The following is a 144,179-nucleotide window of genomic DNA, read 5'->3' on the forward strand; positions in this document are numbered from 1 at the left end:
GTCAGTCTGTTCTTTAATTTCTACATGATCGTCCTCCTGATCAAAAACACACGTTTTCCTTCTATAATCAAAAACTGACATGTTTGCAGCCCCTAATTCCAATGTATCAGAATGGAACAATATAGAGTATAAATGGAATAGGATGGCGCAGAAGTATGGAGAAAACAAATTAAACAAATAAATGCAGCAACCTACAAGGGGATCTGATACAATTCACCAAGTAAGACATAAACCATAAAAAGTAGGTGCGCAAAATAAATTTATCACTTCAACAATAAAATGTGCAAAGCATGCAAACTTATCTTACAATAAGCTGTAGAAACGCAGGTATATCCATATATTCGGAGAACACCATATATCAGGTGACCAGCTATAGAATTGCAGGTCTATACATAAATTAGGAAAACACCATATATTGAGTGATTTGTGCAGAACAATTACACACTGATCAAAAAATAGTGAATAGTAATAAATAATACTTGCACAGGTCAGCTCAGATGGTCCAATCTGAAAATATAAACAGACACAGACCTAGTGCAACACTGTTAAAACGAATAGATATAGCTGGAGAGGAATATTTCAAACTCACAATTGTGGAGTGGTTGTAGTACCACTCCAGACTATCTGGCTCTGGGGGGGATCAGTCCCCTGTAATCGTGGGATCCGGTGGGTAGACAACTGGAAGCAATCACTCGGTAACCGGTCCGTTTACAATTAAAATTCCATTTTATTTCCACATAAAAATTATGTATAAAAATAACATAAAGGTTAAAAATAAATCTTCCTGTCGCTGGTATGGGGGTTCAACAAGTCCAGAGTTGCACTTTCTGCCCAAAACGAAAGTAATAGTTATCTTACTCTGTCTTCGAATTCTCCCAGCCAGTGAAGATACTTCCGGCTTCCGGTTTCCGGTATCACGCAACGCGTTTCGCACCGCCTCTTGGGGCTTTCTCAAGCGTAAATGTGGGTGGCTCCCAATGTCTTTTAAATAGTCTCTACCCAATTAGCCCAATTGGCAACTTTATAAGTGTCATTACTTAATCCTGTCATACCATACATATAAAGTGCAAATGTGCTTCAAAAAACCAGCATCTAATGTATCCATTAATCCAGTTATAATTAGTTGAAGATACATACATATGTTAGAACGATATCTAGAAAATGTGCAATAAAAATGTATTAATGCTTTGAGAATTTATATTGCAAATATATATATATACCAAATAAAAGCAACAATATTCTTGGAATAAGATCACTTAACATAGTGTCTGAATACATGTTAAATGAATACATTTTGTGGGGGGATTTAAATATATACATAGATATGGGTGAAATTAAATGCAGCCTAAAATATATTCACCAACTAATGTTGAGCTATCACCAATTTCCCAAAACCAAAAGAGAAGGGAATATCTACTAAACACATACCTATCTGAACACCTTATTATCTCCTTATTAAAAACTACATAAATGTTGAACATTAGCCATACTGATCATATGACCAGAATAACCGTCAGAGAGGGTTAAACTCTAGAAAAAAATGGAGGGTTAAGCACTAGAGAAAAAAATAATAAAGGAAATTATACTGATAATATGTCCCAAATATATTAATCCTCTGTCCAAAATAGCTATCAGAGAGGGTTCAACACTAAAGGAAGTTAGAAGGTCAAACGTTAGAGGAAGTTAGGGGGAAAATATATTGATCACATGTCCCAAATAACTGCCAAAGAGGGTTAAACATTAGGGGAAATTAGAGGTTTAAGCACTAGAGAAAGTTAAAAAGGTCAAAATCGATATTCAGTCCTGTGGGGAATAATGTATCCATATAGTAGGCCCATTTCATCTCTTCCTTTACAGGGATAAAAAGAGTGTATAAAGACTGGAGAGGAGGCGATTTCATCAAGAAAATTGGACAGGAAGAGATGAAATGGGCCTACTATATGGATACATTATTCCCCACAGGACTGAATATCGATTTTGACCTTTTTAACTTTCTCTAGTGCTTAAACCTCTAATTTCCCCTAATGTTTAACCCTCTTTGGCAGTTATTTGGGACATGTGATCAATATATTTTCCCCCTAACTTCCTCTAACGTTTGACCTTCTAACTTCCTTTAGTGTTGAACCCTCTCTGATAGCTATTTTGGACAGAGGATTAATATATTTGGGACATATTATCAGTATAATTTCCTTTATTATTTTTTTCTCTAGTGCTTAACCCTCCATTTTTTTCTAGAGTTTAACCCTCTCTGACGGTTATTCTGGTCATATGATCAGTATGGCTAATGTTCAACATTTATGTAGTTTTTAATAAGGAGATAATAAGGTGTTCAGATAGGTATGTGTTTAGTAGATATTCCCTTCTCTTTTGGTTTTGGGAAATTGGTGATAGCTCAACATTAGTTGGTGAATATATTTTAGGCTGCATTTAATTTCACCCATATCTATGTATATATTTAAATCCCCCCACAAAATGTATTCATTTAACATGTATTCAGACACTATGTTAAGTGATCTTATTCCAAGAATATTGTTGCTTTTATTTGGTATATATATATATTTGCAATATAAATTCTCAAAGCATTAATACATTTTTATTGCACATTTTCTAGATATCGTTCTAACATATGTATGTATCTTCAACTAATTATAACTGGATTAATGGATACATTAGATGCTGTTTTTTTGAAGCACATTTGCACTTTATATGTATGGTATGACAGGATTAAGTAATGACACTTATAAAGTTGCCAATTGGGCTAATTGGGTAGAGACTATTTAAAAGACATTGGGAGCCACCCACATTTACGCTTGAGAAAGCCCCAAGAGGCGGGGCGAAACGCGTTGCGTGATACCGGAAACCGGAAGCCGGAAGTATCTTCACTGGCTGGGAGAATTCGAAGACAGAGTAAGATAACTATTACTTTCGTTTTGGGCAGAAAGTGCAACTCTGGACTTGTTGAACCCCCATACCAGCGACAGGAAGATTTATTTTTAACCTTTATGTTATTTTTATACATAATTTTTATGTGGAAATAAAATGGAATTTTAATTGTAAACGGACCGGTTACCGAGTGATTGCTTCCAGTTGTCTACCCACCGGATCCCACGATTACAGGGGACTGATCCCCCCCAGAGCCAGATAGTCTGGAGTGGTACTACAACCACTCCACAATTGTGAGTTTGAAATATTCCTCTCCAGCTATATCTATTCGTTTTAACAGTGTTGCACTAGGTCTGTGTCTGTTTATATTTTCAGATTGGACCATCTGAGCTGACCTGTGCAAGTATTATTTATTACTATTCACTATTTTTTGATCAGTGTGTAATTGTTCTGCACAAATCACTCAATATATGGTGTTTTCCTAATTTATGTATAGACCTGCAATTCTATAGCTGGTCACCTGATATATGGTGTTCTCCGAATATATGGATATACCTGCGTTTCTACAGCTTATTGTAAGATAAGTTTGCATGCTTTGCACATTTTATTGTTGAAGTGATAAATTTATTTTGCGCACCTACTTTTTATGGTTTGTGTGTATATGTGTGACTGCCTCTGACTATCTGCCTGTGACTGGAACTGTGTGTGTGACTGTCTGCCTGTAATTGTGTGTGACACTTTGTGTGAGACCTAAAGACTGTAACTGTGTGTGACTGTGTGCAAGTGGCTTTGCGCCTGGGACTATGTGCACATGGCTATATTTGACCGTATATGTGTATAACTGTGTGCATCAAATACACTAGCATTCACGCATAGGCCTACATGCATTTTTTAAAATCTGAATTCAGGCCAGCCCTGATCCAGGACAAGAAAGTAGCTAGATAGGCAGACAGAGAGAGAGCGAGCGAGAGAGATAGATAGACAGACAAAAGATTTGGTTTAAGGCAAAAAAATATATAGTCAGTGATTGGATTGTCATTACTCAATAAACAAAAGGATTCTCTTCCTTTTTGTGTACACCCCTAAGCTTACAAAATTCTCTTACGTAAGTAATTTCTCCCCTGATGCTCAGTATACTTGGAATTTCCTACCACACACCATTAAATTCTCTCCCAGGGTTTTGCATTATATACAATTCCTGAAACCTCAGCTCTTAAGGAAGCCTCTCCTACAACTTCTCAAAATCCACATGCCAAATTCTAATGGGACCAGCTGTGCAACTATACGAAGCTTAATCCCAAATAAACTCATCTTTCTAGTCAATCCCTTAAAATAAATTCTCAAGAGCAGAATCCTACTCCCGATTGCCAAGAGCTTCGTATCCCTGTTTTTCAAGTACAGACATCGGACAGCGCTGCAGCATAAGATGAAGCCATATTAACAAAATATTGTAAGAATATCTAATTGTCTGCCTGCTAGAAAATACGTATAGTACATCAAAAAGGAGACAGTGAATATACAAATATCAAAAATAGTAAATACAAATCTGTTTTTCTGAAAAATAGAAAAAAATTGAGATTATAAAAGTTTTTCAATCATGCATATGTTATTTGAGTTATTGGAAACTCGAGTAATGTCAATATACTTTTTCAGTTTGCTACATTGATGCTCAAACATCTGTTGCAAAATTCCTTCTCATACAAGAAATATTGCACAATATATAATGTAAAGAAGGGACTGTTAGGTACTCTAGGAATATAAAATAATATTTACTTATATGTTTGATGAGTTGTCTCATTGCAGATGCAGATTTATAGGTCATGGATAATAAATTAAACATGTATTTTAATGCTCCCAAAAGTAATAATAGGTGTTATTACATGTGGGGTATAAGTTGGGGATGCATAGCACATACGCGTTGTAATACAAAACATTGGAATTCTTAGGATTCGAACTTGAGTATCGGGCGTTTATTCACAAAGATGGGAATTGTACTGAAATTCAACTGTAAATTCTAGGACAAAAAAGCCAGACTGGAACAATTCTTCAACTTGGCTAGTTTTCCAGATGAATTATTTCGGTCTACAATTTGAAATTATTTTCTTAAATCCCGGGGTGAATGTATTGATATTTTATTAATACTCACATAGGGTTATTACATTGGGAATAGTCAAGAAAAGACAAGGAGATGGCACATTTTTCGGCTAAAATAATCAAATTGAAAACATTGCAGTGTTGATTTTTTTTCCATCAAGGCTTTTTTAGCCTAGCATTTTTAAATGCTTTCCTTTCTTCATTTCTGTGATGCATGAACAAATGTAATGAAGAAATGTAATTCTTTCCATATATGTCCGATTTTTGTTTTGTGTTTTTTTTTGGTGTCCTGGAAAATCAATATATAGGAAAAGTTGTTGTTTTGTCCTTTTATGTGTTAGCTATGCATGCTGTTTTAAATGCTGACATCCCACGTCTCCCGGTAGTTCCAGGTACAATGTCCCAGAAATCACACAATCTAACATACAATCTGTGTGTGATTTCCAGGATATTATCTATGGTTTGCAGCTCCCCAATAATACTCACTTACAGGGGCCTTGCGGGTACCGTGGCCCTTTAAGAGCTGACCGAACTCCTGTAGGATCAGCATGGAGGAAGTGACAGCCTGATACTTCCTTCCTACTTCACAGAGTTTCACATGGAAGGAATGGAGGAAGGAGGAGGCTGGTGGCACTGAAGCACACCCAGCAGCAGGATGAGAGGCTAGAGTGAGTTGCTCTATGCTCACTCCCATCAGCCTTTGCCAGCACCAGAACCCCAAGCGAGCCAATCTCCTGGTCACAAAGGTAAGCTAATAGGAGGGTGGCTGCAAATATATAAAGTATGATATGTGTCAGATTGTGTGGTGTTTGTATCTGAGTGTGTGTGCCAGTGTGTATCTAATTCCTGGGGCTAGGGGCAAAGCTTCTGAATGCTGATGTGCTTATATAACACCTGGTTAGATAAGTGGTAACAAAACTAGGTGGGAATCCTAGTTTCAAATCTTAGTCCAACCACCTTGCCAGTAAGTGTCCTTGGGCACATAAAGATATACATACTACTACCTCAAACCCTCATAGATTGTAAGCTCATTTGAGCTGGTGCTAAAATATTTGTTTCTATAATTGTAAAAGCTGTAGAATATGATGACTGTATAATAATAAGTTATGAAATATTGAATTGTTATTGAAATATTGGAATGTCTTAAAATGTGAAATTAGTGGATCAATTTAAAACAGTTCCTGGCTTAATGAATAGCTCTTATTTCTTGATAAAATGGTAAATATGAATTTACATTAGAAATGATTTCATTTTAATAGACACCATAATGTTAATAACAGAATATATATGAGTCATGGAAACATAACAGATATTTAAAAGAACAAGGAATGATTTTTACAAATTCAATGTTAGTCATTTCTGAACGACGACTATCGTTTTAGGAGGTGTATACTGACATCTTGTGACTGCTCTGGGTAAATGCAGCAAGAGGATCCTCAGTAAGAAAAAATAAAAAAACTATTTTGTGAATAAATTAGTTTAGTTTTAGGTGTTTGTAGCAAGAATTATAAATATGATTAAAATTATTGAATCTATGTCCTTAACCCATGCATAATAATGAAGAAAAGGTTAATTCAGTAAAAAGTAAATATTTTAAGGGGACACTGTAAGGACCAAGCCAGTATTATTACTATTTTTGGCATTATATAGCGCTGATTTATTCTTTTTTCATTTTTATGTAGTGATTTTAGTGCATATACTGTCCCTTTTCACAAATGATGTAAAACAATACTGTTTCTGAGAAACAGCAATGTCTCCATTTGGAAGGACTCTCTTACTTGGTATTAGCAACCCACTGTTACATTCTACAACTGGATCTTCACAGTACAGTTGGTCCAATAGAATTTAACTGGATAGTGATTATACTAATTAGACTTGCTCATTTATTTCCGGCCAATTTGCAATTCATTCGAATATAGGCCAATCGGCGAGTCGTCACAACTCTCTTCTCTAACTCCAATGCGCCATATGGACATGTAACTGAACAAACGACTTGCGTGATTCATCTGTGTCACCAAAATAAGACATGACTGATTGGAAAAAAAGATGATTAATGGTTAGAGGGCTGCCACTTAATCATTTTATTAACATTTAAATCATTTTAAGAAGTGACTGTCACGATTCCGGGAACCAAACACGCTAACACACACACAGAAAAGGTGCAGTACCGGACCTTAGAGTGGCCGGGCTAAGCATACAGAGAATAGTCAGGAGACAAGCCGCGTAAGGGGAACCAGAAGACAGAATAACGAGAAACAAGCCCAGGTCAAAGGGTAGGAGAAAATCACAAAGTCAGATAAACAAGCCAGAGAGTACGTAACCAAAAATACAAGTTCAGTAGCAATACTAGCAAGCAAAGACCACAACAGGGCAGAGAGGAACAGGAAAGGTAAGTATTTAAATCCATAGGTTAATTCTGATTGGTTAGTTTCCAATCAGAATTAGCAATCACACGTGGGAGATATCTAGACTGTGATTGAGGCACTGTGCCTTTAACGCCGGGTCAGGTGGCTTACCCCGACGTTTATTAAAATGGGCGGTCTCCCAGCGTGCAGCGTCATGCATGCTGCCGCTGGGGGACGCAGAGGAAGACGCGGGCGGCATCCGTGGCTGGGAGGATGCTGCCCGCCGAGCGCACTCCAGGAAGGGGACCGTGGACGGCTGGAGGGTGAGTGCCGCGAGCGGACTGCAGCCTCCCCTCGCAGCCGCCCGCGGGATACTGACAGTGACCTATAATAGAGGCACAAAGGAGGAGCAGTAAAAAAATAAAAATCTATATTTATATTTTTAATAAATCTATAATATATATAGATTTTTTTTTCCCTTCTACTGGTTATTGTTTCATATGTAATTTGTAAACCAAATGGCACATTAATTAATCCATTTTGCTCCTGTTTAGTTCATCCGAATGGTTTTCGTGAATATTTTTGAATTGATGATATTTGGACAAGCTGAAATGCCACATGGACAACTATTGAATTACCCAAACAATTTTTTTTTTCTCCAGACAAACTGATTTGGGCGAACCAAATTTTTCCATTGTGCACAAGTCTAATACTAATTGTAGATCAAAGCCTGAAACGTAGGACCATATTTATATGTATGTACATAGTGAGATATGAAATGTTATTGGGCCAGACAAAACATAATGATGAATATTATGTTTCCACGTGTATAATGCAGATATGTGATTAGAATCAAATCAACTGACTTGAGCCAGTTCCTTAAAAATGCATTTATTGTTTTACTTTGAGCTTTCATTAGCCAAATGCAATCAAACCTTGTTGAATCTCTGAAACCAATTAACTTCACATTTCAGCTCAATGTGTACGGACATGCATTGAAAGCTACATATTACAGAACAGTTGGCTGGAACATTAGCCAAAGAAACACATACGAGGTGGACTAAAGGGATGAAAGAGAAAATGTTTCCATGTTGCACATCATGATCCTGAAAGGATAAAAGACCCTGACATTCTAACCCCAGAGCTTCCTTAATACTCTGAAGATAAGAAGGTCATACAGAGATTAAATTTACCTAGAGGGTCAATTAAGATCTCTATTTGAACATCTGGAAAAGGATATAGAATTTCGCACATCTAAAGATCAGGTCACTCCTTGAATTTTTACAAGGAGAGTTATTTATATTTACTGTACTTTTAAAGATGTGGTGCTCTATCAACTAAAACGTGGAACATTTAGATCATAACTCATTGAAGGTCATCGTTTTAGCTAAAATTGTGTATTTTGAGTATCTTCCTTGAAAGGTTAATAAAATAAAAACAGCTGCTATCGGCAATGACATCTAGAACCAGGATGTACATTGTATTTTCAATATTCATTCTTTATTAAATAATTGGAAAGTATTATAACCATTACACATTACTACATACAATAAAATAAATAGTCTATTAAAATGAATGTGAAACATTAATTTGCAATAATTCTGCACCTTTGCTTATTCTGTCAAGAGCAAACCTAATGTATCTGTTCTTAGATTAATGTGTTACTTCAACCCTTTTTAATTAACATTTTTTATCTTGAATATCGTATTAGTAGTTAGGTCCTCATCATTATATTAACAAAAACAAAAAAACAGTAAAATATGTTTTTATCTTACCTGAAATCATACACTGGGTGAAGTTCCTCTTGCTGGTTTCCTTGTTCCTTCAGAGGTCACTGCTTCCATTGCGAGGTCCAATCAGATGCTACTCATAATTACACTTACAATAATTTATATAGCATTTAATTGGACCTTTTCATCAACTCAGAGTGCATGTATGAGTTCTGAGCCAGGTGAGTGGGGAGAAGGGGAAGGTGGTGTTCCTAAAGATGGATTGATGACTCAATTACTCCACCTGAGAGTTGGCAATCAATTCAAATACCATGCCTAGCATTGCTCCAGTTAGTTGATGTGCCACAAGGTGAGACAGCTGCATTGTGTGGAAAGCCTAGCTTTTTATTTGTATTAATATCAAACTATATTGTGAATTTTTACATACCAAATCTTGTGGAATTAACTCATAAAATATTTAATACAATACACTGGCTTTTTTAAGGCTTAATTTATTACAAATAATGATGCTGATTATACGTTATTCCGTGTGATATTTTATGGTCTGTTAGTTAAGATTGCATAGTAATGGAAGTTATGTTTGTTTGAACATCATTGCAGAAAGGAATAAAGTTATTACAAAGTTATTGGTGGAATATCAGTGTGGACAGAAGTATCAGTAAAATTACCCTACTTCCACCCATGGATACAGTTATTGAGGGCTCCTTTTTTTTTTAGTCAATCAGTAATCTGCATCCAACCATTATTCCCCAAGCATGTCAGAGTTGATTCCCTATTGTTGTTAATGGGTACTCAGTTCACAAGAATAAACTGTGCCAATTCCCCAACAGTTTGTGATTTGCTTGCAATTACAAGTATGCCAGTGTTACTGCAGGGCTATGGGCATAAAGGCAGAACGTATGGCATATTATTCACTGATAATCTTGGCAAACTCACAACTGAATGGTGATACAGTGTCCCTGAAGAATTAAATATTTAAAACTTGCATCAATGGAATGGTCTTGACTTTTCATAAAACAGAGACGTTGAGTTGTTCAGATTAAACACATATATACAAATAATGCTATTATATGTTAAAATGGGAGCTAGATGGATAAAACAGTACTTAATTATTCTTAGATATTTTTGTTTTGGAGGTATATATAGCCTTATATGAATTGTGACCTAATACATGATAAAAAGGAATATAAACGTTCCTGCCAAAGGTTACGTATTACAAGGAAGTTAATCATCATGTGAATTTCAATAGTGAGAGCCTTTTCATTGGTTAGCTTGTTGGGTTATTAATGGTGGCAATTGTGAACTAGACCTCAGTTAGATTTTTTCAACCTTATTATTATTGCCATTTATATAGCGCCAACAGATTTCGTAGCGCTTTACAATTCAATGTTTTTGGAGAGGACCTAATATAATTATTTGTCACCCCAAATAAAAAAGATATCTATTGCTCCCAGCCATGATTGCCATCCAAAATTGGACAGGTTAATGCACAAATCCACTTAGATGCCAATTGGGCAACAGAAAAGCAACAGTAATGAAAACATGCGTAAGTACTGCAAGAAGTGCATTTTTTGTACACATGCGTAAGTACCGCAAGAAGTGCATTTTTTTGTACAAGTGCATTTGTACAAAAAAGGTTTAACACAATTCAGAGGGACAATGTCCACAGACTCAATAAGCTATAGTAGAAATGGTACATCAAGTTCCCCATTTAAGTATTGCTTTGCTTTTTAAATTACGCACACTATTCATTTTCTTTAGAGTTGTGACCATTGTGGTCATTTAAAAATAGTCGCACTATCTATCTGTTTTGGCCAAGCCTCATTCTCTTGACTTATGCTCTAGCTCATCCTTATTTATATATCACTGGAGTACTTTCGCATGACCCTTACATTTTTTTAATTCTAGGTCTAAATTTATGTATTCTATCCTGAATATTTTTCATTAGTAGTATTAAACTTATTTATTTATAGCTAAAGAAAAAGACTAACGGTTCCTACTTATGTAAAATGTACATATTTGGTCTAAATAGACAATAATGCATAAAAATAACATTCAGATAACATAGAATGCACATATACTTTTCAGTATGATTCTTTTTGTATTTGTGTAGCTCTAGGAAGTTTCATTTTCTAATACACAAGGGATGTCCATTGCTCTATAGCCAACATCTGTAATCTATAAAATGTAGAGGTAATAGGTTTTAGCACATACAATTGAGAGGGATAGGCAGCTCAAAAACCCAAACCAGAGTCTCTCCGTTCCGGTTCAATAAAAGATACTCAGATGCAGATATTTTCTCAGATGTAGTTGGATATGTAAAGAAAAAAATATACAACAAAATATAGTGCAGTATTTATAGTACAGGTGGGTAGCAGAAGAAGCAATGCACTTACAGAGCCTAGAGGGGTGAGGTACAATCCCTGCCTGAGAATATCTACTTTCTTCTTTTAATTGTATGTAAAGTGCTAAGGATCAGTCCTGTTAACCCCTTAACGACCGCATACGTACTTGGTACATCCGACAAATAACGGTTGTTAAGGACCCCAGGTGTACCTAGTATGCCCGCTGAAAAAATGACTCCTACACTTACCTGGACCAGCGATCCGCAGCGAACCTGGTTGGGGGGGACTGCACGAGACCCCAGCAGTCCCTATGCAGCAGCTCCGGCCACCCCTGTCCTGCAGGACCATGTCAACACCATGATCACATGGCCGCCATAGGAGTCTATGGAGCTGCCTGCTAGGGGACTGTCTGAGCTGTCAGGCAGTCCCTAGGACAGCTTAATTGTAAAACATTAAATAAAATAATTAAATCAATATACGGTATTATACATATGTCATATATATGTATAATATATGACAAATTAATTAAAGCATTTTATAATATATTATACATATACAGTTGCAAGAAAAAGTATGTGAACCCTTTGGAATGATATGGATTTCTGCACAAATTGGTCATAAAATGTGATCTGATCATCATCTAAGTCACAACAATAGACAATCACAGTCTGCTTAAACTAATAACACACAAATGAAATGTTGCCATGTTTTTATTTAACACACCATGTAAACATTCACAGTGCAGGTGGAAAAAGTATGTGAGCCCCTAGACTAATGACATCTCCAAGAGCTAATTGGAGTGAGATGTCAGCCAACTGGAGTCCAATCAATGAGATGAGATTGGAGGTGTTGGTTACAGCTGCCCTGCCCTATAAAAAAACACACACCAGTTCTGGGTTTGCTTTTCACAAGAAGCATTGCCTGATGTGAATGATGCCTCGCACAAAAGAGCTCTCAGAAGACCTACGATTAAGAATTGTTGAGTCCTGACCTCAACCCGATTGAGATGCTGTGGCATGACCTCAAGAAAGCGATTCACACCAGACATCCCAAGAATATTGATGAACTGAAACAGTTCTGTAAAGAGGAATGGTCAAGAATTACTCCTGACCGTTGTGCACGTCTGATCTGCAACTACAGGAAACGTTTGGTTGAAGTTATTGCTGCCAAAGCAGGTTCAACCAGTTATTAAATCCAAGGGTTCACACACTTTTTCCACCTGCACTGTGAATGTTTACATGGTGTGTTCAATAAAAACATGCCAACATTTCATTCTTTGTGTGTTATTAGTTTAAGCAGACTGTGATTGTCTATTGTTGTGACTTAGATGATGATCAGATCACATTTTATGACCAATTTGTGCCGAAATCCATATCATTCCAAAGGGTTCACATACTCTTTCTTGCAACTGTATAATGCATATATATGATTTCATTATAAGTGTACTTTGAGATATACACACATATATTTCAAAATACACTTATAATGTAATCGTATATATGCATTATATATGTATATTATTATTATTATTATGTTATTATTTATATAGCGCCAACAAATTCCACAGTGTTTTTTCAGTGGGTGGACGAACAAACATGTCGTTGTAACCAGACAAGTTGGACAGAGAGGGGTTGAGAGCCCTGCTCAATGAGCTTATATGCTAGAGGAAGTGGGGTAAAGTGAAACAAAAGGTAAATATAGTATTAGACTAATGACAGTTGCAAGAGAGGAATCAGTCGGGAGCTATTAGCAGTTTAATTGATACGCTTTTATGAAGAAGTGGGTTTTTAATGATTTTTTTGAAGGAGTGGAGACTGGGTGAGCATCTAACGGAGGAGGGAAGTGAGTTCCACAGGAACAGGGAAGCCCTTGAGAAGTCTTGAAGGCGAGCATCAGAGGTGGGAGTACGGACAGAAGATAGATGTAAGTCTTCAGCAAAGCGTAAGGGCCTAGATGAGATATTCTTGTCTACTTATGTAAAGATTTGAAGGCAAGAACCAGAATCTTACAGGAAGCCAATGTAGGGACTGGCAGAAGGGTGAGGCGTGGGCGGTGCGGGCAGACAGGAAGATGAGCCTCCCCACCGCATTCATTATGGACTGTAACGGCGCAAGTTGGGAGCACGTAAGTCAACTGAGAAGTGGATTACAGTAGTCAAGGCGAGAAAGGACAGTGGAATGGACCAGCACCTTAGTCGCATCTGGCGTTAAGTAGGGTTGTATGAGCGCAATGTTTTTGAGGTGGAAGCGGCAGGATTTGGCGATAGACTGAACTGAACAGGAGAGGTCGTAGTCAAAGAGAACACCTAGGCAGCGAGCCTGCATGGTGGAGCTGATGTTAGCACCGTTGACTTGGAGGGAGGGAGACACAGGAGTAGCAACACTATAGCAGAGAGGCAGTCAGAGACACTAGTCAAGAGGGACAGGAGAGATCATGAGAGGACTAGAGATGTCCCGAACAGTTCGCGGTCGCCGCGGCGGGCGAACATATGCAATGTTCGGTCTGCCCCCTATTCGTCATCATTGAGTAAACTTTGACCCTGTACCTCACAGTCAGCAGACACATTCCAGCCAATCAGCAGCAGACCCTCCCTCCCAGACCCTCCCACCTCCGTGATGAATAGGGGGTGGACCGAACATCGCATATGTTCGCCCGCCGCGGTGACCGCGAACAAGCTATGTTCGCCGGCGAACAATTCCCAGTGAACTGTTCGGGACATCTCTAGAGAGGACAGATAGATTAAAGTGTCATCCGTTCGTTCCCGCCTGCACTATGAGACCCCTTCCCGGCTTCCCAGGCCTTTTCCTGGACCAAACCTCCATGTCCGCCGAGTCTGGGTACTTTCCAGCCCCATAGCTGACCTTTCACCTCACCGCAGCTTCCGGGTCAATTAGTTTGCTTCCTGTATAAGTCAAATCCACAAACCGTGAGTCTGCCCGAACGGGCTAAATCCATGAACATACACTATTGTTCGCACGTTTACGTCCTTACATACCGTCCATTCGGGACTTTCTCCCCATTCAGGACTAAAGTCAGTTCGCCTACTCCTGCCTGCTTTTTGTTCCATTCGTTTCCTTTCGTCCAATTTCTACCGAACTAGTCTCCAATCTATCTCAGTTACGTGCTGCCATCTAGCTGCCACTACAATCATAGTACCCATTCGTTAGTTTTACACTGTTCCCTGATACATGTAATGTCCAGGTTCTTTTGAATGTATTTAGCCTGCTACTAATTGTCCTTACATGCCCCCTGTAGTTTGGTTATGTTTACTATGTTTCTTGTCATTATTTACGACTGTGCACGGATATTGTCAGTTTCCCATTACTAGTTCAGCCCTGGTACGCGTTTAATATTCACTACGTATATAGCATTTCCATCATATATTGCAATGTTTATTCTATCACTTATGGACTTGGTACTGTTCTGAGGCAATCATCACGTTCACATAAGTTACCCTGTGTTATGGTCAATCTGCTCCCATGATAGGTATTTTACTTTTTTTGAGCACGACCACCTATTCGCTGAACCTTTTTAGTAACACGCCACACTCCTATGTTCAGTATATGTATTGTCATGTTCCCTGGTACAAACCCTAGTGTACCAGGCTTTACCATACCATCATACGATCCCCTTGACGCTACATCAAATAATCACATATTATGCACTAAAAGGTTATTTTCTCATCGCTGTTATATTCTACTCAATCAAATTCATCATCCTAACCAACCCTTGCTATTTAGGCATGGCTTCACTAAACCTACATCAACTCCACTCTAACCGTTCTATGTTACATCAGCCAACGCTGGCACGCAATTCCTCCACCAGGTCATACACAGGCCCACGCTGGGGATCCTTAATTCCCCACACATACACCCCCTTCCCATGCTGTCACGACCATATAATTAAATATTCTAAGTCCTATCAGGATAGTTCAAACTACCCTCATAGCTTGGTATTTCATATCACCCTATACGTATTTTAGCTACTGAAGTCACAGGACCAATTAGTGGTCACTCATGACTCTGCCTATTCCCCATTATTGTCGCAGTATCGGTTAAACACTCCCCCACGGTCTCTGGTAGTGGCCTAGGATCCTGACCCTACTCACTTATAGGGATATTTTATTTATGTCCTATGAATCTTGTACCCACCATGGTAGGGTCAGGATTATAATGACTATGCACCAAAAAACAGAAAACACAGGGCGCCACAGTCACTATATCGGCAATATAAAATGGGGGTAAAAAAGGGATATGGAAACAAAGATAAAAAAAATAGCAAGAATTTATTGATAACAAAGTATCCACACTTGACAGCACAAAACATGTGCAATAAAAAGTATATATAAATGAAAAGGCCACAATAGGCCAAAGACCCTTAGGTACAGCAGCTTAACACAACATAATACTGGACTGAATGAACAAAGTGCAAGTGCCAAAGTGCAAGTAGAGATAGAAAATAAGGTGCACAAAGTTAACCACTTGGAAGTTCAAATGAACTAAAGGCAAAATATTGCACAAACAATAAAAAATTAGCATATATGCAAATAAAACCGCTGATGCCAAACTGCAGGGTCACAGAATATGCTCAACGCGTTTAGTCTTGCGACTTCCTCAGGAGCGTCTCTGACTTCCTGAGGAAGTCGCAAGACAAAACGCGTTGAGCATATTCTGTGACCCTGCAGTTTGGTATCAGCGGTTTTATTTGCTTATATGCTGGTTTTTAATTGTTTGTGCAATATTTTGCCTTTAGTTCATTTGAACTTCCAAGTGGTTAACTTTGTGCACCCTATTTTCTATCTCTACTTGCACTTTGTTCATTCAGTCCAGTATTATGTTGTGTTAAGCTGCTGTACCTAAGGGTCTTTGGCCTATTGTGGCCTTTTCATTTATATATAAAATATTTGTGGTTGGAGTGACCTCCTCACAGAGTATATATAGTGGCTGTGGCGCCCTGTGTTTTCTGTTTTTTGGTGTATATATTTGTGGTTGGAGTGACCTCCTCACAGAGGCTTGCCTGCACTCGGTTTTCTCACTGCACTCCACCCACCTTTCACTTTATTTATTCTAATGACTATGTCCTCAGGTTACCGTCACGGTTCTCACTGCAGCACCAGACGCCCAGACGAAGTCGCGCGATGAGGGACTTGAACCTGGGTACTCTGCATTCCTGGACCTGCTCTCTTGCCTCTGAGTCACTAATCTAGATAGACCTCCAAGTTATGAGCTATTTATCCCTTCCTGTTGGATGTTCTCGTTTGGCTAAGTACCAATTAGTAACGCGCTACACACTGGTGGAAGAAAATCCGCACCCCCCCTGAGCGGAAAATGAGTGGAAATACGCCCCACTACCTCTTCAATATTTAGCTCTGCTCAACACGCAGAGGCTTCATGTATATACTTAGTTTTTTCTGTAGTCCCCTGTTAACCCCCTCCTCCCTACCAACCCCCTGTCTGCATCCCTAATAGGTTCAAGATGCACGGAGCATAAATATATTGGAATGAGAGCAGCCAAAGCCCTCTTCCGAAAACTAATTCCCGACTCACAGTTCCCTTTGAGGCTGGTTTATTCCGAAATGAAGGGGAGACAAGTTCCCACATGGCCCAACCCACTCCTTATTGTATGTAATTGCATGACTACTGTGGCTAAAATGTACCCATGCGGAGTTGGGTTCCCTTGTATCCATGGCTACACCAAGATTTAAGATATATTCCTTAAATGTCAAGGGTTTAAACAGCCTGCACAAACCCAGATTAGCAGTTCACAACATGCACAAATACCAGGCTGCTGTAGTTTCCTTCCAGGAAACTCACCTATGCACGCGTAAGCCACCATTCACACAAAAAAATACCCCCAAGCCTTCCATGCTTACTCTGTGCCTATATCAAAAGGGGTTTCTATACTTTTCCATTCAGATTGGGTATTTCAAGAAAGTTCACAATACGCAGACATGGCAGGACGACTCCTAGTCCTGGTGGGGACCCTGAACGCCCATAATGAGGCTCAGCTGTCCTTCCTAGGTAAAGCACTTAAAATAATTGATTAAATGAAACAGGGCCAAACCATCATCTGTGGAGACTTCAACTGCACACTAGACCCTAAACTAGACATTAGATGGGAACACAACAAGTGCCCTATGGCCATAGCCTTCGCAAACAGTAAACTTCTATCCACATTACTATTTGAGCTCAACCTGTACGACGCATGGTGTAACAAGTGCCAACCTCTGCCAGTGTACTTTGCCACTCATATCTGGTGTCACAATAGCGTGCCTTTAAAAAGAAAAAAAGTTTTTCACTGTAAGCTAATAGCAGTCATTGTCCTTCAAGCGGGTGTCAGGCCTTCAGCATGTACTCTGCCAACCTCTGCCAGTGAACGTTGCCACTCATATCTGGTGTCACAATAGCGTGCCTTTAAAAAGAAAAAAAGTTTTTCACTGTAAGCTAATAGCAGTCAATGTCCTTCAAGCGGGTGTGTCAGGCCTTCAGCGTGTACTCTCCCAACCTCTGCCAGTGTACTTTGCCACTCATATCTGGTGTCACAATAGCGTGCCTTTAAAAAGAAAAAATGTTTTTCACTGTAATGCTAATAGCAGTCAGTGTCCTTCAAGCGGGTGTGTCAGGCTTTCAGCGTGTACTCTGCCAACCTCTGCAAGTGCACATTGCCACTCATATCTGGTGTCACAATAGCGTGCATTTAAAACCAAAAAACCTTTTTCACTGTTATAGATTGAATAGCAGTTAGTTGTCTTCAAGCGGGTGTGTCAGGCCTTCAGCATGTACTTTGCCAACCTCTGCCAGTGTAATATCTGGTGTCACAATAGCGTGCCTTTAAAAAGAAAAAAAGTTTTTCACTGTAAGCTAATAGCAGTCAGTGTCCTTTAAGCGGGTGTGTCAGGCCTTCAGCGTGTACTCTGCCAACCTCTGCAAGTGCACATTGCCATTCATATCTGGTGTCACAATAGCGTGCCTTTAAAAAGAAAAAAAGTTTTTCACTGTAAGCTAATAGCAGTCAGTGTCCTTCAAGTGGGTGTCAGGCCTTCAGCGTGTACTCTGCCAACCTCTGCCAGTGTACTTTGCCACTCATATCTGGTGTCACAATAGCGTGCCTTTAAAAAGAAAAAAAGGTTTTCACTGTAAGCTAATAGCAGACAGTGTCCTTCAAGCGGGTGTGTCAGGCCTTCAGCGTGTACTCTGCCAACCTCTGCCAGTGTGCTTTGCCACTCATATCTGGTGTCACAATAGCGTGCCTTTAAAAAGAAAAAAAGTTTTTCACTGTACGCTAATAGCAGTCAGTGTCCTTCAAGCGGGTGTGTCAGGCCTTCAGCGTGTACTCTGCCAACCTCTGCAAGTGCACATTGCCACTCATATCTGGTGTCACAATAGCGTGCATTTAAAACCCAAAAACTTTTTTCACTGTTATAGATTGAATAGCAGTTAGTTGTCTTAAAGCGGGTGTGTCAGGCCTTCAGCGTGTACTCTGCCAACCTCTGCCAGTGTACTTTGGCACTTGTATCTGGTGTCACAATAGCGTGCCTTTAAAAAGAAAAAAAGTTTTTCACTGTACGCTAATAGCAGTCAGTGTCCTTCAAGCGGGTGTGTCAGGCCTTCAGCGTGTACTCTGCCAACCTCTGCAAGTGCACATTGCCACTCATATCTGGTGTCACAATAGCGTGCATTTAAAACCAAAAAACTTTTTTCACTGTTATAGATTGAATAGCAGTTAGTTGTCTTAAAGCGGGTGTGTCAGGCCTTCAGCGTGTACTCTGCCAACCTCTGCCAGTGTACTTTGCCACTCGTATCTGGTGTCACAATAGCGTGCCTTTAAAAAGAAAAAAAGTTTTTCACTGTACGCTAATAGCAGTCAGTGTCCTTCAAGCGGGTGTGTCAGGCCTTCAGCGTGTACTCTGACAACCTCTGCAAGTGCACATTGCCACTCATATCTGGTGTCACAATAGCGTGCATTTAAAACCAAAAAAATGTTTCACTGTTATAGATTGAATAGCAGTTAGTTGTCTTAAAGCGGGTGTGTCAGGCCTTCAGCGTGTACTCTGCCAACCTCTGCCAGTGTACTTTGCCACTCATATCTGGTGTCACAATAGCGTGCCTTTAAAAATAAAAAAAAGTTTTTCACTGTACGCTAATAGCAGTCAGTGTCCTTCAAGCGGGTGTCGGGCCTTCAGCGTGTACTCTGCCAACCTCTGCAAGTGCACATTGCCACTCATATCTGGTGTCACAATAGTTTTCATTTAAAACCAAAACACTTTTCTTCACTGTTATAGATTGAATAGCAGTTAGTTGTCTTCAAGCGGGTGTGTCAGGCCTTCAGCATGTACTTTGCCAACCTCTGCCAGTGTAATATCTGGTGTCACAATAGCGTGCCTTTAAAAAGAAAAAAAGTTTTTCACTGTAAGCTAATAGCAGTCAGTGTCCTTTAAGCGGGTGTGTCAGGCCTTCAGCGTGTACTCTGCCAACCTCTGCAAGTGCACATTGCCACTCATATCTGGTGTCACAATAGCGTGCCTTTAAAAAGAAAAAAAGTTTTTCACTGTAAGCTAATAGCAGTCAGTGTCCTTCAAGTGGGTGTCAGGCCTTCAGCGTGTACTCTGCCAACCTCTGCCAGTGTACTTTGCCACTCATATCTGGTGTCACAATAGCGTGCCTTTAAAAAGAAAAAACGGTTTTCACTGTAAGCTAATAGCAGACAGTGTCCTTCAAGCGGGTGTGTCAGGCCTTCAGCGTGTACTCTGCCAACCTCTGCCAGTGTGCTTTGCCACTCATATCTGGTGTCACAATAGCGTGCCTTTAAAAAGAAAAAAAGTTTTTCACTGTACGCTAATAGCAGTCAGTGTCCTTCAAGCGGGTGTGTCAGGCCTTCAGCGTGTACTCTGACAACCTCTGCAAGTGCACATTGCCACTCATATCTGGTGTCACAATAGCGTGCATTTAAAACCAAAAAACTTTTTTCACTGTTATAGATTGAATAGCAGTTAGTTGTCTTAAAGCGGGTGTGTCAGGCCTTCAGCGTGTACTCTGCCAACCTCTGCCAGTGTACTTTGCCACTCGTATCTGGTGTCACAATAGCGTGCCTTTAAAAAGAAAAACGTTTTTCACTGTACGCTAATAGCAGTCAGTGTCCTTCAAGCGGGTGTGTCAGGCCTTCAGCGTGTAATCTGACAACCTCTGCAAGTGCACATTGCCACTCATATCTGGTGTCACAATAGCGTGCATTTAAAACCAAAATTTTTTTTCACTGTTATAGATTGAATAGCAGTTAGTTGTCTTAAAGCGGGTGTGTCAGGCCTTCAGCGTGTACTCTGCCAACCTCTGCCAGTGTACTTTGCCACTCATATCTGGTGTCACAATAGCGTGCGTTTAAAAATAAAAAAAAATTTCACTGTAAGCTAATAGCAGTCAGTGTCCTTCAAGCGGGTGTCGGGCCTTCAGCGTGTACTCTGCCAACCTCTGCAAGTGCACATTGCCACTCATATCTGGTGTCACAATAGCTTGCATTTAAAACCAAAACACTTTTTTTCACTGTTATAGATTGAATAGCAGTTAGTTGTCTTCAAGCAGGTGTGTCAGGCCTTCAGCATGTACTTTGCCAACCTCTGCCAGTGTACTTTGCCACTCATATCTGGTGTCACAATAGCGTGCCTTTTAAAAGAAAAACAGTTTTTCACTGTAAGCTAATAGCAGTCAGTGTCCTTCAAGCGGGTGTGTCAGGCCTTCAGCGTGTACTCTGCCAACCTCTGCAAGTGCACATTGCCACTCATATCTGGTGTCACAATAGCGTGCCTTTAAAAAGAAAAAAAGTGTTTCACTGTAAGCTAATAGCAGTCAGTGTCCTTCAAGCGGGTATGTCAGGCCTTCAGCGTGTACTCTGACAACCTCTGCAAGTGCACATTGCCACTCATATCTGGTGTCACAATAGCGTGCATTTAAAACCAAAAAACTTTTTTCACTGTTATAGATTGAATAGCAGTTAGTTGTCTTAAAGCGGGTGTGTCAGGCCTTCAGCGTGTACTCTGCCAACCTCTGCCAGTGTACTTTGCCACTCATATCTGGTGTCACAATAGCGTGCCTTTAAAAATAAAAAAGTTTTTCACTTTACGCTAATAGCAGTCAGTGTCCTTCAAGCGGGTGTGTCAGGCCTTCAGCGTGTACTCTGCCAACCTCTGCAAGTGCACATTGCCACTCATATCTGGTGTCACAATAGCGTGCATTTAAAACCAAAAAACATTTTTTTCACTTTTATAGATTGAATAGCAGTTAGTTGTCTTCAAGCGGGTGTGTCAGGCCTTCAGCATGTACTTTGCCAACCTCTGCCAGTGTACTTTGCCACTCATATCTGGTGTCACAATAGCGTGCCTTTTAAAAGAAAAACAGTTTTTCACTGTAAGCTAATAGCAGTCAGTGTCCTTCAAGCGGGTGTGTCAGGCCTTCAGCGTGTACTCTGCCAACCTCTGCAAGTGCACATTGCCACTCATATCTGGTGTCACAATAGCGTGCCTTTAAAAAGAAAAAAAGTTTTTCACTGTTAGCTAATAGCAGTCAGTGTCCTTCAAGCGGGTGTGTCAGGCCTTCAGCGTGTACTCTGCCAACCTCTGCAAGTGCACATTGCCACTCATATCTGGTGTCACAATAGCGTGCATTTAAAACCAAAAAACATTTTTTTCACTTTTATAGATTGAATAGCAGTTAGTTGTCTTCAAGCGGGTGTGTCAGGCCTTCAGCATGTACTTTGCCAACCTCTGCCAGTGTACTTTGCCACTCATATCTGGTGTCACAATAGCGTGCCTTTTAAAAGAAAAACAGTTTTTCACTGTAAGCTAATAGCAGTCAGTGTCCTTCAAGCGGGTGTGTCAGGCCTTCAGCGTGTACTCTGCCAACCTCTGCAAGTGCACATTGCCACTCATATCTGGTGTCACAATAGCGTGCCTTTAAAAAGAAAAAAAGTTTTTCACTGTTAGCTAATAGCAGTCAGTGTCCTTCAAGCGGGTGTGTCAGGCCTTCAGCGTGTACTCTGACAACCTCTGCAAGTGCACATTGCCACTTATATCTGGTGTCACAATAGCGTGCATTTAAAACCAAAAACTTTTTTCACTGTTATAGATTTAATAGCAGTTAGTTGTCTTAAAGCGGGTGTGTCAGGCCTTCAGCGTGTACTCTGCCAACCTCTGCCAGAGTACTTTGACACTCATATCTGGTGTCACAATAGCGTGCCTTTAAAAATAAAAAAAAGTTTTTCACTGTAAGCTAGTAGCAGTCAGTGTCCTTCAAGCGGGTGTCGGGCCTTCAGCGTGTACTCTGCCAACCTCTGCAAGTGCACATTGCCACTCATATCTGGTGTCACTATAGCATGCATTTAAAACCAGTGTTATAGATTGAATAGCAGTTACTTTTCTTCAAGCGGGTGTCAGGCCTACAGCGTGTACTCTGCCAACCTCTGCCAGTGCACATTGCCACTCATATCTCACATGGTCTCACAGTAGCTTGCACGCATAGTACCACTAATCCAAAAAAAAATGACAGGCAGAGGCAAGCCACCCCACAGGGGCCGTCGTGGTCGTGGTGCTGTGATTCCCTTTTGCCCTAGAATAATGCCCAATTTTCAGAGGCTACGTACCCTGAACTTGAAAAGTTCTGAGGACATAGTTGACTGGCTAACACATGACACCCAATCTTCTACAGCTTCCGCTCGGAACCTTGAAGCACCATCCTCCTCCAGTTTAGCTTCTGGCACCTCTCAAGATACCACTCACCCGCCTGCCGCCACCACCAACACTAGAACCACAGTCGCTTCACTTTATCTGTCAGAGGAGTTATTTACACATCCGTTTGAAGAAATGAGTGATGCGCAACCATTATTGCCAGAGGATGTAGATAACAGGGATATGTCTCAGTTAGGCAGCATTACACACATGGACGTACGGTGTGATGATGATGATGTTGTACCCACTGCTGCTTCCTTTGCTGAGTTGTCAGATACAAGTGAAGCGGTTGATCATGACGATGCGTCCATGGATGTCACGTGGGTGCCCGCTCGGCAAGAAGAAGAACAGGGCAAAAGTTCAGATGGGGATACAGAGAGGAGGAGGAGGAGGAGACGAGTTGGAAGCAGGGGGAGGTCGTCGCAAGGAGCTAGTGGCACAGTCAGACAGCATGCATCGGCACCCGGGGTCAGCCCGACAGCATGCCAATCAACGCATGCTGTGTCCACCACCAGAATGCCGTCATTGCAGAGCTCAGCAGTGTGGCATTTTTTTTGTGTGTCTACCTCTGACAACAGCGATGCCATTTGCAACCTGTGCCAAAAGAAACTGAGTCGTGGGAAGTCCAACACCCACCTAGATACAACTGCTTTGCGTAGGCACATGATCGCACATCACAAACGCCTATGGGATCAACACGTGAGTACAAGCAGCACACAAACTCAAAGCCGCCATCCTCCTCCTGGTCCAGCATCTTCAGCCACGTCAACCACTGCTGTCCTCCTTGCCCCCTCTCAATCATCCACCACTCCGTCTCTCGCCTTGAGCAGTCCCCGCTCATCTGCCCACAGTCAGGTGTCTGTCAAGGACATGTTTGAGCGTAAGAAGCCAATGTCAGAAAGTCACCCCCTTGCCCAGCGTCTGACAGCTGGCTTGTCTGAACTATTAGCCCGCCAGCTTTTACCATACAAGCTGGGGGAGTCTGAGGCGTTCAAAAAAATTTTGGATATTGGGATACCGCAGTGGAAGGTACCCGGATGAAATTTCTTTGCACAAAAGGCAATCCCCAACCTGTACTCGATTGTGCAAAAGGAAGTAATGGCATGTCTGGAACACAGTGTTGGGGCAAGGGTCCATCTGACCACTGATACCTGGTCTGCAAAGCATGGTCAGGGCAGCTATATCACCTACACTGCGCATTGGGTAAACCTGCTGACGGCTGCCAAGCATGGAATGCGTGGCTCTGCAGAGGAGTTGGTGACACCGCCACGACTTGCAGGCAGGCCTGCTGCCACCTCCTCTACTCCTCCTACTCCATAACCTCCTCGGCTGAGTCCTCTTCTGCTGCTGTGTCTTGCTCCACATCAACGGCACCCCCCCAGCTCCCCAGGTACTATTCCACATCCCAGATACAGCAGTGTCACGCCGTCTTGGGTTTGACTTGCTTGAAAGCAGAGAGTCACACCGGACAAGCACTCCTGTCCACCCTAAACGCACGGGTGGAAAAGTGGCTGACTCCGCAGCAACTGGATATCGGCAAAGTGGTTTGTGACAACGGAACATATTTGTTGGCGGCATTGAAGTTGGGCAAGTTGACACATGTGCCGTGCATGGCACATGTGTGTAATCTGATCGTACAACGCTTTGTGCATAAGTACACAGGCTTACAGGACGTCCTGAAGCAGGCCAGGAAGGTGTGTGGCCATTTCAGGCATTTCTACACGGCCATGGCCCACTTTGCAGATATCCAGCGGCGAAACAACATGCCAGTGAGGCGCTTGATTTGCGACAGCCCGACACGTTGGAATTCAACACTCCTAATGTTCGACCGCCTGCTCCAACAAGAAAAAGCCGTTAATTAATATTTGTATGACCGGGGTGCTAGGACAGCCTCTGGGGAGCTGGGAATTTTTTTGCCACGTTACTGGACGCTCATGCGCAATGCCTGTAGGCTCATGCATCCTTTTGAGGAGGTGACAAACCTAGTCAGTCGCACCAAAGGCACCATCAGCGACATCATACCATTTGTTTTCTTCCTGGAGCATGCCCTGCGAAGAGTGCTGTAGATGAGCGTGAAGAGGAAGAGTTGTGGTCACCATCACCATAAACAGCCTTATCAGCATCGCTTGCTGGACCTGCAGCAACGCTGGAAGAGGATTGTGAGGAAAAGGAGTCAGAGGAGGAATGTGGCTTTGAGAAGGAGGAGGAAGACCAACCACAACAGGCATCCCAGGGTGCTCGTTGTCACCTATCTGGTACCCGTGGTGTTGTACGTGGCTGGGGGGAAGAAAATACCTTCATTGAGATCACTGAGGTGGAGGAACGGGAAATGAGTAGCTCGGCATTCAACTTTGTGCAAATGGGGTCTTTCATGCTGTCGTGCCTGTTGAGGGACTGTGAGGGACTGTGAGGAACTGACTCTGCTGGGTTTCGAACCCTGGTTTTCATGCTGCTAAACCTCTTCCTTACCAGTACACCAGCCTGCCTTTTGCAAATGTACCTGAGATCTGGTAACCTTGACTCTACAGCATTGGTATCAGTGACAAGTCTCTTCAGCTGTGTCTGGTCATGTGTCTGGTTCTTGGCCTATAAAAGCCACTTCCTGTCTCTGTACCTTTGCCAGATTATTGTGGTTCCTGTACTCTCTAATCAAGCTTGTTCCTGTTTCACCTACCTGTTGCTGATTTTGGACCGTTTTGACTTTGCTGCTTCTCCTTCCCACTGACCTCGACTTGCCTCACTACGATTATCATCTCTCTGTTCCAGTCTCCCATCTCTGCTTAAGACCAGAAGGCCACTCAAGGCTCAGGGGCTCAACCACCTGGGTAACGAGTGGCTACCTCTGGCAGAAAACATTGCTGATCTGGCTACTGGACTCCAAAACTTTGTAACATCAATATCATTACAGGGACCCTCATATAAAAAGGCTGAAGGAGAAAGACCTTTACTGGGTGTCCACGCTACTAGACCCCCGGTATAAGCAGAAAGTGGCTGAAATGTTACCAAATTACAACAAGTCGGAAAGGATGCAGCATTTGCAAAATAAATTCAAAAGTATGCTTTACACAGTGTATAAGGGTGATGTCACAGAACAACGGGAATTTAACAGGGGAAGAGGTGAAAGTCATCCTCTTCCTCCCACGACCACGCCGGCAAGGACAGGACGCTTTAAAGACGTGTTGTTGATGGTGGACATGTGGAGCTTTTTAAGTCCTACACATCGCCACAGCCCTTCGGGATCCACCCTCAGAGAACGACTCGACCGACAGGTAGCAGACTACCTCGCCTTAACTGCAGATATCGACACTCTGAGGAGCGATGAACCCCTTGACTACTGGGTGTGCAGGCTTGACCTGTGGCCTGAGCTATCCCAATTTGCGATAGAACTTCTGGCCTGCCCCGCTTCAAGTGTCCTGTCAGAAAGGACCTTCAGTGCAGCAGGAGGTATTGTCACTGAGAAGAGAAGTCGCCTAGGTCAAAAAAGTCTAGATTACCTCACCTTTATTAAGATGAATGAGGGATGGATCCCGAAGGGACTGACACTGGGCGATACATTCGACTAAAAAAGGCCTGATGAGATGAGCTGCCTTGGGCTAAAAATGGTCCACACACTGCTGTATTTTAGCTCTGAATGCCGGTTGACTTGCGTGACTTATCCGCCACCAACTAGGGTTCAAGCCGCAATGTTTTAGGGCACTTTCTGCCTGGGAAACAAACATCAATTTTTATGGCCGCTGCTACAGCAGCAGCTGCAACAATACCTAGTTTTTCAGGCATGTGTACATGCCTAATTTTTCGGGCCTCTGGTGCTGCACTATGGCTTCAAACACCAAACCCAAAAAAAGGCACATAACAGGAATTAAACTGATAGGAATACTACTACTTAACACACCACTCCTATCTGGTGGCACATTAGATTGCACGCGCAGTGCCCCAAATTTGAAGTAGGAGGACCGACCAAGCATCTTTTTCTCCCGGTTCCTAAAATCGATGCCATATACACGTCCCCTGATAGGGCGTCAGCTCGTTATTCTCTTTTTCACTTCACTAGGGACACTTTACTGCACTATGGGCACTTATACCCACTCTTTGTCTTGCACAGTGTTATTCCTAGCCAGCATCTGTGATGGGAAATCAGGCAGTCATCTAAACGTTTAGATTGAGCTTTAGCTTAGAACACCCTTGAAGGTGTTTAAGGAGATTAGGGCTAGTTTAGAGGATTCTTCTTAGACCTCTCTGAGTCTTTATAGCCCTTCTACCTATCCAGCATTTCTGGAAACTAGCTAAGAGAAAGGGTGGCTGTGTGTCTGTGATACATTTAACTTTATATCACCTTATTGACACTTTATCACTCCGGTCTCCATACTCTCTGCCTATACCCATCTATTTAGAGGGAATTTCCTTGCCCCTGGCAATATTATATAATAGGTAATAGTATTACCATTATTACACAATTAGTCACAATAGGGTAATGAGTATAGTATCCCTTTGTTATTTATAAATTATACAGACTTTTGTCCATTACTCAATTTACTTTAACAAAGGGTACTAACCACGGTATTCAGAAGCATTACTCTGCTTTCCCTTTCTCCCTCTATTATACACCTATGCTCACTAGGATTTGTAGGTATCACTTTATTATAGTTGTCTAACCTTTTCCTATGCCAGTTTTAGATCTCCTTCTTGGGAGATTTTTTTTCTTTTTTCAGTTTATTAGCATACTTTTAGGGACCCTTGGTGTTGTACGTGGCTGGGTGGAGGAAGAGATCTTCAATGACATCAGTGAGGACAAGGAACGGACATGGCTAGCTTGGTATCCAACCTTGTGCAAATGGGGAGTTTGCGGTTGTGCAAATGGACTGTTTGCGGTTGTTTGCGGTGCGTTAAACGGGGAGTTTGGTCTGTCACTGTGAAGCGGGCGTAACCCTTACACTACCTGATCGATACAACATCATACAGTAGGTCCCCCCCTCATTATTTTTATGGCACCCACCCACCACTCGTGGGTGGGGGCGGGTGGGAGGACAGTAGGTCCTCCCCATTGTGATTTATGGCCCCCACCCACCGCGCAGGGGTGGGGGCCGGAGGGGAGGACAGTAGGTCCCCCCCTTATCCTTATTTACTGAATATTCCCCTGTATAACAATGTTTGGCATTTAGTGAATATTCCCTATTCTGCTCTGTCAGTGTGTATCAGGGTCTCTGAGGACAGGTGTCAATCCATATCTGCCAAGTGACCCTATGTAGGGGCAACAGTCCCTATTCTGCTCTGTGTCAGTGTGTATCAGGGATCCTTAGGATAGGTGTCAATCCATATCTGCCAAGTGACCGTATGTAGGGGGAACAGTCCCTATTCTGCTCTATGTCAGTGTGTATCAGGGTCTCTGAGGACAGGTGTCAATCCATATCTGCCAAGTGACCCTATGTAGGGGGAACAGTCCCTAGTCTGCTCTGTGTCAGTGTGTATCAGGGTCTCTGAGAACAGGTGTCAATTCATATGTCAAGGTGTCAATATGTCACATGTCAGGTGTCAATCCATATCCATTGTGATTTAGGAATGTTAGGTGATTTCTGCCCTTTATGGATTAAAACCAGACTCTGCATCAACTGTGTAATTTTCCATGGGAGTTTTGCCATGGATCCCCTCCGGCATGCCACAGTCCAGGTGTTAGTCCACTTGAAACAACTTTTCCATCACTATTGTGGCCAGAAAGAGACCCTGTGGGTTTTAAAATTTGCCTGCCTATTGAAGTCTATGGCGGGTCGCCTGGTTTGCGAACGTTTGCGGAAGTTCGCGAACCGAAAATGTTGTGTTCGCGACATCTCTAATCCCTAGCATTAAAGCTTATTGTAAGGCCTCAGTACTGGCACATGGATTGGTCATACTATCACAAATCAAACTCCCGGTGTGGAGCCCCCTAGAAAACATCTGCATATAGCCAGACACGATCACTCAGAAGCTATGGTCCTTCTCGTAGGCGGGCCATACCATAACACTCTGACTCCCTAGTAACACTTTCTTACTCTTGAGTTGGAAGAGATGGGCATGGAAGCTGTTGAGTTCGGCACACCCTCTTTATTTTGCCCCCCTGTTAAGGCTGCATGATCTAGCCAGGGACATTTCATAATGGCCCTGGACCCATGGTGGGATCACGACCATTGGTTCCTTATTCACAATAAAAGGCCTTAAACAATTCCCTGAATTACAGACATAATTCTCACTCCCCTCTAGGGAACTCTTTACGTACATTCACATCATATCTTTTGTCAATCTTTGTTTTTATTGAGGCATAAGATGGGTCAGTACATCAAACATATCTTAAGTTTAGCAAATATACAACATTGTGAGGACGCGCAGTTGACAACCTTCAGACGAAACTGCATAAGCAAACGGCCGACCCTTAAACCCCTCTCCTTATGCTACAAAGAACTCAACAATGCTGACAGTAATGACAAACACCCCTATACTTTGCTGTGGGAAAAAAATATCTCAACACAACTTTCCCCTTTCTCTTATGGCTTCAAACACTCCAAACTACACGCACCTCTTCACACTTCAATACGTCATATGCCACCTCCTGTTAGCTGCTAAAATTAGCATAGAGAGGCTTTCGAAGTGCGGAACAGAGTTCACTCTATGCACGACTATGAACGCATGGCTTACAGGCTGAAAGGGCAGGAACACAAACACAGCAAAATGTGGGAATGCTGGGCAAACACATCTTTCCCTTGAGGCACAGAAACAAGAACAGGTACCACGCACTATAGTACACACCGACACACACCCTGACTGGCGGAATGCTGCATAACTCTACATGAAGGAGCCGCGAGTACGTGCAGGACCACGGTACTCAATGAGGGCTTATAAACTTACGCTCTCACAAAGGCTTTCTAGCCTTGCAGGCGCAATTTTCTTTGCCCCTCGTTTGCTCAGTGGCCTTTCCCATGCCCCGATTTCATGGTCATGATATGACATAATTCAAATGCAAAACTGTCCTTGCTTAAAGTAACAAGTTTTCATAAGTGCACACAAGTGCCACACCGATACTTGAGGTGGACAACCCACCACGGAAGCGGATCTCATCCCAGCTCAGCAACATGACATTTGGTATGAAACACTGGTAAAAGCCCAATCCTGTGCACAAACATTGGGGGTAGGGAGCATGTATATATATAATAACAGGGTCGGGTGACCGCTACGGTGAAGTGGGCATCTCGGCTATGGAACATGGGTATAGTGCCGCATACATACCAAACACCACCAGGAGGCAGAGTTCCATCCAACTCAATTCACCTATAACCACACTTCTAGACCCGCTCGCACTTACATAATGTTGTGTTGATACCATGCTGTACAATGTATAATTTCACTACTAGTTACATGCTTTCTGTGATTTACATGTTAAAAGGGTGTTATAATAATATTATGAACATTCATCAGTGTATTGAACTACATATTTAAAAAAATTAAACCGCAATTTGTGATTGTAAATGTTTCGCAAAAGTTATTGTCACTTGTTTTTATTATTAGTCTCATAATATATTTTTGCAGCCTCAATTCCATTTAATAAATAGTAAATAGTGTTCCATTTTATGTGTCTTGCTATTAAGCACTTGGGCTCCAGTTATAACCTTTTACTAATTGGCTTTGCAGCAAATGTATGCATGTTAGGAAACTGTATTTTTGCATTTTTGTGATAGTGTCACAAAACAGAAACAGCCACCCAGCACCCCATGTAAATTCGTTAAGAGTTTCAATCAGCTTGCTTGTCTCTCTTAATACAGTCTAATCTTTAACTTATTATCTCATAAAGGTGGAGAAGCCACATTACATAATTATGGAACATAAATCTATTAGAAACATAATAAAAGACTTACATATAGAGTAAAATTCACAGATGCAGGTCCATACAAAAATTCTCATAATACGAAGTACAGCCAGTTCCTTTCTTACGAAGGAAGAACCTTCTGGAGGGTAGGGATTTGATGATCATATGTGACATTGTGCATTTTGTTGATCTTAAAACAAAAAATCACCTGCACACACTACCAAATCCCTATATGCATTTAGCCCCTTAAGGACACACGACATGTATGACATGTCATGATTACCTTTTATTCCAGAAGGGGTTAAATAACTGGAGTTTTTTTTAGTACCACCCCAATGGCCAATAAAGTGTAAGTTCAACTGCCACGTCTAGAAAAACACCTTACGTAAGTTATACTCTAACCATTCACCTTGCATCTTTGAGCTAAAATGCAAAATCTTTAATGAGACAGAGAAAAGTATTTTTTCTAAACCCGTACACACTTATTAACCCTTAATAGGGTACACATGGGGTTGGTGGTAACCAGGGCCGGATTTTCCTATAGGCTAACTAGGCTTCAGCCTAGGGCCTCAAGATCAAGAGGGGCCTACATTCAAATTGTTAGCAAAATTAAAATTACACTATTCTAAAAACAGTGAACACTAAAACACTGAACCGAAAATAAGGAGAAATTCTACACATATGATATGACTAGTGTTGTCGCGAACCCGAAATTTTCGGTTCGCGAACGGCGAACGCGAACTTCCTCAAATGTTCGCGAACCGGCGAACCGCGCGAACCGCCATTGACTTCAATGGGCAGGCGAATTTTAAAACCAACAGGGACTCTTTCTGGCCACAAAAGTGATGGAAAAGTTGTTTCAATGGGACTAACACCTGGACTGTGGCATGCCGGAGGGGGATCCATGGCAAAACTCCCATGGAAAATTACACAGTTGATGCAGAGTCTGCTTTTAATCCATAAAGGGCAGAGATCACCTAACATTGACACCTGTCCTCAAAGCCCCTGATACACACTGACACAGAGCAGAATAGAGACTGTTCCCCGTCCTCAGAGACCATGATACACACTGACACAGAGCAGAATAGAGACTGTTACCCCTACATAGGGTCACTTGGCAGATATGGCGGGGTCGTGGGAGGGGGAGGATGACTTTCACCTCTTCCCCTGTTAGATTCCTGTTGGGCTGTGACATCACCCTTATACGCTGTGTAAAGCATATTATTTAATTTGATCAGCATGGCCACTTGAGTTTTTATAGTTTTCACGCTGCTTGTAGTTTATATATGGTTCACAAAAATCAAACAAACGATAAAGTAAACATGTAAGGATTCAGAATATTCTTTCAAACCCTTACACATTGTGTGTACGTACTTTTTGTCTTAAGTTTGTGGCTTTAAAGAGGTTCACATTGTTTCTATGATGTGCATAACATGTTCTTGTAAATGTTTGTTAAATTTTTCCTGGAATTGTAATTTTTGAATCTGAATAAAGATAGTCAAATCCCTGATACACACTGACACAGAGCGGAATAGAGACTGTTCCCCCTACATAGGGTCACTTGGCAGATATGGATTGACACCTGTCCTCAGAGACCATGATACACACTGACACAGAGCAGAATAGAGACTGTTCCCCGTCCACAGAGACCATGATACACACTGACACAGAGCAGAATAGAGACTGTCCCCCCTACATAGGGTCACTTGGCAGGTATGGATTGACACCTGTCCTCAAAGCCCCTGATACACACTGACACAGCAGAATAGAGACTGTTCCCTGTCCACAGAGACCATGATACACACTGACACAGAGCAGAATAGAGACTGTTCACCGTCCACAGAGACCATGATACACACTGACACAGAGCAGAATAGAGACTGTCCCCCCTACATAGGGTCACTTGGCAGGTATGGATTGACACCTGTCCTCAAAGTCCCTGATACACACTGACACAGAGCAGAATAGAGACTGTTCACCGTCCACAGAGACCATGATACACACTGACACAGAGCAGAATAGAGACTGTTCCCCGTCCACAGAGACCATGATACACACTGACACAGAGCAGAATAGGGACTGTTCCCCCTACATAGGGTCACTTGGCAGGTATGGATTGACACGTGTCCTCAAAGCCCATGATACACACTGTCCTCCCCAACCACTGCGGGGTGGGTGGGGGCCATAAATCACAATGGGGGGGACCTACTGCCCTCCCCCCCTCGGCCCCCACCCCTGCGCGGTGGGTGGGGGCCATAAATCACAATGGGGGGGCCTACTTTCCTCCCCCCCGGCCCCCATCCCTGCGCGGTGGGTGGGGGGCATAAATCACAATGGGACGGACCTACTGATAGGAGTGGAGTATTGTTCATATCAGTTTAATACCTTCCGCGTCTCCTATCAGTGGACGTGTATATGGCAGCCATTTTAGGAACCGCACACCTGGGACCCGAGCAAGTTCACCTCGTTCAAGCTGCTCTGGTTCCTTGATGAGCCAGCTGCCCGTGAGTTAACATGTCCCGTGGAGAAGCACTCTGTCCTGTAAATCCTCACCACAAAAAAAATTTAATAAATAACAGCACTCGGAGTGGTGAGTTTAGTAAATGTTCATATCAGTTTAATACCTTCCGCGTCTCCTATCAGTGGACGTGTATATGGCAGCCATTTTAGGAACCGCACACCTGGGACCCGAGCAAGGTCACCTCTTTCAACAGGCGACATGATTTGGCCCTGTAAAACTATCCTGGATATTCTCTACAAGTTCTATGGATATGGCATTGATTTATGTAACAGGGAGATAAACTCTTTAGTGAAAAGAACACTGAGGATAAATGGATCATCTTCCAACATATATTAGAAAGGTACATTTCTCAGTATGTACCATTGGGAAATAAGTATAAAAGAAACAAATTAAAACCAATGTGGCTTAGTAGAGAAGTAAAACAAGAGATTAAAAATAAGAAAAGGGCATTTAAAGCATTTAAATCAGACAAATCAGATGCATCTTATAAAAGATATAAGAAAGCAAATAATGCGTGCAAAAAGGCAATTAAACTTGCTAAACTTCAAAATGAAAAAATGATAGCTAAAGAGAGCAAAACCAACCCCAAAGCATTTTTTAAGTACATAAATTCCAAAAAACCCAAAAATGAAAGTATAGGTACACTTAAAACTGAAACGGGGGTGTTAGTTAATGAAGACCAAGAAAAGGCAGGAATTCTAAATAACTATTTCTCCTCCGTATATATTAAAGAAGAACCCATGGCAATAGATGTGCAAATGATTGCTACTAAAAACTTGCAGAATAATTGTAATTGGTTAACTCAAGACAATGTGCTGCAGCAACTAAAGAAAGTTAATATAAACAAAGCTCCAGGGCCTGACGGTATCCATCCACGTGTACTTAAGGAACTAAGTGTAGAAATAAGTGAACCTCTGTTTTTAATCTTTCAAGATTCTTTTCTTTCAGGAAGTGTTCCGGAGGATTGGAGGAAGGCAGATGTGGTTCCTATATTCAAAAAGGGTTCAAAATCCTTGCCTGGAAATTATAGACCTGTGAGCTTAACTTCTGTGGCTGGTAAAATATTTGAAAGGTTATTAAGGGATAATATTCAAGAATTCCTTGAGAAGAATATGGTTATCAGCAAAAATCAGCACGGTTTTATGAAGCACAGGTCATGTCAAACTAACTTGATTGCGTTCTACGAAGAAGTAAGTAGAAGTATAGATCAGGGTGTTGCAGTGGATGTGATCTATTTGGATTTTGCCAAGGCATTTGATACAGTTCCACACAAAAGATTAGTGTTCAAACTCAAGGAAATCGGTCTCGATGAAAATGCTTGTTCTTGGGTAGAACATTGGCTTAAAAACAGAATACAAAGAGTTGTCGTTAATGGTAAATTTTCAAGCTGGACAGAGGTGGCAAGTGGTGTCCCTCAGGGGTCTGTTCTGGGACCCCTTTTATTTAACATTTTTATAAATGATCTTGAAGACAGCATTGAAAGTCATGTTTCAGTGTTTGCAGATGACACAAAACTTTGTAAAATAATACAATGTGAGCAAGATATTACTTTGCTGCAGAAGGATTTAGATAGACTGGAGGACTGGGCACTCAAATGGCAGATGAAATTTAATGTTGAAAAATGCAAAGTTATGCACTTCGGCGTAAAGAATACACAAGCAACGTATACCCTTAATGGAAGCGAATTAGGGATAACAACACACGAAAAGGACTTGGGAATTGTTATAGACAACAAACTATGCAACAATGTGCAATGTCAATCAGCAGTGGCCAAGGCCAGTAAGGTATTGTCATGCATGAAAAAGGGCATTCATTCTCGGGACGAGAATATCATTTTGCCTCTCTATAAATCACTGGTAAGACCACATATTGAATATGCTGTGCAATTTTGGGCACCTGTTCTAAAGAAGGATATCATGGCACTAGAAAAAGTGCAGAGGCGGGCTACAAAATTAATAAAAGGAATGGAACATATCAGCTATGAAGAAAGGTTAACAAATTTAAACCTATTTAGTTTAGAAAAACGTCGCCTGAGAGGGGATATGATAACATTATACAAATATATTCGGGGCCAATACAAACCATTGTGTGGAAATCTATTCACAAACCGGACTTTACATAGGACACGAGGCCATGCGTTTAGACTGGAAGAAAGAAGATTTCGTCTAAGGCAAAGGAAAGGTTTTTTTACTGTAAGAACAATCAGGATGTGGAATTCTCTGCCTGAAGAAGTGGTTTTATCAGAGTCCATACAGATGTTCAAACAGCTACTAGATGCATACTTGCAAAGACAGAATATTCAAGGATATAATCTTTCAATGTAGGGTAATAACTGCTTGATTCAAGGATAAATCTGACTGCCATTCTGGGGTCAATAAGGAATTTTTTGTCCTAGCTTGTTGCAAAATTGTGCTTCAAACTGGGGTTTTTTTTTTTTTTTTTTTTTTTTTTCTCTTTTGGATCAACAGCAAAAAACAGGTGTGAGGAAGGCTGAACTTGATGGACGCAAGTCTCTTTTCAGCTATCTAACTATGTAACTATGTAACTATGTAACTATGAGATGGAAGAAGATGCTTGGTCGGTCCTCTTACTTGAAATTTGTGGCACTGCGCGGGCAAGCTAATGTGCCACCAGATAGGAGTGGTGAGTTTAGTATTGTTCATATCAGTTTAATACCTTCCGCGTCTCCTTTCAGTGGACGTGTAAATGGCAGAGATTTTTAATTGTTGAATCACCTCCCCTTTTTAGGCCAAGGTGGGAAGATGCTTAGACCACTGGTATATTGGTGCCATCTTGGAGGATTTTGTTTTGGTTTGGTTTTTGAAGCCACAGTGCTGCACCAGTGGGCCTAAAAATTAGGCATGTACACATGCCTGAAAAATTTGGTATTGTTGCAGCCGCTGCTGTAGCAGTGGCCAGAAAAATTGATGTTTGTTTCACAGGCAGAAAGTGCCCTAAAACATGGCGGCTTGAACCCTAGTTGGTGGCGGATAAGTCACGCAAGTCAAACGTCATTCAGAGCTAAAATACAGCAGCGTGTGGACCATTTTTAGCCCAAGGCAGCTCAGCCTGATGCCTTTTTTAATCGAATGTATCGCCCAGTGTCAGTCCCTTCGGGATCCATCCCTCATTCATCTTAATAAAGGTGAGGTAATCTAGACTTTTTTGACCTAGGCGACTTCTCTTCTCAGTGACAATACCTCCTGCTGCACTGAAGGTCCTTTCTGACAGGACACTTGAAGCGGGGCAGGCCAGAAGTTCTATCGCAAATTGGGATAGCTCAGGCCACAGGTCAAGCCTGCACACCCAGTAGTCAAGGGGTTCATCGCTCCTCAGAGTGTCGATATCTGCAGTTAAGGCGAGGTAGTCTGCTACCTGTCGGTCGAGTCGCTCTCTGAGGGTGGATCCCGAAGGGCTGTGGCGATGCATAGGACTTAAAAAGGTCCGCATGTCCTCCATCAACAACACGTCTTTAAAGCGTCCTGTCCTTGCCGGCGTGGTCGTGGGAGGAGGAGGAGGATGACTTCCACCTCTCCCCCTGTTAGATTCCCGTTGTGCTGTGACATCACCCTTATACGCTGTGTAAAGCATACTTTTTAATTTATTTTGCAAATGCTGCATCCTTTCCGACTTGTTGTAATTCGGTAACATTTCCGCCACTTTCTGCTTATACCGGGGGTCTAGTAGCGTGGACACCCAGTACAGGTCGTTCTCCTTTAGCCTTTTTATACGAGGGTCCCTCAACAGGCAGGACAGCATGAAAGACCCCATTTGCACAAGGTTGGATGCCGAGCTACTCATTTCCCGTTCCTCCTCCTCACTGATGTCATTGAAGGTATGTTCTTCCCCCCAGCCACGTACAACACCACGGGTACCAGATAGGTGACAATGAGCACCCTGGGATGCCTGTTGTGTTTGGTCTTGCTCCTCCTCCTCCTCAAAGCTACATTCCTCCTCTGACTCCTCTTCCTCACAATCCTCTTCCAGCGTTGCCGCAGGTCCAGCAAGCGATGCTGATAAGGCTGTTTCTGGTGGTGATGGTGACCACAACTCTTCCTCTTCCTCTTCACGCTCATCTACAGCCTGATCCAGCACTCTTCGCAGGGCACGCTCCAGGAAGAAAACAAATGGTATGATGTCGCTGATGGTGCCTTCGTTGCGATTGACTAGGTTTGTCACCTCCTCAAAAGGACGCATGAGCCTACAGGCATTGCGCATGAGCGTCCAGTAACGTGGCAAAAAAATTCCCAGCTCCCCAGAGGCTGTCCTAGCACCCCGGTCATACAAATATTCATTAACAGCTTTTTCTTGTTGGAGCAGGCGGTCGAACATTAGGAGTGTGGAATTCCAACGTGTAGGGCTGTCGCAAATCAAGCGCCTCACTGGCATATTGTTTCGCCACTGGATATTGGCAAAGTGAGCCATGGCCGTGTAGGAACGCCTGAAATGGCCACACACCTTCCTGGCCTGCTTCAGGACGTCCTGTAAGCCTGTGTACTTATGCACAAAGCGTTGTACGATCAGATTACACACATGTGCCATGCACGGCACATGTGTCAACTTGCCCAACTTCAATGCCGCTATCAAATTCTTTCCGTTGTCACACACCACTTTGCCGATATCCAGTTGCTGCGGAGTCAGCCACTTTTCCACCTGTGCGTTCAGGGCGGACAGGAGTGCTTGTCCGGTGTGACTCTCTGCTTTCAAGCAAGTCAAACCCAAGACGCCGTGACACTGCCGTATCCGGGATGTGGAATAGTACCTGGGGAGCTGGGAGGGTGCCGTTGATGTGGAGCAAGACGCAGCAGCACAAGAGGACTCAGCCGAGGAGGTTATGGAAGAGGATGGAGTAGGAGGAATAGAGGAGGTGGCAGCAGGACTGCCTGCAATTCGTGGCGGTGTCACCAACTCCTCTGCAATGCCACGCATTCCTTGCTTGTCAGCCGTCAGCAGGTTTACCCAATGCGCAGTGTAGGTGATATACCTGCCCTGACCATGCTTTGCAGACCAGGTATCAGTGGTCAGATGGACCCTTGCCCCAACACTGTGTGCCAGACATGCTATGACTTCCTTTTGCACAATCGAGTACAAGTTGGGGATTGCCTTTTGTGAAAAGAAATTCCGGCCGGGTACCTTCTACTGCGGTGTCCGAATAGCTACAAATTTTTTGAACGCCTCAGACTCAACCAGATTGTATGGTAAAAGCTGGCGGGCTAATAGTTCGGACAAGCCAGCTGTCAGACGCTGGGCAAGGGGGTGACTTGGTGACATTGGCTTCTTACGCTCAAACATGTCCTTGACAGACACATGACTGTGGGCAGATGAGCGGGAACTGCTCAAGGCGGGAGACGGAATGGCGGATGGTTGACAGGGGGCAAGAAGGACAGCAGTGGTTGACGTGGCTTAAGATGCTAGACCAGGAGGAGGATGGCGGCTTAGAGTAGGCGTGCTGCTTGTACTCATGTGTTGATCCCATAGGCGTTTGTGATGTGAGATCATGTGCCTACGCAAAGCAGTTGTACCTAGGTGGGTGTTGAACCTCCCACGACTCAGTTTCCTTTGGCACAGGTTGCAAATGGCATCGTTGTTGTCCGAGGCAGACACACAAAAAAAATGCCACACTGCTGAGCTCTGCAATGACGGCATTCTGGTGGTGGACACAGCATGCGTTGATTGGCGTGCTGTCGGGCTGACCCCGGGTGCCAATGCATGCTGTCTGACTGTGCCACTAGCTCCTTGCGACGACCCCCCCCTGCTTCCAACTCGTCTCCTCCTCCTCTCTGTCTCCCCATCTGAACTTTCGCCCTGTTCTTCTTCTTGCCGAGCGGGCACCCACGTGACATCCATGGACGCATCGTCATCATCAACCGCTTCGCTTGTATCTGACAACTGAGAAAAGGAAGCAGCAGCGGGTACAACATCATCATCATCACACCGTACCTCCATGTGTTTAATGCTGCCTGCCTGATACATATCCCTGTTATCTACATCCTCTAGCAATAATGGTTGCGCATCACTCATTTCTTCCAACGAGTGTGTGAATAAGTCCTCTGACATACCAAGTAAAGCGGCTGTGGTGCTAGTTTTGGTGGTGGCGGCAGGCGGGTGAGTGGTATCTTGAGAGGTTTAAATGCAGACTTTGATTTATTTAACTTTTTATAATTTTAAAATGTTTTAAAAATCTTTTAATAAATATGTGGTTTAATTCTTCTAATGTGGTCATTTGGGGGCTATCCTAGTCATAGTTGTCACCTACGGCATTATGGTCTGGGATACCCCCAATATGACCACCAAGCAGAATAGATATTCTTATCGATATTTTTATTTTCATTTTATTATTCAATTTCTACTTGTCTGTATATATATATGCTTCTACATATGGTTTTAAGCAAGTGTTGCCCTCTAAGACATTTTATATTTATCTTATTTCCTATAATGGAACATTATGCTGCTAGTTCACCTTGCACTAATGTGATGAATACCACCCATGCTGCTATAGTACACATATCTAATACTAATAAGATTATCACCATATATACTGTTTATGCCTGTTAATACCAAGTTAATTCTTATATGTTATTCTTTTACTAACTTTATATATGGCTATTTATTGCTATCCAGCATTTTTACATGCATACTAATTTGTCTGCCTAAGCTAGCTTTTTCTATATATATATCATTTATGCCTGTTAATACCAAGTTAATTTTTATATGTTACCCTTGTATTAATTTTAAATTTGGCTATCTGTTGCCATGCATCCTTTTGCCGACATTACATATTCCTAAGCTAGCTATTTCTATTTAAAAACCCATTTCGGGTTCTCTAACTACATCTCCCAAGCTCCTTAGCGGCGATCACATGACTCCTGCATCACACTGTCTTTGTGTGATGCGGACCATGTGACGCGCGCAAGCACCGCCCAGGATGCTCATTGGATCTGAACTGACACGTGGCCAGCGGACTACATCTCCCACAACCCCACGCGGGTCACGTGACGCGCTAGAGTGTAAATACAATCTAATATTATACAAGCTATATAGCTTCGTTTTCCATTTTTCTTCTGCCTATTATGTCTGGCACACACCAAACTTTTAGAATATACCTATTCTTAATAGTATTATAAGCTGTATCTTTCATATGTATTATGCCTAACTGTGATTGGCTAATGTTAATTGATGCTATGTTTGGCGCCGTTTTTAAAGTAACAGTGCACCTATATATATTTTATTCTTGCCAGGTTTTAAATGTTATTCCATTTTGATAAAACCCTTGAGGTGAAACGCGTTAATGGATTTTATTGTATACTTTTAATAATAAATTACGTTTGGCTTTATCTCTGTGCCATTCATATTTTTATTATATATATTTTTATCACTCCAATTTTATATTATCCTTTCCTGGCATTTTATATATCCTAAGGTGGGGATTATACCACCCACGCCATATCTCAAGTGCAGTGTCATCTGCACTGTATACTGTGAGTATATTTATTTTGTTTTGTATATACCACATCTTATCTTCAGAGAGCACTATCTGTTATATATTTTTCTCCCTTCTCCTGAGAATTGGACAGCACCAGTGGATCAGAATTTCCTGATATCCTACTAGCAGGGATTATACTGCAGAACGCCCATTCCACCTGAGCTGGTTATAGCTCATACAAATGTGAGTTTATTACATCTTTATTCTTCATTTTCCACGTACCCCACAATCTGCACCATTGGTCCTTTTCCCTTTTATATTTTACATATCACGGGAGGATCCTAAGCATCATAAGAAGAGAGAACACCAGCGCAACATAGACATTTTGTTGGGGCATCTACACATTTATCCTCCTTTATTTTTATACTGTTTTTTATATTGACTTTTATATATATTTATATATATCCTTTTTATATTTTTATTGGGACTTATTTTATTGTATCTCTTGGCGCAGCCTTTTCTCCCCTTTTTTCCTGTATCTTGAGAGGTGCCTGAAGCTAAGCTGGAGGAGGATGGTGCGTCAAGGTTCCGAGCGGAGGCTGTACAAGATTGGGTGTCCTGTGTTAGCCAGTCAACTATGTCCTCAGAACTTTTCAAGTTCAGGGTACGTGGCTTCTGAAAACTGGGCATTATTCTAGGACAAAAGGGAATCACAGCACCACGACCACGACGGCCCCTGCGGGGTGGCCTGCCTCTGCCTGTCATTTTTTGGGGGATTAGTGGTACTATAAGTGCAAGCTACTGTGAGACCAGATATGATTGGCAATGTGCACTGGAACAGTTCTGCAGAGCACACACTGTAGGCCTGACACACCCGCTTGAAGACAAGTAACTGCTATTCAATCTATAACAGTGAAAAAAAAATTTTGGTTTTAAAAGCACGCTATAGAGACACCAGATATGATTGGCAATGTGCACTTGAACAGTTCTGCAGAGCACACACTGTAGGCCTGAGACACCCGCTTGAAGACAAGTAACTGCTATTCAATCTATAACAGTGAAAAACAAATTTTGGTTTTAAAAGCACGCTATAGAGACACCAGATATGATTGGCAATGTGCACTTGAACAGTTCTGCAGAGCACACACTGTAGGCCTGAGACACCCGCTTGAAGACAAGTAACTGCTATTCAATCTATAACAGTGAAAAACAAATTTTGGTTTTAAAAGCACATTATAGAGACACCAGATATGATTGGCAATGTGCACTGGAACAGTTCTGGAGAGCACACGCTGAAGGAAGGACTGACAGAGCCGCTTGAAGGACACTGACTGGCTGCTATTAGCTTACACTAGAAACCTGTTTTCTTTGTAAAAGCACGCTAAAGAGACACCAAATATGATTGGCAACTGTCAAAGCACGCTGGCACAGGTCTGCAGAGCACACACTGAAGTAGGCCTGACACCCAGACGCTTGCAGACAACTAACTGATCTTCTATTACAGTGAAAAAAAATTATTTCTTTTAAATCTAAAGCTTAAGCTATTGTAAAAACAGATATTAGTGGTGGCACTGGGCAAGAGGGCACAGTATCCACTGTGAACCTCACACAGAAGCTGGCAGGCAGGCAACTGCTCTTCTATTACAGTGGAAACAAAATTTTGGTTGTAAAAGCATGCTATAGAGACACCAGATATGAGTGGCAACTGTCAAAGTACACTGGCAGGGTTGTGCAGGGCACACGCTGAAGGAAGGCCTGACAGAGCCGCTTGAAGGACACTGACTGGCTGCTATTAGCTTACACTGGATACCTTTTTTCTTTGTAAAAGCACGCTAAAGAGACACCAGATATGATTGGCAACTGTCAAAGCACGCTGGCACAGGTCTGCAGAGCACACGCTGAAGTAGGCCTGACACCCAGACGCTTGCAGACAACTAACTGATCTTCTATTACAGTGAAAAAAAATGATTTCTTTAAAATCTAAAGCTTAAGCTATTGTTAAAACAGATATGAGTGGTGGCACTGACTGTGCAAATGGGCAAGGCATCCAACCTGACACAGAAGCTGGCAGGCAGGCAACTGCTCTTTTATTACAGTGAAAAAAAAATGATTTCTTTAAAATCTAAAGCTTAAGCTATTGTTAAAACAGATATGAGTGGTGGCACTGACTGTGCAAATGGGCAAGGCATCCAACCTGACACAGAAGCTGGCAGGCAGGCAACTGCTCTTCTATTACAGTGAAAAAAAATGATTTCTTTAAAATCTAAAGCTTAAGCTATTGTTAAAACAGATATGAGTGGTGGCACTGACTGTGCAAATGGGCAAGGCATCCAACCTGACACAGAAGCTGGCAGGCAGGCAACTGCTCTTCTATTACAGTGAAAAAAAATGATTTCTTTAAAATCTAAAGCTTAAGCTATTGTTAAAACAGATATGAGTGGTGGCACTGACTGTGCAAATGGGCAAGGCATCCAACCTGACACAGAAGCTGGCAGGCAGGCAACTGCTCTTCTATTACAGTGAAAAAAAATGATTTCTTTAAAATCTAAAGCTTAAGCTATTGTTAAAACAGATATGAGTGGTGGCACTGACTGTGCAAATGGGCAAGGCATCCAACCTGACACAGAAGCTGGCAGGCAGGCAACTGCTCTTCTATTACAGTGAAAACAAATTGTTTATTTTAAATCTAAAGCTTAACCAATTGTTAAAACAGATATGAGTGGTGGCACTGGGCAAGTAGGCACAGTATCCAATGTGAACCTCACACAGAAGCTGGCAGGCAGGCACCTGCAATTACATTACACACTTTTTTTAGTCACCCCCCCTCTCCTCATCACCCCCCTCCCTCTCACAATCACCCCCCCCCTCCTTATCTCGACTTTTTTTTCATTTATTATCCGTGCCACATTTTTTATAAAGGTTAGTATCAATCACAACATGTTTCATTTAACATATTGATATATATCACAGTAATGATGTATTTTATTGTCTCTCATGTAATTTATAAACTTAAAAATGCGAGGTGAAAGGGCCTCATAAGTGGAATAGCCTAGGGCCTCTTTTCATCTAAATCCGGCCCTGGTGGTAACACTGTAACAATGTTGCTGTAATTTTCAGAGGCATAACTAGAAACCCCCAGGTCCTTGTGCAAAAATGACTCTGCCCTCCCCCCCATGTATCTCATCCCCACCCAGCCCTTCCATTAGTCCCTTCCATGTGTCAATTTCCTTCCAGTCCCTGTCCATGTGTCTCAAGGCCCCCACCTGTCCCTTCCACGTGTCATTTTCTCCCCAGTCCCTTCCATGTGTTTTAATCCCCCCTGTACTTTCATGTATCAATCCCCCACAAGCCCCTTCTATGTGTCTCAATTTCCCTGTCCCTTCCATGTGTTAATCCCCCTAGTAAATTCCACGTGTCTCAATTACCCACCAGTACCTTCCAATGTCAATCTCCCCCAGTCCCTCCATGTGTCTCAATCCCCCAGTCTCTTCTATATGTCTTAATTTTCCCCCATCCCTCCATGTGTCAATTCCTCTCCCAGCCCTGCCATGTGTCAATTTCCCCCCTCTCCTTCCCTGTGTCAATTTCCCCCCTGTCCCTTCCATGTGTCAATCTCCCCATCCCTTCCATGTGACAATACTCCCACACCCTCCATGCATCAATTACTCCCAGAGCCTTCGATGTGTTAAAAAAAAAACACACCCTTCCATGTGTCAGTTCCCCCCTACCCACATGCCCCTTAAATGTGTCAATTATCCCCTGTCCCTTCCATGTGTCAATTTACCCCCCGGTCCCTTCCATGTGTCTCTCCTTCATCCCTGTCTTTACCTGCTCTTATAAAAGTAGACATGGCCAAGTGGACTGCGGTACCCGATCTGGCAGGAAGTGCTCTTAGTGTGCACTGGACCTGAAATGATGGCACCCCATGGTTGCAGGGACACAGCTGCGGCTGGGACCACTGGACTGAAGTTATGCCAATGGTTATTTTGATGATCTTGTCTGACACTAGGGAATCAAATTTGGTTCCATCTTACTCTGAATTCGGCTTTTATTATCATGTGTTCCACCAATGGAAAGTACGTCTATTGGATTGTACCCTCAACACTTTTATTGTCATGTGTTCCACTGACAGATCCTTCTAAAAAATTGTGGTTCATCTCTGGAAAACATGAAAACCTCACCTCATTATTGTTCCATGGCAACCAAACATACACAATTGTAATCAATTTTAAAAAACTATTCATATATTGAAACGATACCACAAATTAAAACAGAAGATTGTCCAACATAAATGGGATTCAAAATATTACAGCTATCATAAATATACCTGTTTCTAACATCTTTAAAGCGGCTTACTCGCCATCCAGGTGTCTTTGCATAATAAGACCCCCAACAGTGACATCATCGCTGGGAGTCTGGTGGTCATGGGGGCAGGGAAAAGTAGATTATACTTTTCCGAACCTGTCTTTGCTTTGTCTCAGTATATCTTTACACTCAGTTGGAATTTCAGTCAAATTCCATTACAGTCAAAGTAAGAATTTCATAAAGATTTTATCTTTATAAAATACTCATTTTGGATATGGGGTTGACAGAGCTGCTTTAACATAATACATATGTTAAACACAATTTGTGTCGTAGCACAGCAAAACAAAAAATGCTTAAACAAAAATAAAATATAAATATAAACTGAAAAATTATATACATATATAACAAGTTAATACCAACTTTTATCAGAGTCAGTTGAGATGTTTAAACAGCAACTGGCGGAATACATGCAAAAACATTATATTCAGGGATATCATTTTTAATTAGTGGGGTAAAAATGTATTGATCCAAAGAGACATCTGACTGCCATTCTGAGGTCAAGAAGGATTTTTTCCTAGTTTGTTGCAAAATGTTTTTTGTGGGTTGTTTTTTTTTTTTACCTACCTTTGGATCAACAGCAAAAACAGATGTGAGAAAGGTTGAACTTGATAGACGCATGTCTCTTTTCAGCCAACTATGTAAATATAAAAAAAAATATGAAAATAAACTGTATATACATACTATATATTGTATCTTGTATGTAAAACATACAAGATCCAATGCACTCATTCATTCAAAACAGCAATTCAAGACTCACAAAATGTAATAGTTATATTTAAAACATCTCACCTAGGCAAAAATAATGGGGGTTTAGTTACATTATATGATCATACATTGCATATGTCTGCCACAACGCCAATGTACCCCATTCTTGGCAGGTCATAATCTAGTACCTAATGCTTGCTCTTATGAGCTTAATCCACTTACTTGGGAAATGCTTCCTCCTGACACTCTCTGCAGGTCAAGGCTAAATAGGGCCCTTGACCACAACGTCAATGTACCTCGTCTTTGGAAGGTCCTACTCTAGTATCCTAATGACTGCTCTTATGAGATTAACTTGCTTGGGGGGGGGGGGGAGGGGATTTTCAGCTGGTGCTCTCTGCGGTGCAATGTTAAATAGGGCCCTAGAATGAGGCATCTGTGACATACACATATATGTAATGTATCAATTTAAACATTTTAAGAACATGATACTAAATCAATTCTTTAAATTAACACCCTGCACTCTGCTATTTTCTTACAAGTCAAAGTTCTGATTATTAAATTAAGTATAAAAAAATGGCACTTCAGTTGTGTTGCCCCCTAGAACTGACAAGTAAATAAGTCGGCACATATAGAAATGAACAGCAATAAAAATATTTCCTGCAAAAGAAATAGATATATATATATATGTAACATTATCTCCATCTTTAAGCTTCGAAGGAACACACATGCTGTAGCAAAACACATTGGAGTGTAATACGGTAATCTGCTGTGTTGGCATAGATTATCCCATTGTCTTCTGGGAGAAATTTGCTCTAGCTGTCCATTTCAGCTATCAAATTGTTTTTCCTGGTACTAGGCCAAATACATATACAAAAAAAGTCAACAGGGATCTAGATGGTGTTTATCCTGGGGCAAATCCATCTTTGTAGTGTTATTGAAGTATATTTGATTCACATTTTGGAAAGATATTCTGTGTGGGCTCCAAACCTCTTTCTTAGGCTGAGCTTTACTTGACCCTACCGAAATCTCACTTTGCCAAAGTAAAATCAGACTGAAAATAGCAGTGTTGAAGGAGAATTGAGTGACCTTTATTTGACCTTGCAATTTGAGTGCAAAAGCAATGTATGGGTTTATTTGAAAATACATGGTTGTTGCATTTGTTGTCTTTTTCACCTCCCTTTCCCCCCAAAAAGGGAGAAAGTGAAATTATTTTATGGTATCTCAGTTAACCCCTTAAGGACCGGACTGTTTTTGCGATGTTGTACATTTGCTACCAGGCATCTTTTTACACTTTTGTGGTGTTTGTGTTTAGCTGTAATTTTCCGCTCTCTCATTTACTGTTCCCATACAAATTATATATTGTTTTTTTTCAGGACAAAAGGGGCTTTCTTTACATACCAGTATTTATATAATCTCATGTAATTTAATTTAAAAAAATGAAAAAATATGATGAAAAATTGAAAAAAATACATGTTTTTTGACTTTTATGTGAAAAATCTTTTACTCATCTAGAAAAGCGAATGAAAAAAACTGCTAAATAGATTCAAAATGTTGTCCTGAGTTCAAAAATACCCAGTGTTTACATGCTTTTTGCTTTTTTTTTGCATGTTATAGGGCTATAAGTACAAGTAGGATATTTCGGTTTCAAAACATACATTTTTAAAATGTATCAATAGTGACATTGTAACACTATTATGTCATAAATCGCTAAATAACACCCCACATGTACATATTTTTTTTAAAGTAGACAACCCAGGGTATTCAATATGGGGTATGTCCAGACTTTTTTAGTAGCCACTTAGTCGCAAACACTGGCCAAAGTTAGCATTCATATTTGTTTGTGTGTGAAAAAAGTAAAAAACTAAATTGAACGCTAATTTTGGCCAGTGTTTGTGACTAAGTGGTTACTAAAAAAGACTGGACATACCCCATTTGCAATACCTTGGGTTGTCTTCTTTTTCAAATGGTATGCCATCATGGGGGTAATTCTCATTCCTGGGCTACCATACGCTCTCAAAGGCAATGTAACCAACCTGGCCATTTTCAATGTAAAAATATTTGACCCATATATTTGACCCTGTAACTTTCAAAAACGCTATAAAACCTGTACATGGGGGGTACTGTTATACTCAGGAGACTTTGCTGAACACAAATATTAGTGTTTCAAAACTGGAAAATGTATCACAACAATTATATCATCAGTAAAAGTGCTGTTTGTGTGTGAAAAAATGCAAAAAAAAGTCACTTTCACTGACAATATCATCGCTGTGATATGTTTTACTGTTTTGAATCACTAATATTTGTGTTCAGCGAAGTCTCCCGAGTAAAACAGTACCCCCCATGTACAGGTTTTAGGGTGTCGTAGAACGTTACAGGGTAAAATACAGTGATAGCAAATTAAATTCTCTGGACTTTTGGCCTGGGTTGGCAGGCAGGTCCCTTAAATTGCAATCAATAAAATAACTTAATTATGTAAAAAATTTACATAAATACGCACGTAGAATTTAAATATATATGCATGTTTATATATTTGAAGTCTACGTGTATATTTATATAATTATTTATGTAATTTTGTATATGGACATATGAATAGTTCGTATTCTTTTTATTTATTTATATATACATAGATATATATACAATTTCATTCTAAGTGTATTTTGATATAAATATATATATATATTAATATCAAAATACAGTTAGAATAAAATTTCGTATAGATATATAATTTTTTTTAATTTTTATTATTATTTTTACATGTTTAATTTAATTTAAATTACTTATTATTTGTATTTTATAATATATACAATATATTTAGTTATTATATATATTATATATACGTGTGTAATTTAATTATAAGTGTATTTTTATATTAATATATGTACATATTAATATAAAAATACACTTAGTATGACATTATATATATGATATATAGACATATATTATATGGGTATAATATATGTCTATATATCATATATATATACACATATATAAATTTTTTTTTTTTTTATTAACTTTAACTTTAATTTTTTTTCTGATTTTACACTGGCAGGGAGACTGCCTGTCAGCACAGACAGTTCCCCTGCAGGCAGACACATGGACACCTATTGTGACCATGTGGTCGCCCTGTTGGGCGATCACATGGCCACAGGGGTCCTAATATGCCATGGGGAGACTGTCTGGGCTGCAGGCAGTCTCCCCACAACGGGAGCACCGCCGATCGCCGCCGGGGGAACGACGGCGATCGGGTAAGTAAATCTTAAAGTTAGGACGGTTCAGGACCGTCAGCGGTCGGCAATGGAAAAATGCCGATGACGGTCCTGAACCGTCCTGCGTCCTTAAGGGGTTAAATACATATTCTTTTGGCTAAAACTAACATTATAATGTAGGTATAATAATAAGCATAATGGGTAAATAAATGTACAGAATAATTTTGGATGTATAGAAAGATTCATTTTTACCAATTGTTTTCCCATTATACAATGTTTAAGCTGTAAATTAAAATATTGATTAAATACTTACATAGTTTGTGCTTTTGCTGCGAGCTTAGAGCAACCGATTAAACATTAAAGGGACAACTTTTTAATTTTAAAACAAAAATTCAGATTTCCATAGAAATTGGCACTTTTTTTAAAGTAACCTTGTTACACCCCTCTGGCTGACATTCAGATTTCCATAGAAATTGGCACTTTTTAAAGTAACCTTGTTACACCCCTCTGGCTGTTACTTCCTGGTAGTTTGACTCAATGGAGATAAACTCAAGAGGCAGCAATTGCCCAGAGCACCTGCCTTACAAAGACTTCTCATTCAGCTGTATTAGGAAGTCTGTGATTGGACAGCCACAGAAAGTCTGGGTTGGGGAACCGGAGAGCATTTGCATAGGCAGCAGACATGATATTTTCAGAAGTCAAAGATAGTTTTTCTCAATGAAAGCACATCCGTTTGATAAGGCACAGAAAGTCACAAATATGTAAATGTTATGCCTGAGTCCTGAAGCTAAAGAAAGTTTTTTTTGCTTAGTATGGAGGCCAAACACCTACCTCCTTTATACATAAAATTCGAAAGATTTAGAATTGCCATGTTGTAATAACTAAACAGGTCACAAGCATAAAATGTAATCTTGATGGGATTACTTTGCTTCTCTTGCATATCAGATCTTTCAGTAGCAGCAATTATATTATCAGTAAATTTGAAGACTTTCTCCTAAGTTGTAGTTCTGTGTCAAGTCTCTATTTAAGTCTGACGGACAGGAAACCTTTACAATGTTTCTTTTAAAATCACATTTTTAAACGAACCAGGAGACAAGTGCCATCCATTTGTCCTCGGGTTGCAAATTCAAATTTCAAATTGATGATACAAAACTCAAAAGAGTTTATCTTTTGTATACCTCCTATTATAAGTGGAATATGAGTTCACAGAATATTAACGATTTGACTGCTTGCATTTTTGTCTTCTGGCTTTAAACAGAGTATATTAAGTGTTAGCTGTTACCTTGTTAGCAATTCTTAACATATTTAAAATAAAGCCATAGCATAACGAATAATTTAAATTAGATGACTGGGAGAAGTATCATGTTTCTTAACAGAAATCGGATACTTTAATCATGATCATCATTCACTCCCCTGCAGCCTTCTAGTGGAGTAGCTTGAACCCACAAAAACCTACAAAAAAAGTGTTGATTTGACTAGTAACGATGACTAGTAACACTGTTATTGCGTACGTAAAATAAAAAAAATGTAAAAAGATTTTTTTTTAAATACCAATTTTATGTTCAAAGAATAAAATGTTCAACATTCTTTTAAAATATGTGGTTATTTAAATGTCCCAAATGTTAATGAATAGTCTACAGGATATCCATTTTTTACCATATAGGTGCTGAGAAGCAAAGTGGACAATATTTGACCTGGACCACAAGACATTTGATTGTGTCCAACTAATAAGAACAATTGTTTAAAACGGATTTATCCAAATTAAAATAAGGACATTTGTTGTTACGCTCATATGGTTTAATTGAACCTGGAACAGAAATGTTCAGCAATGATGTATCGCTACATCCATAACACATTTTCCTGAAATTTACAAAAAATTAGAAATCGGATCTACAGAGAATTCTCCAGGATTTGGAGACATAAACTCTAGGAATGGAATATCTGTTATCACTTACACAGGGCTGGCTCAGAGTGCAAGGCCGTTTCACTAGAGACACTTTCAGCCGCATCTGGCACTTAAAAATGGTTCTAGTTGTTGACAGTTCATTATGGGAGGTGAAAAACGTGTTAAGGAACATGTGTCTGTAATCAAAAAGTCTTATTTTGTAAATTGACTCCAAAGGAACATCAAACTTGAAAAGTGTCTTATGTGTAAGAATATTAAAACACCGCAGTCAGATAAATGCTTTAATAATAATAAAAATAATGGAACATAGCAGCACTATACCATTACGAGTAGCTTCAGTAGTGTTTTAGGGCCCTTTTGCAGAAAAAGGTTAAAGAAACACTATAGGCAGGCATCCGAACTGGTATCAATTTTCTTTGTTATGGCACAGGTGAGCAAAAAGATTTTTAAGACCTGAGCGGGGACCAACCGAAGTGCAATCTAAGCTTCTAAACCTTTACATACAAAATTAAACCCTGCACTCAAACTCCCACTATTCCTGGGTGGCAGCACACATCATCCCTGATACATAAAAAAAAAAAGTGCACATTTATTGGTATAAAAAAAAGGACATAAACAAATGGCATTAGATTGTCATGGCAGCCCTCATAGGTACTCAAGGGTTCAGGCAGACATAATATATTATACAGATGACATGTTGTCTCCAAAAATAGCATAGATATCCAACCAAAAGAAACAAGCTTTGCAAAAATAGGACAGATGAATGAGAGGAATAACAAATTGTCGCAATACCTGCTACTGCCAGACAAGGGAAAGACCACCCAACACCACTACCCGAAAAAACAAGTGATGCAAGTACCCTGGACAAGTTTTGCACCTCCTCTTTGTAATGGGACAAGTTACCAAAACAGGTTTTTGAGACCTGAGTATGGACAAACTGAAGGGCAAGCTACTGAGTTTCACTAAGCTTTTAAGATCCTGTTGTTTTGGTGGTGCAAGATATAACCTGTTTTGTAGACATGGCAATATTTTCATTGCAAGGCTAAACACAACTCTAGTTGCTGTCTTCCTGATAGCCACTAGAGGGTGCTTCAACTGCTTCAGCCGAGTCAGACTTGGATATGTGACATGCATTGCATGAGGACATCGAACGCTCGTAAATGCTTATTGGCTTCACTGTGTTCCTATGAGAAGCATTTGACTGGATGTTTGTATTCCTACTACTATAGTGTTCCCCTAATATAAGTGGATATTTCTTTGCAAAGTGTGACTTAAAAATGCTTACTTGCTATGATGATGGCTCTATTTGCATGCAGAGTATAAACATGTTTTTCTAAACTGCAATGAATTCATAGACCTTACTGAATGAGTTTAATAATCTGGAACTTTTTTTTTTTATTTCTATTATTGCAGCCAGTAAAAGAACAGGATGTTGTAAGCATGGGGTGAGTGTCATTGTTTTTGTCTGAATTTGTTTTGTTTGAATTTTGCAAATAATAGTAAATCTAGGCAAAAATGTATGTTTAAAACTGTACATTTACATCTAGAACACATATACAAACATGTATTTGTATGATATAGTTTGTAAATTTGCATCTCTATATCCTAAAACTAGTTCAAATCAAATCAGAAAAAAAAAATATTACACATTTCAAAAATCTGTTCCTTTACTGATAGATGGAACTCAAATGTAAGATATAGAGCTCATAATTCAGATATCAAATTGGCTCTAAATTGAATTTTTATTTGTGCTGATTTCAACAACGTGCCTGTCAGACAAGAAAGGAAGGAGAAGTCTTTGTTTACTCATACAGTGATCTCCAATGTGTGTGAGCTGAAAGGTTGTCTACAGACTGTAAATACTTACCAGATGCTCCTAAACCTCCTAGCCTTTCATCCTCCATTAATGTATCCTTGTCAGGATGTTCATTACATTTTATTGCGTTTGGTATTTATTAAGAGTCTTAAACCTGCGTATGCTTCTTATTGAAACAAACATATATTTCTTAGTTCTAGCTGTGACAGTGAATGTTGGATCCCTGGGATTTTTTTCAATATCCAGTCTGAGCCGGGTTCTGATTTTCAACAGACAATATATTATTTTAGAAATATGAAACACTCCAGACACCATAACTACCAGATTGGCCAAGAGTGCTCTGCAATGCCCCCAATTTAAGAAGTCAAACCATTTAGTAATGGTATGAGTTCTTATTTGGGATCCACCAAGGGCCATTCAAGCCAGACTGTCATGCCCTTGCCCAGCCCGACACTTATATCCACCGCCTCTTGCTGCCAAACGCTGGACCATGCGGCACCAAAAGAAAGCAAAAGCCACACCTAGTCATTCAGGCCTGACCTAACGATCCTGCACAATCATACAAGAGGCACACCCGCCGATCATGTGGATTCTTAAAGGGGAAGTACCCAGGAAGAATGTGGAACAACTAAGGAGGTGTGTCCATTTTCTTCTATTTAAACCTGCTCCTAACTGATATCTGTGCTCAGTATTCTGTGCTCCCTGCTGTGCTCAGTCACTGCATTGTACCTGTCATGATTATCTAGTATTTGACCTTTGGCTTATCTTCCATTTATGAACCTGTTCTGCCTGACCTGATCCATTGCCTGCCTGCCTGCCTGTCTGAGTATGCTTCTGCTGTACCCTTATCTGTACCTTGCTGCGGACAGTCTCAGCCAATTACTGCATGTGGGGCTCTATCTACTGAATTGTGACACAGAAGCTCGCAACTCAGAGCTAAGCTTGACCATGCAGAGCTTTGCTCATTGGCTGAGAGTGATCACCTGATACACTCAGCCAACGAGTTGGCCATACTTTGCACTGCTAGCAGGACATGCTGGCTCTTAAATCCAACAAAAAGGAGGTGGAAAGTGGTGCTTCGCAGTCTCCATGTAAGAAATCAAACTGTGTTTTTGTTTTGTTTTTCATTAAATAATTACATAATTTAGACTAGGCTTCAAAATGACAAATCCAAAATGTTGTACTGTAAAGTGTGTTAAATAATATTAAAATAAATTAGAACAATTATCAAATATATTTTAGAGCAGTGTATTAGACAGATTGCTCAGTTCATACATTTGTAGACCTACATTTGGGGGATTTAAGAATGTGATCCTCACCTCAGAGGTTTTGATGTAAGAACCATGGTGCGGTGTGTAAAGAATTATTTACAAGAAGGTGTGTGTCAATAGGTAATCATTTATATAAATGTACCAGAAGTGAAGGAATGTATAGGTGTGGTTTTTCTGACTTGCTATGTGTTTTTGTAAAAAAAAAAAATAAACAGAATCTGATTACATAAATCTTAAATATTGTAGTAAAAATTTTAAAAATAATAAATCTTTCTTTCAAAAAAAGGGAGTCCCAAGACAAAAGACTATGGGTAACGATTCTCAAAAAAAGGTTAGATTACCAATATATAACCTGTATAACCCACTATAATTGGTAAGAAACAAAACATTTAAATATAAACTTTATTTGTATTTAAAGGGCATATCTGCATAATCGTGAAAAAGGGAAGAAAAAAAAGACAGTGAAAACCACAAAAGTGACTTGTGAAAGTGTAATATTAAAAAGGAGAAACCTAGCGGGTCTGCCTATCTGGCTTGTATAGATCAATCACAGCAAGTGTGAGAAAATATACTAATTCCTGATCAACCCAAGTAGAAAGATAGAATCAAGAAAGACATCTGTTTAGTAATAAAATGTTATTCCAATTGGAAGGCTAAAATTGTAGCCAATTAAATAGCAGCAGTCTATGAGGATCGCAAGAATAAAGCTTGGCATTTAAATTCAAAATTAAATATATTTAGAAAATTAGAGATATTGGAAATATTAGAGATATTCAGAAAGGTGAATAAAAGGTAAGGGTAGATTCAATGATAGAGATAATGGGAGTAAACTGGCATATTAGCAGAGTCTGATTATAAGGAACAGGAGGGTAGGTGTATAGAGTGATAATTTGCCAACCTCCCCCACTTAATAATTAGACCAAACTCCACTTAAAAGAGGGTGAATGTAGGATTTAAAGGGGAAAACAGGAGGATAGGAGTTCATAGCAATAATTACCTACCCCCTTCCCCACTACAAACCACAACCCTGATTACAGTTACAAAAAAAAAGGTAAAAAAAAAAATATTATTATTTTATATATTATTTTTTTTCCAATTACTATTCCTTAAAAACCTTTTTTTATTTATATCCCTTAAAATTACTTAACTTTTTAAACTATTCTAATATTGATGATAATCTATTTTGCCCATTTGAAATGGTAACTAGAAAACATTTTTCTAGGAGTTCATAAATGATCTGGCAGTGTATATATACCTTTTGTGAGTTATGTATATTTAACATGATTTGTTTCCCTTTTTTTGAAGCACATTAATGGCCATAAACTGTTAAATCCCTTATATTGAAGCACACTAATGTGAAAAAATATCTTGTATGCTGTGGCGGAACCAACTTCACCACTGGCCACTGGAGGAGCCTGGTCGCCTGCCTCCTGCCGCTGGACTATATCCCCATGTTTAACACTGTTCTTTTCCCTGCAGAAAGGCTGGTTTGTGCCTTTCTGCGGACTGTTAAAGCCATGCTACCCTAGATAGCTATACCATGGAGCTCAGCCGTATACTGAAAGACTGTATGAAAGACTTTTGCTCCATGGCGATTGAACTGTATGTATGTGATCTGAGCGCCATCCGGTAATAATGTGCGCTCAGATCTAAGCTATCTGGGGATATGTTGAATGTATATGTTTCATGTGATAAATGTATTTTATTGTCCTTTGTCTGCCATGTGGTTAATGTAGTTTTGCCTCTGTCCTTGGAGATAAGTGGATTATTCCCCAATTATCTCCAGGACAGAGAGGAGTGATTGTAAGCTTGTGATTGGTCAATGTACAATATGTTTCCCAGTTTCCCATCTGGTCCCCTAGGGGAGTGTCCACCAGGTGGGAGACCTGCATAAAAGCCGGGCAGGTAGCCCCAGTAAATCAGTTCCTGCTTGACCCTCAAACGAAGTGTTGTCTCATTCTTGGGGGGGAATTGGATTGTATGCTGTTACAGTGCGACTGCCAGGAGTGTAAACTGTTCGGATGGTTTTTCCTGTTCGGCTGTTTACAGCATTCGTGTGTTTCCTGTTCGGGAGTTTGGAGCATTCCCCTGGTTCCAGGTCGGGAGATAGGTGAATTTGTGTAGTTTGCAGTTCGGGAGTTTGAGTATTCATGTGTTTGCAATTCGGGAGATTGGTGATTTGCAGTAGCTGCCTGTGCATCTGAAAAGGGGAATATCGCCTAAACGGTTTTTAACCTCTTGTGTGCAAAACGGTCCGTTACATATGCAGTCTTTGCAAACTCTTTCTATCTTCCCAGTCTTTCTGTGGCTGTCCAATCACAGACTTCCCAATGCAGCTCATTGAGAAGTCTTTGCAAGGCAGGTTCTATTCCCTACCTCTTGAGTTTAACTTCACTGAGCTAAACAATCAGAAAGTAAAAGGACCGACTGTCAGCCAAAGGTGTGTAACAAGGTTTTTTGTTTTGTATTGTTTGGGTTTATTTTTTTATAAAATTGACAAATACTATTGAATACTGCACTTTTTATAAAATCGGAAAAAAAATAGGACACAAAAAGCTATTTAGGGGTCTGGAGTGTCGCTCTAATGCAGGGTATGCTCTGGTAACGGATGCAGTAGACCAGGCTTCCCCAAACTCATTATCCCTTTTCTATATTGGAGATGTAAATCATAAAATATTAGTAGATCCCAATGTCTACTGATGGCTTCCCCAAATTCCGGCCCTCCAAATGTTGCTGAACTACAACTCCCATGATCCTATTAATGAAATAGGCTGAGAATCATGGGAGTTGTAGTTCAGCAACATCTGAGTTTGGGGAAGCCTGCAGTAGACATTGGGATCTAGTAATATTTTATGATTTACATGTCCAATATAGAAAAGGGATAATGATTTCCAGGTCTGTAGCTCCTTAACTATGTGAGTAACTGCATATTCAGTAAATATAGCAGGGTCTTTGGGAGAAAGATACCTCAGTATCAGTGGCAGAACTAAAGAAGAGAGGACAAAGGCCAGGGGGCGCTACCTATAGACCAACTAGGCGACTGCCTAGGGCACTTTAAAAGGGGGACACCAAATTATGTATTGCATGTCGGCAGCCATGGCATCAAGCACTAGGGTGCACTTATATGGCTGCAGACTAGTTCCCGATGCCAGTCGGCTTTCACCTTACTTGAAACTAGACCCCTTCTCAGACATTCACAGAGGTATCCATCCCTTGCCCTGTATTTGGGGTCAGTAGAGTGGGAGGATTGCAGGAAGCAGGGCTGAGACAGGGAGGGAAGGCAGCCAGGCACAATAGTTGGATCATTCCTGAAACATACGGACAGCAAACTGATAAATGAAATTAAGGTAAGAGGGACCTCACAGTCTATGTATCAGAGGTGTGTCAGTTTGCTTCAGTCAGTATGTTTGTTTATGTAAGTCTGCTTGGGTAAGTGTGTGTGTGTATGTATGTGTACAGTGCTGTATGTAGCGCGAGGCTGACCAGGCATTTGCCTTGGGCAGCACTTTTAAGGGGGCGGCAAAAAAGCCACCCCCCAAATGCCCTGGCAGATGCCTGGTCAACCTCTTGTCCTGGGGTGCTCAAGAAGTGGCTGTCTGGCCACCTCAGAGACCCCCAGAGGCTTGCATGTGCTCTGTTTGCGCACGGGCGGTGAGGGAGCACTCTCTCCTGAGCTCTTCCTGCTCAGCTCCCTAGCGTGCACCGCATTGATGCCAGAGCAGAGTATCACTGAGAGACGCATGAGGGAGCTGAGCAGGAGGATCAGAGCTCCTTCACTGCCTTCCTCCACCATTTGAATGCCTGTGCCTGCCTGCCCATGCCTGCCTGCCAGCCCCACTGGACCCAAGGGAAGAATCAACTCCAGCTTCCAAAGGTAAGGAGGGTGGATTGATTTGACATTAAAAAAAATTGTGAGTGTGTGTCTGTTAGTGTATGTCTGTTGTGAGTGTCAGCTTGTGACTGTTAGTGAGTGTTAGCGTGTGTCTGTTTGTGAGTGTGTTAGCGTGTGTCTGTTGGTGAGTAAGTTAGCGTGTCTGTTAGTGTGTGTCTGTTAGTGAGTGTGTATTTGTCTGTCAAAGAGTGTGTTTGTCTGTCACTGTGAGTGTATATGTGTTTGTCAGTGTGTGTATCTGTCACTGAGAGTGTGTGCCTGTCAATGTGTGTATGCGTGTCAATCAGTGTGTGTATGGGTGTTTCGGTGTGTATATGTGTCTGTCTGTGTGTGAGTGTGTCAGTGTGTGTATGTCTAGTAGTAAATGTGTGTGTGCCTGACACAGAGTGGCGTGTATCTGACACTGAGTGTATATATGTCTGTCAGTAAGTGTGTATGTGTATTTGCCAGTGTGCATCTGTCAGTAAGTATATATGTGTCTCAGTGTGTGTAGGTCTCTGACACTGAGGGAGTGTGCATGTGTGTCTTGTCAATGAGTGTGTGTCTGTCGATGAATGTGTGTGTCTATCGGTTAATGTGAGTGTGTGTTTCAGTGAAAGTGTGTTGGTTAAACAATGTGTGTGACAATGACTGAGTATCTGTCAGTGAGTGTATGTCGGTGCATGCATCAGGTAATGTGTATGTGTCAGGAAGAGAAATATGGAAGGAGGGGGGGGGGCATTTCCCGAGTTTTGTCATGCCTAGGGCATCACAAAACTAGAATACACCACTGTATGTGAATCTGCTGGGTCAGTGTGTGTGTGTGTTTTATAGGTCAGTGTGTATGTGTGTAACTGTATGGGTAAGTGTGTGCCTGCATGAGTCAGTGTATGTGTATTTGTGTCTGCTTGAGTCACTGTGTGTGTCTGCATGTGTCAGTGTATATGTATGTGTCTGCTTGTGTCACTGTGTGTCCGCCTACATAAGTCAGATTGTGTGTCAGTCTGCTTGGGTCTGTGTGTGTGTCTGCATGGGTCAGAGTGTGTATGTGTGTGTCTCCACTGGTCAGTGTGTGTCTACTTGAGTCAGCATTAATATGTGAGTCTGCATGTGTAGGTGGAGCCAATCAAGCAGAAACATTTTTTTCCTAAGGTAGAGAAGGCTCTGGTGCAAGAATTTGCAACCCCCAAACATGGGGAAAAAAGGTAGATCCCCATCTGTTGTACAACTCCCACTATGCATTGCCAGCTGGGGATTTCCCTTTTGCCCATTGTTGCAGGGTTGTATTTAGCACTGAGCAGTGTTTGTTTGTTTCTTTGTTTGGATGTAAGCATGTTTTTGTATGGAGTATGTGTGTGTGAATGCAGGGGTGTGTTTGAATGCTGAGATGTTTGCACATATACATATAAAATAAAATAAAACAGGTTGAGACAAAAGGTGGGAAAATGTAAACCCCAGCTGTTTCTGGGTTCTTTGGGAATGTTGGTTCTTGTAAATATCTGTAGAGAGACACAAAATGACAAATAATAGTGCAGAAAAATAGGACTCACAACAGTAGTATATGAGGTAGCACTCACACGTTATGGAGTTTTAACTAGCTCTAAGGAAAATTGCTTGCATTGGTACAATACCTGCTGATGGATATAACTTTTAAGGTGAATATCTGGATGTGCATGTAGGTATATTAAAGAAGAAAATAATTTCCAATAGTGCTATAAACTGTAAACATAAATATGTGATGCAGTACAAAAATTAATTATATTCACATTTGATAGACCGTTAAGTCACTCAAATATCTGCACATGGGTGGTATAGTCCCCACCAGTAATATGTTGGTAAATAGTTGTCCAGATCTGTAGTTAGGTGTGCCAGTAACAAATTAAATTAAAGAATTTCATAAAAAGTGTAATAAATGGTCTATCACAACAAAGTGAATTAAGACCAAATATACTTTAATGCTTAAAAGAAATAAAACATAAATGTTACAATATTACACAATGTGTTTCACCAATGAAGGCTTTTTCAGCTCTTTCACCACACCGAAATGCCTCTCTCGAGGTACAAAAAGTCACTCACAAAACACCTACTAAACGCGGCCAAACTACTTATTCCGCTTCGCTGGCGGACCAAACAGGTCCCCACGCTCCGACATTGGATGGAAAAGGTGGAGGAGATCCATGGCATGGAGCAGCTTACAGCCTCCTTGAGAGGAACAACGGAACGCTATTTACAGACGTGGATCCCGTGGTCCTTGAATTTATCTCAGGGAGACCGGTTTGAGAATCAGGAAAACGGAACTTATACTTGGATGATGGGATGATGGGATGATGGGACTGTAACCACAACAACGCAGCCGGGATACCCAAACGAGACTCGGACACACACGTAGCCGGAATGACCCAGAGGGGTGCAGGACCATCCCATACAGAGAGTGGGACGTCGAGGGGAACCCCTGTTACCCCATCCCCCCACCCTATAACCCCCATTTCTAACCCAACTCCTTCTCTACCTTACACCCGAGTCACACATGGACTGGATACACTCACACATACGCTTTCTTCTAATACCACTATACACACAACATACACTTCACATCTGACACAGACCACCCGAGATGCAGATACTGAAGGATCAACGACAAAGAGCAAGAGAACGGTGGGACAGAGGCTGACAACTGGCCAGAAAAGAGGGACAGTAGAGCTACGACAAGGAGGCATAATAGGTCACATGACACTTAGATCCAGCAAACTGCCTACCAACGCATCGGCCCCGAATGCAACAGGCACCTAACACATCACAACAGAACAGACGAAGAGAGAAAAGACCACAATAGGACGGAATCCCTAAAACTATAGGACACTCACAAACATGGACTAGGGAAAACTCATGAAGATTCCAACCCTAGCAACGTCATTAGATATTATTCTAATTAAGACATACATGCAGAAAAAGTGAAACCCCAAACTCAGTCCATCTACAGAAGTAAAGATAGGTAAGACGCAGGGACCGGAAGAAATAAGCTAAAGAAACAAGAATACACACACATATCTACGGCACTCAGGAGCAACCTCACTACATCAACAGAGGGTGGCCACAGGGACGAACAAAGTTAACTTGCACATTTAATATCAACCAACTTACACATAAATCAGTAGAATTCGCCAACACGTCCAAATGTTGACTCGCATAATATGCCACTGTAACAAATGTTATGCTTATCGTGACATCAGTTACTATGCTTTTTTGTTAAGATTGTTGTCATTGTTAAATCTCAAAAACGAAATAAAAATAAAGATTGGCAAAAAAATTAATAAAGGCTTTGTAGCGGAGAGCTGATATTCCACAGGTTATCTCCACTCAAGATCCCAGTGAGGCTCAGGAACAAGTATTAAAAATCCATAAGGCAATAATTCCAGCAGGCAAGACAATCCAATAATATCCCAATATCAATCCCAAAGACTGGACGACACACAGCATCAGGAGCAGAACTGAACTTTTAATCACTCAGCCTTCTTTTAACCCCTTAAGGACACATGACATGTGTGACATGTCATGATTCCTTTTTATTCCAGAAGTTTGGTCCTTAAGGGGTTAAAGCTTTCTCCCATGCAAGGGAGGGATTTACAGTAATCATACATGAGTTGCCACCCACACATCCCCTCCCCTTAGTATGACTCATAATCCCATTATGCAGGACACAGTTCCCCTGGTTTTCTGGACGTACCCCTAAACATAGGGGTACCCCTTTAAATATTACATCCCCTGGTAGCCCTGATCTTGGTGAGACACATATCCAAAAATCACCCAGATCGGACCAGGGGTTCGGGAAATTCCTGGAGGTAATAAAAAAAACGACCGCACTGGAGTTAACAGCCGAAAGGAGTTCCATATATTTTGGCCCTGCGGTCGGTCACAGAAAATAGGAATAAAATACATGAATGGCTTGGGTTATGGAGACTGGGGAGGATTTGGGTAAACCCCCTTATTCGCAGGGTTCTTTCTACCGAACAGGGAGTCGTTCGGTAGTTCCTACACGAATTGACGGGAGTGTGGAGGTCTCAGCGGTGTTTGCCTAACCGAGTTTCCGATTTGGGTTCCAGACACTCGACGGCAAAACACCGCTGTTCGGGAGTTTGAGATGGCCGCCGCCACGTGTTCGTCTCCCGAATGGCGGCCACCCAGAGGACTAAGCACACACTGCACGGATTGCCAATTACCCGTTTGCAACATTGTTGCAAACGGTAATTGGAGGCACACTTATTCCTGGGGTGGTCTGATTGTTCGGTAGTTTCACTCGCATAATAACTGGAGTGATTTACCGAACAACCAGACGAATGCTGCATACACTTTACATACATATGGCAACATTTTACCGAACACATACGAATACACATAAGTCTGAGGACAGCCCAATGCCATCCACTACAGGCTTTTTTAAGAGTAAACAGATTGATCTGGCACACATGGGTATATAGATTGACCTGTTGTGAAAAAGCCTTTATTGATTAAATACGTTGTGTAATACTGTAACAATTGTTACATGTGCATTCTTATTGAGATGCCTTTAGTAAAGTTATAGTGCCAATACCGATGTGCCTTTAAATCTAACAATGATAAAGCAATAAAAAGAAACCATAACATAACACAGTGTCATGAAGTGAAGCTGTAATTCACAATGTGTCAATATATATGAAACTCATCCTTTGTAAGCATTGCAAGTTATACTACACAGAACTAAACTTACTAACCAGCAGAGGATCGATAGTCAGCATCATGAATCTGTTCCCATGGGCACCAAATTTGATCACAACATTGTTGTTGTTAGAGGGTAAAAATTGCCATTTATTCATATATATAATTTGTCTGAAATTTAACTATTAAATCAGTTAATGTTGGACATTTAGAGCTTTTCAATGAAGAGCTATTACATACTATAGGCATCAAAAATTTTATCTAAATTAAGCAGTTTTTATGTATAGATCATGCCCCTGCAGTCTCACTGCTCAATTATTTACCATTTAATAGTTAAATGACTTCTGTTTATACAGCCCTAATCACACCTCCCCAGGCGTTGATTTACACAGCCTACATGAAAAAATGGTTTCTGTTCCAATCAGATTTTAACTTGCTTTAGACATTTTTATCTCATGCTCTGTAAATTGAAACTTTAATCACACACAGGGTATAGGATGCTCTCAACAGTGCAAGAGACAAGAAATTATAGATTAAAGAGACTGCAATACGGGAATCTAAAATATCTAGGTTATTTTACAGGAAATGTTTAAAAAGGCTGTGCAAGTTATATGCAGGAAGGTGTGACTAGGGCTTTTAAAAAAGAAAAAAGAAAAAAAAAGATTTACCTCCAAAATGCCAGAGAATTGAGCATGAATGGGTGGATCTTTTTTTTTTACAATTGTGAGCAGCCACTGGCTATGTCGCGAGTTGGGGCAGGAGAGAGATTTTAACCTTCCTTATGTGCATAATGGTGGTCATATTGAGGGAAGGCAAGGAGGGGTTGTAGGTAATGGCTGAGAGCAAATTACCTACAATTATTATATTACCTACAGTTCCGATGGAACTAAAATCGGACACTCGACTAGGCAAACACCGCTGAGACCTCCATACTTCCAGAAGTTCGTATGGGAACTACCGAACGGCCCGCCGTTCGGTAGAAAGAACCCCACGAACTAGGGGATTCATTCGAATCCCCCTTAGGCTCCATAACCCAGGCAATTCGTCTGTTTTCATTCCCTTGTTTGTGACCGACCGCAGGGCCAAAATGCATGGAACTGTTTTCGGATACTTTACCCATGCGGTCGGTCAAATCTTTGGAACCCCATATCTCCCGAACCGTTTATCCGAATGAACTGATTTTTGGATATGTTGTCCCCCTGAATAAGGGCTATCCAGCGATGCTGGATTTAAAGGTGTACCCCCTGTTTTTGGGGTACATCCAGAACTTGGCTAAAAATGTGTACCGTATAATTGGGTTTACTGTTATCTGAGGGGAGGGGATGTGTGGGTTGAACCATGTATGTGATTGGTCATTTTGTGCCTCCCCCTGGGTGTGGCCTGTAAGTGTACAAGTGTAATAAAAGCCAGGCTGGATGAGCCAGTCCAGAGTTCCTGTTTTACCCTCAAAGTGAAGTGTCGTCTCATTATTGGGGGAAGGATTTATTGCATGCTGTTCCAGTTGACTGCTAGGAGTGTAAGCCTATTCGTATGGTTCCTATTCAACGGTCTACAGCATTCATATGCTTGAGAAGATTCATATGCTGAATCGGTTCGTGATTGTGGTGTCTGCCAGAGTGCTTGGAGTCCTCAGGAAACGCTAGGAGCATCCATTAATGGAGGTACCAAGTCGGGGTGCCAGGCGATCCGTTACACCAAGTGGGCATACACACAAATTGCGCAGATGAAGGTCCTGCACTCAACTGGGCATGTACAGAAATTTGGCAGATGAGGGTCCTGAGGGACACGTCATCCAGGAACACAAAGACGGTGGTGCCTAGGACATAGATCCAGAGAAGAAATAAACAGCATAACAAATGGAGGACTTAGAGGCATTTGGTGGTGACTGGAGAAGCAATCAAATGTAGAGGAGTTGGGGTGGGGGTTGTCTAAAGAAAAATGGATGTAGCCATGGCAGTGCTGCTTTAAGCATATGGAAAGCATACAAAGAAGAGGAAATTCAATGTTTATATTTTCCTCCTCATTTGCAATGCTTGATCTGGCATTGCGGTGTCTGAACTAGATTGTGATATAATATTTTTATTACAGAATTTATAAGGAAATGGAGCATAACATAAAAAGGCCTACACAAGTTGGGATTTAGGTAATTTTCAATTTTACAAACAGTACATATGTTTGAATAGATTAGGACAACATGGACAGTTCTTTGTCACCATCTTATATCTCCACATTACAGATAGTAAATGGGTAAGAGTATCATTTTTTGTATGAAAAAAGCAGGCCTAATGTCCAATATAGTATCTAAAATGTCTGGGCTTAGGCGATGAAGGAAAGAGGATGGGATTTACCAAAACGTTTTCTTCTAAAAAGTGATGCAAGAATGTTGGAGGGGAGGAGTCAACATTGGAATGTGCCTGTTGGCTCAGCCAGTTTCCATGGTAATTGTCTCACTTTTAGTACTTTAAACCAGTCTGGTAAGATTTATTCTAGATAAATATCCCCAAAAAGTGCTTTGAGCAGGCTGACTTCAGAACATAAAGGTTGCATAGCCTATATGATGCAACCAAAAGATATAATCCATAGAACAGGCCTGAAAATATTTTATAATACGATGTACAAACAAAGGAAGTAGGAGTTCTCAACTCTCCTATCATAAGGCTACCAAGGATGGTAACTGAAAGTTAGAATGATAAAAATAAACACTCTGATACATATAGCATTGCAAGTAAGTCTTCTATCAGAATAATACTTCACTTCTATTGCCACTTCGTGTGCCTAACATTCTGCCACCGCATTCCTCCCCTGCACATATGCTATCAAAAGTTCACAAAATAAGAATTTATGCGTCTGTAAATATCAGTTTGCTGCAATGGTTTGAACCATTGCATAATTTCCACACAATTACTTTAAATCATACATCAAAATAACCAGCAGAGGGAGCTCACAGACAGCGACAAATGTAAAGGTTCTTAAACCGACAGGTGCTTAGCTTGGAAAGAAGGAAAACAAGTAAAATTCTAAATAAAGTATATTTAATCTCTGTCTAAAGCCCCAAATGATCACTTATTTTTGAGTCAAGAAGGTTACTTCAAATTTGTTTTTTGCACTTCGTTTTGGATGCACAGAGATAACAGAGAAGAGTTAAAGGTTGAATTTGACGTTTTTGAGTTTTATTTTGTTTTTAGCAATAATTACTATTTAACTATATGTGATGGGTACATTTTGGAAAACATTCTTATTTCCAGCAAAAGTATAAAGAGTAAAAACATGCAGATATATTTTGCAGATATATTTCTTACGTCTACTACGGTAGTCATCCTTCTGGAGGAGAAGGATATATTCTTCTGTAAAATATATTAATTGTTCTAACTATTCTTTTAGTGACTTTGTTGTCATAATTTTTATTGTCAAACGTTTGTGGAACGTCACTTCCGATTCAGAAGTGTCCACGTCACTTAGTGTTCATGTTCTTATGTTTTCTGGAGTTGCAGATTTTATGTGAACCAATCAGGACAAAAGTTACACTAGATATATTATGTTTAGGCCCTTATTCAGTGTCCTATTGTGGTTTCTGCCTTGGTACCTGATTAGTGCGTTCCTTAAGTATGTTTGTATTCCTGGTTTTGACCTTGACTGGTTATTGGATATTTGTGTACCTTTGGAAACCTGACCAGGATTATTTATTGTATTTTTCTATCTATATTGCTGACCTTGGCTAGTTTCTAACTTTGTCTATCTGTTTATTCTGTTAAGTCCAGACACTTTAAGACCCAGTAATACTTCTAATATTGTCCCTTCTTGTTGGGTTATCCCATTTCCTGCAATTGTGGATATACGTCATGTGACAGGGTGTTCCTAATGCAAATACAAGCACCTCTTCAATTAAACACTATACATTATACTATAGTGCAAGTATATGCCACAGCGCTGATCAGATATACAAGTTAGAATTTTGTTTTGACTTGAGGCGCCTTGAATAAATATTGAAATATTAAGTGCGCCTTGAAGCTAAAAAGTTTGGGAACCACTGCAATAACTCATTTGTACACTAAACTGCAGCCACACACTGTGTAAATTACTATTTGTAAGATTGCAAGTTCCAAAGCACAAGTAGTGGCACAGAATCAAACTGCAAATCAAATCTGTCTCTTAATAGAAATAAAATAAAAAGTAAATAGCAAATCAGTAAAACAATTCTAAATCAGTGACTCAAAGTGGGTGTGCATGGAACTGGCAGTAGCAGCTGGGCAACAGAAACTTTTTTTTTTCTTTTTTTTTTTTCATCCTTTTAATTGACCAAGTGATGAGGGTTCCAACTGTCTAACCTGCATATGTTGACTACTGCTCCCCTGCCCTTGCTTTGACTAAGGCTGGCTTTATAGAAATGGTGGAGGTAGCGCTGATGGTAGGTTGTGACAACTGCACAGAATCAGACACGGCACCAGTGGGCCTTCTGCCTGTCCTAATACTTTCTTGTTCTGCTTCTACTCTCAGTCATACACACATGTGGTATATTTGCAGATTGATAGCCTTATTTCCTATCAATAGTCAGGCAGAGCATGGGTAAAATATAGTATCACTGCTGGTCTCCCTCCCTCAGTAGTTGCAAAAAAAAGTGTTGGGAAAAATCATGCTTGGAATTATGGAATTATACATTGTTTTAACGATCTTACTTTCTTCTCTCTATTGATCAGTTGTCACTTGATTTGTGCATGAGTCAACATTTAACCATCAATCACATATTATTTTCCACATTTTTATTGGACAAGAGATACAGACTACATCAAGCATGTCAAACTTAACGTCTAGAATATACAGCGTCGACGAGAGAAGAACTTTCACCGAAGTTGTAATGTTTGTAGGGTAAGGGAGGGCTTAATGTAGGAGAAGGAATGATAGAAAGGGCTGAGACCGGATCTGCAAAAGAGCACACCTGTTACCCTAATTATAATTGCTGGAGTAGAATATTGGCGTACACTGCCCTTATTCTTGTAAAGTACAAAAGAACTATAAAATAAAATAACTTTATTCCCCTAACTGGGTACACACATCTAGAAAAATACACTAAAGTGAAAAATAAGTGCAAAAGAAAAAAAAACTAATAAAATAGGACCAACTGCTAAAGCTTAATTGTACAGGTTGTAATAATCCTGTTACAAAGTTACAAATGAGATAGGCAGTAAAGGGATACATAAATTAATAAACTAGGAAGTTTATAGTGAGGAATGACATAATAGGTGGGTATAGTTCACTTCAAAGCAGTTGGTGGAGGAGGTAGTCTGGTAATCTGTGAACATATATATATATATATATATATATATATATATATATATACGTACGTAATATTACATCAGTTTGGAATCAGCTGGAAATACCTTCCACTTCAATCAGTGAATACATCATGTAAAGTAGTCCATGTGACTGGGCTGTGTTTAACCCTCCAGGTACATTCGTCTTCCATATGATTTATTCTTCCTTACAATGTGCGCATTTCTAAAAATAAGCGCCAAATGTAATTCCAACACAAATATTTTGACACATCATTTGTCCTTAACTAGTTTATATTAATAAAGCCAACAAATAGTCACGCTGTACCAAATTCAACCTACTTCAGAGAGTTAAGAAAACTCACAGTTCTTAGTTTGTATATAAAGCATTTTAGTTCTCCAGTTTTCAGGGTCAGCCTTAACATTTGTGGGAGCATCCATGAGAAAAATTAGCAGGGTCACCATTACCCATTCTAGTTTCCCCAGAACACATACATAATTATCTACACATACATAACTAGCCACTTTTAATTAGACATGTATTTATTAATTTACAAATATATAATTAGCTACATGGACATGGACATGGACACATACCTAGCCACTCATACATACAGATTACTTGCCACATAGACTAATTAAAGCATTTTCACCATCTGGGGACTTTGCAGAATTTGCCACTGGGTGGTCCGGTGGCCGGCAGGCGCAGGCAAAGGTGTGAACTACTTACCTGAACTTGTCCCTCACGGGCATCACCACCTTCTCCAAGTGGGTCCTCTTTGGTTCTTAGCGCTTCAGCAGCAGAAGCCAACTTTCCCATGCAATGGTTACCCCAGGGACAGTGTAATTTACAAACTTAAAAATGGAAGGTGAAATGGTTTCCTAAGTGGAATAGCCTAGGGCCTCTTTTCATCTAAATCCGGTCCTGGACACAGTATCCGAATATTAGTGGGAATACAATGAGATTCTAAAAAAAACAAAAAAAAAACAATACATAGTGTAACCTGATAAAATTACAATATAAGGTGAGTAAATATATGGTTAAACTCACAAGTGTACGGCATATCGGCGGGTGAATGGATTTCGGATATCAACTAAACCAAATAAAAGGAGAGCAACCAGCATCTATCAACATGGCACTGAGGAAGACCTTTATGTCGAAACGTGTTTGCTGTATATTATATGCTGTATTTTTAACAAGGACTTTTTGCGGTGCTGTATATCTTTGTTATTACACACTGCTTTTGTTTATGTCCTGTTTTTATATTTTCTCTAATAAATTGCTTTGGAAACTATTTTTTGCCTGCCTTACCTGTGGACAACTATCGAAGCTGATAAAATAGAGTCTGGTACGGCTCTACACATGTGAGTTTAACCATATATTTACTCACCGTATATTGTCATTTTATCAGGTTACACTATGTATTGTTTTATTTATTTCTTTTAGAATCTCATTGTATTCCCACTAATATTCGGATACTGTGTCAAATACTTTTTGATTCTTCATTTTGACACAGGGTGTTGTGCATACAAAATAGTGGTTTTACTTCTATTTTTCTTTATTAACTTATGTTTTAAGGTGAAAGGGAAAAGACCTTATTTGCACATCCACCCATCACTTCACACTTAGAAGCGCCTATACACCTACTGGCTTCCAGTATTACATTTTGTAAAACTATTCCTGAAACCATAAATTTACAGATCCTGCTTTTCTTTTTTCCAAAAATACAAAAATAAGTCATGCTGTGTTTAGTCCTGCATGACCACTAATAAGAGAGATTTACACAAATTATAAACTTGCACAAAACAGATTCATTTATACAGGTTTAAAAGGACAGCTAAATGTAGTGGTTCTAGTGTCTATAGCATATCCATGCAGGCTTTTCAATGTAAATGTTGCCTTTTGCGAGAAAAGGCAGTCTTACTGATAGTGATAATACAAGTGAATATCATAAACCCTAGAAGCCAGTTCCCAAATGTGCTGTGAAGCTGCTTTATCTTATTAGACTGAGAAGCTTCCACTTGTCAAGGCCTGTCAATGGATCCAATATCAGGGGATACCAGCGACAATATGTCCACAAATTCACCCTGAATAATTTTTTCCTTAACCTCCCCAGCCTCATGTTTACCCAAATGACCTAAGGAACAAACCTGATCCCTTGTTGTAAATCCACTGCTAATTCTTAGTTACAGACCTCTCTCTACTACTGAACCTGCTAAGAAACCAATATGTGCTTGCACCATTTTCCCTGATCCTACTGGTAACTTCTCCAATACCCCTCACAATAAGCACAGTACCTCACCCTGACCTCCATCCTCATCTAGCTGACGCATCACATCAAAAGCCTGAGCACAATCAAACTTACATGGAAGCCAGCAAGATCTATCCATGGCATGGTATCCCCTTCATGCTCCTCTAATTCCAAAGGAGGAGCATGCATCCTCTTCTCTGCAGTGCGGCTGCTCCCAGGTGCCTGCTTCTGAAGGGCCCTGTACCAGATCCACGGACTGAAGCCAGGGAACCTCTGGCACACCCTGCAGAAAGCAGGTCATCAGGCTACGTTGATGCGGCCTGTGATGTTGCCATGCACTGATGTGACAATCACCCCTTTGTCCAAGTAGGCTATCTGCTGCCAGGGTCACTGACTTCACTTCCACTATCACTAGAAGAGAAGTCCTGCTCCCACCAAAAGGACGACGACTCCACAAAGAGGACTCACAGCTCCATCTTGGGTCTAACAAATTCCTTGTACTTCGTATCGTACGTTCGGTAGCACTCTCCCAAACTCCTAGATGGTTATGTGAATATAGCCCGTTCGCATGGTATGCTGATTCGTAATCCAAGCAGGTTTTGGGAAAATCAATAGTTTCATCGTTCGCATAGCCAAACATCTGTCGAGACTTGATGAAGGGTACAACTGGAATGCTTTATTATCGCCAGATGGTCCACTTTTATGCACAGACCACCAGCAGGAGGTCTCCAGAAAAAACATGAGTAAAACACGCCCAGGAGTCTCTGTGTCTGGGAGATAATTGGGTTTACTTTGCTTGAACTAATTATCTCCCAGGCACTAGAGGTACAATGCACAAAACATAAAACACCCCAAAACATACACAAAATTACTAGGGACCCCAGAAATCCTATATCTCCGGATAGGCTGGATCTGAGCGCCCAAAGTGTCCAAATTTTTATTATTATTATTATTTTATTTTTTATATAGCACCAGTACAATGGGTGGACTTAGAGACACGTAATTGTAACCAGACAAATGGACGCACAGAAACAGAAGGGTTCAGGGCCCTGCTCAATGAGCTTACATGCTAGAGGGAGTGGGGTACTGTGACACAAAAGGGTATAAGTAGGGGTAAAGAAATAGGTTGCTAGAAAAGTATTCACTGGGAACTTAATAGGTTATTTTTGACAGGTGCAGGAGAGGAGTCATGGGGGGGGAGGGGGGGTGAAAATCCGCTAACAATTTAAATTATATTCTTTCCTGATGAAGTTTGTATTTGCTAAGATTTTTTGAAGTAGTGGAGACTGGGTGAAAGTCTAATGGAGAAAGGAAGGGAGTTCCACAGAAAAGGTGCAGCCTTTGAGAAGTCTTGGAGGCGAGCATCAGATGTGGGAGTACAAACAGAGGATAAATGTAGGTCTTTGGCAGAGGGCCTCGACGGGACATACTTGTGTATTTGGGAGGATAGGTAGGTTGGAGCAGCATTATGTGGGGACTTCTAAGCAAGCACCAGAATCCTAAATCCTAAATCGCAAGATTTGGCGATCAACTGGACATGAGGGGTGAAGGAGAGGACGGAGTCAAAGAGAACACCTAGGCAGCGAGCCTGCGAGGTAGAGGTGATGGTGGCACCATTGACTTGGAGGGAGACAGACACGGGCATAGCAACACTTGAGGGAGGAAAGACCAGATGTTCTATTTTGGATAGTTTGAGTTTAAGGAAGTGAGCAGCCATCCAATTGGAAATCGCGGAGACACGTGTCAAGATGGACGGAGATAGATCAGGAGAGGACAGGTAGATTTTCGTGTCATCTGCATATAAATGATAATGGAAGCCAAAGGAGCTAATGAGTTTACCAAGGGAGGCAGTATAGATGGAGAACAGTAGGGGACCAAGGACTGAACCTTGGGGGACACCACCAGAGAGAGGTTGGGGAGAAGAGGCAGAGCCAGCGAAAGAAACACTGAAAAAAGCACTGGGAGAGGTAGGAGGAGCATCACGAGAGAGCAGTATCTCGTAGACTGAGATTATGGAGAATGAGAAGAAGCTGTTGATGATCAACAGTGTCAAAGGCAGCAGAAAGATCAAGGAGAATTAGGATAGAGTAATGGCCGTGCTATACTAGCTTAGAGTATAAATAAATGGTTTTAGTACTTTGAATGTCTAAATGTTTATTTTATTTGTTTCTTTGTCTTATTTTAAGATCACTTCTTTGCTATCCATTTCACTTCTAATATGTATACACTAAATGTATTTGTAATATAAAGAAATGATTTACTTTTTAAACAGTAGGTCTGTTTCTGTCTGTTTCTAGAATTCTGGCAACATGTGGTGTCAGGAACTGAAACTATAATGAAGCATTGATATATGCCTCCCTGACACTCCCTAGCACACACTCTCCTTCATTCAGTCAGCAGCAAAACTAATTTCATGGATTAAAAATCATGAATGAATAGCTATGTGTTAAGGCTACCACTGGGGCACCTACTGGAAAATTGCATGTCTGGGTCCAATGTAAGCAGAACCTAAACTCTACAAATCAACAAAGACCAATATAATATTATACAACAAACTTACTTCAAGTAGGTCTAAAATGTAGGTTTTGTTAACGGAGGTGTAAATATTTTTATATCTAAAAATAACTCAGTGGCAAATCTCCATGTTTCTTTTAACACATACTTTTCACTAAGTTCATGAAATTTAGATTATGATTTTATATATTCGCTATATCCCATGTAATGATTCGTATTTGATTGGCTTTCACATTTGTTGCTTCAAAAGGTAATTTCTTTTTATTTTTTTTAAATGCACACTGTTGGTTACTATTCAACAAATGTAATACAAAGGTGTAAAGATTATTTATTCAGGTGTCAAGGTGTGTACATTATTGCTAGTTGCACATCTGGAGATTCTGTTGACTCAGGTGCTTTTTTATTCACATCTTTTTTGTTCACATCTGTATGTTAGATGTTCTGTTAGAGTTTTGTACAATTCCCATAACGTTCCCCTTGTACTGCAGTTGACTAGACACTGTAGTGTATTTCTCTCTTTTTTATAGTCTGCTGGGTTCCCTCTACAAAGTGTTTGCTATTATTGCAGTCGCACTGATATTTGTTGACTGTCACAATGTTTACTGTTCCTCATCTTACCCAGCCAGTGATCTTTTTTCCACTTCCTCCCCAAGGAACTACCTAAGTCAAAAAGCAGACAAAGACACAGAGTGCTGGGGAGAAATAAAAGCACACAGAGGACAGAGATGGGGAAGAGAGGCAGACATAACCTGGTGGGGGATATAGGTACACAGAGGGCTAAGGAAGCAAAGAGGCACACAGAAGGGCTGCGAGGGATAATGAGACATAAAGGGGCTTATGAGGAGAAAAAGACCCACAAAGGTACTGGGGGTAAGAGGCACACAAAAGGGGCTGAGGAAGAGGGAAAAGAGGCAGGTGATGGGTGAACAAAGAGACACACACACAGAGGTGCTGGGGGGGACAAAGAGACACACAAAGGGGCTGGTGGGACAAGAGAGAAACAAAAAGGGGTTGGGAAGAGGAAAAGACACACAGAAGGGCTGAGGAAGAATGAGACCCACTAAGGTGCTGGGGGGAGACACACAGAGGGTCTGAGCAAGGGGGGAAAAGTGAAACACAAAGGAGTTGGGGGAGACAGACACACACAGTTGGCAAGTTTTATTTTTCGGGGAGGTGGCGCAAGTAGCTGGTCTTGCCTAGGGCGCAAAATAGTCTCATACCAGCCCTGCTTACACCACTCTTGTGTGTCGCTTACAATCCCGCCTTGTGTGTCTTTTACATCCCCGACTTTGTGTATCTATTACTTCCTCCTAGCCCCTTTGCATGTCTCTTTCCTCCAGCCCCTTTTGTGTTTCATTCTTCCCAAGCCCACTTTGTGTGTCTCTGCCACCCAGCCCCTCTGTGTGTCTCATTCTCCCCTTCTCCTCCAAGCCACATTTGTGAGTTTCTTTCTTCCCCTCAAGCCCCTTTGTATGTCTCTTTCTCCCTTGAGCCCTTGTGTGTTTATCTTTCTCCCCCTTAGCTTGCCACTGTCTCCTCCTTCCCTTCCTTTTTTTCCTGTCACAGTTCATTCCTCTATAGTCACAGTCCCTTTCTTGCCTGTCACTGTGACCTTCTCTCTATGTACATACAAAAATGAGAAAGCACTCACATTGACAACTTTCAGAGTGCAACAAGTGGAAAGGACTGCGCACAAAGTCATAAATGTAGTCCAAGTCAGATTTACTGGAGAAGAAACAACATAATATTTCAACTCACATAGAAGCTTGATAAAGTTTATTTTTTTTTCTCCAATAAATCTGCCCTGGACTGCATTCCTACTAAATAAAGAAAGAGCACTCGCCTACTAAGCTTAAATAGTTTTAAAGGGTGCAAGGACTCAAATCACTGCCAGACCAGTAGGGAACCCAATTTAAAGGGACACTCCAGGCACCCAGACCACTTCTGTCCATTGGAGTGGTCTGGGTGCCAACTCACACTACCCTTAACCCTGTAAGTGTAATTATTGCAGTTTTCATAAACTGCTAAATTTACCTTGCAGGGTTAAGCCCTCCGCTAGTGGTTGTCTACTATGGTGATGTCAGAATCTTCAGCTGCATGTCATGTCCTGATGTTTCATCTATGTGGTGTCCATAAGGTGATCGTAAGTGCCGTTAGGTCATATATTTGATTCATATCAATGGTTATGATGTGACTAACATGTAAAGTCATTATGCAATACCCTCCACCCCGTTACCCACATGTATCAGTCATGGCTGCCAAATGGTCATGTATTTTTGTGGTTGGTGTAGTGAAGCCCATCTTAGTTACTCCAAAGCTCTGTATTGTTACAGCTTTGCTAGCCAGGATACTAGGAAAGGGGGTTGTGTGCTCTTCCACGCTCCAGCCACCACTGCCTTGGCCGCTGTGAGGAGGAAGTAAATCAGGGAGTATTTATATTTTTTCAGCTGTATATCTGTGAGATGTAACAACACTGTTTTAGGTTCACATGTGAGTTTATAGCCTGTGATTGTGTGAATCTTAATTACCACTTGTTCCCAGAATGGATGTATTAACGGACATGACCACCAGATGTGCTCCAGCGTGCCCCTTTCCTGTCTGCATCTCGAACAGGTTGGGCGGTTTGTGTGTTTAAACTTGTGTAGCTTAGCTGGTGTATTGTACCATCTGCAGACTAGTTTATAGTTAGCTTCCTGTAGGGCACACTGGTATGGGCATTGAAAGTCATTGTGAAAATGTTCCCCCATTCCCTGTCTGTTGGAGGAGAAAGAAGTGTGTTATTCCATGACTGGGTAAAATGTGGTAATTTTGTATGCATGGTAGTTTGGAGTAATTCATTGCAGGTAGATGACAGTTTGGGTATTAATTTGTTCTGGTGACACATCAGTTCCAACTTGGACATTGGTCTAGGGCCTTGTTCAGGGACTTTTAGGCTTTTGAGGAAGTGTAGGGTTTGGGAGTATTGAAATGATTGGAGAATTGTAGGTGTGTCTTGGGGGATCAGCTCTGCAATCTGTTTCCTCCTAGCGCTCTTGAATAGATCTGTACATATTGAGAAGCCCCTCCTCCTCCTGTAAAGTTGAGGGTAAGGCCTTGGGTCCTGAAGAGAGGGTTATGAGTTATCGGGTATTTTGGTGATAGGCCTGGGGATATTTTTGGTAAGTCAGATATTTCTTTCCACACGTTCAGAGTCGCTGTTATAGTCGGGTGGTTGTGTATTACTACAGGCAGTGCAGAATTATTAGACAAATGAGTATTTTGACCACATCATCCTCTTTATGCATGTTGTCTTACTCCAAGCTGTATAGGCTCGAAAGCCTACTACCAATTAAGCATATTAGGTGATGTGGATCTCTGTAATGAGAAGGGGTGTGGTCTAATGACATCAACACCCTATATCAGGTGTGCATAATTATTAGGCAACTTCCTTTCCTTTGGCAAAATGGGTCAAAAGAAGGACTTGACAGGCTCAGAAAAGTCAAAAATAGTGAGATATCTTGCAGAGGGATGCAGCACTCTTAAAATTGCAAAGCTTCTGAAGCGTGATCATCGAACAATCAAGCGTTTCATTCAAAATAGTCAACAGGGTCGCAAGAAGCGTGTGGAGAAACCAAGGCGCAAAATAACTGCCCATGAACTGAGAAAAGTCAAGCGTGCAGCTGCCAAGATGCCACTTGCCACCAGTTTGGCCATATTTCAGAGCTGCAACATCACTGGAGTGCCCAAAAGCACAAGGTGTGCAATACTCAGAGACATGGCCAAGGTAAGAAAGGCTGAAAGACGACCACCACTGAACAAGACACACAAGCTGAAACGTCAAGACTGGGCCAAGAAATATCTCTGATTTTTGTAAGGTTTTATGGACTGATGAAATGAGAGTGAGTCTTGATGGGCCAGATGGATGGATTGGTAAAGGGCAGAGAGCTCCAGTCCGACTCAGACGCCAGCAAGGTGGCGGTGGAGTACTGGTTTGGGCTGGTATCATCAAAGATGAACTTGTGGGGCCTTTTCGGGTTGAGGATGGAGGATGGAGTCAAGCTCAACTCCCAGTCCTACTGCCAGTTTCTGGAAGACACCTTCTTCAAGCAGTGGTACAGGAAGAAGTCTGCATCCTTCAAGAAAAACATGATTTTCATGCAGGACAATGCTCCATCACACGCGTCCAAGTACTCCACAGCGTGGCTGGCAAGAAAGGGTATAAAAGAAGAAAATCTAATGACATGGCCTCCTTGTTCACCTGATCTGAACCCCATTGAGAACCTGTGGTCCATCATCAAATGTGAGATTTACAAGGAGGGAAAACAGTACACCTCTCTGAACAGTGTCTGGGAGGCTGTGGTTGCTGCTGCACGCAATGTTGATGGTGAACAGATCAAAACACTGACAGAATCCATGGATGGCAGGCTTTTGAGTGTCCTTGCAAAGAAAGGTGGCTATATTGGTCACTGATTTGTTTTTGTTATGTTTTTGAATGTCAGAAATGTATATTTGTGAATGTTGAGATGTTATATTGGTTTCACTGGTAAACATAAATAATTGAAATGGGTATATATTTGTTTTTTGTTAAGTTGCCTAATAATTATGCACAGTAATAGTCACTTGCACACACAGATATCCCCCTAAAATAGCTATAACTAAAAACAAACTAAAAACTACTTCCAAAAATATTCAGCTTTGATATTAATGAGTTTTTTTGGTTCATTGAGAACATGGTTGTTGTTCAATAATAAAATTAATCCTCAAAAGTACAACTTGCCTAATAATTCTGCACTCCCTGTAGAGTGGGTGATGATGGGATAAGCCATGGTAGTGCTTGTAGTGGTATAGTGGTATGTGCCTGTTCTATTAGTAGCCATTGTTTGGAGGGGGTCAGAGTGTTTCAATTTACTATCCTATTCATGTGCGTTGCATAGTAGTAGAGCCGTATGTCAGGAAGACCAATGCCCCCCCATCTTGATCAGGATTTGATGAACTATGCGTGGTTCCTTATTGGCCCAAATAAATGATGTAACGAGAGTTTTAATAGTTTTGAAGAAGCCTTTTTGGAACACTGATGGGTAATGCGTTTAGGAGGTATAGGAGTCTTGGGAGAGCGTTCATATTAATGATGTTCGCCCTCCTAACCACCGAAATTGTGGTTTGTTCCAGTTCAATGGGTCTTTTTTAATTTCCTCTATAATACATACATACACATACTGACTTACACACACAGACATACATACTTACATACATACTGACACACACATACATATTAACATACATACATACATACTGATAGACACACACACATACACACATACATACACAAATATATACATACATACTGACACACATTACATACATACATACTGACACACATACATACATATTAACATACATACTGACATACATCTTAACATACATACATACATACTGACATACATATTAACATACATACATATTAACATACGTACATACATACTGACATACATATTAACATACATACATACATACATATTAACATATTAACATACATACATATTAACATACCGACATACATACATATTAACATACATACATACATATTAACATACGTACATACATACTGACATACATATTAACATACATACATACATATTAACATACATACATACATACATACATATATACATACAGACATACATATTAACATACATACATACATACTAACATACAGCTAATTTTGCTGATGGGAGTCAGCGGCCTGGCTTTCTTCCCTCCTGCGCAGCACAGAGGGGAGGGAGCTGGGAGGAAGTGACGGCCACTTCCTCCCAACAGTACTTTGCGGTTGAGATTTTTTTAAAGGGGCCCGGTCGTGCAATTGCACGGCCGCAGCACTGACCGGGGCCCTGAAGACACATCGGGTGGGCCCCGGTGCAACAGCCTGCGGGCCCCGGTGCAACTGCACCGGAGGCAGTTCCGCTGCTACACGTGGGGCCCGGGCGGTGGAGCATTTGGAGAGTAGGGTGGGCCGGTGCTGCTCTCCTCAGTTTATATTCAACTGGGAGAAATAAGGTCCAGGCCAGGGTTTTGGACTGTCTCTAACCCACTGCTCAGCTGCAAGTAATCAGCTGCAGCAGCTGGAATAAACCCCTCTCTACTAGGCAGGTAAAGGGGGATTGCTGGCTTCCTCCCTGGAAGCAGATAGGAGAGACATTGTTCTCTCCTGTTTGAGAGTCAAGATTTAAGGTGACTGAGCACTGGGAGTGCAGAAGGACAGCAGGCAAGGTGACTGAGCACTGGAGTGCAGAGTGTTGCTATTTAACAAGGTTGGTGAAACCTATGAGAGGTTTAAGTTTAACCCTTGATAGTGAGGGAAATTGAAAGTCAGTCAGTGCTCAGACGAGCTAGATTTTTGTTTAAAGGGAAACCTGTTATATTATTGTTTCTTTAGTGTGTTGCTGTCTCCTGTGTGGATTTACCAATAATGTGCCTGGATTATGTGAAAACCAAAGGACTGTGCATGTTGTTTACCCTAGATGACCATGCTAACTGTAAACAAGGATCATGGGGGGAGAGATTTGGTAGGATTAGTGATAGTGAACAAAAGGTCATCGGCAAAGGCAGAGACCTTGAGCTCCAATTTGCATTCCTCGTACTGCGTTTTTTTCCCTCACTGGTTGCAAGAAGGGTTCCAGGATTAGTATGAAAAGTAAGGGGGACAGGGGACAACCCTGATGTGTACCATTTGATATTTTAAAAGGCTTGGAAAGCTGTCTATTAATTTTCAATTTAGCGGTTGGTCTCGAGTAGATGGATCGAATCCAATTCATCCATCTGGGGCCGAATCTTAAATGTTCTAATGTAGTCTCAAAAAAGGACCAGTCCACCCTGTAGAAGGCCTTTTCTGCATCAATCGACAGAAGGATAGAGGAAACCTTCTTCTGTCCCGCCCAGTACATTAAGTCTATTATTTTGGTGGTATTATCTTTGGCCTCTCTGGATGGCACGAAACCTGCCTGATCAGGGTGGATCAGCCCCCCCCCCCCCAAGTGTGGCCTCAACCTGGTGGCCAGCATTTTCGTCAAAATATTTATGTCTACATTGATTAGGGAAATAGGGTGGAAACTGCAGCAGGCCTCGACATTGACATGGGAGAAAGTGAATTTAGAGTTTTTAATAGGTGGGGGCCTAGTTGATTAAGGAATGTTTTATAGTAGACCGCAGGAAAACCGTCCGGTCCTGGACTCTTGCCCTGCGGGGTGTTTTTGATGGCCAAAGCTAGTTCTTCCTCTGTGAAGGGCTCATCTAAAGATTCAGAGAGTGCGGGTGGTAATCCCTAAAGGCTTCCGCTATTTCTTCTTTCTGTGTACCAGGATATTGTCAGTGTTCCTGATTTTAGGGATATATGTTCATTGTTGGCGTTGTTTTAAAGCATTCACTAGGAGCCTCCCACTTGTGTTGCCATGGGTAAATATTGTTGTCTTGTCGACAACAGTGTTTTCTTCATGTGGTAATTTAAGAGAATGTGAAGATCTGTCCTCAAGGCTACAAATTTTTTATAGTCGCTTTCAGAGGAGGTGTTTTAGTGTTTCAATTCCAGGTTGTGGATTTCCTCTAATAGCCATGACTGTTCTTTAGCCCTCACTCTTTTAAGCTTTGTGTCCCCATTTGATTAGTTCCCCTCTTAAAACACATTTGTGTGCTTCCCACTGTATAGGTAGTTAAAAGTCCTGAGTACTGTTCTCCCTGAAGTATTGTTCTAGGCTCTTTGAGATTTTGTCTCACGTTTGTTGGTGTAAAATAATGTTGGGGTTTAGTTTCCATTGGCAAGTTTTTGTGGGTAGGTTGGGGATGGATACAGTCAGGAATACTGGACCATGATCTGACCAGGATATGCTACCAATCTTGGAAGACTTCACTAAACTTAGTTTTATGGGATGCGAGAAACAGGTAGATTCTGGTGTACGTGGAGTTGGGTCTAGAGTAAAACGTGTAGTCTTTTGTGGATGGATTCAATATCCTCCAACAATCGACCAGTTGGTTGTGGTGAAGTAAGCGTGACATTTGTGCCCTAGAGGCATCCAGATACTTAGATGTGGGGGCTGAGCTATCTAAGGACAAATTAAAGTCGCCTCCAATGATTATGTCCCCTACTGCATTTGCTTGGATCTTGTGCAGTATTCACCTAAAGGAAGTACACTGTCTATGATTCGGTAAGTATACATTCATTATCATTATAGGGGTTGATCCAATCTGTCCCAATAAGATGATAAAGCGGCCTGAGTTGTCCGTGATGTGTTGTGTGTATGTGAATGGTACTTGGGAGCCTACCAGTATCGCTACTCCTCTGGATCTGCTATGGACAAAATTGTTATAGTATGCATGTGGGTATCTAGTGTCATTGAAAAACACTAATAATCTAAAAATGAAAAACCAGTCTGGACCTGATCAAATCCCAGCAATGCTGTTGAAGCTCAGTGCACCGGCAATTGCAAAACCTGTCGCAACCCTAATTAACGAATCCTTGGTGTCTAGATACATACCCAAACTTTGGACGACTGCAAGAGTAGTGCCTATCCATAAAAGTGGTGACACTACTTTGGTTTCTAACTATCGCCCAATATCATTGCTCCCGGTATTGTCAAAAATCTTAGAAAAATTTGTCCATACGCAACTGTGAGTATTACTAACAATCAAACTATCTGACCCCTGATCAATCGGGCTTTCGCCAGAATCACTCCACTACAATTACCCTCTTAAAAGTTTGCAATGACATCCAAACTGGCATGGAACAAGGAGACCTAACTGGAGCTATTTTCCTTGATTTTGCAAAGGCCTTTGACACAGTAGACCACGACATTCTACTGCACAAACTCAAAAACTCAGGTATTGGTGATTGTTCACTTACCTGGTTTCGATCGTATGTATCGGATCGCTCGCAATATGTGTCCATTTCTGACAGCGACTCCCTCCCTCATCCAGTCACTTGTGGTGTTCCCCAAGGTTCCATTCTCGGCCTCCTACTATTTACATTATTTATAAATGATCTGCCTAATGTCTGCAAATCCTCAAATGTACACATGTACGTAGACGATACAGTAATCCATGCAAGCAAATCCAATCTACCGCAGCTTGAGGCTGTACTCCAAGACCAGTTTACAGAGGTAGAAAAGTGGATCCCAAAAAACAAACTCTTCCTATACACTGACAAAACTGTCACGATGATCTTTGGAACAGTACCTAAATTACACAAACTACACAATTCCCGCCTGTCCATCAAAACAAATTCAAATAACTCACTGACCGCAGTCCACTCTTTCAAATACTTAGGTATGTTGTTAGACCCCAAACTATCTTTTGGCCTCCACATAGAAAAATTTGCATCTAACATTTATCCAAAACTAAGTGCCCTGTACAGAAACAAATCCTGCCTAAGCAGGAAAGGAAAAGATTGTACAGCAAATGCGGATGCCAATCATTGATTATGGGGATGTAGTATATGCATCTGCACCGCAATCCTACATTAATAAACTCAATACACTGTATAACTCGTTCTGCTGATTTGTGCTACAATGTAATTACAGGACCCACCATTGTGACATAAAAGAACTAAACTGGCTGTCGCTGGAATCCAGATGCACCCTTCATCTTTCCAGCCTTGTGTTTAAGAGCTTTTCTGGGAAACTCCCGCCCTACCTGTGCAAAAATGCTCTCCTCGGCCGTTCCCACCTCCTATAAGCTCCGATCCAGTACCAGCACTTTATGTAGTCTACCGCAATACAAAAAGAAAGCGTCCCGATCCTCCTTCCCCTACAGAGCACCGCAATTGTGGAACGACCTCGCGCACACCTTAAAATCTTCCCCAAGCCTAAAGTCCTTTTAGAGATCCCTCTCTACATACCTCAAAACAGAATGCACATGTCATGGGTGCTTATATATTTCCTACCTGTTCTATGTTAAATTTTGTGTATATTATGTATTAATATTGTTTTGTATTTTATTGTACCCTAATTTATCAATGCAATGTTTTGTGGACCCAGGACATACTTGAAAACAAGAGAAATCTCAATGTATCTTTCCTGGTAAAATATTTTATAAATAAAAATCTTCGGGAGGAAAGTTTGGGACTATCCGTGGCCCTAAAGTGTGTTTACTGTATTAAAGCTATATCCGCCCATAGTTGCCTAAATTCCTTTAGAACCATGCATCTTTTCTCGGGGGTGTTCAAATCCCATACATTATATGAGACTATTTGTAGGGTGTCCATTATACAATATCAGTGTATTCCGTTAACAGCACAGGTTTCGGTCTATTTTCGATGTAAAAGCCACAAATATTTGACATTGTGTACCTCTGGTCAAAGCCGAAGTTTAAAAGCAAAATAATATTAACAAAGAATCTCAGGGGGGAGGGGAGTAACTTGGAGAAACGATTAGGTCTCTGAATGACCTAAATGTTAGTAGTCTGATTTCGTCTAATAACAAAAGAGGGGAGGCAGTAATGATCCCTGGTAACACCCAACTATCCTGGGTTGATTGGGATATAGGCTTTGCAGCCTTGTGGTTGTGCACTGCTCAAGGTAAGCAAGGCTAAGTATCTTCTTTTAATTGGCTGCAATGCGGGGGTGGGTTGGATGTAACACACCTTGTACTAATAGAAAGAAAAAGTTTAATGGGCCGGAGGTCTGCTCTGGAACCCAGCAACTATGTGCTAGTATGTTATGTGGCCCCTAAAGGTCGAAGTCGTAGGACCTCCAGACCCGCACCCTTTAGAAGAGGTACTAAACGAGACCAAGAGGCATAGGAAACTCGTGTGTATTTTTTTTTTTTTATGTATTTTATTTATTTATTTATTATTATTTTTAAATATAATGGAATAGGATATGACATTTGTAATATATGGGAAGATTTAGCCATATCTTCATTCCAATCTCTGCTGCATCACCAATGCGGGGAGTCTGTTGGCCATTACCATTTGAGAAATCTGGTTTGTGGGGTTGTGTGTTAGCTTGCCTTGTTGTGTCCCGTCGTGGCTTGTACATGGGGTGTAGCCATTACCATGTTAAACCATCTTTATATCTCATCCCGTTGTCGTACCTAACACGTGTAACAGAGCGATGATAAGTAGAACATTAGTCCCCCCTTAGACCTGGTGTCCCCTTCTTGAAGGGTTCTGTAAGTTATACCCTTTTGGGGAGGTCTAATTACTCAATACCAAGTGTACGGAATTTTTTGTCGCCGTGCCTCTGCTTACAGATGGTTGCAAGGGATATATCTCCTTAGCTATGAGTGTACTTACCCCGGAGCCAGTGGATTATCTCTGGGTGTAGGGCTGTACCAGTCGTGTTTCTCTATTGGTGATATGTCCATGTATTTAACGAGGTTGTGTGCTTCAGCTGGAGTTGTTATTGTATACTGTTTACTTCCATATGTGACAAGGCAAAAGGATATCCCTAGCGGTACTTGATTTGTCGGTCTTGGAGGAGGGATGTCAATGGTCGCAGGGCTCTTCTCCCTTGTAGGGTAGTCCAAGATAAGTCCTGGAAGGTAGGGATGTAGTGCGTGATCTCTTGAGTATTTCTTCTTTTAATGAGTAATAGTAAATTCTGCAGGTCACATCTCTGGGTGCTGATGGGATGCCTTTAGGCCTTAGGGATCTATGTGCCCTGTCAAATACTTTCTGGGTGGCTTCCGGCCTTTGTAAAGTTTTGTTAAACAGCTCTTGTAATGACTTCTGTATGTCTTCAGGGCCCTCGTTTATTTCCGGTAACCCCCATATGCAGAGATTGTTCCTTCTGTCTCTATTATCGATGTTGTCCATCTGTCTCACTATATATTCATATTTAGTCTCTATTTCCCCGTGTCTGCCTTCTAGGTGGTGGAGATGATGGTAAATGGTGTCTCTCTCTTCCTCTAAGCCAATATGGCGCACATCGCCCATTATTGCTGCAAGCTTCTCCTGAAAGGAGGCCTCTAGCTTAGCCAGCATGTCAGCTATGTCTGCCTTAGAGGGCAGGCTTAGTAGTATTTCCCTGATATCAGGGTCTTTAGAGCTAGTGGAGCGTTCTGACCTGGTCGGGCTTCTGGCTGGAGAGTCATGAGGCAAAGATGGCGCCTGGGAGTCTTTATCCGTGTCCAGAGAGAGCACTTTGGATTTCTCCCTGAAGTACTTGTCTAGATACCGGATTTCATCGTCGGATTCTGGTCCATGTGATCCTGGGATGCTACCGACTTTTTCTTGTTCCCCATAGTGGGTGAAGGGTGTGTAAAAGGCTTGTGTATCGTGCTGGAGTCTGGGAGCTCTCTCACAGTGCGTCCATTCACATGGCTCGCTAGGTCACGCCCCCTCCTTTATCCCTTTTGTATCTAGCTCCTTCCTCCAAGGAAATCTGAAAGTGTACTTTATGTGAAAAGGATGTTTATTAAAAAATATAAAGTGAATACTGGCAGAAAATTCTTGAAACTAAAATCAATATCTATGTTATATTCAAAAAAAATCCATAAGTAAGTACGACAATTAGCCAGAAGTGCATGGGTTAAATAGAACAACGAGTTGAGTTATTGGATAAAAGACTAATGGACCAGTGCCCAGTATTGTACCTAGGGTTGCCAAATTTTAATTGCAGCACATAATCATAAGAGTAAACAGTGGTTTTGAGAATAATGGAATGCCAACAAACACAGATGCACCCCTCCCACAATAAGAATATCAGGAAATTTGCTTGGTGACAATCCAGTCTTGAGAGAACTTTGGGGAGTAATCAGAAACAGGGGTTTGACAACTTCCTTGTACTGTGCTGTTTTGTTAGCTATAAATTGTGTAGGTGGAGATTGGAAGACCAGTTGTTAGTATTTTGATGGCTATACTAAAAAAAATTTTGGAATAGGAAAAGTACCAAAAGGCTTTTTCTCAAATTTTGCTTATTTTTTTTATTGGTTCTAATATCTCTGAAAGTGACTTGTTCAATGCCGGAAGAGATCATTTCAAGGTTATCGACATGCAGTTTTTGCCCTGGATGCCAAGTAACCTAAATACACATCTGTTTGTTTGTTTGTTTTTTCTGTTTTCTGCTGTTGTATTCTATATTCTATGGGACAGTGCTTGAAAGTGCTGCCTTGCACTAAGCTTGACTCATATGCTCCCAATGTGAAATCAATTAAAAGAGCAAAGCAGGGATCATAGTGAAACCACTGTGATTAGCTTGTTTATTTATACCTGGAGAAAATAAATACTACATACTGATTGGTAGTACTTTCAAGCCCTTCCCAAATTAAATCATTATAATCACAATTAAAAAAAAAATCGAAAATTAAAGGAACACTATAGTCACCTAAATTACTTTAGCTAAATAAAGCAGTTTTAGTGTATAGATCATTCCCCTGCAATTTCACTGCTCAATTCACTGTCATTTAGGAGTTAAATCACTTTGTTTCTGTTTATGCAGCCGTAGCCACTCCTCCCCTGGCTATGATTGCCAGAGCCTGCATGAAAAAAAAACTGGTTTCACTTTCAAACAGATGTAATTTACCTTAAATAATTGTATCTCAATCTCTAAATTGAACTTTAATCACATACAGGAGGCTTTTGCAGGGTCTAGCAAGCTATTAACATAGCAGGGGATTAGAAAATCTTAATTAAACAGGACTTGCAATAAAGAAAGCCTAAATAGGGCTCTCTTTACAGGAAGTGTTTATGGAAGGCTGTGCAAGTCACATGCAGGGAGGTGTGACTAGGGTTCATAAACAAAGAGATTTAACTCCTAAATGGCAGAGGATTGAGCAGTGAGGCTGCAGGGGCATGTTCTATACACCAAAACTGCTTCATTAAGCTAAAGTTGTTCAGGTGGCTATAGTGTCCCTTTAATTATATGGGCCATAGAGCTTGCTACCAGAGTGAAATTAAAGTGACTAGAGTGAGGGGGAGGGGGGAGTGTACTAAATTGGGGAGAAGGAGAGGGAGGTGTATTAGAGTGGTAAGAAGGGGGGCAGTGTGTTAAATTGGGTGGAAGGAGGGGGAGGGCAGTGCATTAAATTGGTGGATAGAGGTAGAGTGGTCGGAGGGAGGGGACAGTGTATTAGAGTGGTGGGGGAAGGAGGGTGGGCAGTGTATTAAATTGGTGTATGGAGGTAAAGTGGTGGGAGGGGGCAGTGTATTAGAGTGGTGGGGGGCAGTGTATTAAATTGGGGGAGGGAGGGGAGGCAGTGTATTAAATTAGTGTTGTTATGGGCAAATGCAAATATTACAAGTTTTAGAATGAAATGTTGTATTTCTTAAACTGTATACTTTGTCTTTAAGAGATATTGCAAATTGACAAGGTGTTAGAAATGGAACATATTGTTTTTCATAGATGTTTCTTTAAGCAATAACCTCAGTGCAAAATATGTTTACGCCATTTTGTCCCAGACGAATTACAATAACAATAATGCATAAACAAGCTTCGAGGCTATACTATGACTCTTTCAGTACACAATATACTGTGGTAACCCCAAGTTAATGGAACTTCCCTAAATCCGGGAATCTCCCACGACTGTGCACTTACGTCTTAGTATAAACAACAGATAAGCTATTCAGACTTTGGGAAGCCATCTTGTCCCAAGTTGATGGAAGTTCCCCAGGTCCGGGAGTTTCCCCATGACGTGTGCACTTGCTTTTAGTTATGGCCTTGTATCTTTGCCAATTTAAGGGAGGTCTGTAAAGGATCCTGCTATCCGTGCAGCGCTGATCCTTGTAGCGTCTCCCGAAATCCAAGCTGAAAAGAGTGAAGTAGTGATTATAGCTCCCAATTCCCCAAACATGAGTCAAGACTTCATGAAGGGGTAAAATGAATGTGTTTATTGATGGCCAAACTCACCCTTTTATGATGGTCTCCCTGCAAGGGAACTCCCACATGGGACCTTGTGGAAGACTGTAACAAAATATGCAGAACCAATTAGTATACAGTACAATTCTTATACACACCCTCAGGAAGAGTGTAACCCCTCCTCTGTATCCTGGAGATAATTAACTTACCCCTCCTCTCTATCCTGGAGATAATTAACTTAAGTGGTTGCAGAGAACCTAATTATCTCCGGGCAGAGAGAAACATGTGCTTTTTACCTTTTAACAAAACTGTATTAAAATCAATAACTCATGTTTTGCTGAACGAAGTCCCCATGTTCCACACACCCCCAGATAGCTTGGATCTGAGCGCATATTATAGGCAAATAGCGCTCAGATCCCACGAACACAGTTCTCAATAACGTCGAGTAAAGTTTAAGTTCACCAGCTGTCCATGCAAATGTACCTGAAAAGAGTTCCAGAGCGTCGACGACAAACTACCGCTGAGTATTCGTCGATTTAAAATGTCCGCCGCCACGTGTTAGGCAAACGAACGCCGGCCACCAAGGCATTTGACAATTAAGCTGCGGTTAACCGCAGATTCTGGGTGGCTAACAAGCAGCACACTCCGCAGACCGGGTGGTCGGCCCTTCGGCAGTTTGTTCGTCGGTACAAACAGCCTTAGTCCAGCTGTAATGGGAGTTAAAGTGCACGAACCCACATACGAGTGTAACAGGGGAAATGTACAATCCAAGCAAGTAAGGCAAATGATGTGATCCAGAGACAGAGGGCTCTGTCCCAAGTGCCTTAAGACCCCATGACTTAACGGGCCAGCATCCCAGGGTAAGAGGCTAGCAATCCGGCTCCTCCAAGCGATAGGGGGGTAGGGCAGTTTGTCACATGCAGACCCAGTGACAAAAGCCATTTTGTCACACATCTCCCCTTTTCCAAATGGACTAACAGGGTATCTGACCTCCTGCCGGTCGGTGCCCTTGTTAGTCCAGCAGCCACCCACAAAACAGAAACAGCAGTACAGCCCTCCCACAATAACTGGTTTCTACACCTGATTGAGGGAAAAACTTGTCCATGTCCAGGTGCCTCACCACGACTATGTGTGGGACTGGTAAGCTGCCTTGGTGGGTGGCTGAGTGGGCAGAGACCAGCGGTACTCTGCCCTTGTACCAGCACTACTACGGGAGTAGTCTGGTTGAAACCTGGTTGCTGGAGACCGACTGTCTCCCCTTTAGCTGCACAGCTCTGCTGCTGGAGACCGACTGTCTCCCCTTTTTCTGTACAGCTCTGCTGCTGGAGACCGACTGTCTCCCCTTTAGCTGTACAGCTCTGCTGCTGGAGACCGACTGTCTCCCCTTTAGCTGCACAGCTCTGCTGCTGGAGACCGACTGTCTCCCCTTTAGCTGCACAGCTCTGCTGCTGGAGACCGACTGTCTCCCCTTTAGCTGTACAGCTCTGCTGCTGGAGACCGACTGTCTCCCCTTTGGCTGCACAGCTCTGCTGCTGGAGACCGACGGTCTCTACTCCTAATACAGTGTCCTGCTGCTGGGGAAAGGAGACTGGGCTCTCTATTCCCTGTTGGACACACTGCCGCTGGGGAATGGAGACTAGGCTCCCAATTCCCTGCAGGACTGGTGAAGAGACCTCGGTCCCATCTCCACCTGCCGACTGAGGATCCTCCCCGGACCAGTCTATGAGGTCCCCTACCTCTGCAGCTGGTAGCGGAGCAGGGTGTACCTCAGCCGGGTCTTGCCAGTGGTAGTGCTGCAGGTTAGGCTGTGAGTGGATCAAGCTGAACAGATGTTGGTAGTCCTGCTCCAGCTCCCACTCCCTTCTGACCAGGAATGTTAGATCTGCTCTCACCCCCCTTTCGGGAGGCCAATCATGTAGGTCTCTCCTGTAGTCCATAAGGTCCCAGAATCTGGACTCTCCCGTGCTCCCAAAATCCATTTCGTCAAAGGACTCCCATAATAGACCAGGGCCATTGTAATCCTCACCCTCGGGTCTGTGGTATTCCTCCGTCCAGGGAGCCTGCCACACTGTGTCCCACCATAGTGCCTGGTATGCGTCCTCTAACCAGGTCTCCTGCCATACCAGGGTCTCGAGCTCCAACACCCACTCCTTCAGGGGCTGCTCCCCCAGCAGAGGCTTTCGCAGCGGCAATCGCATTCGCAACCTTTGTTCCTCACTGGGGAGACTCTTGCTCCGTTGTCGCTGCACGTCCTCCATGGCCTCATTCCGGGCTGCATCCCTGTAATCCGGGTGCTCCTCCTCATGGAACGCTGATTCCATGCTGCTGTAGCCAGGGGCACTGTACAATTACTAGTGTTGCCCTAATTATAAATCTGTGTGTCGCTGGGATGCTATTCACTACTTGATTCGGTTCTGTATATCCATTCGGGAGAAAATCCCGCCGCTTGCCACCAGTGTAAAGGATCCTGCTATCCGTGCAGCGCTGATCCTTGTAGCGTCTCCCGAAATCCAAGCTGAAAAGAGTGAAGTAGTGATTATAGCTCCCAATTCCCCAAACATGAGTCAAGACTTCATGAAGGGGCAAAACTTATGTGTTTATTGATGGCCAAACTCCCCCAGATAGCTTGGATCTGAGCACATATTATAGGCGAATAGCGCTCAGATCCCACCAACACAGTTCTCAATAACGTCGAGTAAAGTTTAAGTTCACCAGCTGTCTGTGCAAATGTACCCGAAAAGAGTTCCAGAGCGTCGACGACAAACTACCGCTGAGTATTCGTCGATTTAAAAAGCCCGCCGCCACGTGTTCGGCAAACGATCGCCGGCCACCAAGGCATTTGACAATTAAGCTGCGGTTAACCGCAGATTCTGGGTGGCTAACAAGCAGCACACTCCGCAGACCGGGTGGTCGGCCCTTCGGCAGTTTGTTTGTCGGTACGAACAGCCTTAGTCCAGCTGTAATGGAAGTTAAACTGCACAAACCCACATACGAGTGTAACAGGGGAAATGTACAATCCAAGCAAGTAAGGCGAATGATGTGATCCAGAGACAGAGGGCTCTGTCCCAAGTGCCTTAAGACCCCATGACTTAACAGGCCAGCATCCCAGGGTAAGAAGCTAGCAATCCGGCTCCTCCAAGCGATAGGGGGGTAGGGCAGTTTGTCACATGCAGACCCAGTGACAAAAGCCATTTTGTCACAAGGTCCTACATTGATTTAAAGTAGACAAGTTACTTTTTCATATATGAACTATGGTGATTCTAAAATGAAGACACCTAAAGTATAAATAGGTGTACTTTTAAATGTTAAGAAACAGAGGAGAGACTTGGAGACAGATGCTGCTCCATCTTAAAATGACAGAGAGGCTGACATGATGACATGTTCAGAAGGGTATGTTAATCTACTAATGATATTTGCAAGCATTTCATTTCATCTTATAAACTCTGCTATAATGGATTTTATATGTCTATATTTATATTTTTATATAATAAATATCTAAAAGACAAAACTATCGCTTCCAAGACAATCCTTATTTTATATTGTATTCTCAATTATTTATATATGTTAAATAGAGGATCTCTAACACTATATAAAATCTGTATGGTTAGCCCTACTTAGTTCTATGCTTTAAGACATTATAGTGGTAAATAAGGGAACCGCCAGCGGTTACAGTGTGGTGGGAGTGAGGGGACAGTGTATTAAATTAGAGTGGAGGGAGGGGTGCAGTGTATTAAATTGGGTGAGGGGCCGCGGCAGGCTGTGTATTAGATTGAGGGGGCATGGTAAGTAACTTGAAGTGAAGCTTTTTTTTTAGTACATTATATACATGGGTCCAGGATTACATATTGTTTGCATGAGAAGGATACAAGTCATTTTAGTTTGTGTTGGTCTCGGTCGAACTCTTTTTTTTTTTTTTTTTTTGCAGCCCACATAAAATTAAACCTTGTTTATTTGACCCGTGTTAGCCTTTGAGTTTGGCATGTATCTCAACCTTTTTTTTTGTCAATTACCCATGTCTAATATTCTAAAGGAATCCCATTTGTTTAACCAGAAAATTACCTCAACAATCGATTCCCAAACTGTTAACTTGCCTAGGGCCCCTGTGGGATCTGCATCGTTCTCTAATTCTTCACATGTAGTATAACTGAAGTTTAAATTTACTTTACAAAATGCTTTCATTAGCTCCTTTCCCAATCAAAGACAGATACTTGTGGGAAGTTGCCTATTGTTTCCATTTCAGCCCCACTAAAAGGACAAGGGAATAATATTTTAGATCCAAATCCAGATGTGAAAAACTCTAGATTTATGAATTGTATGCTCTCTTGAGCAGCACCATCATTAACTCAAATTTCTGTTCTCCTTATTGTAGTAGTTACTGTTTGTACACTCGAAATAACATTTTTAACAATATGCTGTATGAATAGGTATAATAATAATCAATGATTTGTTATCAATAGGTAACGTCAAGTAACAGTGATGGGTCTGCATCAGAATTAAAAGAACATTTTTTTCACAAAAGAAATATACAAAAAAAATATATAAATGAATATATTAAACTTTTGCATTAGCAAGGAATTGTTGTACATAATTTAAAACATTGAGCTCAAAGCTGTGTGAAATATCTGCAGATCAGTAGCAAGCAAGTGGATTATGCTGTACAGGAAAAAGCTTCAAACTGGACGCAAACCAAGTTTTTATATTGTTAAATGAAGACATGAGATTATTATTAGTGCCTTGAGTATAACTGCAGGTGGGTTGCTATGAAACTCTAAACCACATGACTGCTTTTTTCCATCAGCAGAGTTTCCTTATTGCATTTATTTCTCACTGCGATATTCCCTAGGGATGAAAGAATCTGTCTCTAGAGAGTCTAACAGAGAAAAAGCAAAGTAGGCAAGATGATTCCTTCTGATTAGGAAGGCGAGAGTTGTTCTAGTTTATTGAGCATATGAATTCCCTATGGAAATTGTGTTCTTAATTTTTCTAGACTAGAAGACACTTCTTTTCAATGCAAAAGGAACTATTCAACCAGAAGAAAACAAATGCAACATATGAATATATCATATTTATTTTGTGAGTTTTATCTTTTTATGGTGTTAAGTTTTCCTGCACCATTTGTGGTTCCTCTTTGTGTTTATATTTTTTAGGTTGTGTATTTTTTATCTATATTTGTACTTTCGAAGATCCAGAGGAATCTTCTCACTACCTTTTAAGGGGTAACTTATTTGTATTGTTTGTTTCCCTTATTGAACCACTGGTGTTGTGTGCTATAGGGGTAATATTGCGTTTTTCCAGTTGTATTATATACCCTGTGCATGGTCTACATCAGTCCTGCACAACCTGTCCCCCTGCCTCCAGTTTCTTTGAACTAGAACACCGATGATTTTTTTGAATGAAACAACTAGCCAGGGAATCATGGGAGTTGTAGTACAAAACACCTGGGGGGGCGCAGGTTGTGCAGGCCTGATCTACATTAACTGGGGCCAGCCCTGGAGGTTTTCAGTTTACACATCAAGCTGACACACTCCTTATCTGGGAGATCCCATCCACTTTTCAGGGAGTATTCAATTTTGGGCACCCCTATTTTATACCTCCCAATGTTAAAAGATATGTTGGGTCATAAATCATCTGCATCTTTTGCATCTACTGGATCTCTGTACCCTGGAGTGGAGACAGAGAAAGATGGTACACTTCTTTACTTAATTGTTTTCCATGCTGCTTTTCCATTTTTTCACAGAAAACCCAAACTTTCTTCTGGCTGTTTGCTGAGAAAGTGATAGAAACCTAATCATGAACATTAAAATGATGCACATGTGCACAGCTCCTTATGCATTGCCTCTAAAAAACGATTGTTAAATTATAGAATATACTGAGAGCTTCCTGGTTTCATCAAAGCAGAAATCTCCTCAGTAACTATAGATTGGTGAGTTTCTCCTGAGTTTTGCACCTTTGAAAATCTCATGGGATTCCATTCAAGCAGACTAATGTGCACTCCAATTCTTCCAAGTCGTAAATGAACATTTTAGTGCTGGAGACCTGGGAATTGATATCATAGTTGTTCACTTAAAGTGATTCAAAATGTGTTTTTAGAAGTGAATGCTGATGCTAAGAACTGCCAACTCAAAGGAGCATTAAGTATTTACCTTCATTTGCTAGATGAACATGTGATGATTTGATCTATTTATCCATATTTTTCGTTCTAACATAATTTGCAGATCCTGGCCCTATCTGCCTCTCTCTCACTTTGTTTGTCTCTATAACACTCTAAATCTTAAAATGAATTATCTGCAGCATCTTTTAAGTGGACTTGGTTAGTCATCATGAGAAATACAGAAGCATGTTGGTCTTTTTCTCTAAGTCTTGTCACTAGTATAGAATACAGAAAGGCATATATTCTAATAATTAACATTAACAATTGACAAAACTATAAACATATATAATATGACAACTATTCATTAAGTTTCGTTGTAATTTTAGATGAGATGACTATTTGATCACAACCAATCACATTCTCTCAGACTGTAAGCGATTTTTCGAGTAGGGTCCTCATCAACCTATTATAACACTTAATAATATCACAACGTGCTGTGGAATATGTTGGAATATGTTGGATGCTATATAAAGGATAAAAATAATAATAGGACTTGATAATTATCCTTGCCTCAGAGGGGTATGGTATGTAAAGGTGCTTAATCGAATGACTCCAACCTGGACTGGTGGAGTTTATTTTACTTATTATTGGAAAGCAAGGCTACTACCAGAAATTGAAGGCCTTGCCCATACAAAACCATTTTGTGGGGCCTCTGGCACAAATCCCTAGGTATGCACTTACAAACAACCACAGACACTCATTTGCAGACACACGCCAACACACACCACCAAACATTGACAGAGATTCATCCACAGATACCACACAGCTAAATGCATTCCCAAACATACATTGCCATACATGCACACAATCAAATGCACACAAATACATGCAGCCACACACATACAGTCAGATGCACACTCAGATACATGCGCACACACACACTCTTGGACATAAACAGATACACTCAGACTCAGCAAACACAAACTCGGACACAGACAAATACATTTAGATATATACAGACATAAAAAGATGCACACTCTGATACACACACACAGTCAGGCACACATCAGGGTACCATATCAGGGGAGCCATCTACTAAAAAGAACCCTAATTTGATCTCCTAAGAATAGAAATCCTATATCAGGGTATCAAATTAGGAGAGAAATCTACTAAACAACACCTTATAGGGAATAACCGGTATCTGACATTTGCGAAACTCTATAAATATTTAATTAACAACATATTGACTGGGGCTATACATGCAAATAAATAAGAGAGAAACTAAAATAGTGTGTATCACCCCACTCAATATCAAGGGGTAAGTGTTGTTAATTAAATATTTATAGAACGCTGCACTCTAACTGAGAATTTGGGAAGTGGATAAACCAACCAAACACTGAGTTACTTTTTGGTGGAAGAATAACTAATACCCATTGTACACTTATGGCATCTGTTCTGGATATTTACAATTTTCTGGAAAAAAAAAGATAGAGTAAGTAACCTGGGTACCACAAGAGAAAGAGTTAACTTTGTTGCTGCTGCTATGTGTAGGTGATACCGCAATTTAATGAGTACAAAATGTTCTCCAACTCGCAACGATTACAACTTGGTTCTTTTTACTAAGTTTTGCAATTTGATTGTCAGTCCACTACAAACTGTGCTGTTTAGTAAATAAATACCTAAATACATATAAAATAGTAGGCCTACTAGAACATCTTCTCTCACTGGAAGAGCATCACTGACCTAAGTGTCTCAAAACGTTTGGGTTACTGATGTTCTAGCAATAAATTGGATTCAATTAGTGGTCATATTTTTTCATGTGCAAGTTTTGGTTTTAATTTTATCTTGATTTCATTTATCTTCCTGGAGACCTGCAATTGTAACAATTGGAATACAAAACAAGAACTTCATTGCCTGTAAGGAACCGAGAAGGGGCTGTCTGTGTGGATGAACACATTGTAGACTAAGAACTTCCTGTTTTGGCAACATATACCTAGCTGGTGAAGCAAATATCTGGGTGGGTTACATTTGTTACGCTGTAGTCCAGGCAGCTGATGGTTTCTGGCTCTGATGTTAACCCCTTAAGACCGCAGGACGTACTATGCCGTCCTTATTTTGGTGGCTCTAAACGCCGCAGGACGGCATAGTACGTCCTGGGCGGTCTTCAGCCCCACGTGGCCGGCGGAACATGGCCGCTGCAGATCGCGGTCGGGGGGCATGCCTGGCCCCCCAGGCAGCCCCCCTGTGCCTGGGGACCGCGGTCTGCAGCTTCCGATCGCAGTGACAGGCTGTCACTGCGATCGGTATTTACCATGTGTCAGCCGATTTGAAATCGGCTGACACATGGAGCCGGCCGCATTCTTCTGCAGCAGATCGCGGTCGGGGGACATGCCTGGCCCCCCAGGCAGCCCCCCTGGGGTCAGTGACCGCAATCTGAACTGTCAGGCTGCAGTCTGATCACACTGACAGGCTGCCATAGCCTGTCAGTGCGATCAGTGTTACTATGTGTCAGCCCATTGGCTGACACATGTAACTGCAGCCATTAGCCCCCTACAGATCGCGGTGGGGGCATGCCTGTACCTCCCAGGCATCCCCCTGTGGCCAATTACCGCGATCTGTAGGAGGTGATCACAGTGACAGCCAGTCACTGTGATCACTGTTAGTATGTGTCAGCCAATGATCTCAGATCACTGGCTGACACATTGTCTCTGCCCCTCTCCTCACCTCACTTCGATCTGAGAGAGAGAGGCAGAGAGATCGTGGTTTTTGCAGCTCCTGTGGAAAAAGAAAGTTTAAATTTTTTTTCAAAGTTTTAAAATTTATATTTTATTTAACCCTTTCAGTGCTGATCACAGCATATTACTGTGATCAACCTGATTAGGGTATTTATTTATTATTTTTTTTTTGGATCAAAAAAAAATTATTTCTAATTTTTTTTGATCCTTTGTGTCAGTCGCAGCAACCCAAATCTCCATTACCCTTTCCCCGCTGCCGTGATCACTATACTGTACAGTATATCTGCTGTACAGTACTGTATCAGTGATCACTGTGATCAGAGGGCTCTCTGATCAGACTGACCTTTTTTAGGGTTATTTTTACATATCAAAAAATAACCCTTTCAGTTTTAAAAACTTTTTTGGGTCAAAAAAATTATTTCTAATTTTTTTTGACCCTTTGTGTCAGTCGCAGCAACCCAAATCTCCATTACCCTTTCCCCGCTGCCGTGATCACTATACTGTACAGTATATCTGCTGTACAGTACTGTATCAGTGATCACTGTGATCAGAGGGCTCTCTGATCAGACTGACCTTTTTTAGGGTTATTTTTACAGATCAAAAAATAACCCTTTCAGTTTTAAAAACTTTTTTGGGTCAAAAAAATTATTTCTAATTTTTTTTGACCCTTTGTGTCAGTCGCAGCAACCCAAATCTCCCTTAACCCTTTCCCCGCTGCCGTGATCACTAAACTGTACAGTTTATCTGCTGTACAGTACTGTATCAGTGATCACTGTGATCAGAGGGCTCTCTGATCAGACTGACTTTTTTTTAGGGTTATTTTTATAGATCTGAAAATAACCCTTTCAGTGTACTGATTGCAGCTGCCTATACTGTGATCAGTACATTTATATTATTTTTTGAGGGCGGGTAGTAGGTGTTAGGCAGGTAGATAATTAATTACCCACTTTAGTATATAAATTAATTAATTTGTCCCCCTAGAATGGCACGTCGCTACTCAGCCGAGGAGGCGTATGCCATTCTGGCAGGCAGTGATAGTGACACTCTGCAAGACAGTGACACTATCACTGCCTCTGACATTGAGCCTCTGAGTGAGACCTCAAGTGATGGTGCCCCACCACCACTCACAAGAGGACGCTCAGCAAGCCCAATGCCAGGCGGAGACTGGGTGCCTCCAAATATGATGGCCCCAGAAATACCGCCGTTCACTGTTACACCTGGCATCACTGTAACAGTGGACGACTGCGAGCCAATTCGTTTTTTTGAGCTCTTTATGTCAGACGATATATTTGAGCTCATGGCTCAGCAAACTAATTTGTTTGCTATGCAGTATCTCTCTGCACATCCGGGGTCCCATCATGGTCGCAGGAATATGTGGAGACCCACGGATGTCGCAGAGATGAAGCGGTTTTGGGCTTTAACCCTAATGATGGGTATTGTAAAAAAGCCCAGTATCAGGTCCTACTGGAGCAAGCAACGTATCCTGGCTACACCTCTTTTCCCTGAGGTTATGTTGAGGGATCGCTACCTGCAACTGCTGCGATTCCTTCATTTTAATGATAACTCGCTGTGTCCCCCTAGAAACGACCCACTGTTTGACAGGCTATATAAAATTCGGCCCTTTATTCAACTCCTGTCAGACAAATTTTCTGAAAATTATGTCCCCGATAAAGATATTTCAATTGACGAGTCCCTTATGAAATTTAAAGGTCGACTGCTATTTAAGCAATATATTCCATCGAAGCGGTCCCGATATGGCGTTAAATTTTATAAATTATGTGAATCCTGTACTGGTTACACATGGGCGTTTCGCATTTACCAGGGGAAGGATAGCCATCTTGACCCACCAGGATGCCCTGATTCTGTGGGTACAAGTGGCAAGATTGTTTGGGATCTAATCCTTCCCTTGTTGAATAAGGGATATAGGCTATGGGTTGACAATTATTATACCAGTATAGAATTATTTAAAAATTTATATTGTTTTGAAACCCTAGCCTGTGGCACAGTGAGGAAGAATCGCAGGGGTTTCCCCCAAGCCCTGGCAAGTGGCAGAAGCAGTAGAGGTTCCTCTTCAGCTCTCCGCCAGGATGAGTTGCTTGCTCTTCGCTTCAGAGATAGGAAAGATGTATACATGCTGTCTACGATGCATGACGAAAGTACAGTGCCAGTGTCTGTGAGAGGTAGCACTGAGCATCTGGAAAAGCCGAAGTGCATTGTAGACTACAGCAAGTTTATGGGGGGAGTAGACTTGGCTGACCAATGCATACAGCCCTATCTGGTGAACCGAAAAACTAGGACCTGGTACAAGAAAATTGCAATCTACGTGAGCCAGATTGCAATTTTCAATGCCTATGTCCTCTATACAAAAGAGGTCATAGGTAGGCCCTGCCCTTTCCTCGAATTCACATTAAGCATTTTGTCCCGTATGTTATTTACCCAGCCCCCCAATCCCACTTTGGAATCAGGAGATCTCCAAAGACTTTGTGGCAAACACTTCCCTTCCCGAATCCCATCCACCCCTAGTAAAAAAGCTCCCCAAAAAAAGTGCCGTGTTTGCTACAAGAAAGGAGTCCGAAAGGACTCCAGTTTTTATTGTCCAACCTGCCCATCTCTACCCGCCCTCTGCATAACAGACTGTTTCAAAATCTACCATACAGAGCTGAATTTCTGAATCACTCTGTATGGGACTTTGGCAGTTTGTTTGCTTGATTTACCTGGATTTCTGACCTCGGCTTGTCCTGACTACGCTTTGTTAGCTGCCTGTACCGACCCATTGGCTTGTTTTACTGACTACTCTGAATTCTGGATTCCCCTGACCTTGGCCTGTCCCTGTTTACGCTAGCCATTCTAAAGTGGCTACACCAAACAACTCAAAATACTACATTTGTAGTACTTGAAATGTGACTTCCCAATAAAAAACTGATCACAGGGTTAATGCTGTGATTAGCACTGAAAGGGTTACAAAAAATAGTTTTTTTTTTTCGTTTTTTTTACTTCTCAAACTTTTCGCACAGTGACTCTCTATGTGATATCAAAGATCTATCTGCCTCTCTCTGCCTTCAGATCAAAGTGTATGTGGGGTACTGTTCTATTCATGTGATATAATAAAAACCTGGAAACATGGTACATGTAGGTACTGTTATATTCAAAAGACAGTGTTAAATCAAAATACTAAGTCTCTAGTGCACTAACTAATATCAGGATTATGACATTTCCAGTGAAAATGCTATTTATCTGATTAAAAAGACAAAAATCAAAGTAGAAATCACTACATGGGCCCAGCATTTCTGTTAAAATGGCTAGACCTAACATCTCAAATTATGCCATTTGTTATACTCTGGGGTGCCTACTTTTGAAAATGGTTTGCCATAACGGTGGGAATGTTATTACCCAGGCTGCCATACTCTCTGAAAAGCTACATAGGCCCAGAAAATAATATTGGCAAACTTACAAGCTGAAAGGGCATCTAATATATTTCGCCCTGTGACTTATCAGTAAAATCTGAAATAATAGTACGTGGGGGTACCGTTATATTCAGAAGACAGTGTTAAATCAAAATACCAAGTCTCTAGTGCACTAACTAATATCTGTATTATGACATTTCCAGTGAAAATGCTATTTATCTGATTAAAAAGACAAAAATCAAAGTAGAAATCGCTACATGGGCCCAGCATTTCTGTTAAAATGGCTAGACCTAACATCTCAAATTATGCCATTTGTTATACTCTGGGGTGCCTACTTTTGAAAATGGTTTGCCATAACGGTGGGAATGTTATTACCCAGGCTGCCATGCTCTCTCAAAGGCGAGATAGACCCAGAAAATCACTTTGTTAAATTGCCAACTTTTAAAAGGACATCTAATATTTTTGTCCCCATGACTTCCCCCCCAAAACAGAGAATCTAGTACATGGGGGTACTGTTACATTCAGGAGACAATGTTAAATACAAATAGTGAGGCTTTGTTGCAATAACTCATATCAGGAATATGAAATGTCCTGTGAAAATGGAGTTCATGTGCATGAAAAAGCACAAATAAAGCTATAACCCCTATGTGGGCCCTTCATTTCTGATAAAGTGGTTAGACCAAACATCTTGCAATGCACCATTTCTTATACTCTGGGTTGCCTACTTTTGAAAATGGTATGCCATAATAGTGGAAATGTTATTACCCAGGCTGCCATGCTCTCTCAAATGCGATATAGGCCCAGAAAATCACTTTGCCAAATTTCAATGTAATAAAGCCTAAATGGATAAGCCGTATATATGACCGTGTAACTTTCCAAAACACCATAAAACCTATACATGGGGGGTACCATGGCGCTCGTGAGACCTCACTGAGCAGAACTAGGAGTGTTTCAGGGCAGTAAACTATATACTAACAATAATATTATCAGTGAAAGTACAGATTTTATGTGAAAAATGCAAAAAAAACAAACAAACACTAAATTTGGCTAGGGTTTGTGCCCAAGTGGCTACTAGAAAAGACTGGGCATACCCCATTTTGAATACCCTGGGATGTCTACTTTTTCAAATGGTATGCCATGATGGGGGTAATTTTCATTTCTTGGCTGCCATACGGTCTCAAAGGCAGCCTGGACACTGCAAACTAATCTGACAAATTTCAAGGTGAAAAAGCATAAATGGATAAGCCGTATATATGACCCTGAAACTTTTCAAAACCCCATAAAACCTATACATGGGGGGTACCATGGCGCTCGTGAGACCTCACTGAGCAGAACTAGGAGTGTTTCAGGGCAGTAAACTATATACTAACAATAATATTATCAGTGAAAGTACAGATTTTATGTGAAAAATGCAAAAAAACCAAACAAACACTAAATTTGGCTAGGGTTTGTGCCCAAGTGGCTACTAGAAAAGACTGGGCATACCCCATTTTGAATACCCTGGGATGTCTACTTTTTCAAATGGTATGCCATGATGGGGGTAATTTTCATTTCTTGGCTGCCATACGGTCTCAAAGGCAGCCTGGACACTGCAAACTAATCTGACAAATTTCAAGGTGAAAAAGCATAAATGGATAAGCCGTATATATGACCCTGAAACTTTCCAAAACCCCATAAAACCTATACATGGGGGGTACCATGGCGCTCGTGAGACCTCACTGAGCAGAACTAGGAGTGTTTCAGGGCAGTAAACTATATACTAACAATAATATTATCAGTGAAAGTACAGATTTTATGTGAAAAATGCAAAAAAAACAAACAAACACTAAATTTGGCTAGGGTTTGTGCCCAAGTGGCTACTAGAAAAGACTGGGCATACCCCATTTTGAATACCCTGGGATGTCTACTTTTTCAAATGGTATGCCATGATGGGGGTAATTTTCATTTCTTGGCTGCCATACGGTCTCAAAGGCAGCCTGGACACTGCAAACTAATCTGACAAATTTCAAGGTGAAAAAGCATAAATGGATAAGCCGTATATATGACCCTGAAACTTTTCAAAACCCCATAAAACCTATACATGGGGGGTACCATGGCGCTCGTGAGACCTCACTGAGCAGAACTAGGAGTGTTTCAGGGCAGTAAACTATATACTAACAATAATATTATCAGTGAAAGTACAGATTTTATGTGAAAAATGCAAAAAAAAAAACAAACACTAAATTTGGCTAGGGTTTGTGCTCAAGTGGCTACTACAAAAGACTGGGCATACCCCATTTTGAATACCCTGGGATGTCTACTTTTTCAAATGGTATGCCATGATGGGGGTAATTTTCATTTCTTGGCTGCCATACGGTCTCAAAGGCAGCCTGGACACTGCAAACTAATCTGACAAATTTCAAGGTGAAAAAGCATAAATGGATAAGCCGTATATATGACCCTGAAACTTTCCAAAACCCCATAAAACCTATACATGGGGGGTACCATGGCGCACGTGAGACATCACTGAGCAGAACTAGGAGTGTTTCAGGGCAGTAAACTATATACTAACAATAATATTATCAGTGAAAGTACAGATTTTATGTAAAAAAAAGAAAACACAAAAAAAACCGCTAACTTTGGCTAGGGTTTGTGCCCAAGTGGCTACTACAAAAGACTGGCCATACCCCATTTTGAATACCCTGGGATGTCTACTTTTTCAAATGGTATGCCATGATGGGGGTAATTTTCATTTCTGGGCTGCCATACGGTCTAAAAGGCAACCTAGGTCACTCAAACCAATCTGTCAAATTTCTATGCAGAAAATAAAATAATGGACAAGTCGTATATTTGACCCTGTAACTTTCCAAAACCCCATAAAACCTATACATGGGGGGTACTGTTTTACTCGTGAGACATTTCTGAATACAAATATGTATGTTTTATTGCAGGAAAACCGAATAGTATTCTGACATTAACAGTTAAATTGCCATGCTGAAATTGAAAAATAACAAGATTTCATAATTTTTTCAAGTTTTTTAGATTTTATTCATATAAAATGGAGTTCCATACATGAATGTTTGATATTAAATGAAAGCCCTGTTTCCCCTGAACAAAATGATATATAATAAGTGTGGGTGCACTTAGTATGAAAGAGGTAAATTATTGTTGAACAGACATATAGTCAAAATCTGTGGTTTGTTTACATTTTTTTTGGTTCACAACTTGTACATTTGGCTGCGGTCTTAAGGGGTTAAAGCAGCTGTGAAGAAACAAGTGTAATACGTTTACATAACATGTTATTTCATTGTTTTTTAACTATGCAAAAAAAAGAGCAACTCACAATATGTTTTGAATATTGAAATCCAAAGAATAGGGCAAATAGATAGGAAACATCTTATCTACAAAATAAAAGGGGAATTGATAGGTAAATCTAGTTTTTAATTTGCTTTTAATACATAGTATAATTCAAGAGCTTTTGAATTGGTTTTGGTGTGTATAGCATGTCTGTGCAGGCTGAGCACTGTAAATGCTACCTTTTCAAAGAAAAGGCAGTGTTTACATTGCTGCATAGTAACACTTCTAGTGGCAGTCACTCAGATGCTGTGGACTATATCTCACACGATGCTTTTATGGCAATATGGCCGTAAGAACATTATGGGAGATGAAGTCCACAACGTCTGTAGTGCCAAAGGTTGCATACGCCTGTCCTAGGGGATAAAGCAGGAACATCACCTCTGTACATAATTCTCTTACCTACATCACGTGGTGTAAGGGAAAATATATGTGGCACGTTGTTATAACTGTACACTTGTTAACACAATGTGCTTATAAAATGTAATTGTCCTCAAACAGGAACCATGATTTTTCATGACATATGAACATTAAAATATTATAATTTTGGATGTTTTATGATATTTTCCTCTTTAATGGTAATTTTTAAGGTTATCATAGGAAGAAAGATTTATCAATCCTGATGTATTGAGACCTTGTAGACTTTTTCCTACTTCATAATCCATGCTGTATGTTTCAAAGCCAATTATGTTTTTTAGGCTCCATCAATAAGCCATAATCTGCTCTTTGGTAGGAAACCAAAACAGATGACTTGGACTGTAATGTGGTGTGTGGTTATTACAGTGCCAGGAACATTTCAAGATAATCACGTGTTGAGTATATAGCTTATACTTCAAAGTTCTCTACCTAAGTTACAGATTAATATCAATAAGAACAATGAGAATACTCTTTACTTAAGCTCTCCTGAAATATAAGGTCACAAACTCTTGGGCAAACTTCATCAAGTCTCTAGCAGTACATAAACTAATCCCTTCTGAGATACAATGCCAAACCCTTTAAGAGAATGAGAATATTAAATATTCACATCTCTACTTTTCAGTTTCCATTGAAAACCACATTTGGTCTGCTTTTGGTTTTGTCAGACACAGGCTATAAATCCTTTTGTAAGCAGGGAATTGCTCTGTGCAACCTAATGTAACCACATTTTAGTAAGCTATTGTTTGTGCTAGACAGACCCATTTGTAAAACGAATTATGCTATATTTTTTATTTAATGATATCTGTTAAAATATTTTAACTCATACACATGGTTCACCTAAAAGAGTATACTTGAGAAATTGAATAAAGGGTCATTAGCAGCATGTTTTGTCTCAACAATATGGTTTGTTTTACCTTGATGGGGGGGGGGAATGATGAGATGGCCTCTTAGGTAAGGTTGCCAAATTGCAAAGACAAATTCCCACCCTAGAGCCACTCTGTCTGGGCGTATAAGATTAAATCCCCTACTGAGTCCTCTCCAGACATGGTGCCTGTCTGGGCATATAAGAATCAATCCCCAGCACTATACCCCCACAACCAACACATCCCCGAAGAGTTCACCCACTAGCTACCCAGTGTCCAAAGACCACCCTTATTCCACATTTGGTGTCCAATCACCACCCAGTAAAAGGTTTTACCAGCCACAACTAAGTTACGAACCAGTGTATAGAACTTCTGAGTCTCACTTTGGTCTCTACCAAGGTGCTATTGCAACCGGGTGGCTAACATCCTGGATGCTTGAGTAAGCTGCATCTGCTGGATATGGGGAAAGACCTCAGGGATGGTCATTTTGGTACTTCTTGAGGTATTCTGTGACAGGGTTCATAGTGTGTGGGGAGGAGGATGGCATCCAAGTCCCTCCACGAGCCACAGGAGACGAAATATCTTTAAATATTTCTGCAGACCCAAATTGCCTTTATTAAATGGTGAAAGTTTTTTTTTTTTTTTATCCAGTTCAACTAATATATCACAGGTTTATACCATAAATTAGTATAATTTATTTTGTGTTACATCATACATTAATGAAGGTTCAACAAACACAGTTTATGAGGCACTCTGTACATGACATTAAAAAAGAACAATGATGTTCACTCTTCCACAAGAAAGTGGAGTTAACTTTGCACACATGGAAGAGTACATTGTCTAGTGGAAGCCACACCGGTAAAATTTCAAGCAAGCATTGCATTAAGCTAATGGGTTTTGTGACATAATCAATCAATTCACTGATTAATTAATTCTTTAATTTTAATTAATTAATTCTACTGCGACAAAAAAATAACATGTTTAATTTTACTCCCAGAGATAGGCCCAGATTTCTAAATTCTTCACTCACTGGTGCAAACTATGTCTTGCCTGGTAAGGGTTTTAAAACTGACAACACATTGTGCTTGCAGGCAGTTTGATCGTAGGATACAGCTGAAAAGGATGAGCATCTCACAAGGAAAATTAATGGACCAGTACCATGTACCAGCTATGAAAATAACTCAATTGAGTGACAATATAAATGAATGATGCAGATTATAGTGTTATCTCATGAAGCAGAAGCCTGTCTATTTAAAACCCAACATGTATCTTGTAAACAGATTCCAGTAAAGCAAAACAAAAACCATTCAAAAAAATACCACTGCATTTAAAATACTGGTCTACGGGGGCGTGGCTGACCGCCGAGCAAGATGGCCGCTCAGTGAATTGCTCTGGCACATGGGCTCCGACAAAAGTAAATTTAAACAAGACTGAAACCGCAAAAAAGACTCCAACTACAATGGCTTCCTCTAAAACAAAGAAACCTGGCACCAAGGCTGACAAAAACAGCTTTTTTGGGCAGAAACCCGCCCCTGCAAGCGAGACCGCACGGGTGGCTACTCAAGATGGCGCGGACGATTTAGACACCATGCTGCAGCACCCGACGCCAGAATCCACACTGCCTGCAGAATACCTCACGCGGGACCACTTTGAAAGAGCTATGGAGGTAATGGCAGCAAAACTCATAAACACCTGGCAGACAACAGCGGAACAGATTAAAAGCGAGGTGAGAGACCTCACCACAAGAACCGCCACAGTGGAACGACATTGTGAGGAGTTATCCTCCACGCAGGCAGACATGTCGGGTCAACTACAGGCTCTCCAACGCCAAATAGAGCACATAGATACCCGGGTGGCAGACCAAGAAGACAGAGCGCGACGAAACAATTTAAGGCTCAGAGGCATCCCAGAGTCTGTCACTCCGGCTGACCTACACACCTACGTGCAAGGCCTCTTCCGTGCCTATGCTCCAGACATCCCGTCTGACATGCTCCTAACTGACAGAGTACACCGAGTCGCGAGGCCGCGACACCTACCTGAAGCCACCCCGCGGGATGTCCTAGTGCGAGCGCACTATTACCACATCAAGGACCTGATCCTCCGGACACATCGCAGCAAAAATGACCCGCATACTGACTACCCATCGGTACGCATCATGGCGGACATCTCTGCAACCACCCTCCGACGCAGGCGAGAATTCATCCAGTTCACAACAGCTCTCCGCTCCAACGGAATCAGATACAGGTGGGGCTTCCCCACGAAGATCATACTCACCAGAGATGGGGCAACCACTACCATCTCGTCACCGGAGGAAGGGAAGTCAGCACTCGTGAAATGGGGCCTAGATTCCACGCCGACACCAGGACCACACTCCTACTCACCTCGAGGAAAGCGCAATGGAAATATGGACTGACCACTTAACACCATGCTCGTACTAAATAACGAACTGATAGAGGCACCGTAATGCAAGTATTGAACACGCTGATTTTCATGCTAAGTTTGTGAGTACAAAAACTGTTCCATTCAACCCTGTGCAATTGGCACTAGGTCCCAAGTTACTTCCAAGTTGGCCCCCCTCCCTTACTGGCACTGGTGGCTGCGAGCCGGGCGCGCATATCCCCCATATATTTGCCGTGATAAGTGCCCGACGCTAAGCCTAATAAATCTATGGCGCCCTTACCCATCCAATACCACACCTCCGCCAATATTACGCCTGCCTGCAGCAATAGCATCTGATCCCGCTGCACACATAATGCCTCCGACCACGGCTAACACCCTCTGAACAGGGGTTAATTATCTACCTGCCGCGGCCCAACTAGGCCGTCGAACCCTGGGTAAAGTACTATTTGGCATAGGAGTAGGCGTTTAGCAAACCACGCAAGCGCCCAAATACCCCCTCTAGGGACCTCGGGAGGGGTAGCTCATATGGCGGGACACCAGCGAGCAGGATCGCCTAGCCACTCATGTTAGCCCACTATACTATGGGGCCCTACACCCGTCCATACCGGACTGCAATTTCTTGGGTTTATGATGTATGTATACACTGTGCAATACTACGAATCAACAGCAGTTTGTTCCGAACCAACCAACAATGTATGTATGCTTTGTGTATTCTTGCATGCCTCCTACAATGCACAAGTTAATAGTACGTCTCTTATAATAATTGTTTAATAACTGTTAAAAAAAAAAAAAAAAAAAAAAAAAAAAAAGTTATCACCCTCACACTGAAGGTTTCTGTTCAAAACACCTCCTTATTATGGAGCCCAACCAGCCACCCAATTGGAAAACTACTTCCAATACCCCACGGTACGACCAGAGTACCAGCACTACAGGTTTCCTGTACACCCCACTACACATCCCCGCCCAACCCCCCCCCCACCGCACACACCCCACGCTGCTTAACAACACTGTTGAGTAATAGTCACCTCCTGGCTACGTGTCGACATGATCTCAGCAAAACACGCCAACAACACTAACATGCTGATATACTCACACAACACCAAAGGCCTCAACACCCCTCATAAGAGGCGAATCCTACTAGAAGACCTGAAGAAAGCCAAGGCAGACATAGTCTGTATCCAAGAAACCCATTTTGTCACCAACCGAACCCCAAACTTTGCACTTAGGGAATACCCAATACAATACCATGCAACGCACACGTCAAAATCTAGAGGCGCTTCCATCTTACTACATAACTCTCTGACGGTTGAAACACTCCGAATCAAAAAAGATAGCCAGGGTAGATATGTGATCCTCCAATGCATCATAAACAATATCCCGATGACAATAGTGAGTCTCTATAGCCCGAACGACCAACAGCGTAACTTTTTACATAAAGTCCTAAATAAAATACCAAATGACATGACAAACCCTCTGATCATATGCGGAGACCTTAACCACACCATGGACTCACGCATTGACTCTACGATACCCACCGCCTCAGACAGGCACCTTAGACTAAACAACACAAATAAAGCACTCACAAAACTTCTACAAGAATATGGTCTGTACGACGCGTGGAGAACAAGGCACCCACTAGCAAGAGAATATACATTCTACTCACATGTGCACAAAACTCATTCTAGAATAGATCATATACTCATATCAGGCACCTTACTCCCACAAATGGAAGAATGCAACATTGGAAGCATTGTATGGTCAGACCATGCCCCAGTGACCCTCTCTGTGCACAACCATTACCAACATAGAGGGAAACCACCATGGCGTCTCAATGACACCCTATTGTGTGATAATACATACGCGGCAAGCCTAACCGAACATCTAGAAAGCTATTTCCAGTTAAATGACAACCCAGAAGTAACACCCGTATCTGTATGGCAAGCTCACAAAGCTGTTATGAGAGGTCACCTGATAAGCCGAGCCTCCTATCTCCACCGTCAACGCAACAAAACACATATAGACCTCCTCAGGCGACTGCGAGATGTCACAGCAAATCACCTCTTGAACCCATCAGACACCTCGGCAACAAGCATTAAAGATATTACTAAACAGATCAATGTCAAATCGCTAGAAAAAACAGCCCACGTCCTTACCAAACTGAAAATGACCATGTACACCCAAGGCAACAAGGCAGGGAAACACTTATCCCATATGCTCAGACAAAAACAAGCGAACTCCAAAATCCCTTTCCTCCTCACTAACACAGGTGATAAGCTTCACAACCCTCAAGACATCAATGATAACATGGCTGACTATTATCATTCCCTCTACAACCTCAACACAGATCCAACACTGCACCAACCGGGAAAGCCAGAAATAGAAAACTTCCTAACCTCAGTAACTCTGCCCACGCTCACAAATGAACAGAAAGACGTCCTCAACCAACCTATAACGACGAAGGAAATACTAGACACCATCCATTCCCTCCCACTTGGGAAATCACCAGGCCCAGATGGCCTATCTAACGCCTATTACAAACGCTTTGCCCCCACTCTAGCTCCGTATCTACAAAATGTTTTTCACCATGCGCTACAAACAGGAACATTACCAAAAGAGATGCTCATGGCGCATGTAGCCACCCTCCCCAAACCGGGAAAACCACCCAACAAATGCCAAAACCTGAGGCCTATATCTTTGCTGAACACTGATGTTAAGATTCTGGCCAAAATTTTCTCGAATAGGCTCACACGTATAATCCCAACGATCATAGGGGATGACCAAGTGGAGTTCGTAGGGGGCAGACAAGGCTCAGATGGCACGAGGAAAACCCTAAACATACTATATGAGATACAACACCAATCAACCCCCTGCGTTCTGCTATCATTAGACGCAGAAAAGGCCTTTGATAGGCTACACTGGCCCTTTTTACTCTCAGTCCTACGAAAATTTGACTTCCCGACTCAGTTTATATCGCTAGTTACTGCCCTATACTCTTCCCCAACGGCCAGAGTGGTGAATGGGGGATTTATATCTAAACCGTTTGATATCTCCAATGGCTCAAGGCAAGGCTGCCCACTCTCCCCGCTGCTTTACATTCTTGCATTGGAACCCCTAGCCCAATTAATCAGGGAGCACCCTGACATTCATGGGATTAAGATACGTGACGCAGAATACAAATTGTCCCTTTTCGCGGATGATATCCTCCTAACCCTTGAACAGCCGCATATATCATTGCCCAACTTCCACAAACTCCTCTCCCAATACAGTCTATGCTCTTATTACAAATTAAATATTGCAAAGACCCTAGCACTAGGAATAAATATCCCAACCCCCGCCTTACGACACTTACAATCAAATTTCAATTATGACTGGAGACAAGACTACATAAAATTCCTAGGGGTCAACCTCACACCCACCGCAAATACATTACATAAAGCAAACTATGTAAAGCTACACACCGAGATCAAGAACCTCTTGCAAAGCTGGAAAAGCAAATACATATCTTGGACAGGCCGAACAGCGGCGATAAAAATGATAGTAATGCCAAAAATTCAGTATTTATTCCGCACCCTCCCAATCAAACTGTCAAAGCAATACATCACGGACCTACAGACTACTCTGACCAACTACATATGGGACCACAAAAAACCGAGAGTGGCCAGGACGACCTTATATAGACCCACCTCGCAGGGAGGTATGGGCCTCCCAGATATTGAAGGTTACTATAAAGCCGCCCATGTTGCACCCCTTATCACACTCGCACACCGACATGACCTACCGGCATGGGCTGAAATAGAGAAATCACACGCTCAAGGGATATCCATACCCCTCCTGGCATGGCTACCAAAACAGAACAGGCCAAAAACTTCCGAATTACTGCCCACAACAGCGACAACCCTAGCCATATGGGACACATATCGAAAGAGGATGGGGGCAACAGCGACACTCTCCCCGGCACTCCCTTTGGAAGCGCTACGGCTCCTAATCCCAGACTTCAACCACAAACTCTGGCATAGGCACGGAGTGATAACTATGTCGCAAATAATGCAGAGAAATGACCTTACACCGCTACCATCCCTCCAAGCGGAATTCAAACTACCAAGTACTGCGACCTTCTCCTACAGACAATTGAAATCCTGGACCCAAGCTCAGCCCGACCCCCCATACTCTGACAGGGTGAACGCACACTGGTTAACCCTACTACAAATATGTACGAAAACTAAACCAGCAACTAAACTTATCTCCACGATATACGCCTCAGAACACATACAACCTCAGATAAAACCGCCATCCTTCAAAATAGCATGGGAACAAGACTTCGGTTACCAGCTCAACGATGAACAATGGCAATACATCTACCGAGCTCACAAGAAAATGACCCTCTCTACAATTCACACAGAACTCGCACGTAAAATATTGTACAGATGGTACCTAGTGCCCACCAGACTCAAACACAGCTATCCGGATGCGTCAGATACATGCTGGAGGTGCACCGCCCATAGGGGCACCATGATACACATATGGTGGCAATGTCCGTCACTTGGCAGTTTCTGGGCCCAAGTCGCAAACCTAATACAACACTGCACCGGAGTTCGCCTCGACGCCTCGCCAGAGACTTTTTTACTCCTCCTACTGCCACAAATGCCACACCTGCACCTTCGATACTTAACGTACCACATCATAATTGCTGCTCTTATACTCATTAGTCGCCAATGGAAGAAAACAAGCATTCCGACGATAAACCAATGCATCACAGTGATAAACAATACCAAAACCTATGAAATTCTGGCACGGAAGAGAAAACAGGGAAACATCTACTGGCAAAAAGCATGGGAACTATGGGACAACACCCAACTTGAACCTCTTAACGTATAAGAACTACTCACTCCTGAACCAAGCACATAATTTCCTTGACTGGAACTACGTCACCACATCCCAGGGCACCACGAAACACATATCCGACACATAGTCAATCACAAGCACGACACGCCACGTAGCTAGCTATGCACTCTCACACTCTGTTGTTACCCCTCACCCCTACCCACACCCTCTTTGCTTTTACCTCCACTCCTCTCCCCCCTCCCGTCCACACATAAGCGAACTTACAATGGCATACAATAATAAGTAAGGCATGGGATAACATCCTGCCCTCCACTCACCGAGACCCGCTAACATACACCAACTCTAACCAAACCTGACAGGCCTACTCATCTTGTGAAACTAGGCTGCCAACTAATAATGATTTCACCTTACTTTGTACAGTTGTATATATAATGCTTATTAAACTTAACACATGTCAATGGTCAATAATGTCTCAAGTATGCCTAACCCCTTTTTCCTTTCTGTATCCCCCCCCGTTAACAACAAAAATAAAAATTGTCAAATTCAAAAAAAAATACTGGTCTACATATCATACAGCAATGACCAAAATAATGAAGTTGATTTTCTTATAAAAGCTTGAGTGTGTTTTAAGAATAGTTTTCTCCTGGCGGCAATAAACACAGTGAATCAGTGATAATTAGATGTAGTCTGTTCTAAACCAAAATAGGCCACCGTGTGTATTAGAACATGTAGAACTATTGTCTATTATTTAGCATGCAGAGAGCCTACTGATCTACTGCAGTCATCCAGTACTGAGATCAATTTGTGTAAGCATTCTATATCACTTACCATTGGACCAGTAAGGTCAAGAACCTTTCCATCTCTTTTAAAGCTTTTACTTTCCATCCTTCATAACATTAATTTTATTTACAGTCTTTATTTAAAGGGACACTATAGTCACCGGAACAACTGTAGCTTGATGTAGTTGTTTTGGTGAGTATAATCATTGTGTGCAGGCATTTCCATGCAAAGAAAAGGCAGTGTTTACATTGCCCCTAGGGACAGGGGTGCTTCCTGGCTCAGGGCTCCACAGTAGGCAGTAGTGCCAACATTTTCCGTCAGCCATGTATAGATGATGGAAATGCACTCAAACCCTCGTCCTGAATTCCTCGGTGCAAACTGGATTAGCCCCAGACATTTTCCTTCATACTTGTCCTACCATTAAGGATGCATGATAGAAAATTTCTGTAATTTACTAAAGTTAACCTCAGATCACCACAATCACGCTATTGTGGGGTTAACGCTCCTCCAGTCTACCTCGGTATCCAAGGCAGATGAGTAACACCCGATCATGCAGTCCCTGCAGCTGTGATCGCTCTGACAGGCTGTTAGAGCGAGCACATGTGCTGCAGGGACTCCTGATCCGCTTCCCTGTGCTTCCACGTTCAGTGTGAAGTGCAGTATTTACTGTGATCTAGCGAAAAAAATTATCCCACGCTAAGGTTTAAAATGTGCCTTTTTACATACCCCAGGGTATATTCTTTAAAAAACAGTATTCGTTTGTGGGGTAGTTTGAATAACCAAACACTCAAACTACTCTAAAATCAGACATGGACCCAGCGTAAAAATGTAAAGTTTGAAAAATATAATTGCTGCGTCTTGGATGTGCCGCATCAACATTCACATATACCTTGCAAAGGTATATACACTGTGTAGTACAAAATGGCAAAAAAATGATCCCACGCTAAGGTTCAAAATATGCCTTTTGAATTATCCCGGAGTGTATTCTTTAAGAAATGGTATGTGTTTGTGGGGTAGTTTGAATAACGAACCTGCTCAACAACTACAAAATGGTACATGGACACAACGTAAAAATTCAAAGTATTAAAAAAATGGAAACGCTGTGTCTCAAATGTGCCCGGTCAACATCCACATATACCTGGAAAATGTACATATGGGGGTATTGCTGTACTCAGACAACATAGCTAGGCAACATATGAAATATTATACAGCCGTAGCACACAATAGGTTTGCAAAATATACTGTGCAGACTCACTTTGTGTGTCAAAAAGGCAGAAAAAAATGCTCATTACCACTACCTTGGTACAAGCTAGCAGAAAATGATCCCATGCCAAGGTTAAAAATATGCCTTTTAATTTACCCTGTGGTGTCTTCTTTAAGAAATGGCATGCCTTGGTGTAGTTGGAATATGTTGCCTGCATAGGGGAGGAATCTATCATAATATTCATAAATATGTCACTAAGAAGATAGTAAAAGTTAATATTTTTACATCATTAGGGTAGCCCCAATAAATATTCAAGGACTGAACTCACCAGTAAAAAGAATGATTCTGTTAGATCAGCTATATAAGGAAAATATACATATATGTGCAGTAGAGGAGACACACTGGCTAATTAAATGAAAAAAGATTTCCATCCAAAAATTACCCCTATATTTTTAAATCATCTTTAGATGAAAAAAAGAGGAGTGGCTATTTTGATATATAAAAAAAAAGTTTTAAATGAATACATCAGACAACATATAGAGAAGGTCGTTACTTAATAATAATAGGTGAATTTAATAATATTATCTACACAATAGTGTATATAATATATATGCTCCGAATTATTTGTAGATACATTTTGTAAATAAGATGTTGAAAAGAATCCAGAGAATAAAACAAGGGGAATTGATACTAATGGGGGATTACAACTGCCCAATGGATTTTACAATGGATAGAAAGGCTTATAGATCTAAGAAATGCCCGAAAAATGTACTAACTAATGCTATAAGGCTAAAAAAAGTAATGCAAGAAGAACAATTATTGGATATATGGAGAATTTTGCATCCAATGGTCTATGATTACACCTGTTTCTCTAAAACACATTGTACGTACTCCAGAATAGATTTTTTATTTGGGGGAAAAAGCATTGCTAGTAGAATCACTAATTAAAGAATGTATTTGGCCAGATCATAATATGTTAATTATGGAGCTAAAGGAGGAAATAAAAAAGACAAGAGCTCGGGGGGCGTGGCCGACCGTTAGAGGAGATGGCTGCGTGTTAGTTCGGCTCCGGCACTGCAGGCACCTAAAATAGCTGGGACACGAGCGAACGCAATCATGGGGAACCCCAAACGGAAGCACAGCGCCACACAAGCAGCGGGAAAGTACCCGCCGAGAAACCGGGCTCGGTGACAACGTTTTTTTAAAGACTATGCCGGCCGCATGGCGGATCAAGGAGAGGCAAACATGGCGCCGATGGCGGGAGAACACCTCTCCAATCCGCCCAGCCCAGCTGCATCCGAGGCATCAGCAGCCTCAGCGGATCCAGACATCAAGGAACTGCTTAAGAATTTGCCCTCCAAGGCAGACCTCACCGCTATGCTGCAGAAACTAGAATCTTCATTCCAGTACAAAATGGAGGGACTGGGCGCAGACATCAGGCAGGTAGGCCTCCATGTCCAAGACCTAGAGGGAGAAAGGGGACAAGTACAGGCCCAACTTACCACCCTCTCAGACCGCTTAGATGCCCACGACACCCAAATGTCACAGCTTCAGAGATCGCTGGATGACATTGACAATAGGGGGCGCAGGAACAACCTCAGGATAAAGGGCCTACCCGAAACTGAGGCTGAAAACATACAAGCATCCCTGCAAGAGTTATTCAATTTATTATTAGAAAAACAACCATCAACACCGATCCACTTTGACAGAGCGCACCGCTCACTCAGACCCAAAAGTAACAACGGAGACACCCCAAGAGATATCATATGTCACCTACACTACTTCACAGATAAGGACCGTATACTGAAGAAGCTAAGAGACACCGAGCCACCACTGCTATTCCATGGGGACGAGATCCAGATTTACCAAGATCTCTCATAGCTCACTCTACAAGCAAGGCGACACCTGAAACCGATCACAGACCAACTGTGGGCTAGAAACATCAAATATCGATGGGGCTTCCCCCTAGCCCTTATTGTTACACTTAAAGGGACAAACCACATCATAGCAGAACACAGAGATGTGTCACCATTTATCAGGGCATTGAAACTCACAGAGGTGCGCATCATGGATTGGTACGCCATGGACCCAGCGCAGACCTATACGCGACTTCCGAGGGAACAGAGAAGACGCTCACCCCCCAAGAGGCAAAGAATGGGTACCACGGACGACCACAGAAGGGACGACCATCCACCAGCTCAGAGGACATGAAGAAACCACGACAAATGCTAGGTCCCCCCCAGAGACGTTATGATATCAATTCCGCACCCAACACGGAATGGACTAACCCAAACTGCAAACTACAGTTAGCTCCTAACACCCAACATCAGGCCCCGGCAGACCTGCTCCATAACCCCATTGCCTCAAGCCAAGGTGGCAGGACAGCGAGAAGTGACTCTTGGACTATACCACCGCGGACACACTGAAAATTGAAAGAGACCTGACACTGAGACTTTATCTATTGGCCGACCCTCACAAACCACAATGAGGCGCAAGAAAGACACCTCCTGCCAGGTCGTATGCTTATGAGTTCACGGTTTGTGTTTGAGGTATAGTGACACTTGGAGAAACAGGCTAACCAACGCTCCCCCGAACACACAAGGGAGAGACATGGTCAGTAGCCAAACACCGCACCTCCACACGCATGCAAAGGTACACTTCAGAGGGGGATAAAACAAACAACAAATCACTATCACTTTTATATAAAAAAAAAAAAAAAAACACATTCCAGCTCTGGGTCATAACGACACCCCCACTCTGGAACCTAGCCCCCATTCCTCCACTGCACCACACCCCAGAACGCAACACTGGAACCTATGCTCACCCCCAGCTCCAAACGATCATGACAATCGCAAGTGCCTGCTTGCCCACCGACACACGCAAGCCACACACCAACGATACAGCACATACAACACCGCAGCTTTACCAGCTGCACCATTACAGACACAACGCACACTGCCTTGGAGCCGGCGACGCCTGCTGATCTGCCCGTAGCGATACTTGACCTAGTACGGGAGAGCCGCAACCAGCAACCTCACTGAGGCACCAACATATCAGACATACTAATACAAACACATATCTCAGAATTCCATACATAGTTACGTCCGGATTTACACACTATTCGGACAGGGGAGCCCACGCCCCCAGCTATCTCTGGCAGGGTGTAAGACCAGAGCCTTTATTTATGTTTGTTTATGTTTATGTTTATGCTTCTATCCTGTATGTTAACAGTGTAATTTCCTTTTGCAGTAAAGGGTATCTACGAAACAACTTCATAGCCACACCACAATACGTGACTGTTGCTGCCCGCAGCCCGGACGAGGGGGATCCACCCACGACCAGTGGGAAACAGACCACACAACACAGTAGGTGCTCACACGAACACACCACCACACCCCCCACAAATGGCCCTTAAAGTTGCTTCTCTCAATGTTAAGGGACTTAATACCCCGAACAAACATAGGCTACTGCTAAGAGACCTGAAATCACGCAAAATCGACATTGCCCTTATACAAGAAACCCACATTCCTAGGACAGCATCAATAACCCTGAAAGACAGATATTTCCCACAGACCCACGAAGTGAGAGCACTACACAAACGCGCCGGAGTGGCAATATTGGTACACAAAAACTGCCCACTCCACGTAACTGAGACACTAGCTGACCCGGAGATATAGGTTTTAGACCACCCAGGTGCAGTATATAAAATAAATGTAATGATTACTTCCTTTTTGTTAGGTATAGGTATAGCAAAAGGATTCCTCTCAATCCTCAATACAACTTTAGAAAATATAGGATATACCTAAGCCTATAAAACAAACAGAAAATGCGCTCATAGGGGATTAACGTCAAAACATAAATTGCCCCTTATTAATAAGTTTCACTCACAAAATTGAAGTGCTTTTCAGGCACATCAAATACGTGGATCTTCACGACTTTCTCACAGTTAGAATGATGAGTGTATCATGAAAAAGATAAAAAATTGGCATAGTATAGCACTGTATTAAAGTATGAATTAGCTTTTAATATTTGCACTTACAATGTAAAAGGTATAAAAAGGCCCATCAGTCCAAATCTGTTTGTCCCATCGCTGTGGAGTATGGTAACCCTCAAAGAAATATCCAGCAGGAAAAAACAGGTACACAATAAAATAAAATAAATACAATACAGTGACAAATAAACAGCTCACTCTATGCGTTTCGTCTGTCCTCCAGACTTCCTCAGGAGTGTTGAAGCATCTCATGAAAAGCTAATTCATACTTTAATACAGTGCTATACTGCTGGATACTATGCTGCAAAAATTATTCTTATCGTAGAAATCACTCCCTGTTCTAAGAGATTCTATCCTGACTAAAAACAAAGCGGTCAATAATCATCTCTAGGAGGGTGAGAAAATTTAAACTTTTAAATCAAAAATAGGAACGTCCTCCCTGGCTGTCAAGACCACCCTCCCCTCAGTTCTTCCCGACGCGCGTTTCGCCGCCAGTGGGGACCCTGACAGACAATGGAGCGGGGCCCTAAATGACGATAAGGGGTAGGACCTATTGTATCCCCCACGACCAACAACCATGAACGATGGGTGGGGGCGTAATATAAAAAATACCCACCCCCTACAATTGACTAGGGGTCCTCAAACCCCTAGTCACCCCCTCCCCAATAAAATTAAATCTTACCTACCACCTCTCGCTAAAAATAGTGAGGGGGACACACAAAAAAACGAAATACCTGTAAATAAAACATTTTTATACTTACCATTAGATGTCTTTTTTTTTTCCTTAAACCTTCTTTTTCAGCCCCAAAAAAGGCCAAATAAAAAGCCATAACTCCCGTCAAACTTTGAAAAAAAAAAAAAAAAAAGGAGCACAAAAAAAACATGTCAAAAAAAGAAAAACCTGATGCCCCAAAAAATAATCCATCTTCACCCAGCGGCGGCACCGCGCAGACTGAACTCAGCAGGGCGGGAAAAGGCTTAAAAAGCCTTCCCATGCCTTGCAATTTGACTCAAAGTGCTCTGATTGGTTGGCTGTATGTGCCAGTACAGTCAGTTCTGCTTGACCCTCAAAACGAAGTGTCGTCTCCTTATTGGGGGAATTGGATTGTATGCTGATTGCCAGCTTTTCCTGTTCAGCGGTTTACAGCATTCATATGTTTGAGAGCATTCGTATGCTTCTCCGGTTCGGTGGTTGTGGTGTCTGGTAGAGTGCTTGGAGCCCTCAGGAAGCGCCAGGAGCATCCTTCAATGGAGGTACCCAGTCGGGGTGCCCGTCGATCAGTTACATTGGTGGCAAGCGGTGGGATGGCGTCCTAGTGCGAGGTAAAGCAGCTCGGAGACACCGTTCGTGGAGCAGACGTATCCAGCAACTTGGAGCAGACAAGTATGGAAGGCACTGGCTCTGGAGATGATTGGCTGGCCGAGGTGAGGCAGCGAGTGGCCCAGTATGTTGATAATGTGCCCATGGATATATGCCAGGCGATCTGGAACCAGGTCCCAGCCGAGCGAAACACAAGGATGGACCGAGAATTCCAGCTGGCGAAAGAGAGAATATGCTCAGCAGAAGCAGTGTTACAGCAGCCAAAGAGAGGCTGCATTCGAGGAGGTTAACTGTTTCCCCCAGAGGCGTCCAAAGGAACCCGAAGTAGGGGTCCTCATAGACTGGTCCTATGAGGAACCACAACAGGCAGGTGGAGATGGGATCGAGGTCTCTCCACCAGGCCCACTGGGATGCTGGGAAGCTGGCCCAGATCCCCAGCAGCAGCCAGAGTTACCGGATGCAGAAGCAGGTGGTCCCTACTCTCAAATGTTGAGGGACCTCATAGACTGGTCCTGGGAAGACCCACAGATGGCAGGTGGAGATAGGACTGCGGCCTCTCTACTGGCCCTACAGGGATGCTGGGCAGTCAGCCCAGATCCCCAGCGGCAGAGTACATTACAGGGAGGAGAGACCACTGGTTTCACTCCCCAGCGGCAGAACGCACTATTGGAAGGGGAGACAGTCGGTCCCCCTCTCTACCAGCTGAGAGAATGTCAGGGAGAGAAGCCTGTTACCCCCTCTTCCCAGCGGCTGGAAGTGTGTAAGGGAGAGGAGTTTGTTACCCCCTCTCCCCAGCGGCAGCGTAGCCCACCAAGGGGAGACACTAAGCCCCCACCAGTGCAGATGGGACCGTGGTCTCTGCGCCCAAGCTACTGGGAGTGGAGAGCAGCGTCCTCCCTCCCCAGTGGCAGAGTGTCCTACAGGGAGCAGAGACAGTTGGTCTCTCACCCCAGTGAAAGGACAACTTATGGAAAGGGGAGACAGTCTGTCTCCCTCTTCAACAGCAGAGAGAGTGTCAGGGAGAGGAGCCTGTTACCCCCTCTCCCCAGCGGCTGAAGGTGTGTAAGGGAGAGGAGTTTGTTACCCCCTCTCCCCAGCAACAGCATAGCCCACCAAGGGGAGACACTAAGCCCCCCACCAGCGCAGATGGGACCGTGGTTTCTGCGCCCAAGCTACTGGGAGTGGAGAGCAGCGTCCTCCCTCCCCAGCGGCCGAGTGTCCTACAGGGAGCAGAGACAGTTGGTCTCTCACCCCAGCGACAGGACAACTTATGGAAAGGGGAGACAGTTGGTCTCCCTCTTCAACAGCAGAGAGAGTGTCAGGGAGGGGAGCCTGTTAACCCTTCTCCCCAGAGGCAGTGTCCTATACTTAAAGCGGATACAGCCTGTCTTCCCCTCCAGCAGCAACACCAGGTCCACAGGGAGTCACCTACTATCCCTTCTTCTCAGCTGGGCTCCAACCAGGCTACTCCCATGGTAGCGCTGGCACCAGGGCAGAGTACCGCTGGTCTCTGCCCACTCAGCAACCCACCAATCCGGAGGGCTAGTACCCCCCAGACCCGTGGTGGAGCCCCTGGACATGGACAAGCTACCCACTACACCAGGTGCAGTAACTTTTCATTGTGGGTGGGCTGCACTACTGAATATGTTTTGTGGGTGGGTTGCTGGACTAACCAAGGCACTGACCGACAGGAGGCCAGATACCTTGTTAGTCTTTTTGGGAAAGGGGAGAAATGTGGCGAAAACAACCTCGCCACTGGGCATTGGAGAAGCCTGTTTGCCCGCCTCCTGCCTGCTGACTATGGCCCCTGGGAGATTTAGCCCTTTAAATACAGTATTTGGGCATATTGTATTTTATTATATGTTGCTACCATGTGGATAATGGAGTTTTGCCTCTGTCCTTGGAGATAATTTGATTACTTCCCAATTATCTCCAGGATAGAAGACTTTGTGGAACTGGTTTTGGGCAGAAAAGCCATGCTTCATTTGGTCAAATAGGACTTTCCCTTAACTTTTTAACCCCTGAACTGATTGCCCTGATTTTTGAGTATGTGTATATTTTAAGCATGCTGATTCTGAAAATGTATGTTTTATGTGAATGGCATGTATATTTTGGTAGTTATTAATATTTTGTAAAAACTGTATTTCTCTGCCCGTGATAATTATATCACCCATTGTGTTCAGTAATCATATCACAGGCAGAGGGGAGGATTTTGTGTGGGAGTGTCTGTGTATTGTACGGATTGATTGGTTGTATTTCAAAACTCTGTGGGCAGTACTATGTTTGTGGATTGTGAATAAAAGAGGCTGTATGTGCCAGTACAGTCAGTTCTGCTTGACCCTCAAAACGAAGTGTTGTCTCGTTATTGGGGGAATTGGATTGTATGCTGATTGCCAGGAGTGTAAGCTGATTGTATGCTTTTCCTGTTCAGCAGTTTACAGCATTCATATGTTTGAGAGCATTCGTATGCTTCTCCGGTTCATGGTTGTGGTGTCTGCTAGAGTGCTTGGAGCCCTCAGGAAGCGCTAGGAGCAGCCTTCAACGGAGGTACCCAGTCGGGGTGCCGGTCGATCCGTTACAGTCAGTATGTATGCCTATATGCATGTATGTCTGTTTCAGTATGTGTGTCTGTTAGTATGTATCTGTGTGTGTATATCTGTGTCCTTTTGTATCAATGTGTGTGTTTGTGTGTGTATTCCTGTGGGCGGGATTTGGAGGCGGGCCCAGACCCTGAGCTGAGTTAGGGGCCGCAAAATTTCTGGTGGCGGCCCTGTGTACTTGTGTCATGTTATAAGTTATTTGTAACAGAATTATGATGCTTATGTGTTAGAAAATGTATTTTATTATCATGAATTTGAAAAGTAAAAAGCGTGTCTTAAAATTTAATAAACGTTTAAATATATATATATATATATATATATATATATATATATATATATATAAACCTTGTTATATGTGTATATGCTATAATAGAGAAAAAAACACAATTTTATTAAAGACACGGAGGCTCCTATTATGCTTCTCTTTCTTTAATTCTCCCTCAGCAGCGAAGAGAGATATATGCAAAAGAGATAAAAAAGAACAAATAACATAAGCATATTGACAGTGCTATCATGGGTATCCACCCCCTTAGTATATAAGGTGTAGCACTTCCTGTTTCTTCCTCTTTCTTCGCTGCTCCCTCAGATAAGTACACTCTATTTTTATTTATGGTGTGCTCTGGTGGGTTTTTGGCTTGTGACATCTTGTATTGATTTAATATACTGTTGGGATATTCTCTTCACGTTATCCCTTTATCCCACCTTTACATAATTTACTTGTTTATTTCATTTTTATTATTTACTAAGGTATTTTATTGTGTTGCTACCTTTCACTGTGTGACCGGGCTGCCCTCAGTTCGCCCTCTGGGCTCTGCCGTTTTTTCTTTCCCCTCGCCCCCCCTCCGGGTGGGGCTCTCCCCCCGGTCACACACTACCGGGTTTCACCGGCGGGGCTCGTCTAACACCCCCGCGGCGCTTCCCGGCACTATTTACTTTGCCGTCGGCCGGATCTACTTTATCCGCGCGGCGGTTTCATTTCCCGCCGCTCGCGAGTGGCGCGCATGCGCAGTTTTGCTCGCGGCGGCCATTTTTTCGGTTTCCGTCGCCGATTAAGGCGACGGCCATTTTCTGTAGCGTGTTTCACGGATTTTGTTCCCCTCACACGCTGGTTTCGTTGCTCTCTCATCCTCAGTCGGGTATAGTCTTTTCCTACCCTCTCTACCTGGAAATTACCCTCCATCTCACTATCCTTCCCATCCTGTATCTGGGTTAATCAATCCTGATACTGCCTGTCACTTATATTTCGTTTATTATTTTTCTTACTTGCACTCATTATCCACCATGCAATCTGGTGATAAGTTCCCTGGCAAACTTAGCCCACCTATGGCCAATACTAATCCTGACCCCCAGGTTGACCCTGGACTGATGGGCTCAGAGGAATTCCAATGCCTTCTGGACACCACCATGTCCAACTCTATCTCAAAGGCCATATCATCGGCCATGGGCGCTATGTCCTCTACCATATCAGACTCCATTGCACTCGCACTCAGGCAAGTACAGCCTCTATCTGCCCCGACCTTGGCCCAGGCCCCCCCTGTAGGGACACTACCGGGGCGCAAATCATTGGGCAAACGCAAACACTCACAGGACCCCCCCCCCCACGCAGGTTGAACCTGCTCTGATTGACATGCCTCAGGCTGTCCAAGATGGCGCGCAACAACCGCGCAGTAGAGCTTCTGGGAGAGCTACGGCTACCAGAGACTGGAAACGGGCAAGAGCCCAAGATATAATGTCTGACTCAGACGAGGAGGGGGATGAGGGGTCTGACGTCCCGTACTCAGACCCGTACGAGGACGAGCTCTCAGAGGGTGAAAGCCTCCAGGGAAAACAATTCCCTTTAACGCCAACACGTGCCTTGGCACATTCAGGGACGACCGGGGCAGATACTGAACACGACCCTAAAGAGGTTCCGCTTTTCGACCCAGACAACCTGAGACACCCACGCTCTGCTGAGTGGGAACCCTCCGAACATATCGCCCGATATCTGGCCCTCAGGGTGCGTAAGTCCCTCTCTCAAGAGGGCCGTAATAAATTGAGAGCAGAATGCCCCCGACCCATAATTCCTGATGCTGTGGCAAAAACCCCAGAAGTGGACCCCCAGATAGCCCAGTTTCTGGCCAAGACAGGCTGGAAACCTAAGAGAGGACTAGACTATTCCCTCCGTAACTGTCAGGACAAGTTCCTCGACACCCTGGGTCCCGTCACGAAACTTTATGAGATGCTGGAGGCAGCTCAGTCGGGTGAGACATCATTAGACTTTGAGGTGGCATTTGGCTGGCTCCAACGCCTGGTCTGCATGATCGGCAACGCCAATACCGCCATGTCCACGGAGCGCAGGAAGGCTATCCTGCTAAAAATTGAGCCTAAACTAGCTAGCATGGCCTCCTCTGAACCAGGGGCCGCAGCTAAGGGTCTGCTATTTGGCGACTCCTTTGTCAAAGATCTGGGCTCCTATGTAAAAACCTTCACAGCCCTTGACAAAGCCCAGTCATCTATAAAGAGGGTCTTCCACCAAAAGGTTTTCGGTGGGGCCGGGAGAGGTAGGAGCCGTCTACCCGGCCGCAACCCCCGAGGTTTCTCCAGACCGGGCAGGGGCTCCTTCAACACACAGAGGCAAAGCCAGGAGCGTTCCTATACACCATTCTTCCCCTCTCGAGGAAGGGCTTGGAATGCCCGCGGCGGCAGAGGTACAACCCCAGGAAAACGCCCTTATGGTGAGTACGATTTTTCCCCATTTTTCCCATATAAATGTGGGGGGCAGGTTGGCTTTGTTCACACAGACTTGGGCCTCAATCACATCCGACAGCTGGGTGTTACAGACTGTAGAGGGTTACCACCTAGAACTGACGGGTCTTCCCTTTCAGGACTCCCCTCCAAGGGTACCACACATGCCACAGTCACACCGCGACCTCATCTCCGCAGAGATAGAGGTCCTTCTCAACAAAAATGCCATAGAGGAAATCCCTCTAGATACCCCAGGTTTTGTAAGCAACCTGTTTTTGGTACCAAAGAAAGGCGGGGGTGTCCGCCCGGTTATCAACCTAAGACCCCTCAATGCCTTTATCCGATACCATCATTTCAAAATGGAGGGCATACACTGCCTCCGAGACCTCCTTCTCCCAGGAGACTGGATGGTGAAACTCGATCTGCAAGATGCGTATCTCACGATCCCGATAACCCCTACACACAGGAACCTATTACAATTCCAATGGGACACAAGGAAGTGGCGCTTCCGCTGCCTTCCCTTTGGTCTATCCTCCGCCCCCTGGTGCTTTACGAAAGTATTGAAACCAGTGGTTACATTCCTCAGATTACACGGAATTCGTCTCATCATCTACCTAGACAATATCCTCATACTGTCAGAAACGAGATCCCTTCTACTATCACATCTGTCGTGGACTCTGCACCTCCTACAGAACCTAGGCTTCCTGGTGAATTGGGAGAAATCGGTACTACAACCATCTCAGCAGATGGAATTCCTGGGATTCCGAGTCGATTCGGTACAACAAATTCTATGTCTCCCTGCGGACAAGATGTCCAGCATCAAGAAGGAGATCAGGAAGATAAGACACCGTCCAAATCTCTCCCTGAGACAACTAGCCCGAGTAATCGGATTACTAGCGGCCTCCATACAGGCGATCTTCCCGGGACCACTCCACTATCGGGCGTTACAGCGCCTGAAAGCTTCTTGCCTACGGAACGGGCAGTCGTACGAGTCCAACATCACTCTAGACGAGGAATCCAAGGAGGAGTTGGACTGGTGGTTGACCCACATGGAAGCATGGAACGGACGAGCGATCTTCGGTTCCACTCCGGATATAATAATAGAGTCGGATGCGAGCTTACATGGCTGGGGCGCGCGCTGCGGCTCCATCTCCACAGGAGGCAGATGGTCAGTAGACGAATCCTTCCTCCACATAAACTCACTGGAACTACTGGCAGCCTCATTTGCCATACGCAGCCTCACTCCCAGGAGCGTCTCTTGCTCAATCCTCCTCAAGTTGGACAATATCTCGGCGGTCAGGTACATAAACCATCTGGGAGGTACCAAATCACGCATCCTGGCGGTTTTAGCTCGAGACTTCTGGCATTACTGCTTACAAAACAATGTGTCGGTGACCGCTGAGCACATACCAGGCCTAGACAATTACACCGCGGACTGGAACTCCAGATACCTGAGGGATCTGGGGGATTGGAGACTTCAACCGAAGGTCTTTTCCAAGATCGCACGGCTATGGGGTCCATTGAGTGTGGATCTCTTTGCATCCAGACTGAACACACAACTTCCTCAATTTTTCAGCTGGCGACCGGATCCGGAAGCCTTGGCAACAGATGCCTTTCTTCAAGACTGGACCGGGGGACGAGCATACGCCTTTCCCCCGTTCAACCTGATTGCTCGGACTCTGGCGTACATCCGACGGTTCAAAGCAACAGTAGTTTTGATAACACCATGCTGGAGATCTCAACCCTGGTTCCCTCACCTTCTGGAAATGGCAATCGATTTCCCACATCTACTGCCGGATCACACGTCCCTGTTAACCAATCCGGATGGGGAGAACCACGACCTGATAGAACGGGGAATACTCCGTCTCATGGCATGGCTCCTTTCAGGGGACCCTGGGAAATCACGGAAGTTTCGAGAACAACTACCCAACTCTTGGCGAACGCATGGGCACCAGGAACTCGGCGCACATATGCTGCGGCATGGAGAGTTTGGTCCGATTGGTGCCTGGAAAAATCAGTGGATCCCATATCAGCTCCTGTGAAGACAGTACTAGACTTTCTCACTCATTTATTCGAATCGGGCAAGGCGTTCCGTACAGTCAACATCTACAGATCGGCTATCTCGGCTGGTCACGATAATGTAGACGGAAGTCCTCTCGGACAGAACCCCCTGATCTGTCGCCTGCTCAAAGGCATACGTTTTGCTCGGCCTCCAAAATCCAGATACGGGTCCTTTTGGGATGTCAACATTGTGTTCAAATTCTTAGAAGAGTGGCCCGACAACTCGGCACTATCACTTAAACATTTGTCTGCTAAATTGCTCATGATTTTATGCTTACTATCCTGTAAACGAGTATCAGATGTACGAGCCTTAGACTGGCAAGCCCGCACATTCACCCCGGAGGGGGTGTCATTTGATATTTCACGAAGAACTAAATCAGCGACTAAGCATGTTTTCTATCCACGCCTCCCGAACCAACAGAAGCTGTGCCCAGTACTGTGCTTGAAAGAATACGAATCCCGTACTTCTTCCCTCCGACCACCAAACGAAGGCCCATTGTTTATTTCTCTGAAGAAACCGCACCTCCCGGTATCTACACCTACGCTTGCCCGTTGGGCCAAGTGGTTATTAGCTTCAGCAGGGATAGACGTAACAGTTTTCTCGGCCCACTCGGTGAGAGGCGCTATGGCTTCTAAAGCATCGAAGATAGGATGTCGATTAGAGGATATCCTGAAGGCCGCAGACTGGTCTACGGAATCCACATTCCGGAATTTCTACTTTAAACCAATCCAACATTTTTCGGAAAGAGTTATTGCTCAGCTTTGAAAGAGCATAATAGGAGCCTCCGTGTCTTTAATAAAATTCCTAGATTTTACTATTAACATGACGTAAAGTCATGATTTTATTAAAGACACGGAGGCGAGTATTATTCCCTTCCCGCCCTCCCTGGGTGGAGGGATTGGATTTAGCAAGGATATCGACCTCAAGCGGATGTAACCGTAAGTTCAAACTGCCTTTTACAGGTTTTCCTACATCCTTCAGGTAAGTGGCTCTACGTGCTACTGTGGACATAATCTGATAGATATCTTATGTTTGACGTCATGACTATAATGCTGTACACATTAATTATAACTGTTGTGGGGGTATATGATACAACCAGTCATCAACCGAATATTACCATATTTTCTCCTTTCATTTTAGCCTGAATTATACTGTCATGGTGTTGAAGTACCGTTACTAAGTTCTACAGTCCATCATCAAAGAATGGAATTTTGACTACCGCCCACTGTTCCTGTTCGGGCCAAGTTTATCGTTCAGTTATGGATCTGGTCTTCGGATCGCAGAAGAAAGAGGAAGAAACAGGAAGTGCTACACCTTATATACTAAGGGGGTGGATACCCATGATAGCACTGTCAATATGCTTATGTTATTTGTTCTTTTTTATCTCTTTTGCATATATCTCTCTTCGCTGCTGAGGGAGAATTAAAGAAAGAGAAGCATAATACTCGCCTCCGTGTCTTTAATAAAATCATGACTTTACGTCATGTTAATAGTAAAATCTAGGAATTTTACTCCAATATTTAGCAGAGATTAGCGAGGAAATGACTATGTAAAAAGTGTCAAAATAACTTTGGGTAAATAGCCTGTGATGTCTACTTTATATTAATAAATACTCTTGTATTGTAATTTTGTTTTTTTGTGATGGCTACTAAACTTACAAGACAAACACACCAACTTCTAAAAAAATGTAACACTGAAATTTTATTTTTATTTATAATTGTGACCAGGGCCGGACTGGGTATGAAAACCAGCCCTGGAAAAAATTACATACCAGCCCCATAGCATTGCGGAGTCATCAGACTTCAGCTTAACAGCCCATTAAGGTAAGTAACTGAAGGGATTTTAACCCCTTTAGCGCCACGGGAGGGGGACCCTGAGGGTGTGGGCACCCTCAGGGCACTAAAGTGTCAGGAAAACCGCTTTGTTTTCTTTACACTATAGTGATCCTTTAAGAGTTTAAGGGGTTATTTTGGCCAGGGGAAGCCAATGGTTATACACCTATGCTCTAAACCAGGAGTAGACATACTTTGCCACTCCAGATGTTGTGGACTACACCTCCAATGATGCTTTTCAAGCCTTAATGGAGATGTAGTCAAAAAACAAAGGGAGTGTCGAAGGTTCCCTACCCCTGCACTAAACCATAAATATATAATACAGTTCCTACCCCATAAATATAATATTTAATGCTCTCATCCAACCCTCTTCCCTCCACAGTTCCTAATAAATATATTACAAATATAATTCCCTCACCCCTGTAGCCCCCTCTATTTACATTTCATTCTATACACACACACACACACACACACACATATATATAAAATATTCATTGAGCCACAAATATAAATGTAAAAAATATAATCATTGCCTCATCTCAAATTCCCAAGTCAGATCTTTCCCGCCCCCCCTCCCCCTATCTAATACACTGCTGACCCCCCTCCCCCTAATTTACTGCTGTCACCCCCCTCCTCTAATATACTGCTGACCCCTCCCTCCCCTTATAAACAGTTGACCCCCTCCCCTAATACATTGCTGCCCCCTTCTTCCCCTCCCCAATACATTACTGCCTCCCCTCCCCAATACATTACTGCCCCCCCTTCCCCAATACATTACTGACCTCCCCTTCCCCAATACATTACTGACCTCCCCTTCCCCAATACATTACTTCCCCTCCTCCCCTCCCCAATACATTACTTCCCCTCCTCCCCTCCCCAATACATTACTGCCCTCCCCCTTCCCCTCCCCAATACATTACTTCCCCTCCTCTCCTCCCCAAGACATTAATACCTCCCCCTCCCCTCCCCAATACATAACTGCCCCCCCTCCCCTCCCCAATACATTACTGCCCCCTCTCCCCTCAATACATTACTGCCCCCCTCCCATCCCCCCAATACATTACTGCCCCCTCCCATCCCCCAATACATTACTGCCCCCCTCCCATCCCCCCATACATTACTGCCCCCCTCCCATCCCCCCAATACATTACTGCCCCCCTCTCCCCTTCCCCAATACATTACTGTCCCCCCTTCACCAATACACAATACATTACTGTCCCCCCTTCCCCAATACACAATACATTACTGTCCCCCCTTCCCCAATACACAATACAATAGGTCCCCCCTCCCCAATACACAATACAATAGGTCCCCCTCCCCAATACACAATACAATAGGTCCCCCCTCCCCAATACACAATACAATAGGTCCCCCCTCCCCAATACACAATACAATAGGTCCCCCCTCCCCAATACACAATACAATAGGTCCCCCCTCCCCAATACACAATACAATAGGTCCCCCCTCCCCAATACACTATACAATAGGTCCCCCCTCCCCAATACACTATACAATAGGTCCCCCCTCCCCAATACACAATACAATAGGTCCCCCCTCCCCAATACAATAGGTCCCCCAAGCCCCTTTATTCTTACCTTCAACAACAGCTCAGGGAAGAGAGGCCGCGATGCAGTCTCTGTAGAGCCGCCGCGCAGCCGCCGGATGTGACGTCATGTCGTCATTTGCCGCTCACATCCGGCGGCTGACACGGTGCAGGTGTGGCTGCGGCCGCACGGCCGCATAAGCAAACAGAAAAGATTTTTTTCATGTCTTGTGGCTGAGTGCAGCCACATGTCAAAACGGCCCCAGGGCTGGCGGCCTACCGGGAAATTTCCCAGTATCCCGGTAGGCCAGTCCGGCCCTGATTGTGACCTGTAAATTTTAAAATAAGCTAAAATCCTAAACAGTATGTATGTTATACATCAATACACATAAATGAATTTATTTTGAATTATTTTTCCTAAGCTGGACATATTATGCAGATGTTATTATTGCAACAACTGTGGAAAAAAATGTTGAGAGGCAAATTGTGGTTGAACACTGTGACGGACAGACTGGCACCCCGACCGGGTACCTCTTTCAATAGCTTCCTTGTACTTGCGAGCACCATAAGCACTGCACTGGAACACCATAACCATGTAAACCCCACAAATCACCGCTGCTTGGTTGGGGTCTCGCTGTCCTCCACCCACCCTGGACCCAAGACTAGGATCCAGCTTCCAGTGGGTAGACCTCTCCTAGTCCAGAGAGCATAGCGGAAACAGCTCTTATAAGAGCTAGTGCTTATACTCAGGGGAGTATTGTGATATAGCAATCCCCAGAGTGAATGTAGTTCCCCCATCCCCCAAACATGAGCCAAGACTTCATGAAGGGGTAAACGAATCTCAGTTTAATGGGAGCCACTCTTGGCCTTATATGACAAACCCCATGCAAGGGGTACGCCCACATGGACCTAATGGTAGACTGATTTGCAACTTCACTTCAGACCAATAACAATAAGGTTACAAGGCACAACACTCCCACACACAGCACACAATCCCTCCCATCTGCCTGGGAGATAGTTGGATCAGTAACTGTACTAATTCTAATCCAATTATCTCCAAGCACAGAAAAAACATACTTGTGGCGGAAAAAACAGCCCTGCCACTTGTGTCTGGAGAGGACTGCTCTTGCCATGTGATTATGGTCCCAGGGAGGTTTGGCCCTTGAAATAACAGATTTGGGTATTTTATTATGCTGCTGCTGGCCCTTTAAGAACCATCTGGTGACATACTGTGGAGTTACTGGGTGGCCACCATTTCATGTATCAGAGGCACATGGTGAGAACAATGGATGAAGCACATGGTGAGAACAATGGATGGCGGCCATTTTAACTCACAGACACTGTTTGGACTTTTCTACATGGTGCCATCTCGACGGTATTTGGTGCACAAAGACATCGTGCAGTAGTTTTAAACTATACAACAGGGGACACATTATACAGTAATTATCTCTCATATAGCCTGTATATGTTCTGCAGAATCTGCATTAAACTGTATCTTCCAAACTACTGAACGGATCTGGGTGAATTTTGGATATGTGGTTCGCCCAGATCCCCCGGTTCCGAAGATATTTATGGGGTTGTTGCATGTTTTGGGGTCCCTGTGATATGTTTTATAAAACTGTATTTCTCTGCCTGTGATAATTATATTACCCCAAAATATATAAACCACCACAATTCTTGATAGCCCTGATCTGGGTGACCAACATTTCCAAAATTCACCCAGATCAGTTCAGGGGTTCGGGAATTTCCTGGAAGTCTTATTTTTCACGACCGTGCACATGGTCCTATGCCCAAAACAGTTTGAGGTAATCAGGGCTAACGGTCTGTCTCTCTGTCTGGAGTACAAAAGTACATAACTCAAATGAACAGAGCCTTTTCAAGTGCATTGGGCAAGGTATATTGCAGGGTCCATAGTCCTGAGGCAAGAAGCTGGCCAGCAGGTCCCTCCAAGAACCTGTGACGAGGTTCAGTTAGTCACAAATACAAACAGCAAAAAATTCAAAAATGTATTGTGTCCTTAAGGGTAAGTTCAGCGTCTGAAGTGTCCTGAAGGGGTTATGAATTAATGTGTAAAAAAAGGGATTCATGGAAATAAATACTATATTTCAATAAAATTCTGCATAAAGATACATTATCCCTTCTGAATGGATTATGTGTTAAGAATACTATAAAAGTACTGCTTTTAAATATCAATAGCAAAAACTACACTCCCTTCACATAACCATAACCATTACATAACTTACTATTGCCCTAATAATAACCACATATAAAATATATATAGTGAATAGGGCAGCAGCCATATCTTAATTAGTACTTAAACTGCAGCAATAACATTTAACGACTTGCCAGCTGTTTACCATACAGATGTATTCTCTTAACTGATGTCCATAAGTCCTGCTCCAAAGGTGATGCATAGCTAGCATATTAACATATGATAGCATAGCAATTTTGTGTATAGATTGCTTTGCAGACAAAAAGGTAATTATTTAAAGTAACATAACTTTTATATTTCACTCAATAATTCATATTTGCGAACATTGGGAAATTAAAACTTTAGACAGTATATAGCGTGCTATGTAATTCTGACAATGACTTGGTAAAGTTCATTCACTCCTCCTCCTGTCTTGACTGTAGGAATACTATGACCCATTGAAACTTTCTGTACTGCTTGAAAGCAAGGAGTGAGCTTACATTTTCAACATCTTTAAAGGCATTATATTAGTGACTAGTGGCACTGATATATAGTGGTGTCTGAGAGAGAAATATGTTCCTTTACAGGCTGGTAATCATAATAAGAGTATAAATGAGGGTGAAATATAAAAACATTTATATTTGACTTGTGTATAAAAGGGGTTAAAAAGAAAGCCATATTTGTATTAACAATTTTGTCCTAATAGAGGCTTCACAGTATAGCTGTAATATTGTCTTTATCCACATAATCATCACACAAACTTTCCTGTGATTGACATATCTATTGCTTTTTATTTAATCATGTCAGTCATAAATTGTTTATTTTTGGGTAGAGATTGGAATATATCTAGAATTAAACCTGCCCCAGAAATAATAATCTACATGTTTTACTCTGAAAAGGTAAAGAGAAAAATGAAAATGTGACCAAAGATTATTTTTTTTTCAGTTGGGGGATATGTAAGTGCCAAACTAAATACTCAGCTTTAAAAAGCAACATAAGTTAAAGTGCTTATGAAAGAAAATATATTTTAACCCCTTAAGGACACATGACATGTGTGACATGTCATGATTCCCTTTTATTCCAGAAGTTTGGTCCTTAAGGGGTTAAGATGACGTTAAAATATATATTTTTTTCTCTAAAAAAGTTACATCGATAGCGAATTCTCTGCTAAACGAGTTATATCATACACCTATTAAAATTATAGAGTTCTGGGAATAGGAACTAGACATAGTAATTTCTGAAAAGGAATGGTGTACCTCAATATTTCATTTGACAAAATACGTCCACAGTCTCAGTCTGGTTGAATGCCATTTTAAATTAGTATATAAATGGTATTATACCCCTTGAAGATTATCTAAGATGTTCCCACATTTACAGGACACTTGTTGGAGATGTGGCTCATTTGTCGGAACATATATACACATTTGGTGGATGTGTCCGATAGTGAAATTACTGTGGCCATGGGCCTTTGATATTCTCTTTAAACTTTCTAACAACAAACTAGATGAAAATCCGGCCTCAGCCCTTTTACATCATAATTGGAATTTTAATACATTAAAAATTAAATGTATAGCATCACATTGTTTTGTGGCTGCTAAAATTATAATCGCTAGAAAGTGGAAAACATCTACCCCCTTTCAAAAAAGCCATCTTATTAATCAAATCAAATTCCAATTGTCTATGGAAAATAACCTTATAAATAACACTGCAAGTTCATTGCACAAGAAAGGCATATACAAAATGTGGTTAGATAAATTTATATTAATATATGGCTGAAATCAGATGAACTTAAGGGCCTTCTGTTAGATCGTTTACAGAGAATTACCGGTGATTGCATGGGAGATATAGGAGATAGGACTACACTTAAGTGTTCAAATCTAGGGGGACTATGATACAGCTCATTTAAGTATTTTCATTTCTTCATGTTGGTACCCGGAACAATAATAATATTTTATAATATACACACAGTACACAAGATGTTTTCACCCTGCTGTAATAACATCTATGTATATACTGGTATATGGTTGGTAACACGACCACCTCAGAGATGATTTACTAATAATAAAGTAGAGCGATGATTTAAAATGACTAGATGATAACATGTTGGTCTTTTGTTTGTATGGGTATATCTATACATGTATGTAGGGTTATATATATATGTCTATACATGTATTGGGGTAGACTTTGACATGTTTCCAGGATTTACTAATCTCTCACTCTGAAAGTGTGAATGTCAGTATGTTTGCTATGTATATGGAGTGTAAGGCAGGATATCGGTTGATATATTTTGATATAATGTAGCTATAATTACCTCGTATATCATGTGAAAACAATCATTGATTATACATATTGTTAACCAGAAGTACGTTTTACTAATTTTCTAATGTCCTACATGATGCTGTTTGTTTGTAAATACAAAAAACTTTTTGAATAAAGATTATTATAACAAAAAAATATATATATTTTTTTAATATTAGTCATTAGTCAGAATGTTACTGTATAACTAAATTGAGTCTGTAAATTGTAAATACATTCTAGAATCTCTCAAGCCTCAATGAACAGTAGTGGTCCAAAATAATACCACTCTGTATTCAAGTGACAAAATATTTTTTAAATAATTAATTAAGGATGCTAGTGCCAGATTAGAAAAAATAAATCCAACCAAAATCTATCTATCCACTACTCTTTGTTTACTTGCATGTTAATTCACTAAACACCGATTGTTGAACAGATGGACAAAATCCAGTAAAAATGGCCAAATTCTGACCAGAATAGCAATTCTGATATTTGCTAAAGCCAAATCCGATCCGAGCGGGTAGGGGGCTCTAAGTATGATACAAGGGGGAATCCTAGTGTACAGCCCTTACCCCTACCAATGTGCGGCTGTTCATGGCTATAATTAAATATACACAATTGCTAGTGGTCTACAAGCTTCTAGCCACTCCCATAAACTAATCTTACTTATCCACCCTCACCCTAATAATAGGCCAATGTCAGGATCGGGACAGGGATCCAACACGCAGAGTACAAACAGTAGCCAGATACGTATACCGGACCTTAGAATGGCCGGACTAACGTAAGTAGTACAGTATAGAATGGTCAAAGACAAGCCGAGGTCGAGGGTAACAGAAGACAGGTAAGCGAGAGACAAGCCGAATCAAGGGTAACAGAGATAAGCAGAGTAAGGTAAACAAGCCGGGTCAAAACCAAAAGGGATAATAGAATACACAAGCACTGAGTGACTAGAACAAGCTAGAACCACGACAGGGCAATGAGCTAATGAAAGAAGCTCTGTTAAATACCCTGTTCAGAGCAGTAACCACGCCTCCAAGGCGTCCTGATTGGTCCTGCAGCCATTGACTGACAGGTTGTTCCGGGGGAGTGTCCTGATGACTACTTCCTGCCTAGATGCTGTAAAAGGCAGTCACTCCCTCGCGGCCGGCCTAGCATGACCGGATAGACCGCGGGGAAGGGAGCCATCAGACCGTCTGGATGGAGGAACAGCTAAGTCTCTACCTCTTTCGGAGGTAGAGACCACAGGTACCCTGACAGTACCCCCCCTCTCAGATACGCCCACCGGGCGGAATGAACCGGGACGAGATGGGAAGCGAGAGTGATACGCCCTGCGGAGACGGGGAGCATGAACATCCTCCTGAGGTACCCAACTCCTCTCCTCAGGACCATATCCCTTCCAATCAACCAGATATTGTACTCTCCCCCGGGAGATTCGAGAATCAATAATAGAGTTAACCTCATACTCCTCCTGACCCTCCACCTGAACGGGGCGAGGAGGGGCTATTGTGGAGGAAAATCTGTTACATATGAGTGGTTTCAGCAATGAAACGTGAAACGAGTTCGGGATGCGTAAGGTATTAGGAAGAGCTAAACGATACGCAACTGGATTGATACGGGTCAGCACCCTGTAGGGTCCAATATAACGAGGAGCGAACTTCATGGAGGGCACTTTTAAACGGATGTTCCTCGTGCTCAGCCATACCCTATCACCTGGAACAAAGACCGGAGCCGCCCTTCTACGTTTATCAGCGTGTTTCTTGACCAACATAGAGTTGTGCACAAGGATTTGTCGAGTTTGATCCCACAACTTCCTCAAATTGGCAACATGAACATCAACCGACGGCACCCCCTGGGAAGGGGAATCCGAAGGAAGAATAGACGGATGAAAACCATAATTCATGAAGAAGGGGCTTGAATGAGTAGAATCGCAAACGAGATTGTTGTGTGCAAACTCCGCCCAAGGAATCAAACCGACCCAATCATCCTGGTGTTCAGAAACAAAGCATCGTAAATATTGTTCGATTTTCTGGTTGGTACGTTCAGCAGCTCCGTTAGACTGAGGATGATAGGCAGAAGAAAAGTTTAATTTAATACCAAGTTGAGAGGAGGAGGACCTCCAAAAGCGGGAAACAAATTGGGAGCCTCTGTCCGATACAATTTGAGAGGGTATCCCATGTAGGCGAAAAATCTCCTTAGCGAATATCTCTGCCAATTCGGGAGAAGACGGGAGTTTAGGCAGGGGAATGAAGTGTGCCATCTTAGTAAACCTGTCAACCACGGTGAGGATAACAGTCTGTCTTTTAGAGATAGGTAGATCGACAATAAAGTCCATGGCCAAACAGGACCATGGTTTTTCTGGAACCTCCAAGGGGTGCAGGAATCCACATGGAAGTGTATGGGGTTGTTTGGTTTTAGTACAAACTTCACATGCAGCGATGAACTCCTCAATATCCCTCCGTAAAGCAGGCCACCAGAAGTCCTTAGAGATCAACGCGTAAGTTTTGCGAATACCAGGATGTCCCGCCATCTTGCTATTATGTAAACACTGTAAAAGTTCCAGTTGAAGAGCAGGAGGAACGAAATGAGGGCCCGCAGGAGTCTGTTTAGGTGCTAGATGTTGCAACTTAATGATCTCGGCCAGTAATGGAGAATGAATCCTGAGATTCGTATTAGCAATGATATTGCATTTCGGAACTATAGAAGAAAGAACTGGTTCAGGTACAGTAGAAGGTTCATATTGGCGAGATAATGCATCGGCTTTAGAGTTTTTAGAACCAGGTCTGTAAGTCAGTACATAATTGAAGTGAGTCAGGAATAAGGACCAACGAGCTTGTCTAGAGGATAAGCGCTTAGCCTCCCCAATATAGGACAAGTTTTTGTGGTCCGTCAAAATCGTAATAGGGTGTAGGGTCCCCTCCAACAAATGTCTCCACTCCTTTAAGGCTTTAATGACTGCTAACAGTTCCCTTTCCCCGATGTCATATCTGCTCTCAGGCCCAGAAAATTTCTTAGAGAAAAAACCACAAGGGTGTAACGGTTTATCCACCCCTAACCTTTGAGACAGAACAGCCCCAACTGCTGTCTCAGAGGCATCGACCTCGAGCAAGAAAGGCAGAGTCGTATCAGGATGGACTAGAATGGGAGCCGAGGCAAAAAGTTCCTTGAGAGTCTTGAAAGCACCAAGAGCTTCCTTAGACCAGAACTTAGTATCAGCCCCTTGTTTGGTCATATTGGTAATAGACGCAATGATAGAGGAGTATCCTTTAATGAAGCGCCTATAGTAGTTGGAAAAACCAATAAACCTTTGGATAGCCTTGAGTCCTTTGGGCAAGGGCCAGTCTAAAATAGATTGGAGTTTTACAGGATCCATTTTAAAACCCTCCCCAGAAATCACGTATCCAAGAAAGTCTACCTGAGACTGATCAAAACTGCACTTTTCCAATTTGCAATATAGACCATGTTGCAGCAGCTTGTGTAATACCTTTCTGACCTGTCTATGGTGAGTCTCAATCTCCTTAGAGTGTATTAGTATGTCGTCCAGGTAAACAATAACACAATCATGCTGAAACTCCCTAAGTACCTCATTAATCAAATCTTGAAATACTGCAGGAGCATTGCATAGTCCAAATGGCATAACAGTGTATTCGTAATGGCCATACCGGGTATTGAATGCCGTCATCCACTCGTGACCTTGCTGGATTCTCACCAAATTGTAAGCCCCTCTGAGATCTAACTTGGTGAAGATTTTGGAGCCCTTAAGACGATCAAATAACTCGGTAATCAGTGGGATAGGATAGGCATTTCTGACAGTTATTTTATTCAAGCCTCGGTAATCGATACAAGGTCTCAGCGTGCCATCCTTCTTCTTAATGAAAAAGAACCCAGCCCCGGCCGGAGAAGAAGACCTCCTGATGAATCCCTTTTCTAAATTCTCCCGAATATACTTCTCTAGAACCGAGTTTTCCTGAACAGACAAAGGATATACATGGCCCCTCGGAGGCATAGTGCCGGGTAGCAGCTTAATCTTACAGTCAAATGACCTGTGTGGAGGCAAAGAATCGGCATTCTTCTTGTCAAACACTGCCCTTAAGTCTAGGTAAAGGTCTGGTATTTGTCTTTCTGTGGACTGAGTAGGATTCTCCGGTATGTTAATATTAGCTAATGGAGAAACCTTGCACAAACACCGATCCTGGCAGCCCTGGCCCCACGAGAGTATCTCTCCTAACTCCCAATCGATAATAGGGTTATGTTTTTTCAACCATGGGTACCCCAGAACTATGGGAACGGAAGGAGACGAAATGAGCAGAAGAGATAAATTCTCCACATGTAGGATACCAACATTTAAATAAATGGGTACGGTCTCACGAAAGATAACAGGGTCTAGTAGTGGTCTACCATCTATGGCCTCAACGGCCAAAGGTGTCTCCCTTAGCTGGGATGGAAAATTGTTCTTACTAGCAAAGGCTTGGTCGATAAAATTCTCAGCAGCACCGGAATCTATCAATGCCATAGCCCTTACTACTTCCTTCCCCCAAGTTAAGGAAACTGGTAGCAGAAGCCTGTGATCCTTATAATTAGGAGTAGAGGACAAAATAGAAACACCCAAGGCCTGTCCTCTAGAGGGACTTAGGTGCGAGCGTTTCCTGGGCGGTTAGAACAGTTCGAGAGTAAATGACCCTTGGCTCCACAATACATACACAAACCCTCTCTTCTCCTGTGCTGTCTTTCCTCCTCAGAGAGGCGGGTATACCCTATCTGCATAGGTTCAGTAAGCAAAGATATCGTGGAGTCAGGACTTGGAAAAGCAGGAGCTAACCTAAAAGAAGGTCTCTGGTTCCTCTCTCGAGTGTTCTGTCTCTCTCTTAGACGTTCATCTATACGAGAGATGAACGAAATTAAATCCTCTAAATTCACAGGGAGTTCTCTGGTAGCAACCTCATCGGGGATTACATCAGATAGGCCATTCAAAAATACATCCATATACGCCTGCTCATTCCACTTGATTTCTGCCGCCAGAGACCTGAACTCTAGTGCATAATCCACCAGTGTTCGGTTCTCCTGTCTCAGGCGCAACAGTAATCTGGCTGCATTAACCTTTCTACCTGGAGGGTCAAATGCTCTTCTAAAAGCAGCTACAAATGCGTTATAGTTATAAACTAATGGGTTATCGTTCTCCCATAGTGGGTTGGCCCATCTCAGAGCTTTCTCAATGAGTAGGGTGATAATAAATCCTACTTTTGCCCTATCTGTAGGATAAGAGCGAGGTTGCAATTCAAAGTGGATACTAATTTGGTTTAAAAAACCACGACACTTCTCAGGAGCCCCACCATAGCGTACTGGGGGGGTAATGCGAGAAGAAGCACCCACTGTGGTTACCTCTAGACCTGAACAGACAGGAGAAACAGGGGTATTACGTATCTCCTCTGGTGGGTTATTGGCACAAGCTAATAGAGCCTGTAGCGCAAGCGCCATCTGATCCATTCTGTGATCCATGGCTTCAAACCTAGGATCAGGAGCAGCCAGCTGACTGTTTGTACTTGCAGGATCCATTGGCCCTGTCGTAATGTCAGGATCGGGACAGGGATCCAACACGCAGAGTACAAACAGTAGCCAGATACGTATACCGGACCTTAGAATGGCCGGACTAACGTAAGTAGTACAGTATAGAATGGTCAAAGACAAGCCGAGGTCGAGGGTAACAGAAGACAGGTAAGCGAGAGACAAGCCGAATCAAGGGTAACAGAGATAAGCAGAGTAAGGTAAACAAGCCGGGTCAAAACCAAAAGGGATAATAGAATACACAAGCACTGAGTGACTAGAACAAGCTAGAACCACGACAGGGCAATGAGCTAATGAAAGAAGCTCTGTTAAATACCCTGTTCAGAGCAGTAACCACGCCTCCAAGGCGTCCTGATTGGTCCTGCAGCCATTGACTGACAGGTTGTTCCGGGGGAGTGTCCTGATGACTACTTCCTGCCTAGATGCTGTAAAAGGCAGTCACTCCCTCGCGGCCGGCCTAGCATGACCGGATAGACCGCGGGGAAGGGAGCCATCAGACCGTCTGGATGGAGGAACAGCTAAGTCTCTACCTCTTTCGGAGGTAGAGACCACAGGTACCCTGACAGCCAATAAAATGAATACCTTTAAATAAATAAAAAGTTATACTTACCATCAAAGATCTTCTCTCTTCTAAATCTTGTATTCAGGTCGAAAAAAAACACCAAATTAAAAGCCATATTAATGCAAACAGAATTTTTTCAAAAATTCCAACACAACAAAAAATTGATCCATCTCCTTCATTCAAGGGCTCTGCTTAAAATGAGCCTCCATATGTCCCAGAGTACAAATAGTTTGGATTTTTAAATTCCAGACTTGATTTGAAGCAATTGGGTCTATAGTTCAGCTATCTGGCGGCATTCGATCTGGCTCATATCTGGACCTAATTCAGTCTTGCTCCGAGCTTGATTAGCAAAATGTGAACATTGCTAAATAGTGTGAAAAATGCTTGGATATGGCAGTTCAAAAGGTCCATAGGCAGCCAGACAGTTTTGCCCCATTCGATATGCGAGCATTAGGACTTGAGTGAATAGTCATGTAAATGTGTTCTTTTCCTCCACTATATCTTGTTTAATATACTTTTTTCTTTGTTGTACAGTTACCGTATATACTCGAGTATAAGTCGAGTTTTTCGGCACATTTTTTGTGCTGAAAAACCCCAACTCGACTTATACTCGAGTCAATGTCTGTATTATGGCAACTTACATTGCCATAATACAGACAAGGGGCTGTGTAGGAGGGGGGCTGGCAGGGAGCATTTACTTACCTCTCCTGCAGCTCCTGTCAGCTCCCTTCTCCTCCGCGCTAGTTCGGTCAGCTCCCCTCTCAGCTCCCAGTGAAAGTCTCGTGAGAGCCACGGGGTCAGAGCGGGGTCACTGGTTACCGTGGCAATGCTCCGTGCGGCCGCGAGACTTACACCGAGACAGCCCCCTCCACTGAACTGCCAATGCCACTGGACCACCAGGGAGTGAGAGCCCCCCACCCTGCCATGTATCAAGCATGGAGGGGGGATGAAAAAAAATAATAATGCTAAAATAATAATATAATATAACAAAAAAATTATTAAAATAATAATTAAAAAATAATAATAAAAAAAATGCCCACCCCCCACCAAGGCTCTGCAACACATACACACACTCACACTGCACTCATATACACACACTGCACTCATATACACACACTGCACTCATACACACACTGCATTCATACACACACACTGCATTCATACACACACACTGCACTCATACACACACTGCATTCATACACACACACACTGCACTCATACACACACACTGCACTCATACACACACACTGCATCCATACACACACTGCATTCATACACACACACACTGCACTCATAGACACACACTGCATTCATACACACACTGCATTAATATACACACACTGCATTCATACACACACTGCACTCATACACACACTGCATTCATACACACACACTGCACTCATATACACACTGCACTCATATACACACTGCACTCATACACACACTGCATTCATACACACACTGCACTCATACACACACTGCATTCATACACTCACACTGCATTCATACACACACACTGCACTCATATACACACACTGCATTCATACACACACTGCACTCATACACACACACTGCATTCATACACACACTGCATTCATACACACACACACACTGCACTCATACACACACACACACTGCACTCATACATACACACTGCACTCATACACACACTGTACTCATACACACACACTGCATTCATACACACACACTGCATTCATTATATACACACACTGTAAATAAATATTCAATTAATATATTTTTTTTAGGATTTAATTTTATTTAGAAATTTACCAGTAGCTGCTGCATTTCCCACCCTAGTCTTATACTCGAGTCAATACGTTTTCCCAGTTTTTTGGGGTAAAATTAGGGGCCTTGGCTTATATTCGGGTCGGCTTATACTCGAGTATATACGGTAATTAAATTTGGTTTTAACAACTGACTTTAGATCCTTAACAAAGGATAGATATGTATTAGCAATCCTTAGAATGATCATCCTTAACGTGAGTGGCCTAGGGGGTTGGAAGGCCTAAAAATCGCATACAAGCTGAGGTCATGACACCGAAAAAACAGGAAATATTGGTAAAAAAGCTGGGAAATCAGTCAGAATCAGTAACAAGTTATGAAACATACAGAAATCCCGACAAGGCACTTGGGGGAATGGTTTTCAATAGGGAATACTTCAATGTGTCAATATTACATCTCCTAAAGACATGACCATAAATAGGTGCATCATTCCCTGAGGGCCAGGACTGGATTTACATGTCAGGTTGTTGTAAGCACAAAGTTTAAAGGCACCCTCTGATCCCCAACTCAAACAAATGGCACATACATAAGTATAATGAATTTATTAACAGGACGTTGCTGGCATGAAAACATTAATAAAACATGTTCATATTTGACAACCGGATATGTATATATGTATGTATGTGCATATTTCTACATGTATTGTGTTGTGTTTGCATCTGTGAGTATAGTGAGTGTATGCAGCTATGTAAATGCATGAAGGGTTAAGAAGTGGTTATGGTAAGGGGCTGGGTTAAGGTTAGAGAGGGGTTAACATCAGAGTTAGATTGCATAGGGTGTAAGAGAAGGTTTAAAGTTGTAGTACAAGGGTTGTTTAGGTTTAACATGGTTTTAAATTTAGCATTTAGATACATGGGTTGTTTTAGGATTATTGAGATTAGGGCTAGAGTTGGGTTAACTTTTTAAAGGGTAAATGAGGTGTTTAGTTTTTAAGAAGAGTTAAATATAGGAACAAGATAAATGGTTTATGTTTCGGTCATGCACACACACGGTCATATACACAGGTGCACAATGTTTGAAACACACATAGATTCCCACTGCCAGACACACATGCCACACTTTCAGACACAGCAAGAAACACACTGTCACACACAATAGGTACACATATACTGTAAAACTGACATACAGCCAGAGACACACACAGTCAGACATACACATTCACGCACAATAGATACACATACATGGTCAAACTGACATACTGCCAGAGACACACACACACACAATAGATACACATACACTGTCAAACTGACATACAGCCAGAGACACATACAAATAGTTTTCCAGGAAGATAGGTTGGGTGGACAATTTTAAAAATGTGAATAATTTGTGTGTGTGTCTGAGAACACAGCCGCCTGCCGGGGGGGGTCCATCAGATGGCCAGTAGCCGCCTGCCGGGGGTCCATCACATGGGCCCCCCCTATGACAGGAGGAACATGGGGGGCTGCATCCTAGTCTGACAGGAAGTGCGTTCCTGACAGACCGCTCGGCCACGCTACACACAGGCAGGAGGGGAGCAGCACAGCTCTCCCCTCCTGTCAGACACCCGGAAGGTATCCAGGCGGCCCACAGTCGCAGGGGACGTGGCTGCAGCCGGACCCCCTGGAGTGAGGGGCCCGGTGGCAGCTGCAACCCCTGTGACGATGGTAGGTACGCCACTCCTGCTCCGTCTACACACTGTCAGCATTAGTGTCTCAGGGGCCAGTTTAAACAGCTCTGGTGACTCTGGGAGGATGCTTCCTGCAGGCTGTAGGCTCCCTTATAATAAAGGACCCATTGTGATGCGGCCAGCCAATGCAGTCCTGTTCAGGGAGATATATCTATCTACCCAACTAGACCTATAAGCTCTACAGGGTCCCATGCAGGCCCCTGAACTGTCTGTACAGTGGCCCTAATTCCCTCTGTATTTATGACAGGTTTTAGTTCTGTTACGAGGGCAAATTAAATATCTGCCCATTTCAGTCTTAAAACTTTTTAATTTTAATAGATTGATTTTCTGGACCTGTTTCTTACTTTGGGGTATTTTAGTAGCACATCAAATCAAATAATACACAAATGTATAGAGTATCAACAGAGCTGCACAATTGGGGAGAAAGACAATAGATAAACACAAAACAGTACA

This window comes from Pelobates fuscus, chromosome 1 (genome assembly GCF_036172605.1).
Source record: "Pelobates fuscus isolate aPelFus1 chromosome 1, aPelFus1.pri, whole genome shotgun sequence".
In the NCBI taxonomy this organism is placed as follows: domain Eukaryota; kingdom Metazoa; phylum Chordata; class Amphibia; order Anura; family Pelobatidae; genus Pelobates; species Pelobates fuscus.